The sequence below is a fragment of the Sturnira hondurensis genome, unplaced genomic scaffold, assembly GCF_014824575.4.
Source record: "Sturnira hondurensis isolate 20B ecotype Veracruz unplaced genomic scaffold, ASM1482457v3 Scaffold0000880, whole genome shotgun sequence".
NCBI lineage: Eukaryota > Metazoa > Chordata > Mammalia > Chiroptera > Phyllostomidae > Sturnira > Sturnira hondurensis.
In genome coordinates, this window is record NW_028073511.1 from 14,619,060 (window position 1) to 14,757,383 (window position 138,324).

Here is a 138,324-nt window from a genome sequence, read left to right on the forward strand (position 1 = left end):
ATAATTTTGTAAATTATAATGTACAAAACAATTGTAAAAATTATGACGGAGGGTTGGGATAGGAGGTGACTAAATGCTCAGTATGAACCCTCAATGTTTTGTCACTTTTGAAAAAACTAATTAGATACAAACATTGTTTGCATCTAAATAATCGTAGACATTTTGTACTGGCAACACCCACAGAATGTTATTGTATTTCCTCTTAGTTGCGTGTTATGCAAGGTATTGACAGTCATCTAAGGAAGATCAAGCAACTATAGTTTGTAGAGATACTGCCATTTAAAAAAACAATGGAAGTAAAATTGGATGAAAAAAGTGGAGAAAAATTGAGTGTAAGAAGTATGAAAAGGGGAGGGACTGTGGTGCTTATTTTGAACATGTGAAGAATTGTCTTGTGGAGGATTTATTCCATGTAGCACAAAGGTGCAATCTAGGAATTGGGGATTAAAGACAGAAAACAAAATGTTGGTTTTAGACCTTGTTTCAATGTAAGGAACAGTTTTCTAAACTTTACAGCGGTCCTATACGGGTGAAGGTAATAAATTATGGTGGTCACATCCAAATTAGATGGGGACACATCAGCAATGTTATCGGGAGGCTTCTAATCTTTAGCTAAAGGTTAGCCTATGATTTCAAGGTCCTTCCCAGTCCAAATACAATATTCCAAATATGCTCATTGAGAATGAAAGGATCCTGAGCCAATCCAGACAAATCCCAAAAGACTTTTCTTAAGAGACCAAATCAGCGAATGAGAGAATGACAGGTGATATCGGTCCTGAGTCAATGAAGGGGGAAGACCAGTGGGGTGTGGTATTCACCAGACAAGAAGCACTGCTGCTTCTTTCACTCCATCCTGCTGAGATCTGTTTCAGGCTGTTTGGTATGTCTCCTTTGCTTGACAACACCAACCAGGAGCACATTTATGACCCTTAGTGTCCTTTAAGGATTTGCTGCTGTATTTCACATGACAAGCTGTTGTAAATACAAATTCCGACTAAATATGTCTTAAATAGGGTCTTATTCCCCATCTTGGGGGAAGGAGAGAGGAAGAGACACCTTAAAGATTCAGCAACTGCTAAACTGGCAACGCCAAACACAAATGTTAAAACAGTTATCTGAAATGACTTCCGCATAGTCCTGCTGGAGGAACACAGGGGCCCCTCCCCATTACCTTTATGTTTACATGAAGGAGACAAATGCATCAATAAACCCCGTGTTAATCACGTATTGACATGCACTCTATGTCCACAGACCTACACGTGTATGGCTTATACAAACTGCATGTGAGAAGTGGAGAAGAAAAAAGTAGAAAAGAGTGAGGTTGAACCCACAGAGAAACAGGTTAAAATAATTTTCATTACTTTTTTTTTTTCTCCCACTTCAGCTCTCCATCAGCGCGGGAGGAGGCTGTGAGCTGCGGACTCAGTGCTGGAATGAGGAGTAATTGAGCTTGAGCACAGGCCGAGGTAGCCGTCTCCTCCTCCCCTGTCACTGCTGCAGCTCCGGCGCCGGGTCCCCGGGTGCACAGTCGTTTGCGAAGACAGCGAATGCGCCGCAGAAGTTCCCGGCGTAGGACTCCGGAGGCATTGGCTCGATAACTTTTCACGTCATTTTCTGCTCTGGAGCCCTTTCTCGCCGCTCCGCGCAGCCTTTCCCACGGCCACTCACCAGTGCTCATGGGGAAAGGGAGGAGCAGCTTGCAGCACTGAGCCGAACCGGACTCCAGCCCGTGATGTCCGGCACCGATTTGGAGGACTCACCCCCTTGTTGCAACTTGTCATCTGCTTCGGAGCTGAATGAAACTCAAGAGCCCTCTTTGAACCCCACCGACTATGATGAAGACGAGGAATTCCTGCAGTACCTGTGGAGGGAATACCTACACCCGAAAGATTATGAGTGGGTCCTGATCGCAGGGTACATCATCGTGTTCGTGGTGGCTCTCATTGGGAACGTCCTGGGTGAGTCTCCTCCGGAGCAGCCCTCTGGAGGGCTGACACGTCCCCTTCCACTCTGGTTGCAAAGGCTCCGAGACCCCTCCCTCCTGCTCGGACGCAAACAAAGAGGTCGCTGTTCTCGGGGTGGGGTTTTCTACCAAAAAAAAAAAAAAAAGTTTTTCGATTTTTAGGAACCAGGACCAAGCCCTGGAATGGTGATTCCCTTTTTTCTGCAGGGAGAAGCGGGGAACCGAGTTTCTTAGGCAAGCACCTGGGTTACAAGTGCCAGCAGACGGGCAGCGACGGGGATCTCCAGGTGGATTTTGAGTATGGGAACATTAGTCATTCTTTTGTGTAACGTGGTTGGGTGTTTGGGGGTATGCGGAGAGGTAAAGCTGGCCAAATGCAAAGCTGTGCCTCTAAGGAGCGAGCTTGCTTCGGCTTCTGAAGTCACAAAGGATTTTCAGACGAAGTAGAGTGCCCTTTGGCGCGGAGGTTTAGGCTCTGTCTAGAGGTGGTAATAAAAGGGTGGAGTGTAGAGACAGAGGAAAAGCTGGGGGTTCATTCATGCACTGTAGCTGACTTACACAGGAACCGTGCTGTGCAAGCAAGGAGGGGCATCTGACAAAAGTGCCAAAGAGACGACAATCATTCACCCATTCATTCATCTCTTATTCATTCGTCCACTCGACCACCATCCTCCCTGCCCCCCCCCCGCCCCCACCACCCAGAGGACATTTGTTACCACGCTTGGGAAATATTTGTAACGGATTTTCCCCCCAAAGATGAGACCAAGCTTAATGCTAGGCTCTTTCTATTTGTCTCTGTCTAGGTTTGCATGCAAACCTCCCCTCTCCCCACCTCTGCACAATTTCTGAGAGTTGGGGAGTAGGTGCAAGGGCGATATGGTGGCTGAGGTGGTTGAGTTTATTAGGACAACTGGGGAATCCACTTAAAAAAAAAAACAGCTTTGCAAGGGACGGGAGGACTTAGCATGAATTGTGAATGGAAGGAGCCATGTACCTGGATGAATGGAGAGTGGGAGGCGTTTCCCATGCAGAGGGCAGTGTGGAGGGAATCTCTGTTGAAAGCGACAGGAGGGGATGGGGCTGTGGCGGGGGGAGTGGGGACTGGGAGAAGACGCTCTTGATTTCCAGTTATAAAAATGGAAAAAGAGGAGTGAGGTGAGAGGCTGAGAGGCTTTGAAGCCCAAAGCAGAGAATTTGTAGCTTCAGTGGAGGATAATAAGGGATTTATCAGGCTTTCAGCCCTCACCTCATTTTTACCTTCTCTCCCCAAGTATGTCAGCCTGGTCAGGATGCACTTAGTCTCTCACCAGTTCAACAAGTGGAGTAGTTGGTAGTATGTTGATGGAGAGGAGTACTGGGAAAGTTGGTAGAATATTATGTGATAGGAAGAATAAGACTCCTCTAAGAACTTCAGTTTTGTTCTTCCTGTATTATTTTTTACTATTTTTGTTGGATTTTAAAGATATACATCTTTTAGGGATGTAAATAAGATGGATAAAGGTGGAAATACACATGGTTAGGGCCCTTTATAATAAGCATATATCTATTAATATAATACTTGTTTTCTTTTTTCTTGTCATCCTTAGCATTACAACTATTAAGACATGGCCACTAGTAGAGCACCATTTCCCTACATTATGCCAACACTTACTGATAAGTGAATATTCCAAACTGAATATCTGTTGAGTACCTAATGTGTGACAGACCGCTTCATGTACACTCTCTCAACTTAAACCTCAAACTAACCCATGTTTGACAGAAGAAGAAGCAAGGCTTAGAGAAATGAAAGGACTTATTAAGGAACGTGATTCAGATTCGGTTCTGTTTCATCTGACCTCAGATCCAGAATTCTTCACTGATATTCCACTCTATAGCTAATATATATAATAAATTCCTGACTCCCAATGGTCTGCAAGCCTATGAGACACACTTCCTGTTCTCTTCTGCACCTATGTTCACTGCTACTAAATTACCACAAGAGGTTAATAGCTCTGTCATTCTCTCCAGCTAAAATCTGGTCATAGAGAATTATCATTGCAGTGCAGTAAACTTTTGACATGTCTTGCAGTAATAGCTACAAATCATAATAATGTCTCTTCTCTAATTTTATTTCAGGCTTAATCTCTGTGACAAAAGTTGCTCCTCTTTGCTGTTATTTCATTATAGCTTTGCCCAGACCTGTGAGGCATATTATATCCTAATTGAGTGGTTTAGGGGGGCTGGCTTGCTAGTCTAGGGAGTGCTTTGATATCAAAAAGGAAACACCTCTAAAGTAAGAGGACTTGTTTCATTAGGCAAAGGAAGAGAGCACTGTCCATAGCCCCAAGTGCTGAAATGGCCAATTGCATTCAGCTTAAAAAGAAATATTTACTCAAAACACTCTGCTCTCAAGATGCTGACAGCTATTTTACTCAGCATTGAATGACACTGACATCGTCTCTGGCTGAACTGAAACCTATTCTTTGCTGACATATTCCCTGAAAGTTGATGAAGTTAAGTTTGACATTTAAATAAATGAGCAGTGTCATTACTCACAGACAGCTTCCTGCCCTTTGATGTCACTGTCAAATTTGCAAAATGGATTAGATTGAGAATTGATTTTCCCTCCCTCTGGTGTATGTAATTCTATGCAGAGAGTAATAGGACATCACCTTATTTTGTAATATAGAGAGGCAACATTAGGTTTGAAGGTGAAATACCACAGTGTAGGTAGTGTATGTAATCGCTCTGACCCTTTGGGTCCATTCACTGTTTGCACTGGCATGTAACTGAATACTTGGAAAATCTCAATCTTATTGAATTTACAAATGCGATGTACTGGTTAGAAGGCATGCCCCCAAGCCCCCAATGTCCTTTTGTGAAGTCATATAACAGGATGACAAAGTCTTGGTCATCCTTACCTTATTTTCTTTACTCAACAGTTGCTCTTTCATTATATGCCCTCTCCACTATCAGATGCTTTTTTCCAGAGATAGAGAGCAGTTTCCTGAAAAAAAAGTGACCAAAGTCATTAAAAATAAGGCAAATACTCCAGTACACAGAATTTCACTAGTGTACTTTTTCTAATAAAAAGTCCATGTATGTTTAATTGTAGAATTTAAGTCCTAGAAGACAAGGTGGGGCAGGGTTCTTTTTGGAAACAGTGTTTTTCCCATACCTTTAAAATTATGCCCCACAAAACCTATCCCTAAGTACATCTTGTACTAAAGCCAAGTGGCTGCATCCAATTATTTAACCAGTATATTTTGAGCAATATTATGTTTTTAAAATTAATGTGTTTGGGGGGGAGAAAGCTCTTGGGGACACTCAAAGGAAAATATTTAATTTCCTGTTTGTTATTTTTCTGAGTTGAAACTGGATGGAGAGATAAGTTCTAGTCAGTTCAAACATTAAACATTTGGAGGAAGTGAGCAGTTCTCTGCCTTTCTTACTTCTGCATTTAAAGATATCTTCATTTTTACCTGGAATGCTTTTATTTCTCCTGTTGTTGTTTCCATATGAAAAATGAGGAGAATATTCAACAAATGGTATGAGTTCAGTTATGCTTTTTGCCTCTTTTATGACCATTAACAAGCTATTAACCTCTCCAAATCTGTTCTTTCCAATTGAAAATTAAGGCTGATAATGCATGCCTTGTAGAAATCTGATGAGGATATAATATATAGGTTTCCTGTATGTAGATATATAGATATATACACATACATGTATATATGTGTATATATATGTACATATGTATGCATGTATACATACTAAATATGTGTGTGGTTATTGTATATTTTTTCTTGACTCACAGTAAACACTAAATGCTGATTTGTATGACTTCATTCTGACTGTTGAAATCTCTTCCCAGTGTGGTTTACAGCCACCTTCTGTCTCCGTGTCTGTGGTTCTTTTGCTCTTTATGGCCTCTGCTCTAGCCTTTTGCTGAATTGAGTGTTTTACTAAAATAGTAAAATTGATCTTGCCTTTTCTCAATCGAGTATTTTGCTAACTAAAATCAAGTTGGCACATGTTACTCTCCTTTTTCATACCAGCTCTAACAGGTGTTCTGTGCCTTTGTGCTGACTACTTAATATTGCTTTCCCACCTCTCTGTGCAAGTCATTCCTATCATGATAATTTCCCTCTCTCTCTCTCACACACACACAGCTTCCATGTGCCTGCACTGCATCCCATTCACAGAGATTTGCATTGTTGGTGGGTTGGTCTACCATTGTCCATGTTTTAAACAGCACCCACATATACATACATGCACACTGGCAATAATACGTTGGTTTAGCTCAGGTAAAGCACACTGCCTATTAAGGATTTACCCAACAACAGTTAACCTAAGTCCAGTGGATGGGATAGGAAGAATGTCTGTAATAGGATTTCTTTTTACACAGCTAAACTTATGCCCTGATTTTGCCCTTATGCCCTGATTTTGCTCTTATGCCCTTATGCCTGAAGTGGCAGTTCTGGGTTCTCACTATTCCTCAGCCTAAGAAACATTTATTTGATGGTTCTCCTAATGCCCAATTCAGACCTGTCGGTGTGTGCAAACCCTCCCTTTCCTATGTGGGGAGCAGAGAGGGGATAGAGATAATATATCACTCGTCCCTGCCAGGGCTCTGTAGAAGTCAAGAATAGCCATTGTGATAGGTAACGTGAGTGTACTCAATAAACTTTCAATGTGTGTTTTTAGTTACAGAGTGCAAAACACACCTATCTGAATAAAAATTAAAGTAATGCTTCCACATTTTTCTAAAATCATAACCACTTAGTTTTACCGGGTAAAATAAATCATGCTTTTGAGTTACACAAAAGCTCAGTGATAATTTTTTAACTGTCTGTCTTAAATATAAGAGACACAATTATCATGAAGAGACACTAATGAGATAGCATGGGCTGCTGATAATTTGAATGTAATGGATTCTTTCCATATTTGAAAAAATATATGAGTAAAGTGGGATAATGTAAATAATACCAATTTTTAAAAGAGGCCAAATCTGACATCCAAACACAAATGCAGTATTTCAGGCTTTTTATTTTATTAGGACATACACATGCACTTTATAGATTTATGTGATTTTAATAGTTTAGAATGTATCTGCGAATCCCCAGGTACCGCTGCTATACCAGCATTCCAAAGTCCCTGAAGTCTCACTCAGCTCCTCAAATTTCAGGAGTATCCACCACTGGCATTATTTCACTCGTGAAAGAAGATCTTTCCATCTTCCTTCCTGCAGCATTCTGACATATTCCCCACCAGGAGTGATGTTGGCTCCACTAATTAATGGCTCACTGGTAGGGGTTAGTCAATGTCATGTGGTGGGTGAAGTGGAGGGTATTCATCTCGAGTTCCCTCCCTCGGGGCAAAGGAAAGTGAAGAATGTTTATTGCGTAGTATGTGCCAGGCTCCACAATGAATGTAACTATTGCATCGATGCTTCGTAACAAGCTTTTAAGAAGGAAATTAATAGCTTGGTTTTATAAACAAGAAAACTAAAATCCAAAGAGCTATTTTAACTTATTCCAAAGTTTAGTCACACAGCAAGTAGCAGCACTAGGTTTCGAATACAAATTTATCAGGTTCCATGGCCCATTTGTGTTCCATTACTTCATCCTGTCTCTCTCCTTTGCTTCTAATTCTGATGGAGAAACACAGATGAAGAGAAAGTGGAAATGATACTTAGGCGTGCCCTCTAGACAATTTACAGAGTTGTTCTGGCGTGTTGCCACGCCAGTTCTCTGACAGGCTATACCTGTGAGCTCATCTGATAAACTGATCAAGGTCAGGCTCATGTTACTTCAAAAGAGAAAATTTCAAGGTAAAGTAGGCGCTGCCAAAAATGCTTTTGCCTGGTCAGGGGGTGAGTCACTGGATACATGTTAGATAATTTTGGCCAAGGATTACATTGTTATTGAAGGTGCTATGCTTAGACATGATTTAACACTGAGAGTCTAACACTCACTAGCTCACACGATCTAAAGATTTTTCCCCCTTTTTTAAAGTTACTTACTTAATTAATTTATTTTTAGTTGAATTTTTAGGGTGACACTGGTTAGCAAAAATCATACATGTTTCAGGTGCACAGTGCTACAACCCATCATCCGTACACTGTGTGTGTGTTTACTTACTGCCCCAAAGCTACCCCAAGTCTGGTGTCTGTTCAACACCATATATGTCCCCCAACACCTTCCTCCACTTCCCACTACCCCTCTCAACCTGCAATCACCATATTGTCATCTGTGTCCATGAGTTTTTTATTTATTTTCTTTGTTGCTCAATCCCTCCACACCTGCACCTAAATCCCCTGACAGGTCAGCCTGCTTTCTATCTTTTTGAGTTTTCAATCCTATACATATATTTTATTTTTTCCTAATTAGTGTTAACTTTGTAAAGATCATAAGTTTCTTTTGATTTCAATGAATAGATCCATCCTTATATCACATAATACGTTCCCAGACCATAAGTGTGGTACCTTTATTTTTTTAGAGATTTTATTTATTTATCTTTAGAGAGGAAGGGAAGGAGAGAAGGAGAGAAACATCAATGTATGGTTGCCTCTCGTGAGTTCCCTACTGGGAACTTGCCTGCAACCCAGGCATGTGCCCTGACTGGGAATCAAACTGCGATTGGGTGGTTCGCAGGCCTGCGCTCAATCCACTGAGCTACACCAGCCAGGGCAGGGTAGTACCTTTAGACACTGACAATAGACCACTTTGAGATGCTACTAGATGAAATGTACAACATATATGACCAGTATTTTAATAGACAGTTTGTGGGACTGAATTTGTTCATTTCACCTTTGTTCTCAAAGAGAAATGATCTCTTAACAAAGTAAATGTATTTTATATGTATATTTAAAATAGGTTATGTTGTCTCACAAAAAACAAACTTTAGAATAAATGTGCACTTTATTCTTTAAAAACATTTTGTGATTATTAAAATTGAGGCATTTCCAATAATCTGCTTTCAATATCAAATACAAATAGACAATGTTTAATATTTACATGGTAGTTTGCTCTTCAGAAGATATTGTTATATATGTTGTCTCATTTATTCTTCACAACAATATTAACAAGTAGGTCTTAATTAGTGAAGAAATAATTCAAGTACTTGAATCATCTTAAAAAAGTTTGAATAGATGCCACTATGAAGTGGTTGATGTCAGCCTGGGAGAAGTTTGCTAGTTTCCCGAATAGAAGAGGCCAGGAAAGCGATTTTAATTACGCTCGTCTGGCTCTCAGCTGTTATGTCTTTGTTACCTGGTTTTTGCAACAGTATGTGTTCAAATGTACACTAGCTAAACTCAGAAACCTGGCAAGAAAGAAAATAAAAGAGTTCTAATGTTTTAATTTAAAATAAGAAGTTACTCTCATGAGCCCTAGAATACTCAAAGTCCTTCCCATCATCATAGCCTCTTTCTGTAGGCATTGCTTTATGAGAGCTCTATTGGTCTGAAGAGCTAGATTATGCCATACTAGCAAATAAACCCTGAATTCTCACTGGCTTCATATCACAAAAGTTTATTTCTTGCTTGTGTAATCGCTGAAGTGGGTTGGGGAGTCTGTTTTACCCACTAACTCATTGTCTAGGTGTCCCTCATGTTTTATGCACCACCTTAACAGGTGGCCTCTGTGGTGACCAGCCTCTAGGATGCTCCATTTTCCAGTCTTCATGCCCATGTGGGCCAGGATTGGGCCATGGCCAAAAGATACAGCACAGGGGGCAGTCTGTTCCTTTCGAGATTACATTATAAAAGATTACAACTCTTGCTTTGAGTCCCCACTCTTTCTCTTGCTCTTGGATTTCTTGCTTTGAGGAAAGTGAGATGCTTCATTGTTAGCAACCCATATAGTAAAACATTAAAAAATCCATCCAATAGTCATAGAGGAAGTATGGCCTTCTAACAACCACATGTATGAACAAGAAAGCAAATCTTCCAGCCAGGCTGATTCTTGAGATGCCTGCAATAGCACCCTGAACTGACACTTAATAACAGATAGAAAAATCTAGCTAAATTTCTCCCTGATTCATAATCTTTTAGAAGCTGTGAGATAAGATGTTTGTTGTTTTAAGATTTTTTTTGAAATTTGGGGGTAAGTTGTTACACAGTCTCCTAAGTTGTCATGGTAGCAGAAATGTGAACTAGACAAAGTATACCGGCACTTAACTGCCTTTACCCAAAAGCTACACATGTCAACTGTACCACTAATCATTTGGCCCAAGCCAAACACATTGTATCACCCTAACTACAAATGGGGCTGAAAAACATAAAGGAATCCTGTCTTTGTCATGGAAACCATGCAATAGTTAAAAGCATTTTTAACCTGCATAGACTCAGAATAAGGACATTCAGCAATCGTGTTCTTAATGGCATAAGGCTAAGATAAACTGATAACTATAATCACTTCACACTTTAGATCTCTGCCAATAAAAATAACTTATAATATTGGGAAACTTTTCTAAGTTGATTACTGTGCTAAGAATCTAGAGGAAAAGATAATAGGAACCATGAAACCTACACTCTAGGTGGAGAGACAAACAAATTAATAGATTATTTCAGTATAATGTGGCAAGTGCGCTGGCAGGTGGTGATAGGATGTAGTGAAAGTATCCAGAAAGAGTACTTCATTTCAATTGGGGGATTAGAGACAGATCCAGGAGGAGATGACGCATACACTGAATTTTAACGCATCAATTCAAGTCATACAGGTGAAGAAAATCACGTAAGGATGTCCTAAGTGGAGGAAACAACATGAAGTGAAATCAAAGATGCGTGAAATAGCATAGGCTATGAACAGAATGCTAAGCAATTGGGTAACTCAAGTGTAACTGAGGATGAGGGGAGTCTAGAGATGAGGCTGGAGCATTAGTAAGGGTTGGGTTGGGGAAGGCCTGTGTACCTTACTGAAGATCCTGGCTGGCTTTGACGCTGCAGTTTAAAGGGAGCCTTAAAAGGTTTGAAGGAAAGTGCTTCCACCACTGGTGTGCATTTTTCATGCGAGCATCCTGAGGCTAATGTAAAGAAAGTCCAAAAGGAGGAAGACTTGTGAGGGTTTTACACTGATGTTGGGGCTCCATAAACCAAGCTGGCTTCAATAAAAATAGTGATAATAAAAGGCAACAAAAATTATCCAAGTAATTACTTCAATGAAGGTTTCTATATGCCATATAAGAAAGAAAAGGAGAAAAGAAGAACATGAGAAAATGAAGAGAAAAATAAAGGAAGGGAAAAGGAAAAAGACTAAAATTAGGAAAAATGTTGGTATCTTTTGCTTTGCAGAATATTTCAATTTGAGAAGAAACTTCTGTTTAAATTATTTTTATATTTTTCCTGAAAGATGTATGAAAGAGTCTTACATGTCATGGCTTTATTAACATTTTTCAATATTCTATACAGTTTTCAGTAAAATCATTTTTATAATAATTTTTTGGGAGGTTTCAAAAAGTTACTATATTCCTAGTCACATATTATTTTGGCTTTTAGATCATTTTTTAGCTTTAAACTAATATCAAAAAGATAAAAATTTGAGATCTAATGAAATTTTTTATATTGTTTTTTTAAAAAAGATTTTATTTACTTTTAGAGAGAAGGGAAGGGAAGGAGAAAGAAAGTGAGAGAAATACCATTGTGTGAGAGAAATGTCGATCAGTTGGTTGCCTTTCCTAGGCCCGAGCTGGTATATGCCTTGCCTGGGAATCAAACCTGCAAACTTTTGGTATTTGGGACAATGCCCAATCTGCTGAGCCACAACAGTCAGGATGAATTTTTTTATATATTCAAATGAAATCCCTATTTTTTTTTATTGCAACATACTTAGAATTTTCAAAAGGTGCTCATTTAAAATTTATTCTAAATGGCATTGTTATCATTCAGATAATCAATGAAGATATCACATTGACCCCAGGCGAGTCCTGAGGAAATTATAGGAAACATTTCTCTATGAGTTAACTTGATAACATTTCAAAATTTTTATAACTGTGGTTGGCTTAAAAACCTTTTACACAGTAGAGTATCAAGATGTTGTATCATAAAGTTCTACACCAGAAATTTATACATTATTAACAAATGTTACATCCAGTACATTTATTTTTTAAAATGAAAATAAAACTATATAGAAAAATTTTAAATGGAAAATAAATAAATAAATAAATACTTTAAAAAATCCTTTATTCACTACTCCTAGTTGACAATAGGAATACAGTGGAGACTAAAAATTATAATATCATTTTCTAGGTTTCCAGCGAGGTTTTTTCCTACTGAGACACTCTAAAATGAATTTATAAAGGACATGGTTTGTAACCATGTGGGCCTTCATTTTATCACTACATTTCTAGAAATGGGGTCAAAAATGCACTGTCTATACTAATTCATTTCATCAGTTCAGAATGAATTTGATGAGTCATTCATTTTGGTAGAGAACTATATTGTCTATAATTCTATTCTGAAGCCAATTTGTCTTTCTTAAAATGTGCAAATTGTGAAAATATTTCTGTATAGAGGTACAAAGATATGCTCAAGTGCTTATGAAACCATTTGTCATTGGGTGAAACTGAGTCACCTTTTCACTATGATAAAATAGCTTAAAAGTGAATCTTTCCAATTAGAATACTTAATATAAAAATTCCTCAATTTTAGAAGGCTTTAAAATATACATTAACAAATCTCACTAACTGGTATAAGAAAGGACTTCATAAGTACTGGGACATTTACATGCTTAGTCTTGATGTACCCTCAGACACAGGAAGCCTAGAAAGACCTTGCTCTTTAAAGTCATCAAAGTTGGTGATGGTGTCTCATAGATTCCTGAAGTTCATAACCCAAGTTTATAGATTTATGTGTTTTATTTTTCCCAGGCATAATGAACTTTGCAACTAATCACTGAAAGGAAGCCAAATTATCTTTGTGGAAATGGAAGAGTAAGATTTTAAGGACTAAAAATCTCATAAATAAAAACCTGTATGTGTGCACACAGACACACTTGGGGGACTGCCATGACTGGGGACTGAACCTGAAACCCAGCCATATGCCTTGACTGGGGATCAAATGGCGACTCTTTGCTGTGCAGGACCACACCACTAACTGAGCCACATTGGTCAGGGCCACCCAAGTCTTTTCATGCAAGATTAAGAAGCTACCTTCTGAACTTTAAACATGCCAAAACTGGCATAAGGCCTCGACTTCCCTAGAGTTAAGAACTATTTTCAACTACCCTCTGAGTAAAAGAACTAGCTTTTTGGAAGCAAAAAAAAAAAAAAAAGATAAATACACCAAAGATGCACAATTACTTGAATTAACATTCCTGTAAGAAGGAGTACCTCTTGGTCTGATTAATCATTGTGGCATAAGTTCATTTTCTTCAAGAGACTCAATATATTCCTGCTTTAGAGGGTTCACAGTTTCCAACCCCTCTGATCCTCTCATAAGTAGCTCCTTCTCAGGTCCCCCATCACATCTTTTGACAAGGTCTCTACGAAGGCCCAGTCTGAATGATCAGCCCCCTCATGTACCATGATACCATTCCATTTTATTTTGTCATAGAACTTATTACTTTTACTCTTGGTTTATTTGTTCATTTTTCCGTGTCTCCCTTAAGTATCATGTAAGCTCCACGAGGAGAGATCCTTTATTTTTCTTTTTGGCAGATATGTCCTCAGTGTCTAGAACAGTGAAGCAATTTTTAGCTACCAAATAAAGTATTAAACTTCCACCAGGAGAAATGCTTTAATTATGAGTACATTAAAGTGGGCAATACAGGCTTTACATTTTTTTTGTATACAATTTTCAAATAAAACCTCGGTAATTTGAATTATGTTTGTGATAATTTTGGTCAATATCTTAAGGAATGCACTCTTTAAAATGAATATTATATAATTACCAAAGAAATGTTTTGGGGACCATTTGCAAATCTCTCCCCAACACTTAAATTCCCTTAACATTACCAAGACACTATTTGACTCTTGTCAAGTGGGACTTAAAACTATGCTGCGGCAGGTTTTTTGTTTTTGTTTTTTCTCCTCAAGGAAGTTATACCAAAATCCTTCCAAATAACATGACGTATTCTACAATAACTGAAGGGAACATGTAATATACACAATTCTTACTTACGCCCTCTTTGCTCTTTGATTTGAAGTAATTCTTAGTTGTTTTCTTTTATATTTTCATATAAGTCTAAGGAAACATTTGATTGTTTGTGTCCCTCCCTTATGCAAGAAGAGAGCTGAGGCTGAATGTTACCAGGACTCCACACTTTCTGCAATGAAAAGAGCCAAACATACCCTCATGTGAGCCCCAGATGTTTCAAGAATGCCCACAGAGACTCAGCCTTGAGAATCCTTTCTCATTTTGCCCATTGCCAGTGACATGACAATTCTGGTCATTAGTGCACGAGACAGTGCAGGCAATGGAAAAAAATCTACTTTCATATGGAGCACAAGAGCAGTGTTGGTAATAACTGAATAGTTTAGATACTTTATTTGATGAGGAATAAGGGAGGAAAACCTTTGACTAACTCCAAACCCCAGTTTCCTAAAATATCCATTAACATTATACATTTAGAAAAATTAAAGCGCTGTCTTGCTCAGAGAAGGGAGGCATTGCTAGGAGACCCTTGACTAATTAAACCAATTTAATCAAAATTTCGCGTTGCTGTGAATTAAGTAAATTACAATAGAATTTGTACGTTATTCTTCTGAGAGTTGTTATATTGCCCTAATTACATACCTCTTCAACATTTTAGTTAATCCTACAACAACCTCTGTGATTGGGCTATGATTCACTCTTCTTTCCAGGTAGTAAGTGACATTTAATAATAGAGAGTTCCTTTTGTGTCACTCGTTTGAATAGCTGTCCATGTTATCACTTTGCTTCCCCATTTCTGAATACAAAATAAATACAATGCTCTGTTCTCCCTTTCCATTCCTCCTAGGACAATGCAACTATGATAATGTGCAGAAAGTTGAGAAATAGAATGTGTGTAGTTTAAGGAAAATGCACACATTTTTATGTGCATCTTTTTGGTAAACTCAGTTGAAAAGGTCTGAAGATTCAGTGCCTAATCCTCACGGTCATGTTGGTCTGTAGCTCAGTGTAGGTACCTGGACTCAGAGAGGGGAAGAGGAGCATCAGCAAAAGTCAAGCCTGGCATAGATTTTCTCTGCTGATACACAGGAGTTCATGAGACTTCTCTGAGTGCTCCGTCACAGTGGCAGTAACTACCATTGTTGGTGTGATTTGATGTCATGCAGATATACCTTTTTCATCCAAATGCAGGTAAAAGCAACTCAGTGCAACTGTAGTAGCAAAAGGTGCACAAAATATAAAGCAACCTGAACCAACACACAGGTTTTGTAGGGCTTATCTAATTTGAAGTTATTTCCTTTTCTAATTTCGTTCAGCAAATATTTATTGAACGCCCAGAATGTGCAATCTGTTCTATCACATTCTGTGGAGGAAACAGAGGAGTGAATGAGGCATGGTTCTTACCTACAAGGCATTTCTAATGTTGAGGGAGAGACCGACATGTAAACAATAGACCATACTGTGAGGGTTATTGTAGAAGCCTACACTAAGTGCTAGAACAGGGAATCATAAGAGTTGGATCTGAGCTGGGGTAGGAAGTACTTCTTTGCATAGGGAGTAGCATTTGAGGTATTGTTGGTATATGACGATAATTTGAAAAGTCCCAAAGGATGAAAAGAAATTATGCTCAAGTTGATAAAGTATCCTGAGTAAATTTATGACTGCTTACAGATATATAAATTACTAAGCTGAAAATGTCATTCAGGGAATTCCTGAATGTAAACCATAGATTTCCATGAACTTTTCTAAGTAATTTCAAGTAACTGAAACTTCAAGTAATCTCCTCTGATGCTTTGTATTCCCCGTTGGCCTTCTTTATTTTGTGGGTATTGCCACACAGATACCTGTGATATTATAATGTGGTAGATTCAATGTAAAAAGTCTTCAATTCCTAGAGTTGTTTGAGAATAAGCTCTGATATATCAGAGACCAGAGACCAGATACTGGTCACTGGGGAAGTGACTTAGGAGCTTGTTGAGACTTTTCAGGCAAGTGATTACAAGGGTGAAACCAAGGCAGTGAAATTAAATATGGAAAAAAATTCAACAAATATACAAGACACTTTAGAGATAGATATTGACAACCCATCAAATGTAGGGAATTGAGAGGAACAGAAAACAATCTTATGATTAATAGACATCTTTGCCCAAAGAAAGAATATTGATTGTCTTATTTGTCATTGTCTTAATATAGACAAGCACTGTAGAAAGAAAATCAAGTGGTGTGAGTAAAGGGGTCAACACGAATTTAGCCCAGGCAGGAAGAGTTATAATAGGAGGACACTTGTGGAGCTGTTCAGTAGGAAATAAGCTTTGCTTCCCCATATGCCACATAGTTTGCTACTCACAGATTTTTTTCTTTGTGACTATGCAAGCAATCTACACCGTTTGTATGAGAATTATTTAGACAATGTGTTCTGCAATAATTAGAAGCATAAAGGAAATATAAATTTGTTAATAGGTGAATCAAGTTGCAAGACCTTTTTTGCAAACTAAAATTCATTAGTTTAAAAAAATAGCTATCGTGTGCCCATAACAGCTAAAGAAAACAGGCAAGGCTCCTTCCCTTAAGAAACATATTCTAGTGGTGATATTTAAGATACATTTTGATAGTAGGACCAACAGGATTTGCAGATGGATTGCATACAGGTGTGAGAAAAATAGATAAGTCAACATTTTCATCACAAGTACGTGGATGTCGGTGCCATTTATTGAGATATGGGATGCTGGGGGAGGAACTGGTTTCCTATAGGGAAGGAGAGAGAATCAAAGGTACTATACATTTTAAGAGAGTTCAGGGAGATGTACAGTGAACATTTGAATATAAAGTCAGGAGTGTTAAGTCAAGCCAGATGAAGTAAACCTGTGATTTATAACCAGTCGTCTGGTTATATGTCCATATGTTTTTACATATTCCTGTTATGGTCTCTGATATGAAAGACTATAGAAGGGACTACATAGCGAATACAAAATTCTTTCTTACATATTATTTTACTCTTGGCTTTTTCCTATATGAAATCATCACAGATATGTTTCCTTAAACCGGAGAAAGAACCATCTTGGGCCATACATCAAGAAACAAAAACACAAAATTAGGGCACACGGTAAAAAAATGTTTGTGTTCTTTCCTGACTTACTGAGTTAGATTTTAGGGGCTGGTAACTCTAGAATTGACATTTAAGGTAGGGCCCCAGTACACTGAGTATGAGAATCCCTGTCACAGAAAAAGGGTAAAAGTCAGCTTCCTGTAACATGGGACTCCTGCTTTTGGAGGCCAACTTGACAGCTAGGTGATGTCACATTTGACACAAATTTAAGTGTGCTTGTAAGGGCTACCCAGGGAGAGAGATTAAAAGACCTACTTTAAAAAAGGACTAGACAGAAAACAAAAAAATGCAGCAGAAATACTAATAGGAGATATTAAAGGAAAAAAGGCAGGGTTAAACCAGTAGGAATCCCAAGACTTCATTGGTAACTTTGAAATAATAGTTACATAACACTTCAAGTAGAGTTATATCAGTGGGCACATTGGCTCAATTTATTATCATAGCAGCCAGTACACACGTTTTTGTTATCCAACTTTGCCAAAATGAGGTCACTTCCGAAGTCTGTCGTAACAAGCAGAATTCACTGCATGTGTAATTCACTGCCTACAGAATTAGTAATGGAAAGATTTAGAAAAATTCTACAGAAAGAATAGAAAACACAAGTAGTACGAAGATGTACTACTAATTTGCATGTTTTTATTTACAATTTTCTATATGAAGTTAATGTTTCAGGATTGATGTGACATTTACTTCCTTTTACTGTGTCCCTTGAATCATTAAACAAAATCTGCACATATATTTCTATGCATAATACTGTAGTTAATAATTTATGTCATAGAAGAAATCTGAGTGCTGCTATGAATAGGTGTTTATCCACACAAAAGTTTGTGAAAGACTGGCTTTGACTTAGTTCTAGTGGATCTGATCTATGAAATTAGAAACGGGAGGAGCTATTAATCACAGAATAGATCTAGGATTATGTGAATTTATAAGAACATCAAAGGCTTGTTAGCAATAACATTGAAGATGTGGAAATGCTGGATGGGTGTGGATTAAAACGCAGAATCAAAGCTTCCCTCCAAGGGCTTGTCCACACTGAGGTTTTAGAAATTCAGTTTCTCACTGCAATAGCCTTATCTCCCTGTGTAAAGAAGGAGGGAACCTAAGACTCTAGCAAGCTCCAGCTAAATTCGCTGCAGAGAGATGCTTACCAACCTTTTTCTTCAGTATGTTGAAGTCTGCAAATATTCTATTTCCAAAGAGTGGGTATTATGAAAATGTTGTGAAAGTCAGAAATAAACTTCAGATTTACTTTGGGAAATTTGGTTCTGTTCAGCTTCATAATGTTTAATTTCTATGAGTCTGATATTTAATTACGTTTCTTTGTCATTGGCTGGGCTGGAAGTATGAGTATTGAGACACCAAAACAATAAATTAGTAATGATAGTTCTCTGTTTTTTGAATCTGGTGCTTTCTCAATGAAAAAGATGTTGGCCCCTTGAATTTCTATAAAACCAAAAATGTGGCTTTCAGTGAAAACATAATCATATGGGAAGACAAAATTAGATGAAGACACAAACATGGAATGATGTGTATGAAATATTTAAAACCCAGTAATGCATTCAGAGACACACTGTCTCCTCTAGTCACGTTTTCTGATAAGCATCTCACTGAAAATAATTACAACGTCGTTAACTTTCAGAATAAAGGGCAGAAGTAAAAAGAAAGAAAGAAGGAAGGTACCCAATAATAAAACAGAACAAAAAGCATAAATGAAGATGAAACGAAAAGTCAATAGGATATTGACATCTTTTTAAAAAGACAGAAACATCACAATATAAAACACCTCAGGAGGGAAACATCACATACACGAACACAACCCCAGAATAATAAAACAAAAGGAAAAGCATACTGAAATGAACACTGACTTAAAACTTTTGAAATGTATTTAACTAAAGGTATCATGAGGAAGTGTTTTATCAAGGTGCTCCCCACACCGGCTCAAGATAAAACCAGAACAAATGGCTTAAGTTAAAATCAGAGAGAATCACAATAGCTAAAACAGGCATAGAAAGAGTGCAGACGATAAAAAGGCACACAGTCCTGTATATCCTCAAAATGCCTGAATTTCAAAAATGTCAAATGTTACTGTAGCATAGGGGTCTGTAATAGATGCCCAATGCTTTTTCCAACAACACATCTCCCCTTCACATAGCAGCATTACCTCTTCCTTTAGGAAACTGTGCCCTTGCCATCTCATGTAAATATGATGGAGAGAGGAAAGAAAATATCCATCACAGTACCACTCCCTCCTCACCCACCCCCACCACTTCCACCCAGCTCATTAGAATCAGAGAGAAAAAGGACCAATTATTTCCTGTCCCCCAACCACAGTGCTTGGCAAGGGGATGATAATCTGATCCCAATGAAAATCACTAGTTTGTCTGTTTTTCACTACTTGGGATGGATGATTAGACCTAGAGATGCCTACCATCCTCCCCTTTTACCACTCAGAAGAAAATCGGATCTCCTAGGAGATGTAAACCAGCCTGCAGAAATGGAGAGATGGAGATAACCTTAATGATAATGTTGGAATCCCAAGATCTTGTTACATCAACCCTGCCCTGGTATACAAGGTCTGTTTGTTCACATTTATTAGATTTGGATGGTTGTACTGCAAAGCACCAATTAAAATGGGAACCCACCTGCATGATACAGGTAGTGCGAAGGAAGAAGGAAAGAGAAAATGAGTGTGAGAGAAAAAATAAAAACAAAAGCAAATGCAGAAGGACATGAGGAACTCTGACTCCTTCTATTCTTTGACATAGTTTACGCTCCTCTGAGATTGTTCTTTTCTAAATGAATGAGAATGAAGATGACACCTATGCTGGCAGCCTGGGTGGTCCTCCAGAGTCCTGACTGAAAGGGCACATCATTCCCTCAGGGATCTTAAATCTGCCCTTCAGTCTAGCTATGTTGACACACCCACGTCCTTTCTACAAGCCTAACTATACCCCAATACTAACAATCCTAACTAAGCCTAACCTAACCAGAACCCCCCCAACTAATTCTTATTCTGGTTATAGCCATAACCCCATTTGTCAGCTAACTTGGACCTGAAAGCCAATTGTAAAACTAAACTCAACCTTACCTCTAAAACTTAATTGTAAAACTAGCCATGAAACGCACCCCAGCCATAGCTCTAACTCAAACCCTAACACTTACCCCAAACCTGTCCTTAATCCTGCCTCTAACCATCACATTTAAACCTATCTTATACTACTTTACCTAACCCTAATCTCAAATTTACCTCTAATTTTATTTATAACCTGAACTCCAATTTGCTCCAACACCAACTCTTATCTCGAACCTACCTCAGATCCCAACCATAATGTAAATTTTAATCCTTCTCCTACCCCTAACCCTGACGCTACATGTAGCTCCAAACATAACTCTCACTGATGACCTAAAACTAAACAGACTGTCTTGACCCTCAACCCTTGCACTAACCTCCATTCTACCTATAATTGTAACTCAAATATTGGCACCAAAACTATCTCTAACACTTGCATAACTCTAACTTTATTCTCAAGCCTAACTCTAATTTGAATTAATTATGATCTGAGTCTGCCTCAAACTATAACCCTAAAAATAATCCTAACCCTCTTTTTACGTTAATGCTAACACTAACCCCAAATCTAACTCTAATTATAACCCTATCCCTGTGACTAACCCAGAACCTATCTTTAATCCTTTCAAAAAACTCAGGCCTACCTCTAAGCCCACCCTAATTGCAAATTACATCAAACCCAAACCTAATTCAAAAATTAGCCTGAAATATAGCTTTAACCAAAACCAAACTCCTACCTACAACCCTAATCCCATACTATCAATGAACCTAACCCTAAAACTAACCCTAATCCTTATCTCTACCCCAGCCCTGATACTACCCATGACCCCATTTTTAACACTAACCTTAAGTTTCAAAGTAACTCCAAACCCCAGGCTAATCCTAGCCCTAACATTATTAACCTTGAGTCTATTTTAAACTCTATGTCCAAGTCTAAAAGCCCAAACCTAATTCTTACCCTGATCTTAAAATTAACCCCAATGCTCTCTCTAACTCTAACTCTAGCATTAACCTCAAGCCTATCTCTAACTAACCCAAATCCTGCCCTAATCCCAACCATAATTCCAAACTTGATTCATAATTTAGCACCCACAAGTGTTCTGAGCATCGCTACTTTGTTTTACTCTCTTCCGGCTTTGCTCACTGCATTTTTATAATGAATCAGCAAATAGCACTGTGGAATCAGGATCTTAGAACTATTGTATGATCCAGATTTCTTCTCTGCAAGTGACAAAACACAAATACTAGCTTAACAAAATTAAGCAAAAGTGTGTGTCTTGACGTGGGACAAAGGGCAGGAGTAGTTGACTGGAGCAACTGAAAACTCCAGGCTGCCTTTCACAGATACGGAGGGATTCACAGTTCCCAGGACTGTGATTAGGCTTTGGTCCGTCTCCTGCTCCAGCATCCTCTCTGTTGTCTGTCTTGCTTTGCAAGTTCCCTGTGACAGCACAGCTGCCAGCAACTCCAGGCCTGTAACTTACCTGGACCAACTCTGTGGTTAAAAGTCCTCCCTTTTCCTGCTCATTCAAGCATAAATCCTAGCATTTGTTTAGATTGAACCTAGCTGATTTTGCTTGGGCCAAATTGCTATTCTTAACTAATTATGACTAAATTGAAATTATAACCTGCTTGGCTAGGTATAAGGAAGCTCACTGTCAGAGACAGGAATGGAGGAGAGCAATACCACTGGAGACATTCACATGAAGAGTGGAAGGCTTGGGTGGTTAACCAAAAGAAAAATAAAGTTACCATTAACAGGACATAGGAAAATGGATGCTGGATGGCAAAACACACAAATGGGCATTGCAAATTTTGATGAAGAATTTTCCTTTATTATGTCCAACCCAGTTTTGTATTCTTAGGAATGAGGGTATTGTGGGTTTGACCACTATTTTAATGCAACATGTCACCAAGGTGGGGATGGACCATCATCTTGAAAATTTGGAGACTACTTAACTAAAAATGTTTAGAAAGGAAAGAACTGAATACTTTCAGGAATGTAAATAGTGGCCTATCTTGAATCATGTAGGTGTTTGCTAGGAAAAGTTGACTCATGCCTTTGTTTTCTTTCTAACACTTGGTACTATATTTTGTCTGTAGAGTTGATCTCCTTTCTTTTTTAAAAATATTTTATTTATTCATTTTTATTTTTTTATTTAATTCTTGTTCTAGTACAGCTTTCTGTCTTATATTCCCAGCCCTGCCCATCCCCCGCCCCATGCTCCCCACCTCCCTCCCATTTCCGCCCTCCACCCTTAGTTATTGTCCATGTGTCTTTTATACTTGTTCATGTGAGTCCATCCCCTTTCCCCCTATGATTCTCTCCCCTCTCCTCCCTGGACCCTGTCAGCCTGTTCCGTATTAGAGTGTCATTGGTCATATTTTGCTTGCTTATTTGTTTTGTTGTTTAGATTCCTGTTAACGGTGATATCATATGGTATTTGTCTTTCACCTCCTGGCTTATTTCGCTCAGTATAATGCTTTCCAGTTCCATCCATGATGTTGCAAAGGGTTGGAGCTCCTTCTTCCTTTCTGCAGCATAGAATTCCATTGTGTAAATGTACCATAGCTTTTTGATCCAGTCATTTACCGATGAGCATCTAGGTTGCTTCCAACTCTTGGGTATCTCAGATATTCCACGCAGCAATATTTTTACTGATACATCCACTAAAGCAAGGGATATAAAGGAAAGAATAAACAAATGGGATCTCATCAAAATTAAAAGCTTCTGCATGGCTAAGGAAAACAGTATAAAGATAAAAAGCGAAGCAACAGCTTGGGAAAACATATTTATTCATTTTTAGAGAAAGGGAAAGGGAAGGAGAAAAAGTGGGAAAGAAACATCAGTGTGTGGCTGCCTCTCATGTGTCCTCTACTGGGAACCTGGCCTGCAACCCAGGCATGTGCTCTGACTGGGAATCAAACCGGTGACCCTTTGCTTCACAGGCTCGAGCTCAATACACTGAGCTACACCAGCCAGGGCAAGTTATCTCCTTTCTTTTGTAAATTTATCAACCACAGGTACACATATCCAAATTTATGCATTAGATTGATTTTGCTAGTAGTACATTATTTTAAAGAGCAATGGGAAGGTATATACCAAATACAATCACAAGTTTAAGGATAATAATGTTCAATGTCTCTTTTGAGCATTTTTTTAAAAGATACACTTGTTTTATTTTGAAAAAAATAACAAAAAATGTAATCAGGAGATAGTTTAAAGCTAGAAAAAAGGACAATTTATGATAATTGATGATGTAAGAAAAGCATTATATCAAAATTCCAGGTTTCTCCTCTGTTTCTGTGAATGAGATGAAAAATTCATAAGGAAAAGATTTAATCAGTCTGTCAAAAATCTAAATCCATAACAACATCATTCATTCACTGCATACTCTCAATGTGTTCAGGACTTGAATGAATACATTTAAAAAATCTATATTTTGTACTATGAATGTGAATGAGTACAGCCGTGGTTTAAGGGTTGGTCTTCGGTGCCTGAGAAAACGGTGCCCTGCCACTCCCTGCCCAGGCAAACATTCACAACCCTCTGATTTCTACACCTGAAAGATCCACTTTGATTGCAGCAATCAAGATGAAAATGTTTATCATTTATGACCCTTTTGCAAAAAACTTTATGTGAATCTGGATGTTCTTTTACAGTATGTATTCTCTGTTCTTAAAGTGGTTTTTTTTCCAGTTTTACTATATTTTTTAGTCTGTTTGTTTTCTTATTTCCTAAAATCTTTTTTAGTGATTTTGAAGGGGGCACTTGCAAGCTTAATTCTACAATGGTTGTTTTTAAATATATCACTTGTTTAGGAAAGGTGTCCACTGCTTATTCTCACTCTGCCCTGCTTGTAATTTTTCATGATTCCACATATTTCTTTATAATTTTCTTGATCTTATTTTCAAAATTAAAATCTATAATTTTTATTTTTGCCTTTACCTTTAATATAACTTTTACTCTTCCTATCCATAATTACAGGCTCAATATGTTTTACATATTATATATTCTATAAATCCGTATAATAGCTTTCAGGATTTCTGTTCAATTTTGTAAGCATATTTACAAAGTATTTGTTGTTTTTCAAATAATATACGTGGTTACACTATTTAACTATACTTTTGTATACTTTGTCTTTCCACAGTTGATATCTTGTTTTTTTGGCATGTTTATTGGTTTTGCGTATATAAATTCCCCTCTTCTGGCAAACAGTATAATTTTGTTAGCTTTGCAAGTGAACATAAGATTGATTGGACATAAAATTCTTTCATAATAAAGTTTTAATATCTGAATCTGTACACATTTTTCCAAATGTCTTTTCTCTTTAGTGCTGTGAGGAAATGATTTTAGTCAAACCTGCTCATTTTGTTCTTTGAGAAGTAACATGTTTTCCTCCCTCCTTGGTAACTGGTCATATATGAAACTGTATTATTAATACAGTCCTTCTGATTTGAGTCTATGTTTAGAAAATATTTCTATTTTTTTCTTTCAATTTTTATAATAGTGCATGTATTTCTTAAACTGTATCTATATCTATTCTATTATTTCTCTTGTGTAGTTTTATCTCGTTCTCTTTTTCTACTGAATCCTGGGGTGCTTCTTTGCACGCTGTTAATTCTAGATTCTAGTGCCTCTAGTGTGTTTCTAAGTTCTTATCTTGAATTTTGTGTCTCATTGTTCTATTTTTAATCCATCTACTTTTTGTTCTGTATCTTAGCTCATTCATGAATCCTTACTCTTTTCGAGAGAGGTCACCATGTTCTCCCATTTGGGGAAAAATTCAAGCAAAATGTTTCCCAAGATTCTCATCTTTTTCTTAGAATAATATTTAACTATGCCCTACTTTTCATCTTTAGCCTAATGTTTTATTTTGACTCATGTATCTTTCTTCCCTCCATTCATTTTCAAAATCCTGGAGTTATATCTGTTCCCCCTTAATGGCATTTTTCAGAGGAGTTTTACCTTCCTTTCCCGCCCACTTGACTGCTGGCAAATTTTCCATGTCAGATTCAATCCACAACGTCAAATTTATGAGCACAGAACCTATCTAAATATATGAAATTCATAAGGAAGTCTTTCTGAAGTCTTTCTATAGTTTTGAAGTCTTCTCTACAATTTATAAGATATTCTAACACAACTAGAATTAACTGTGGTTTTTGATTCTTGAAATAAAAGTTGAGCCTAGAAGATTAAAAAGATCACTCAGCAAACATTGATCCCACCTCATTCTCCCTTGCCTGAGTAGCATTTACATTTTTTTTTAACTTGGATAAATAAGAATCTCATTTCCTTCTTGTTTGCCTCCACATCACATGCTTGTATGGGTACAGAAAGACTTGAACTAATCAGAGTACACTTAGGGAGTCATGTTTAGTAAGTTTTCTAAAATTTTAGAGGATGACCATCTTCATTTCTTGGCCGTTGAAGTTCCTTACATCTTGTACGTAGGTACAGACAGAGCAGATGTCTCAGACTTTGTCTTCCTTAGCACCATTTGTCCTATTATGCTTTAGGCAGAGAAGCATATGTAGCCCAAGAATGACCATCCAGCTGCATCAATGATGCAATTAGTAAAATTCCATTCAGACTTGGAACTTTGTTGTCCTCTTCATAGTGTTTAGGTCATCCAGTTATTTAGGCAGTCATGAACAGAAAGCTTAGAGAAGGTACATCAAAGTACATATATGTTCAGTTGAAAAACACATGCGTGAAATTCTAAAAGTAAATTGTAATAACACAATTCTAATTTATAATGGGAAAATGATCTGATTTGGGGTATTTTTTGTGCATTTATAAGCATTATTAAATAGTAGATTAGTACATGAATTGTTATTTTTATTGCTTAATGACATTGATTTATTAGTAGCAAAAGAAAAGCCCAGTCAAAATAATTTTTCACAGACATAAATGAATCCATTATATATATATATATATAAGGACTTTACATAAACTTAAGACTTACATTTCACCTCCTACCTCCCTGGAAGGTAATTTAATATTATATAGTTCAAGACAATGTTGGGAGATCTAGTTTACCAGGTTATTTAGATCCACAAACTAGAATTTTATAGCAAGTATCTATAATGTAAATAAATGTAAGAGTAAATAAATGTAAGAGTGGTAGGGAAAATTAAACAAGAAACATCTATTAACATCTTATATCACTCAGACTTGTTATATGATTACTGTTTTGGTTGGCTTTGAACAGTTTTCAAAGACCAACAAAATAGACCATAGGCGTATATAATACATTTATTTAAGAAACAATTTTAAGAGTCTAGTATCAGAAAATAACTGGAGATAAAACAATATTTACAAATTAAATGAAAGCGTCTGCATTCATAGTGGAGGTAAGTTCAAGGTTATATGAGGGCCCATAGGATTTCAGATTTGGGAATAAGTAGAGAAAATTTTTCAAATCAAATATGTTAATTAAAATTTAAAGAAAACCTTTGATAATCTGGATAAAATAAGGTTGTTTTATTTCTATCTCTGCTATGCTGGCAGAAAATAATACTTGCCACCTACATAGACCTGTTTCTTTTCTTTCCACCACCTATTTTTGCTAACATCTTTTTTACCCATTCACAAAACTTAATCTCACTGGAAAATATTTATTGACTATCCATAAGTGCAAGATGTGTCCTTTTTTGGAGGTGATAGCTCCACTAGAAGAAGAGTCGATCTAAATTCTAGCCCTCGTCATCTTTGCCATATATGTACATGCATGACATTAGGAGCTGAGCTATTTCCATGAAATGGCATTTCTCTAGATAAAGCCTTATCAAAAATATGGCAGGGGCAGAGGGTATGGGAGACAATATCTGCCCCCACACATAACACCCCATTTGAACTTCAGCAGCTCAGATTTTGTCTACATAATATTTTATTCAACATTAAATTTGTTTTAAATATATTTCCATTGCCTTAACAATGGGAAAACAAGTGGTTTAGAAGGAAAAGTCCCCTTCCTTTAGTCAGGGTTCTCCAGATTTTACTCCTATGTCAAAATTAGAATTAGAAACACCAACATAATTAGGTCAAGATACCCTAGAAAATCTCTCTCTAAAATCGCCTCTATAAAGAGACAAACTGTGTGCCCTGAGCTTTACATTCTCTTAATACATGAGTGTGTAAAATTAAATTCCCCTCAGGATAAAAATATTTTTTCATTCTACATCTAAAAACTCATTTGACAAAAAACTTATGTACCTCAATGCTTGAGAAACAGTTTATTTTTTTTCTGATTACTTGCTATATCTCTCATTAAACAATGGCATTCAATGCTGTAGTCATGGTTTGGACTTTTTGTTTCTTGTTTTTCCCTTGTGGGCCTAATACATGGTAGTTTGTGTTAGGAGTTTGGGGGATACAGAAGTAAACAAGCAAAAACAAGCCATTTCCTTCTGGGACTCATTTCTATTGGGAATGGAGAGACAATGAACAAACATAGTAAGTAAATATGCGCATTAAAATTCTAGATGAAATTAAGGGCTATGAAAAAAATAATAAAGTGAGAGGGGAGTTAGGTAATACCTAGTGAGTATAGACAGGTTCACTTTACAATTACATGGTTAGAGACATGCTCATTGAAAAGGTTACATTTGAGCCAAGATCTTCAGAAGGGAGAACACAGCCCATGCAGATAGTGAAGGAAAGAACATTCCCAGCAAAGGAAGCAGTGAGTAGCCATGATGCAGAAGTACCCCTAGTGTGTGTGAGGAATGTAAGAGTGGTAGGGAAAAGAGTTAGTGAATGGTAAAGTGGAAGACTATAAGGGATGTCTGATAAGAACTTATAAGCCATTGTAAAAACCTAAGTTTGTTGTTGTTTTTGTTTTGTCTTGTTTTGTTTTGTTTTTGCCTGTAACTGAGATGGGAATCAACTGGAAAGTTTTGAACAAAGGAGTGAATGATCCGATTTACATTTCACATGATCACTCTGTCTTGGATTAAAAATAGACTGCAAGGGTACATATCTGATGCTGGTTTTGACTCTATGTTATCTGCTCAGTGTTTATCTCTCCAGTCTGACTTTCAATTTTTGTGACATTTTGCATAAAGCCTTTTTCTTTGCCCTTTCATGAAGACTGTGCATGTTTTACGCACTGCTTTTGTTTATTGTCTCTCAATGCCTGGTAGAGTGAAAGTACCATGGAGCAAAGACCAGAAGCTCTCTCAACACATGCCTCAGTAGTTGGTGGATGAATGCCCCAGCTTTCTCTCCCTCCTGGGTGGGATGAGGTTAGGACGAGTGCTCCACAGTATCACCATGACGGTTCCCTCTTAATTAAACTCAAGTTCCTGACAGCAAGCAGTATGTTGCTCCTTGACATTATGTTTATTAATGTTCTCCCCTTCCAACTTCAATTCCCTATTTCTCAACAATGTTTCTGGGGAATACTTTCCAAATAAACCACATTTACTTGAATTCTTTTCTTAGGATTATTTTAGGGGAACCTGAACTGAGACTGAGGTCAAGAGTAGAAACAGTGGGGGAGAAAGAGAGATAATTCAATGACGTCACCAAAGTTGTTTCCCTAAGGAAATGGAAGCCTGGATTTGGGAAAGTTCAAATGTTCATATTCAAGAATATCAGAATTTTACTTTCAACTATTTGAATTTGAGATGTCTATTAGATATCCAAGTGGAGAAGCAAAGTAGGTACTTAAATATGTGAGAGTCAAATTTGGCAGAAAAGTCCAGATTGAAAATATACAGGGTCCAGCGGAAGTAATATCTGCTTGAGTGTGGTTGGTAGGATAATAATATGAGTGTAATAATTTGTAGTTTTAATTTGAACATTTCACCTAAATTGTCATATAGTGTGCTTGAGTGTAATATTGTTATGTTAGAGAATCACATTCTTATGATTTTGTAATAAAAGAGTTTATAATTGAAAAAAAGTGTGTGTGGGGGGGTATCATTTGTGCTAGACTCTGTATATTTAAATGTCGCCAGGTACTTGGTATTTAGTAATGAGCCTGAATGAGATCACTAAGTAGGTGAGTAAAGATGAAGAAGGACTGAGGTGTGGAGTACTTTAATACGTGTTAAGAAAACAAGGGAACATGAGAGGCGACTGAGAAGAATGGCCAGTGGAGAAGAAATCTAAGGGAGGGAGCCAAGATAGTTAATTGTTTTAAGAAGAGTTCAGTCTTAAACTGTGTCCCGTGGTACTGATAAGTCAAGTGAGATATACAACCAGGGCACTAAGGTTTAGCACTGTGAGGATAATTAATGATCTTAAGGAAAATGCTTTTGGCATGGCAATGGGGTAGGGGAGTATGAGCAGAATGAATTCAGGAGACAATAGGAGACTAATTAGAGACATTGATGTAGACAATAATTCAATGGTGTTTACAATGAATGTAAGAAACAAGAAATGGAAAGTACTTAAAGGGCACAATAGTCTTGAGTGATTTCTTGAGTTTTTGTTGTTGGTTCACATGTTTGTTTTGGAGATGGGAGAAATATCACCACTTGTATTCATATTCGTATTTTTATCCTTGCTCTGGCTGCCTGCTATCACACAACTGTATTTATTCTTAGTCTATTATAGTTTACTTAACCTGGGTTTTCTCATGTACTTATTATTATGCTTGTACTTTCATTTTTAAGATTTTTTATGATCTTGCCCTGGCTAGTGTGGCTCAGTGGATTGAGCGCCAGCCTGTGAACCAAAGAGTTGCCAATTCGAATTTCAGTCAGGGCACATACCTGGGTTGTGGGCCAGATCCCCAGTACGGGGCATGTGAGAGGCAACCATGCATTGATGTTTCTCTCCCTCTTTCCCTCTCTTTAAAAATAAATTAACAAAACATTAAAAAAATTTTAAAAATGTCTTATGATCTTTTTACGTCTGTTAAATAATGTTAATTAATTTTATCACCTGTTAAAAGCATTCTTTCTTTTGTTTAGTTTTGTTTTTTTTTAAGATTAAGGCCTAAATAAGTGTTTAATATGCCCTTGAGAAATATTTAATAAAACTAAAGGAAAGTATTGATCAAAGAAAATTTTAGATATTTTGATAATAGAAAGGACTAAGTTATGTTCAACCAGTTTTAATACAAGTATATAGGTATAATTTTACAAATTACCAATTAATTTATATAAAAATTAAAATGTTTATTTGAGTTTATATTAGAAAATATTTGAAAATTAGAGAACTGGCAATAATTATGAAAAGGTAATATTGCAAAATAATTATAAACAAAAAATAATCTGATGACTGAGATTATACCTGGGAATTTTCTTTACCTTTTTAAAAAATATTTAAACTCATGTTTATATTTTTTATGAAACTATGTGTTCAAAAGACAGCTAGAATTAAGTATGAGAAAAAATATAAATTTTCAAAGAGAAACTGGAAGTTATAGAAACTGTGAGACTAGTAAGAATTTAATAGGCATTTGGTTTATTTTAAAAGAAAAATGACAAGGAATATGGTGAAAATAATATCTTAGCTATCAGGATTTGCAAAACCACTAATCCTTTAAAAATGTCAACAAATGGAGAATTGAGGTTCATGTCCTTGGTTCATTTTAACTCGATAAAAAATAACGGCTGCAATGATAAGATATGTGACATTTATGGAAAACAAGGAAGGTTTTATATGCAGCATTACATATTAGGCAGATTTTATCATTTAATTAATTTAAAAAAAATTAACATGACCTGTTTCTCTTGTAAAGATCACACCAGAGAAGGGAAAAATAAGTGAACGATTAGAGTGGGATAATTTTTTGTGTTATTGACTTAGGGCCAATTTTCAACTTCAGGATTTATTATGCAATGTGAAAAAAGTATAGAAGACAGAAGACTTCATTATATTCCTGTCTTAAAAACTAACTGATGTGTGGCCATGTAAGATATGCTAACCTCCCTGGTCTTGATTTACTTTCCTATAAAATGGGGGGATTGCAGATAATGTCCAAATTACCCCGTAACTCAAATAACCCATGCAGTTATATACAAAAATTTATAATCATCAATAAATAAATACATTTTGCTAAAAAGATAAGAAAAATTTATTTTACTGGCATTTTTCTACCTTGTAAAATAAAAACAATTATGAAATATGTAATAAATAGAACAGAAGGTTTGCTTTGCTTTGAACTCACTTATATGTAGAAGTTAATAAGTTAAGGATTCAAGTGTTCTATGAGTTTAATAATTATTTTCTTTCTTTTCAGTGGTTCCCATATCAAGTCTGAATATATAGATGTGATTTGTTTTAAACTTGCCATCTGAAAAAAACTAAAAGTCCAATTAGATTGAGTATGTAGGAGACAAGGACTAAACTGATACTTTGTGGGGTTGTATTCGGACCAAAGGGTGGAAATGATAAGGAGAAAAATTCACCTTACTATGGGGAAGAACTCCTAAGAATTATTGCAAACAATGTAGTAGGCTGACCTTATGATTTTAGTTCTTAAACACTTTAAGTATTTAAACAATTCACTATAACAGGGACATTTTACTAAACATTTTTGCCTTGAGTGGGAGGTCAAACATGGTGACTCACAAAGGTTATTCCCACAGTAAAACAGCACTAGTCACTTTTATCTATGCTCTAAAAGTATCTGGTATCAAGGGAACTCATGCTAGAGACCATTGCTGAAATGTCAACTTATCTGTTTTTATGAAAAAAATTGCTACAACTCCAGGCATTGAGGGAAAAGTTTGTAATCTATGTAGTCCTAGAACAAATTTAGCTTTCAAAATCATGCCAACATGTCTCGTTTTAATATCTCTTTCGTGGATCTAGCTGAGCTTTAATGGTATCATAATGGGATATGGTTTGAGATTTTTATTTGGAAAAGCTTTGAACAACCATGGATTGCTACCTTAATAAAGCACAACAGTCAATCTTTTCAAGAAGGACTAATGGGGCAAAGAAGAGGAACATGTATAAAGGGCCCATGGACAAAGACAGTGATGGGGGAGGGGAGAATTGAATGTGGGAGTTGGGATGGGTGGGGCAAAGAGGAGTAATGGGGGGGAAGGGGACAACTGTAATTGAACAACAATAAGAAAAACTATTTTTTGTTTAACAAAAGAAGCAGACTTGGGAATTTTATCTGTAGTCCCCCATTTAAGAAGGTATTGTTCATAAATTTGCCTAATTGCCGATTAATCTAAAGCCTCAGGGATATATACTTGGACAGGAGCAGGAGAGTAACTGGAGGTGGTTTTCCATGCCATGTATTGGTTTCTGTTCTGGTGCATTTGGACGAAGCGGCGCCTCAGCCTTGAAGCTGCTGTCGTTCTTCCCCTTGTGTGGGTGCGTGACGTGCATTTAGGACCTCCAGATTAGATCTGTAGTAGAATCCTGTGATAATAAATATTTAATAGGAATATTTAGATGGACTCCATGATAAGCTATGTTTTAATCAATATCAGTCTTAGATGAGCTATGAAATGAAAGAATTATGCATTAAATTAGCATTCATGAAAAAGCATTACTTACTAAAGTTGAAATGGAGCTAAGAGTACTTAGAATAAATACAAGAACTATCTTCAATTACATTTTTACTTAAGTCATGTCTTTTGGATCTAATTCAAGGTCCAGATATGGGCACTGCTGCTGAAGCATCTCTCAGAAAGGAGATTTGAAGTACTATAAAATATTTGCAGGTTGAAAATTTTTACCTTACTATGATTCTTTTATTATAAATTTATTTTCTAAATTAACTCTTTGCATATTAACATTTGTGATATGTTAACATAATGACAAATAGTCCAGGCTGTATTTTAAATCCATTAAAGTGGAGGCATCCAAGGAAATTATAAACACTTATATTCTTTATATTATCGGTATGCTTTATAAGACATGATTTAATCTCTAGGCTACCTGAAGTGACATATTAAAGAATCACGTAAGAAAAGAGGCTTAAAAACATGCTATTTAAGTATCATTTTAAAAGGTTATTGATCAACAAGATTACTTAGAAAAAGATGATAGACTACCTCATTGAATGGAACAGTTTGCCCAGAAAAATGTCCTTTGGTTTCTTTTTCAGACTGATACGATTTGAAAGTATATAACAGAGCATAGCTTCTTCAATATTTAAAGTGCATAGATAAGGAGAATTATTAGAAATGTGTTATTTTAGGATGGTATGATAAATAGATATACTATGGCTACATACTTTAAATTACTAAATACAATCAATAATGCAATTATTAGATAAGAGAAGTCTTTGTTAGTGCTGCATTAAGACTTTTGGGTCATTCGTATCTCACACTAGCATGTTTTGGGCACACCTGCTCTCCAAAACCACAGGATTGGATGGCCAGCAGATACACCCTGTATGTGATTCTGACCCTGGCTGAATAAACGAAAGCTAGATATCTGCCCTGGGGCCCTTGGATGTTTTTTCTTTAAGTACATGGTGTGAACTGAGAAGCTGTGGCTAATCTCTGCCATCACTCCCATTAGACTAAGACCAGTACATATATTCCACTTTTTCTGTGCAGATCTGAGAAACTCAGCCTACAGGGACGGCAAAAGAGGAGAAAAAATAGTTAAGCAAGGACAGCAATGAGAATGAGATTTACAGAGATACCCTGATGGTCTTCTATTTCCTGAGCACAGTCCCTTTCTGTGGCCAGATATAAACATGACTCTGGGCTCTGAAAGACATGCTTGTCCCTTTATAGCACACTTTCTATCTATTTTCATAAGCAAGAGTTGATTTCTTCAATGCAACAAAAAGACCTTGACCAGTACAGCTGGACTCTGCCACATTCTCCTGGATTTAAAAGCCCTTTTGGACATCAATTGGCATGATTTTAACTTCTTAAGATTATTATGAAGCCTGTTTTATTTTTTATCACTACATTTGATAATGAGGTCATTGAAAATAAATAAATATTTTGAAAGCACAGTAAATTTGTAACAGTGAATATTCCAGACCATCAATCCCACAAGTATTTTGCAAAGCATAAAATGATAATAATTCATATTCCTGCTAAAACATCTGCAATTAATACTCTGCTTGGTTCTGGAAAAAGCATATTACATAAATGTTTGTAGGAGAAGACAGACCTTTTTCCCCATCCCTATAATCTCCATTTTGCTTAGTACCTCATTTAATTTAGGGGTTACGTGTTGCTTATCTCTGTCTGCTCTGGAGTGGAGACAAATTCTGAGTATGTTGGTATTTTTAAGAGCCCTTCATAGTCTAGCCCCATCTTTTATGACTTTTCTTCCCAAGTCTGTTCTCTATCTTTATGGATTTCCCTCAGATCATTGAATACAACGTTTCCCCCAAACACTGAGGCTTTGCACATATCACATTCTTGATGTGGAGCTTTTGGGCCAATTCCCACTCCTTTAGGTCACAATTTGAACATCACTTCCCCTGAGAAGCTTTCAGTGATTTCCAAGGTACTGGGCTGTATGTCATGATACCTGCTCATTTGATTGTTATTGTTTATTCAGTGATATCTTACACTAGGCACGAGTGGTGTTAGAGCAGAACGGCACTATCTTGTCCCTGGTTAGCACAGGGTCTCTCCATAAATAAGTGTTCAACTACAAAACAACCAATGTTAAACTAATTAACATTCACATAGAGAAATGCCTGTCTTTACTGACATGCCATGAACATGCTGGAGGTCTAGAATTTGTTCACAAATTTCTATGCCAATACTGAAGATGATAGGTTCCCAAGAACCTCATCAAGGCTGAAGTTTTATCTTGAGTATGAGGTTTGGTTCCAGTGTGATTGGAGAAATGTGGATCCCTCAAGACTACACACATATTTGGAAATAACACTGGGTTGGACAGAGATACATAGGTATTTACCCAAGTCATTTCATCTTTTTCCTTACTGTAGGCATCCCAACTTTGTTCAAGTAGCAATATGTTGAGCTTGGTGATGAAACGTGCGTTTTCCAAAACAACTGTGTGAGTCCTATTTCCCTCTCTCAATGAATGGCACAGAGGTGGACATGTCAAAAACTTCTAGCCATGAAATTTAAAGGGAATTGAGTTTTAGCAATTTTGATAAAGACTTTGCTTTCTAAAGGAAAATAAAAACAGCATCAGGAGAAGATACCTTTTTCCCTCTTCCTGGCTTCAATGCATGGAGAAAATCTGATACCAAGATTGGAGGTAGATGTTTTTAATTATCCGACAACTAACTTGAGAAGAAAGAATAGTGCTGAAGTGGCAGAGTGGAAGAATAGAAAGAAATTGTGTCCTTTTTAGTTCATGAATTGCTGACCTAGACTGAGACAGAATTTACCAGGATTTGGATTAAATAATAAGTGTCCTTGTACTTTAAGCTGCTCTCTACAAATAAACACATCATAAATGTGCAACCTTCCCTTGAAAAGTGGAAACACTTATTGATGAAGATACAAGATACAAGAAACATTGTACATAGGACAATGATGCCTCAGGCCCCTTCAAAGTAGGCACCTTGGGGCCTCACACTGTTCTCCTAATCATCATCAATTGCCCCATCATATTTTTCTGAGTCTTATCAATTATCTGAATTCCCTTCCTCTTCAAAGGTGATTTTGGTTTGGGAAAAAAAACAGAAGTTACAGGGTGCCAAATCTGGGTGTAGTGGGCTTAGTCACTTCAGTTATATTTTATTTTTTGCCAAAAACTCTGCATGAGACGTGATACATGAGTGGGCATGTTGTCGTGATGAAGCTGCCAATTGCCAGTTGCCCATAGCTGTGGTCTTCTGAATCATCCAAATACTTTCCACAGAGGAATGTTCGAGCTTCACACAGAATTTGATGCAGGTTTCTTGCTCTACTCACTCAGTCATTTTGAATGCAATGGCCACACAGTTCATATACTCACTCAGTGGCATAGCATCCCCACCGACTAGTACAGTGAAGTCGTCATTGTTCATATGTGTGCATTCTACACTACTCTCCTTTCTGCTAGGTTATATTAATGTCACACAAATCACTCTTGTTATATTAACAATGGCTGCACTTTTTTCCAGACACATCTCGTACCTGACAAGGGGTCATCTAGTTTGAAAGTTTCAGACAAGATACTACCAGGGTGTTCATGTGTTCAGTGGGGATAACTTCCTATGCTATTTTCTTGGTGTTGTAACTATAAATCTTTTTCTATTCAGCATGGATCAGATTTTGACTGGGTGCCTTTCAGGGGAGAGAATAAAATTTAAATACATGAAAGGAAAGAGAAGTAGGAAGAGAGAGAGCAGACAAGAAAAATAAAACCCAGCAAGATAAGGTCAAACCCTGGGTGGGAATAAGAAATTGCCAATGTGGAATGTAATGGCCTGAGGTGTTGGGGAGCTAGAGAAGGTAGAATGGAGTGAAGAGAAAAATAAGTATGTGGAGTAAAGAGGGTGCTTGGCTGTGTAGTAAAGGTCAGGTTTCAACAAGGTGACAGTCTTGTGACATCTTAAAATTATCAACATGTAAAGCAAACAACAATTATGTAGATGATTTTCAGTGGGTCTTGCACCTGTTAGAAATTTGAGGAGAATTAAAATTGAACCAGCAACTGGATGATGATATCAGCTGGAGGGCAGAATAGGAAGCCCCAGTCTTCTTCACCCCAAAGAAACGCCAACTCAATGACAATACATGGACCAATTCTTTTTGTGAGAAATTCAGAAAACAATTAACAAGCTCCTACCTCTCAGGCAAACACAAAATGAGCCATATCAAAACTGGCAGGGAAATCTGTGGTGCTCCCTCACCATAGTTCATCCTCTTGACTCACAGCAGAACAATTGGAAGGAAATTTCCTGATCCTAATGTCTCTCTGAAAAAAAAAAAAAAAACCCACAAAAAAAAAAACCACACAAAAAACAGAAGGCTGAGACATGCAGATCTCAGGGACTGCCCACAGGAATTGTTTCGGATTTGCCTGAATTGAAGCACTGATAGGAAAGGGAACCAGGTGGGGCCCCTGAGAACAACGTCAGTGTTTGGGCTATCATGTAGTCACTCACCATAGTCCCTCCCCCAGCTCAGTGTGGGATGAACCTGTGAAAACCCCCAGCCCAGCTTTGCCCTGAGAAAGGACTGAGTCAGAGCACATGTCCCACATTTCTGACTCTACATTAAACTTTTTTAAGAGGATAGATTTTGTGTTATGTGGTTTTTACTACAACTAAAAAAAGAACCAGTTGCTAAAGGCTTTGCCAAATGTCATTGCAATAATTCGAGTTCACACAAGATGTTGTAAAAAAAAGGAAATAGTAGAGTCTACTTAATTTATCAATGTATCTCTATTGTTATTTTAGGGAATTTTTTACTCAGGCAGAGTATATAGTTTTTTTTCTAATGTATTTTTCCAGTTTATTTCTCATTTTTGAACTACTAATTTACCTAAATTATTGACACCATATCTGACATTTTGTTAAAGTCTCCATTAGCACCGGGAATTCTTTGAACTATATCTAAGTGATGTCACACAGTGAGTAGATTTGGTTCATTTGTGGCAATAGTCCATGTAGTTACCTTGGGGAATAGGCCCTTATTCAACCCTCCTTTATGCCTTCTCTGAATTATGAGCATCCTGTAAGCATGGACTAAAAATACAGCATCACCTCTAAAGCTCCCTGAAGGGATTTTTACACCAGTAAATGGGACAAATTCCCTCTGTTTGGTGTTCTTTTATCTTAATTAACTTTTTGAAACAAACTATCCTGGAAAAATCATTGTTAGTAGACTTGGGTCAGGATGGCTCTTTTTCTATATGCATTTATCATTACTTTTGTTACTTACATTATACTGGTTTTTATACTTAACTCTAGGTTTGTTACCTATTGATCTTTTATCACTTTAGTCATTTCTGTACTATAGTTTTTCAAGTTTCTTATCAGTTATTTAAATAATGAGAGATTTTTTCAGATTTAGAGTTATCTTGTATTCTTTAGTCTCAATTTAGAATTTTTAAAAAATATTCTGTTTTCTTAAATAATTTTGGCATCTAAATATTAATACTGATGAATAAAAAGTTAGAATTGCAATGAGAAAATTATAGTGTATAGTATTAGTTTGCATTCACATAAGTTTTCTACAACTTTATTATAGAAAAATGCAAACAGAAACATGACTTCCAAAGTGGTGCATATGGTCATATAATTTCCATAGTTATTTTTTTAGCCTAAATTTTTTAAAAAATGTTCTCATTCTCAGCCTTGGCTGGTGTAGCTCAGTGGATTGAGCACGGGCCTGCAAACCACATGATTGCAGTTTGATTCCCAGTCAGGGCACATGCCTGGGTTGCAGGCCAGTTCCCAGCAGGGGACTCACGAGAGGCAACCATACAGATGTTTCTCTCCTTCTCTCCTTCCTTTCCTCTCTAAAGATAAATAAATAAAATCTTTAAAAAAAAAGTTCTCATTCTCATTCCGAACGATCTATGAGTTGAATCATTGACCATAATCCCGAGTAGTAGAATAGTGTTCTAGTCCCAAATGGTGAACCAAAGGCATGAGTTGTTGTAAGTATGAGCTCTGCAGCCAAAAGAAATAGCTCAGTAAATGCTTCTTGAAAGGTTCCACTACAGCATGTTCCAGAACCTGTACAAGCTACAGAGGAAAAAATGTGAGCACAACTCAGTCACTCCCATTTATTCATTCACTGTGTTCCAGTACCTGGAAATACCAACGCAGTGTATTATAATCCTATATACATATATTTACATTTTTCAAATGTACAAAGAATGATGTTGTAATTAACTGTAAATGCATTTAAACATTACACTATAGTCAAATTGCAATAATTTTTTAATCAACAGAAACTGAAAGTATAATTCTGTTAAGTATAACTCCTGTTAAGTGTAGCTTCTATTCAATGTCTTTGACATTGTTTGCCTTATATGAGGGTCTGTGTACTTGACATGTTTGTAAATCCTAATTCATATGTTTATCATTGACAAAAGTATGTTCATTTGGTCCCCACCACAACAATGAAAGAAAGACAGCCTAGGCTGGTTTGTGCTTCTTCCCCACTGGAGCTTCAGTGTGTAATGGGAGGGGAAACAAGATGCTTTTAAGTTCAGGGACACTGGGTTATGGAATCTTTGGGAGATTTATAAGAACAATAGATATCAAATGACACCAATACATATATGTTTAGAGGATTCTATCCTCATGCCTTTTCCATTATTCCTAATTTTCTCCTTTCTTATTCTCCTCTTTCTTTTTCTTTTTCCCTCTGTGGCTTCATGGTCTACATTAAACCTATATTACAATGTAAAAAGAATTAAATTGCCCTAAAATACTTTTTATTTGTTCAATGAACTCTGAAAGGAAAAAAAAATCCTTATGGCATAAAGAAAACATGAGGATACCTAAATTCACTGGAATATGTTCAGTGTCTGAACTGTACGAATTGTAGTGTGATATCAAATCCCAGCATGTTGTTTGCAGTATAAAAGAACTCAAGAAAACAGGATGTGGGGATTACTGAAACCTTCTTTTTTTCATTAAAAATATAACATTCTATTTCAAATGTAATGCATCTATTTTACAAAAGTGATGCAATTCAAAATTTAAACTATGAGTGCTACAAACAAGAGAAAATCAGCATAATCTAATCATTATAATTGATATTTACTGAATATTTCATTAGATGCCAGGCATTGTTCTGTTACTTGGATTTCATCACTTAGTCCTAACAGCATTCTATGCAGTCAGCACTATTTATATCAGGGTGTTGGAGATAAGGTGTAAGAGAGATTAAGGGACTAGCCAAGGTTATACACTAGTAATATTCTTCATACCCACTCAGTGGGCAAATGTTTATTGATTGTTTACTGGAGATACAGTCAGGAAGATATCAACATACATTACTGTAATTAATTTTTACACGAATACTCTGGGGTAGAAATTAATGTCCCCATTGTTACTAGGCTATTAACATAGGTTTGCCAAAGTCATAGAGCTATTACATATTAGAACCTGAATCGGAGTCCAGTTCTGCCCGACTCCAGTTTCTCTCCCCCATTTCTTGAACATGTGTGTGTTTGTGTGCATACCACATAAAATCTCATCCTAGTGTTCTGTAATCCAAAGAGCACTAATGTTTTAAGATATGTGTTTGAGTGGGGGATTTGGTACTACATAAAGAGCTCTCTTTTACAATATACCTAGCCAATCACACAGATCTAATATTTGTGACTATTCACTGCCCTTGTGTGTTTGTACAGTAGTTTTCTCTTCCCATGAAAAGCATGGGGACTGGTTCTTCATCATCTCTGGCTTCTCCATGTTGTATAGTACTTGATTCAAAGCAGATGCTCTTGGTTATACTTGATAAAGAAAATGTTGTGGGGGAGGACTGCCAGCCAAGATGAAGACATAGGTGAAAATACTGTGCCCCTTTGCACAACCAACTTTAAGGACAACAAAGATTTAGAAACAAAAACACAACCAGAACATATGGAAAATTGAACTATATGGAAGTCCAACAACAAACCATTCATCCAGACCGGTAAGAGGAGTGGAGTCAGCAGCCAGCAGAGAGGGGTCCCAGCAGGCAAAGGTAGTAGCAAAAGAGGTAGTTGGCAGACTCGGGTGAGAGGAGGAAATCAGCAAACCCAGTGAGGTGTGCAAGGTGGTTGGCTGACCGTAGTCACACATTCGCATGCAGATAATCCAAGCAAAAAATGGGCAGTGAAACAGACCATGAAACCCAGGGCCCAATGATGGGAAATGAAGCCTAAAAGCACCGATTGAAAAAACTTGCAGGGGTTGAGGTACTGGGAGAGACTCCCAGGAAAAGTTCGTTGGAGATACCCACAGGGTCCTAGAATGTACACAAGCCTACCTATTTGGGAACCAGCACCAGAAGGGCCCAATTTGTTTGTAGGTAGTGGCAGAGGGGACTGAAATCTGAGAGAGCAGAGCAAGCACCATTGTTTTCTCTCTGACCCTGCCCCCACACACAGTATCACAACACAGCCACTGGGTTGCCCTGCCCTGGTGAACACCTAAGGCTTTGCCCCTCATATGTAACAGCCCTGACCTGACTAAAAATGGCTCAAACAGAAGAACAAATCAAAGCCCCAGAGCCAATACTTTTAAGCGACCAAGAGATAGCCAACCTATCAAATGCACAGTTCAAAATACTGATGATCAGTATGCTCACAGAACTGGTTGATTTTGGTCACAAATTAGATGAGAAAATGAAGTCTACACTAAGTGAAATGGAGCAAAATGCAGAGGGAATCAATAGGGATGGGAAGAAAACTAGAACTCAAATCAATGGAGTGGACAGGAAGGAAGAAAGAAACAACCAAATGGAAAATAATGAAGAACCAAGAATTCAAAAAAATGAAGAGAGGCTTAGGAATCTCCAGGACATCTTTAAACATTCCAAATAACTTTTCCAACATTCTAATTATAGGGGTACCAGAAGGGAAAGAGGAAGAGCAACAAGTGGAAAAGTTATTTGAACAAATAATAAAAGAGAACTTCCCCGATCTGGCAAATAAAATAGACTTCCAGGAACTCCAAGAAGCTCAGAGAGTCCCAAAGAAGGTGGGCCCAAGGAGGAACATACCAAGGCACATCATAATTACATTAGTCAAGATTAAAATGAAGGAGATAATTCTAGAAGCAGCAAGAGATAAGGGGACAGTCACCTACAAAGGAGTTCCCATCCGACTGTCAGCTGATTTCTCAGAAGAGACCTTACAGGCAAGAAGGGGCTGGAAAGAAGTATTCCAAGTCATGAAAGGCAAGGACCTACATCCAACATTGCTCTATCCAGCAAAGCTTTCATTTAGAATGAAAGGGCAAATAAAGTGCTTCTCAGATAAAGTCAAGTTCAAGGAGTTCATCATCACCAAGCCCTTATTATATGAAATGTTAAAGGGACTTATCTAAGAAAAAGAAGATAGAAAATATGAACAGTGAAAGGACAGCAAACTCACAGTTATTAACAACCATACCTAAGACAAAAGCAAACTAAGCAGACAGCTAGATCAGGAGTGGAGCCACAGAAATGGAGATCACATGGAGGGTTAGTAACGGAGGGTGGGAAGAGGAGAAGGAGGGAGAAGGTACAGAGAATAAGTAGCATAGATGGTGGGGAGAAATTAGACAGGGAGAGGGCAAGAGTAATGTGGGAAATGTAGAAGCTAAAGAACTTATGACACATGGATGTGAACTAAGGGGGAGGAATGTGGGTGGGAGTGGGTGTGTGCAGGGTGGAGGGGAATGAAGGGGGAAATGGGATAACTGTAATGGCATAGTTAATAATATATATATAGAATGTTGGGCGGGATTATAAATGCTGAGTCAATTTCTACTGTGAACCAAGAAAGGAGAACAAAGAAAGATAAATGGAATTAAACTAAAAGTAAAATGTGATTTAAAAGTATAGATAAATATAAATAATGAAGATATCAAAATCCTGAACAGAGAGTTCAGAGAAGATATATGATCATAACAATTATTGCTCATTCAACACACAGCAACTTGACAGTTAGAAAACAGAAGGTTATGTGCACACTGGTTACAGTATGAAAGATGATGCAGTAGGTTAGTTTGTTCAGGCTTAAGGCACTATGGTGAAAACAGACAGGAGGAAGGAGTCAGCTAAGACTCAGAACAAATGCATAAGTCATGGTTGAAGTAGTAAGAGAATTACCAGGACAGTGATGAATAACAGAATCACAGCAGAAGTAATATGTGGACTTATAGCATGAATAATGAGAGGACCAGGGGAAATAGGTCAAGAAGAATGGGGGAAGACAGAAGGTTTGAACTTCTGTATGTAGAAGTTCAAAGAAGGATGTTAAAACCTGGAGAACAATGGATTTTTAGTTCTAATTTGGAAAGAAGAGAGTTTAACAAGCAATAATCAAGATGTAAAAGGTCAGTACATGGTATTGTAGGGTGTGGCCACCCTGAACACATAAATGCGGTTTGTGGTGATGTTTCACAGCATCTTTAGTTTGGAATGTAGATTGAAATGTTAGGACTTTCTGCATCTTACAGTCTGTGACTGTTCAAAAGTCAGGGCCATAATGTTCTTTATGCTCATTTTCTCTCACTGGAACCACAGCGATTTCCTCAGTACGCCACTAGTTCTGATGCTGGTCGACATACATGAACCGAATGTTTTTGAGTAGCATGCCCTTGTCTTGCGCATCAACCACCCCTGAGGCGTCATCTATGTTCCATTTTTCTGTTGAGGTCTCCTTCTATTTGCTAGATCAAGTGGAAGCAACTTTCCACCACAGGTTCGCTTGTATTCCTAAACCTTTTTAGATGGGACAACTCAATGTCTATCTTTTTTCTAAAATGACTTTCTTTAACATTATAACAAATGGAACCTTTTTAAGATCTCTCCATTCTATTCTAAATTTTGTAGTATAGATCTAGATATAATAAACTACTAAAAGTTGACCACTGACTATAAACTTAATAAATACTTTGTTTTCATGGGTGCTATTTGCACTACTATTTCTAGTAATACTAATAATAACAAAGCAACAAGAAAGACCTTTGGATGACAGGGTCCTTAAAGCCACATTACTCAAAGTATAGTTCATAGACCAATAGCAGTAATTCCCTAATCCAGAAACTCTGAGAATTTCCTTGAAATGTATAATATGAATTAAAGAAGAGTTTATGCATGGATGTAAATAAAATTGATTTAATAAATGAAAGTAAATGTTAAAATGTTTAATATGAGTTAATTGAAAGATGAGTTATAGAAGTGACATTACTTTTCCTGAATTGATGTCCACAGGTGTGGAGGGGGCAGTATTAAAGAGATGATATCAGAACATATTTTACCAGCACTTAGCATAGGGATGCACAGCATAATAGCATATATTAGTATATAAATTTCTACTTGACATTAATGAATATATGAATACTTGCAAACAGATTTTTAAAGTCCAAACCACAATGCACAATTTTGTGTTTTGCACAAAATGAACAATTATATGTTAAAATATGTGTAAGTTATTATTGAAAACTGAAATATTGTCTTGAATAAATATGTGTTGAAAGAATGAATTCATAAATCAGAATTCGGGCAAAAAAACTCAACTGTGGGTCAGTAATCGTCATGTCATTACACAAGGGAACAACCTCAAAGTCTTCTCTTCTAGTTCATTTCCAGGCAGAGACCAAGGCCCATTCTACATGTTAGTCCCTGTACTTTACTGACATCAGAACCAGCCACTCCCTCCTTACTCCAATTTCAGCATATATGCCTGGAATGATAGAGAACTTACTTCACCTCTATACCAAGTCTTTTACTGAGGGTTGTGACTCAGTGAGAAAGATTAGGTAATTTCATATGTTCCATGATTAGCCCGGGTAATTGCCACTTCCCATAACATCTGTGTCTCTAGGCTCTTCCCCATGCCTCTTCCAGACTAAGGTGTTATACCTCATAAGGTGAGGTATGAGTAAGCACCAAGATAAAGTAGCATTTTTTTTTGCTCTGAAAAAAGTGGTCTAATCAATATCTTACTTATACTAGTCATCTATACATATTTTAATAACTAAGCAAAAGTGCATAAAATTTATAGGTAACAATTTCTTACTTTTTAAATAATAAACATAGACTTGGATATTCTATTAAGGGTACTTTTAATCTTCGACCAGCAAAAATTTCAATGTTCATGTTTATTATTTTTTTAAGTTAATGGAACAAAATTAGACCTGTGTGTCGCAAATATTCTTTCCTAAGAAGAGAAGCAAAAATAAAATATCTTTATAATATTATACAGGGGATCTTTTCTTGTTTGCATTAATGGAGAACAGAATTAAAAGGAACACCTACTTTAACAACTGAAAGTGTCAGGGTTGTTGATTTCTAATTTAAACTATGGTACATGCAGTATTTAAAGGAAGGAAAGCAAAGATTTGTAAAAACAATTGTTTTTAAACCAAAAAATTGTCTATTTGTATCTTTTCAATTTAGAAATGTATGACTTTAATATGGCAGATTCAGTTATTATAAAGTATTATTTAACCAAAAATGATTAAAGGAAAAGAATAAAAAGCAATGAACTCAGCCATTAAAGGAAATACATCATCAAGACCAGGGTGAAATGACAAATTAAAGAAAAACCAACATGGGCTATTTGACAAGCCCTCCTTTTAGTAAATGCTCTGTCATACATTTTGTTGTTGTTGCTCTAAATTTCAGCATAGCACGGTACATGTCCTGATGTATGTTACTTAAGCACATCATATTTTAAATGTCCAAATTAAAAGCCACAATCTTCTCACCTCCGCCCTGCTCCTCCTACTATGATTAATTTCTCCATTGCTGTTAATTGTCCAACATCTTCCATGGAACAGATGTGTCCTGCCCCATTTTCCTAAACACAATTTTGTATATCAAATTATTTTCTTTTTTTTATTTCTGAGATCTATTCTAACAGAAACATTTGCCCTCAGCATATAATTAAAAGCTTAACAATACTAATAGTTACTTCGGAAAACATCCCCTCTTTGTCAATGTGCAACTATTTACATTCATTTGCATGTAATTCACTTTCATACCCATTCACGGGGTATGAATATTACTTAGTCAAATGGGCAATTAATTAATACAATCTTTACATATTCACTTATTAAAATTCACCATGCAATCCCTATTTCCTTGGGAGCTCTCACTGAACTCATGGGATGTGAATTCAGAGCAGCTGTGGCCATTTATGCCCTTACTCCTGCTGTCCAGAAGAGCCAGGTGGACATTCCTTTTTTCTTCTCTCCTTGCATACAGTTCAAATGGAAAGATCTCATTTTCTCTGAAATACTGTCTAAAAATATGTTACCTTACCTTACTCAGCATGAGCCCTAAAACAATGAAATGTTTATTGATCACTGATTGCAAGTCAAATTTTAGTTATCAAATACAGATCAGAATCTTGAGAATCTTTAGTGAAATTTTAAAAATAGCCAGTGCTAGATGTCTCTGTTTTTGAATGGCAAAGATAACTTGTAGAGAATTTTATTAAGTTTGACTCTATTGAAAAATACAATTTTTCGTGGATTCATGTTGCAAGCACTGTATCAAATACTTGTATATTCATTAAAACAATCTGTGGACACAGGTACAGGTATCTTAATCTGATATATGTCAAACCTGAAGCACTGGGAGATCAGGTAACTTTCTCAGTACTAAAGGATATTGAAGCTGGAATTTTAATTAGGTTTTTAAACTCTAAAATAACCCTGGCCGGTCTAGTTCAGTGGATTGAGCACAGGCCTACAAACCAAAGGGTTGCCAGTTTGATTCCCAGTCAAGGGCACATGCCTGGGTTGCAAACCAGGTCCCCAGTAGGGGACGCGTGAGAGGCAACTACACATTGATGTCTCTATCTTTCTCCTTTCCCTCCCCTCTAGCTAAAAATAAATAAATAAAATCTGAAAAAATAAACTCCAAAATATATTATCTTACCTTTTGTTTAAAGAGAATATTTATAATACAAGCTGTAAGATCATTTAAAAACCAGGCTTTCTTTTTTTTTTTTCAGAAAACAATATTTTTATACCACTCCACACTTTTAGCAGTATTTGAAGAATTGAATGTTTTATGACCAAAGAATAGTGAGATATAGGCACATGGGAGACAAAAGTTCATTGTTAAAAATTAATTAGCCAGTTCTTTAAAAAGGGTTATTACAACATTATCAAACACCATTTAAATGTCATAATCCCGGGTAGCCTAAAATTAGTAATATTTGGGAAAGATACAAATAATTTTATCTTCTACTTACTCAGTTACTGCAACTATATTCAGAGCTAGGAAGTGAAATATGATTTAAAATTATTTAGCAAAGTTGAGCAAGTAGCAAATTCACTTATGTCCATTAATCATGAATTACTATAAAACAGAAATCAAAATGGTTAGTAGCAGAGTTTGAAGTTTTCGTAATTATGATGTACCTATGCCCCAGCAGGAAGGTTTCCCTTCAGTCCTTAGCATAGGTGCAAACACATTTAATGTGGTCCGTTCTGTTTTCTGAAAGGTTGTTCCATTGTCTCCAGTCTTTATTCAAGACACTCTTACACACTTACTGTATCGGGGATATATGTCAACAGACTGACAAAGTGCCATAGTGGGAGTGGGTTCTACAGTTTACATATATGGAATTCTTTCTTTTTCAAGATTAGATAGTCATGATAAACTCTCTAATGTAAAAAAACAACTGAATCATGCAAATTTTATTCAATCAAGCAATTACTTAGCAAACATTTATTGTACATCTACTATATTCAGAATAGAGGCCCTGTATTTAGAAAATAAAAATGATAAAATATAGGTTCTTTAAAAATGACACAAGTTTAGGAAAAATAAGCTATATTAGATGATAAAAATAAAAATTGACAAACTACAATAGGAAGAAGAGAGGAAAATGGCTGGAACAATTTGAAAGATACCAAGTTTTAAAACAAGTGCAGATTTAAATCAGGGAACTGTCATGTTAATTTTAAAGGAAATTGTATCTACAATAGCCATCAACATGCTCATAAAAATTTTAATAAGATTCCTTAAAATAACAAATGCCCTGGAGAGTAATGTTTCCTTTTATTTCCAAATAGCCAATAAACATAAAAATGTTAAACTTGAATCTAAGGTGAAAAAGATGGATGGTACCTAATGTTGGCAAAAATATAGTGACTGGAGATACTTACCTTCATTTGTGAGAGTAGAAACTGAGACTGCAATGGCAGTTTGGAACTTTTTGGCAATTGTGTAGTAATTGTAGTCACATATACACTCTGTGATAGCAGTTTCACTCACATATATAATGAACAGAAACCCATACGAATGCCTGTCAAAAAGCAGAGACAAGGATGTTAATTACAGCCTTGCTTGTGATAGTTCTGAATTAGAGCCAGCCAAAATGCCCATCAATGGTAGAGCAGAAAAATAGTAATATAATCACACATTGAAATACTATCCAGCAATGAAAATTATAGAACTGTATCCAGATTTCAGGCTGAAGATAAACACAAGTCAGATGTCATGAGAAGCATAGGTTTGCTTGTGAGTGTTAATTAGTGCAAAGGGGCCAAGGATGAGGCTGACCATATATCTGTACAGCGCTGAGTACAGCACAGAGATCCAGATGCGATTCTCAGAGGCTGCCCTGCAAACAAGCACCTTTAGTGACTTAACCTATAAAGAGTAAAAAGACATGGGTAGACAGGAAGTTGTATTCCTCTACACACAAATTCTACAGAAGTGAAATCATAGCTACTAGATGTAGCCATCAATGCAACTGCAGATTCTAAGACCCTGGAGCCTTCCACTCCCCTAAACTTCCCCACAGACCAGCAGTAATAGGAGTGCCTATTAGTAGCAGCGCTGTTTTGGTCTTTGACAGTTCCTTCCATGCAGAAAGGCCTTGGTGCCCAGGAGGGGGCCTCTCTCTCCGAGGAGCCACGCCCAGTCTCCCACTCCCCTCACTATGTCGTTCCTCTCTGAAGAATTTCTTGGACTTGATTTCTATAATTATCTTCTTTGAATTTAATTCTTCCATGCACAGTTTCTCCCGGCCCATCTGTGTGTGAAGATACTGTTTTTGTAAATCCCTTTCCAGATGAATTGTTAATTGTAGAGTCTTAATTATTCCCCACACTGCCTCACTGATATCAATGCCACAGTGATGCCAGTTAATCTCTAGGAGAATTTCTGCCCATATTAATGTAATGAGCAGGTGCCCATGAAGACCTATTTGTCAAAGCATAGACGTTTATGTTTTCTTGAGGAAACAAAAACTGAAATGCATTTTAGACATGTTGTGTGTGCATATACAGTAACTTTCTGAAAAGTTCTCTTTCTGTTAACATTCGATAACCTTTCGTGTGACACATTTCACACTACAGATGTGGTTCTTGGCAGTGTCCTACCTGTCAGACTTGTGAAAAACAAGGAGTGGCACATTTGCCTGCTGTTCTGAGTACAGAGAGAGAGCTGTATAGACATCCTGCCCAGGTGTGGAGGTGGAGAATGGGAGACTGCGCCTGGCATATTGGCATGTTGGCCCAGGAAGAGAAGGCTGCAATACTAAAGATAGGAAGGAGAGCCAATGCCAGAATGGTGGGGTGCAAAGAAGGTGAGAAAAAGAGAGAAAAAAACCTTAGGATTTCACGCAGAGTTTGTAATGCCTTTTTAGGACTACTAGTCAGCTTCCCCGCTTCTTCAATCTGTATTCTGAAATGATTCCGGATGACTTCATTTGTACGTGCTTTCCTATGGGAGTTAAGTATAGGCTTTTTTCCACATGTAGGCAATTGTTCTATTTGTTGTTTTACATTTAAAAAATTATTTTAGTTCACCTTAACTCATTCATTGGTATTTAATTGAGAAGATGCTTACCACTGTATCGTTTTTAAAAATTGTATTTGGTCTAGAAAATCACACTTGAAAAATATACTCATTTATATATTATAAAAAATATTAAATTACTTTGATGTTTAGAATTCTTCCCTGACTGGACAGGGCAAGCAGTTTTAAAGGCCTTCACTGACACTTTGTGGCACAGGGCGGAACTACAGTATTTTTCTAAAGATGTTTTCTGACATGTTTATTTATCATTTTGTATAAGTGTAATATAACAAATAACAAAGAATTATCTCACAAATCTGTATGCATATATTTGCAAATTAATTTTTTAAAGTGTATAATCTTTTACTAGTATATCTTAAACATAATATTAAAACCTAAATATTTTGATTTTATAAACAAATAATTCAAATTGAATATAAAATAATGTATATATTATTTTATACACAATTTTCTATAACATGGTCATTAATATTTTGGAATATGGTATTTTTTAATAATTGTGTTTTAACTATTTTAGTGGTTTGTGACTTTTAAAACTTCATAAAATAAATAATTAAGGTTGCTCCCAGGCATTAATATTCTGTATAGAAAATTATTGAGGCATATTATCATGTTTCAAAACTTTACTCTCAATTTTATAGCCTCCTTCTGCATTGAAATTGATTTTTTAATTGTAATAAAATATATGTAACTTAAAACTTATCATTTTAGCAAGTTTTAAGTGTACAGTTCAGTGGCATTAAGTACCTTTGCCTTGGTGGACAACTACCAACACCTCCAGCACATTTTTCATCTTGTAAAACAGCAACTCTGATTTCCTTACAAAGTACCCCTTATTCTCCTCTCCTCCCCGCCCCTGGCAACCACAGTTCTACTTTGCGTCTTAATGAATTTGACTGAGTACTTAACATAAGTAGGATCATACCATCAGCGTCCTTTTGTGCCTGGCTTATTTCACTTGGTATAACATCTATACCTTATTTTAATGTCACAGTAATTAAATAAATTTGAAAATCCTTAAAATAAAATTGATATATTTAATGAATCTTTTCAAAATGCTCAGTAACACACAGTATACCATGCATAATTACCTCTTGGTATCATAATTGATTATTACTTGATATTTCAAGATATAAGTATACGGTTAGTAGGAAATGCAATCTCACCTGTGCAGTTTACACGTTTTTAACTAAGCCATATACCACCAACAGATTAACAGTAGTATGTCACCTTATATGGTGTCAGATTAAAATTTTCCAAGTGCTAGTATCGATTTGCAATTGAAAGTAACTGCTTCCTTATGTGGGTCTGACAGATACTAAAGTCAAAATAGAGTTTAAGTGCAGAGTAAAATGACAGAGATATTTTTAAACTAATATTCCCTTTTCCCCTTTGAAAGTCGGTTAAACCTTCTGCCCATAAAATAACAAGAACATAGCTAAGGTTATTTCTAGACACACCACAAGCTGCAGACGTCCCCACGCATTCTGAGCCACTTTTCCATCTGTCAGTCCCGAGGAGAAAAGACAGGAGATACAGATCTTCCGATTCTCACAGACGGAGAGAAGGCAAACCAAATGCCGGCGAGAGAGAAAGGATAAACAGGCTTTACCCTTCTCAGCACCTCTGCACCTCAGACATCTGTTTCGTTAGAGTTTGTGTTAGAGCTGGAGTTTCACTGACTTCATTCTCACCTTCAGTTTTGTCCTTTGACCCTTATGCTCTCTTAACGATTCCTCCCTTGCACCTGGTTAATGAGGGCAGACTTTTAAGTGCAAACTCGCTACAAATGGACTTTAATATTGGTGGATCATGATCATTCAGAAAACTGATTTCAGAAGTAGTACCAAGTTCATGTCTTGGGGCCAATCAAAGCTCATCAGAATGTTGTGTTATGAAGGACTTGAGGCAAGAGAATAATGGACAAGCAACTAAGTTTTCAGTCATTTGTCAGACTTTACTTAAAGACCAATTAAGAAAATCAAGGCTTTCTTCAGCCAGTATGGCTTTTCTCTCCTTTTAAAGAAGCTCGTGGGTAAGTGTACCCTAGCAATGGCAGCATGCACTAAAAGTTTATGAACAAATCATGCCATGAATACTTATTTATTGCAAAGTATGCCCTAGGCAGTGTTTGTGTTGGGGGGAAAGCTACTGAAACCGAGAGTGTAAAAGAAAGAAAAGCACCAGCTCAAAATGATAATGAGCCTTTGTTCCAGTAGGAAAATATGAAAAAAATAAATACCCATAATAATTCATTATAAGTTTAGATTATGATTCCTGATCAGAAAAAATACAACATGCAATATGGTTTTAAAGAAGAAAGATGCCATATTGTGTTAGGCTGATTTTGTGAAACAAACTTTTTTATTTGTTTGATTGGTTTTGGATGGTTTTGGTAGGATTTCATTTATTGAAAAGAAGGTTGAAGTGGGTATGGTCATATCCAAACAAAGCAATAACACTTGCAATGTCCTTGGCATAGAATATGTTTATACCAAGTGAGATATGAAACTTCTATTGTACCTGTGAGTGATTTATGGGCAGCACTACAAGAGATAGGGACAAGTTCAAGGAGAACTTAATGGTGGGATGGCTTTGTTTTTTTTTTTTTTAACCCAATGAAGAAGGAAAGGAGAGATCGTACTGAAACGAGTAAGTTACAGCACCTGAAGTGAGTTCTCTCAAGGGATAAATGGATAGGAATACAGTTTGGCAGTGTGCAAGGTGAACTATTACAAGATTATTACAGTCTTATTATAATAGCTACTTATTATTATAGCTAATAGACACTGAAATGTGACTGGATATTTGCAGTAAGAATAGAAAGAAAATTACAGAAGCAGGAGATTTCAAACATAGGCAATAGGAAAAAAATCACAAAGGATATTAAACTCCAGGGAAATATATAGTCCAAGATGAACATTTTGGAAAAGATAGTGAATTTAACATTGCATACAACTCAACTCATGTGCTATCAAGAGAAGGTAGTGTTAACTTTGTACCTTTAAAGCTTTGAATGAGTGGATGACTGAGTAAATGGATATTTGTTCAACACAAATATAGAAAATATGTACTTGAAGATCTGTGTGTAGTTCTTGATAGCTCATTTTGAGATCTCTACTGATAATATATGAAATTTTCATAATAAAAAGATCAAGGGATAAGAGAGAAAATCCTGCTAATATATATGAAGGGTATAGTGAGATTTAGCCCAAGGAAGCAATGTCATGGGAAATAGGCATGGCCATAGTCTTTAATATTCAAATGTACATTATGTAAAGACCATACTTAAAGTATTTTAAAATGGTACCATACAATTATCAACATAAAATTCAAATTCAGTTTTCTTCAAGTGTGTAGATAGTATTCTTTATAGATTTTTTATCCCCCCCCCAAGATTCAAAAGTAAAGAAGCATTTGTAAAGAAAACCAATTTTTAGTACTTGTACACATAAATAATCTCAAAAAAGTATGACCTGGCTATTAGGGAAGCTAACACCATCTTAGGCTGTCTCCATAGAGAGATATTGACCAAAGCAATCATCCTGTTCTCTGCTGCCCTGGTTAGAGAGCACCTGGAAACATGTGTGCAGTTACAGATAGCTCATTTTGAGCCATTATTGAAAATCTTGAGTAAGTTCAGGATAAAGGTATCGGGGCGATGTGGGATGTAAAACCTGTATAGTTGAGCAGGATAATCTGGGAGATATTTAGCCTGGGTAAGCAAAGCCTTGGGGTATGATCATAGGTGTGATCTTTAATCAAATATGAATGACTACTGTTATGGGTTGAATTGTATCCCTACGAAAAGATAAGATGAACTTCTAACCCCCAGGACCTCAGAATGTATCCTTATTTGGAAATAGAGTCATTGTAAATATAATTAGTCAAGAGGAAGTCATATTGAAGTAGGTTAGACTGCTAATCTAGGATGGCTATGTGAAGATAGAAACACAGAGTTGCAAGCCAAGGAATACCAAAGATTGCTGGCAAACCACCAGAAGCTAGGAAGAGACAAGGAAGGACATCCATACAGGCTCCAGAGAGCAGGGACACTACCCTGCTGGGCTAAAGGAACAGACCACCAAGCCTCAGAGAATTATCTCTAAACTTTAAAACTAATGAGACTTGCCCTACTGAGTTGCAGACTTGCTTTAGACAAGTGACCCCTTTTTCCTTCTAATTGCTCACTTTTAGGATGGGAATGTGTATTCTATGCTTGTCCCACAGCTGTATTTGAAGATAGAGAACTTATTTTCTAGTTGTCACTGGACCACAGGTTCCTGGGAGGGACCATACCCCAAATCTTACCTATTCTTGACTTAGGTAATATTTAAATGAAATTTTAGATTTGAAGTCAATGTTGAAATGGGTTGAGAATTTGGGGATTATATTTTGTTTTGTTTTTTTTTGTTTTTTTTAAATATGAGGGGATTTTTTAAAGATTTTATTTATTTATCTTTAGAGGGGAAGGGAAGGAGAGAGGGAGAGAAATATCAATGTGTGGTTGCCTCTCATGTGTCCCACACTGGGAACTGGCCTGCAACCCAGGCATGTACTCTGACTGGTAATTGAACCACGATCCTGTGGTTCACAGGCCCGTGCTCAATCCACTGAGCTATGTCAGCCAGGGCTGGGGATTATATTTTGCTTTCTTCTTTGTTTTGTTAATTAGTTTCCACTTATAGGTGAGATCATACGACATTTGTCTTTCACTGCCTTGCTTATTCACTTAACATACTGTTCTCCAGTTCTATCTATGCTGTTGTGAAGGACAGGAGCTCCTTCTTTCTTTTGCTGTGTAGTATTCTATTGTGTAAATGAACCAAAGTTTTTTATCCATCCATTTACTGATGTGCACTTAGGTTGCTTCCAGCACTTGGCTATTGTAAATTGTGCTGCTATGATCATTGGGGTGCATAGGTTCTTTTGAATTGATGTTTCAGGATTCTTAGGGTATAATCCCAGCAATGGAACTGCTCGGTCAAAAGACTGTTTTATTTTTAGTATTTTGAGGAAATTTCATACTGTTTTCCACAGAGGCTGCACCAGTCTGTATTGCCACCAATAGTGTAGCTGCGCTCCCTTGTCTCCACAACCAGAAACAATGAAATAAAGAACAAACTGACAGTAACCAGAGGGGAAGGGAGAGAGATACCAGGGGAAAGATGGGGAAGGGTCACCCAGGAGCATGTATAAAGGACCCATGGACAAGGCCAAACAGGGGAAGGATTGAGGGTGTGGTGGGAGAAAGTGGTGGTGGGAAAATGGAGACAACTGTACTTGAACAACAATCAAAAAGAAGGAAAAATAAACAAATAAAATTGTAAAAAATAATTTGGGGATTATTCAGATGAAATAAATGTATTTTGCATATAGAAAAAAGCACAAACACAAATTTTTAGGGACCAGAGGACAATAATGATTTAAATTGTGTTTTCCTCAAAAACGATATTGAAGTGCAAACACACTATACCTAAGAATGTGACTTTATTTGGAAATAAAGTCATTGCAGATATAATTAATTAACACAATATCACACTACAGCAGAGTGGGCCCCAAATCCAATAGGATTAGTGTCTTTACGAGAAGACAGCCATGTGAGGATGGAGACACCAAAGAAGGCTGTGTGATAATGAAGGTAGAGATTGGAGTTATTTGCCTGCTAAGGAATGCAAAAGATTGCCAGCAAACCACCAGAACAGGGGAGTCAGACTCATTTTCACTGGGAGCCACACCAGCCTTGCGGTTGGCTTCAAAGGGCTGAATGTAATTTTAGGACTGTATAAATGTGACTACTCCTTAACAGTTAAGTGAGAGCTCAGTGCTGCCACTGGGTAGAAACAAGGTACTGGGCTGGATAAAAAAAAAAGGTGGAGGGCTGGATTTGGCACTCGGGCCTTGGGTTTGCTACCTGCGCACCAGAGGCCAGGAGAGAGCCAGAGAAGAATTTTTCTACAAGTTTCTGAGGGAGGGAACATGGCCCTGCTGACTCCTTGATTTTGGAGTCTGGCTTCCAGAGCTGTGAGACAATAAATTTTTGTTGTTTTAAAAGGCCCAATTTGTTATGTTCTGTTACAGCAGCTCTAGGAAACTAACGTAGATATAATCCAGAAAAAAAAAGGTTTTGTTACAGAACAGACCCGGGGGGGTGGGGGGGTGGGTGAATGATATACTTTTACCAAATGGACTCACCCTTGTGTTCAAGAGGTCTCCCACCCCCTACTAGGTTCGCCTTGCCCACTGCCAGGGAAAGGCGTCTCTCAATGCCAGAGACTGGTGAAAAGGAAAGGAATTATTTATTTCAAGTTATACAAACTTAAGAGTAATGACTTAATGTCTTCACTGAGATCCCAAAGTCCTTTACAATACCCACAAACGCACAGTCCTTCCTTCCCCCTTTGCCCAGTCCAGGGTACCACAGCTCAGAAAAAGAAATAGAAGTCAGCGTTTCCTCTCCACCCAAGCCCTGTGGTCCCCAAAAGATGCCGCATGGGTTTAAATCCCAGCGCCAATCTTCCTCTGCACCATTTCCGGCTCCTCTCACAATTGGCCGCAGCTGTCAGTATAGTCCAGGCAAGTGTGGAGCCAATCATCTCCAAGCTCTTACACAGTCTTACGGGAAAGTTGCCTCCCACTTACTTCCCTCCCATTTCTCTGGCTCAAAGCAGGGTCACAGCTGTTTAACATATCCATGAAACCAGTTAAAAGTTATAGATATGTTAAATGAATGTTCTAGAAGTTATCTGCAAAACTGTTGCTATTCACAACTCTCAATGGCCCTGCACCATGTGTCCCACCACCCCAGCTCAGACTTGTGGGGGTGAGGACATCTTGTATATATTTTTCTAATATTTCCTGGATACCCTGAGTTCTGGACCCCATTACAAATCCCTATTTGGGCCTCTCCCTTGGCTGCACCCTGTTACAGTTTAGTCCTTCAGTTCCTGGAACAATTCTAAAAAACCATGAGCAGAAAGAAAGGGAAAGCAGACATCACCTCAACATGAACAAGGACTTGCTAGTAGTTAAAGGCATGGCAAAATGAAATCAAGGTCTTTATCAAGTCATGGATTTTCTGCTATTAAAAATGTTCAAGCAGGATAGCACAGCACTGAGGTGATCTTTGCATCAAATGGCAAGTTAGAATGAACGATCTTCAACTCTGAAATTCCATATGAACTGCTGTGAAAGTTCCTGTCAAATCAATGCTGGCAGCTTCCTTTTCATCTGCTTCAATAAAGAGCATAACATAAAGGCATAGCACGGTGCATTAGATATAAATCTAAGTTCTAGCCCTTAACTAGCTGTTTGTTCTTACCTAGGTTCCATAATCTCTCTAGCCTTAGTTTCCCACCTGTAAATAGGAATATTAATAGTTACCACTTTGTAAGCTAGTTAATAAATTACTTAGAACAGTGCATGGCAGATAGTAAGTAATATGAAAGTGTCATTTGAAAAAAAATACTTGCTTTCATGTTGATTAAACAGAGTGCATTATTACTGCCGTTTCTCATCTCCATACATGGAAAATTAGGAGACAAACTAGAACGGCTTTATTTTTTCAGTGTTGTTTTTTTCTTTTATTTTTTTTAGTTTCAGAATTGTAGAATTGCACCATTTGGACTATTTATTGGCCAAGTATCAGAAGTACGGTGCTCTTGTCGATTTTCTTGTTAACAAGCCATGATGTTCTGATCGCCAGCTAGGGTGGATTTGTGCATGAGAGTGTGTGTGTGTCAGGTGTTTCCGAGAAACAAATCATCCTGCAGCATCATTTTCAGATAATAAAAAACAGTTCACCCTAATAAAGCTCACCTGAGTTTTAGGGTCTCAGGGTGCTGGAGTTACATACAGGTGTAAAGTTTCTCAAAATTAAATTCTCAGACATTCAGGTATTTTATTAAGTTAGCCTCTGTTGGTGACTGAAGGGTAATTTGAGCTTCAGGAGCCAGTAAAAGCATTTTTAGTGTATGAAACTCTTCATAAATGAAACATAATTATCAAAAAGATATCCTCATTCAATGACTTAAATTTAACAAAATGTGCCTTTATTTCTTCACTATATAAGGTTACTCATCACTGAGTCATTTGGGTGCATGGGAGACAGCTGTGGCAGGTTAATGATACCCTAGGCAAATTCATGGTTCCTCGCAATGAAGCAACCCGTCGATGTATGTGGTAGCGCCGCTCGCACCCATATAACTCTGAAGCCAGTGATTATGTAACCTTCAGGCACACCAGACAGAGGGAGGGAGCAAAATCAAGGACAGAGTGTTCCTTCCACAAAGAGAAACCCAGTGAGATAGCACAGCTCTTAAACATAAGGATATACTGAGAGGCGGTGAGGAAGAATCAGCTGGGGAAGCAGTGAAAAGTATGTTTGATTTAAGGTGATGTTTAGAGGGCATCGAGAGTAATAGAGTGGAGGATTGCATTTCTAGAATATATATATATATATGTGCTTTGTGATAGGTCTTTTATTTTCACTAAAGAAGGCAACCAGTGTAGTGAAAAACCAGCCCTTCACTTGCTGTTTAATCCCACGGGTCCTTAGACAAGTCTGATGAATTCCCTGTTTCTATTACCTCCTGTGGGTAATGATGTCTTCCGCTGGGATTGCTCTCCAGACTGAATGACCTGAGTATATGAACCACCTAGCTCAGTATTTGGCAATAATAGGAGCTGAATAATTATTGGCTTTTGTCTTTCAAACCTCTTCATCTTTTCACGTTTCGAATGCAGAGTTTGAGATCAGGTAAGGGTAAATGGCGTGGAGGAAGCAAACACTACAGTTCACTGAAAACAGCTGCCTCCTAATTCACCTGGATTCAGTAAATATTTCTTGGTCATCTAGCACATGTTGAACACTGAGGAAACAAACAAACAAAAAAGTCAAAAAGTTAGCCCTGGCTGGTGTAGCTCAGTGGATTGAGCGCGGGCCTGCGAACCACCCAATCGCAGTTCAATTCCCAGTCAGGGCACATGCCTGGGTTGCAAGCTAGTTCCCAGCAGGGGACTCACGAGAGGCAACCATACACTGATATTTCTCTCCTTCTCTCCTTCCCTTCCTCTCTGAAGATAAATAAATAAAATCTTTTTAAAAAGTCAAAAAGTTGTTGTGTGACTTCTGAGAATCACAATTCAAAGTCAAGTGAAAGTAAACAGCCTTATGATCCATTGAGAAATGTCTTACTAGGCAAATGAACCGATTTTAAGCATATATTGAGCATTCATGCAGATTGACCAATTCAGTGAAAACACAGCATGACCTTAAATACCTTTTCCTTTCAATATTCATGGGTGGACTTTATAGGAGTATTACTTAGCTTGATAGTGTTTCTTCATTAGTATCTATTGTTTTTGTTTATTTGGTTGGTTTACTGTCTTATTCTGTGTGGGCTACTATAACAGAATACCATAACCTGGGTCATGTACAAACAACATAATTTTATTTTTTCAAAGTTCTAGAGGCTGAGAAATTCAAGATCAAGGTTCTGGCTGGTTTGGGTCTGGTGAAGGCCCACTTCCTACTTGAGGGTTAGGCTGTAAATGTGAATGTCAAGAGGACACAAACATTTAGTCCATAATAGTTAATATTCCATTTTCTTTGCAAATTAGTTTGCGTGGCAGTGTGGAAGAACCACCACATGAGGACGGTAACGAACTACTTCATAGTCAACCTTTCTCTGGCTGATGTGCTCGTGACCATTACCTGCCTTCCAGCCACACTGGTTGTGGACATCACCGAGACCTGGTTCTTTGGGCAGTCCCTCTGTAAAGTGATTCCTTATTTACAGGTAACTATAAACTAAGTATCTAATGCATTTAAGATTCTTTGGACATTTACTAATTTTCTATGATTTATAGGTTATTTTTCTTCTGAATATAATACAATACAACCTTCAGATTTATGAGTGATTTCAATAACACTTTGGCAAATGCTAAAATCTCACAAACATTACAAATCTTTGATAAATAATTAAAATTGAACTTCTGTATCTTTAATAATTCTACAAATTCAAGACCATTAAAATATATTGGGTTGGCCGCTGAGTAATTATTATGAATTCTTTGAAAATTCTATGTCATTTTTTCTCCCACTTATAGGAGCAGTTAGCTTCTTTTTCAAAGTGATTTTTTTTAAACTGCAAAAAAAAGTGCTCTGCACAGGAAATGCCGAAAAAGAAAAACAAAAGCCAACTGAGACGTGGGTGGTGGTTGCTGAGAGGTTGGACAGCCTCCTTCACTCCCGGTCACACATTTCCACCTTCCAATCTGTTCGTGCCTGTCCTCCACATCTGTGAAGGACAAAATTTCCACTTCTGCTTGTCTTGGATCTCTGAAGTACATTTATCATTTCTATATGAAAATATAAAACAGACTCATTCTCCTCCAAAGAGAGTTCACCATGATGCTGAACACCGGGTGCACCTGACAGCAGAAGACATTCACACCATCTCACTTAACTTCATTCACAACATTCATGATCCCCACTAGATTCATTTTTCAAACGATTACCTGTCTGGTTGATTTGAGCTAATAGCAAAATCTAAATGAAAGAGCATCCACAAGTACACTCCTAGATGTGAAAAGCAACGACATAACTCTCAATTGTAATCACTTATGTTAAGATGCAATGTTATATCCCCTCCAAGAAAATCATGTAAATCGTTTGCTAGTGTGTATTAGACACCAACAAATATACTCATCAGAGTAAAAACTAAGTCACTGATTGCCAAGGGTCCGTCTAGTGGATTCTATTGCCGGATCAGCCTTACAGCACAGGTGCTCACGTTGCCACATCACAGGGAAGGCACTGCACTCTGGCTAACTGTCGGTGATGGATGGTAGTCTTTCAAGTGAACTATTATGGTTACTACCTAACGCTAGGGGAAATACTACAATGACTCTGCAGTTTAAACCGTACTATGTCTATCTAATTCACTACATTGATTAGAATTCATGAATAATAAATCATTAAGCCTTGCTGAATATTCTATGCTTACAATATCTTTATTGGTTAAATACAGAATGTGACACCGCCGCTATGAAAGAGCAACAGGGCAGATCTAAGACTGTAACCGCTCTCCCCCTGAGTGAGCGATGATGTTGGGGGGCCTTGTGCGCGTGGCATCCGGGCAGGGAAGTGGCGGAGGCTGAGAGGAGAAGGGGGTGGGTTTGGGAAAGAGATCTGAGTGCACTCAGAAGTAACATCAAGGAATTCCCAGGAGTCATCAACCAATCTAAACCTACCCTGATTGAGTTCAGCTCTTTAAGATTATACTTAAAATGAAATTAACCGCCAAGAATTTAACATAGTTTAAGCTTTAATTGACTATTTCTATGATGTTCTGCACTGAAATGCGGTCTGTTCCAATTAAAAGCTAAAACTCCAAGCTTGAGAAAGAGAGAGAAACCTGATGGTTCACTCATCATTATCACTGCCATAATTATAATGAGTAACAACAAACACAGCATTCATATGCCGGCCCAAAGCTAGGTGTTTCACATCTCAACTGATTCTCTCTGCTTTAGTGTGCAGTTTCACAGATGAGAAAACTGAGGCATAGAAAGGTTAAGTAACTTCCTGATATCAAAAGAGATGGGATTCATGTCCAAAAAACCTGGTTGCTGGTTGCATAGTTACTGCCGTTCCCAGAGAGAAGCAAAGTCCTGTCAATCTCACTCTCTTAAAAGAAAGAAAAAATGACAACACATATACATTAAGCCTAAGGTAATGTGAGCGACCCAACATTGCACAGCTGGCTGGTGGGAGAATGAGGATGACAATACACATCGGTAGGTCACCCTGATGCTTGGCCCAGAGCCCTCCCTCATGCTCTGCTCTTCGATCCCTTTCGCTCACTGTTCCTGCAGTCAGTGCATCAGCAAGGAAGGCCTGCTGTATGAAGCAGAGATTCCTGACCTTCTCCATACTGTGGGATCAGTATAACTAGAAAAGAGACAAAAGAGGAGGATGACTGGACCACATCTATTACATTACTTTAGATTGAGGCTTACACCTATTTACTAATGCAAAATAATATTCATTAAGAACATAAAACACCATGCCCAATACTGAGGACACAGCGGTGGAGGAAAAAAAATACAGTAGCAATTCCTTTTGCTCTAGAAATTTTTCCAATAGAGAAGACAGATAATAAATAAGTTAATTAAGCAAAATAATTGTACTATAATTACTGAAAAAATAAACAAAAAATTGTCATGAAAAGTAACAGAAAAGAGAATGAGGCTTTGTTTTAAAGATGGGATTTTGAGAGTGATATTAGAATCAGCAATTCACCCAGTGTTGGGGAATAACTTAAATATAATTGTATAAACTGATCATGTGGAGGTAGGTATGCTAAACAAGTTACTTATTTCCTTAAGTCCTATTTAAAATGCCATTTGTGGTGTTATTAATTATAAAGATCTTGACTAGGGGAATTTATTTGCATTTTAGAAGCAAGTTGCTCTTACCTGCAATGAGCAAACTATGGTAAAAAGATCCAGAATTTTCATTTACCACAACTAATGACTTTCTTTGGTTGCAACATGTTAGAAGTAAATTGATATGCAAATAATGTTTATCGTTTGAAAATATGAACTGATTCAACAACATCAGTTCAATGCAATTGCAATCAAATTCCATATGACAGTTTAAAAGAAAGACACGTCATATTATGCTCTATAAGTGAGAGTTTTTCAGTTCAGTCTAAACATATGTGTTTTATTTTTTCGGTTGAGGATGATTTCTTCTATCAATGGAAAAGTATTAAGAATAGTAATCATGCAGAGACTACCAGATTATAAATGAAAACATTCGGCATAAAAAAAAGAAAAGGTTACAATGTTTTCATAGTCCCTTTTACATGTTTAAGAACAAACCTACTTTTATCTTAACACGTTGTAAATATTATTTTAACCGAGCTTTTTCTAACTGGAAAGCACTGTGCAAGATGCTTTTTGGCAGGTTGAAATACATGTATTTGTTGTGACTGCCTTTCTAATAAGGTAACAATATTAAGAGTGACCCACTAAATAGAGGTGCTTCTTTCACTGTGCCCTTTTTCCTAGACTGTCTCAGTGTCTGTGTCTGTCCTTACACTGAGCTGCATCGCTTTGGATCGATGGTACGCCATTTGTCACCCTTTGATGTTTAAGAGCACAGCCAAGCGGGCCCGGAACAGCATTGTCATCATCTGGATTGTCTCTTGCATTATAATGATTCCTCAGGCCATCGTCATGGAGTGCAGTGCCACGTTCCCCTCCATAGCCAATAAAACCATCCTCTTCACCGTGTGCGATGAGCAATGGGGAGGTAAGTCAGTCACGGCCCACGAGCTGACGTGTCTATTGTAGTCGCAAACTGAAAATTGTATTTGCACAGCCATTGTAAAGCTGGCCTGGTATAGTTTGTTGGCATTTGCTAGCCTAGTTTCATAAAAACATGAAAACCAAGTTGAAACCCAAGGTAGTTTTACAGAACAACTCCACCTGTCTTGGTCCTGCTGTGTATTACCATCTAGTTTTCAGATGGGAAATGAAAAGAGGAGTTTATTCCATAATTCAGATCTGATTATATTAGCTTTTCTTATATTGTCTAAAACAAAAAGGACTCATGTATATGAGTCCAAATGTGCATTCTGGAATGATTCTCACTTTATGAGGAGGTAGAACGTTATACTGCCTCAAGTGTCAAGTTCCCTAATGAATTCCAAATACAACTGAATTTTTTATTTGAAAACCTGTCCTGCCTGGAAACTTGACTGCAGTTGACTATGAGGACCTATGCTTTTTTTTTAGTCAAATTACCTAAATTTGCTTTCTCTGTTTATAACATATTAAATTGCTAAAAGTTATCACTGGCATAACTATTATATACTTTAAGAATGATATAAATAATGAATCCTTTTTCCCCTTCTAATATGCATAGTAGTTAAATTTAAACAAGCAAGACCTTGGAAGTCTTATGCTCCTTTGACCCAAAACTCTCAGAGATAGCCTTTAAGGTTGGTCTGTGACAGTGGACATACTTCCATCAATGCCTGGTAATGGTACAAACCTGAATCCAGGGACCAGTGACAGAACGTAAAATAGTCCTTCATTTCAGCACAGTATGCACTAGTTGCATAATTATTGCATGAAATTTGAAGGAAAAAATCAGCCCTCTTCTGAATAAGTATGTATTCAAAAATTAGCAGTGTACCCCCAAATTGCTTATTAATACATTTTCAAGTATTTACATTTTTTATTAATCTCAATTCTTACCCTGGTACTTTTATTGGAGCACTAAAAAGAGAAAAACTCAGTAACTGAAAAGTTAGGCACATACTTTCACTAAAGCAAGATAAAATTTAAAGACACTATGATTATTTTGTACATTATCTAAAGTCCTATAATAGCTAAAATGTCACAATTTGTCTTTTCTATTTTCCTAAATATTAAATATCCTTTATAAATATTTATCCCAAAATATTATATCCTTTTTGTTGCTGAGATTTACTCTCTTTTAAAATTTTTTTCCTTTTTTTAAAGATTTTATTTATTTATCTTTAGAGGGGAAGGGAAGGAGAGAGGGAGAAAAGTATCAATGTATGGTTGCCTCTCGTGCATCCCCTGCTGGGAACTGGCCTGCAACCCAGCCATGTGCTCTGACTGGGAATCAAACCTGGATCTTTTGGTTTGCAGGCCTGTACTCAATCCACTGAGCTATACCAGCCAGGGCCTGAGATTTACTCTTATTTTCTAACATTTGGACAAGAGTTTACAGGGCAGCTAATATTCCAGCAGAACATTAAAGGTGAGCAGGGAATCATCAGATAGGGAAGAAGAAAAAGCGTGTCCCAGGAAGAAAAAAAAACATACAGTGGGCAGCATCACTGGAAAAAGAAAGAAAGAAGGTCCCAAGTGACAATTTCAGGAATGTAGGGTTATGTCAACTAATGAACTGTATTTGGGAAAAGATGGGTTGGGGACCAATTGTGTTATGTTTCTTATGCAATTTCTTTACATTTGGAGTTATGTTTGGAAACAACCTAAAACTCTCTTGGTCAGATTTACTTAGTTAATTCTTGATGAAACTGGCCCATAAATTGTTTGCTCAATATTGGGAAGCAAACAAATATACCCTAAATCTGAGCTTTCAACCCCCAAAATGGGTTTCTTTATGTTTATGGAGATGGGTATTAGATAAAATGCCTGCCTACTATTCAATTTGTGTCAGTAATATTTGCACTAAAGTATTTTAGCAATTTCATTTATAAATCTGTAGGCAGCTTTTATAATTTTTTCCTTTCCCATGTTGGCCTGAATAATTAAGTAACATTATTTCCCATTAAAAAACATTTACAAAACTAGGGAATCTTGACAGTTGTTATTGTTATGACTAAGTATATGACCACATCACTTTCTAATTACCTTTGAGCAATAAATATATAAAACTCATTTCAACCTGGAGTATTTTTATTTTCTAGCTATAGCAGGGATATTGTCCTGAACAAAGCAAGTATTGTTGAGTACCTAAAAATCTAAACTCTGACTTCAGAAGTCACCTAGGCTGGGTTTATAAAGTATTTAAAAGTCATTTTCTATTAGCTATAATTACTTAAAATTATCATAAAGGCCAAGATTAAGTGTAACCAAATGGAATTTGATCATCCTCAAAACAAACAATAATCTCTAAGATATTAGCTTTCAAATATTAGATAAAATTATTATTCTAATGTTTTTAAGAAGAATATAAAAGAATTCAAAGCAGGTCTTTGTTTTGCTCATTAGACATTTAGTTTATAATAATTTTTACATAGCATAAACTTTGTTAATTTAGGCTATTTATGTTAAACTTAAAATGTTATAATTCAGACCAAATGTGATACTTAGATCTCAAAACATCATAGGAATTGTATCTTACAGCATCAGCTCTCTAAAGATCTTTAAAGTCAGAATACCATTTAGCACAATTTTTAAAACTTTGTTGGGAACTGTCTTTCTTATCTTTATCTTAAGTTACATGAACAGAATATTTATAAAAGCAGACAGTGGTATCACAATCATTTTATAACGAATATAACAGTGTAAAAAGAGCCAGTAAACAGTGGGGCCATTTGATTTCTTTCTGTCAGATCCCATTTGGGGAAGTCTGGGAAGTGCTATCTCTCTCCTGGTCACAATAACCAAGAACTCTGTCACACTGAAAATATTACCAGAGTGATGTAATATTTTATGAAACTCCCTATATTTTTCATTGCCTATGGCCTATTCAGAAAAAAAGAAAAGACCACAAACAATAACTTCTGGCAGGCACACTTAACACTCAAAAACAAATAAAATGTATTAATATTTTAATGACCTTAAAATATGTCTTTGTATCTGTTTGTTGTTTGCTTCAATTATATCAATTCACACTTTTAAAATTTAAAAATTCTTCCAGCAGTATGTTTATACTTTCTTGATCACTTGGTTTTTGAAAGCATAGTTTCACAGGACAAATCCAAATGGGAAGAATTCAGCTTTCTTTTTGCACTCAATCAATGATATAGCCATCTCAGTTTTCAGTTATCCAGTGTTTAATGAGCATATACTATTTGTCAGACTTTCTTATGGACATTGGGAACTCATAATCTCCCTCTTTTTAGATTTTATTGCCAAATTGTTCCTTAGTGGACTGAAAAAATAATAATGCATCTCTTCTTTACAGCCAAATTTATTATGGCATCTGGTCTCTTAGGAGATTTTGGAATATATATATATATATATACATATATATATATATATATATATGTTTGTATATGTATTAATAGGAACATTTATTAATATATTCATTAGAGAAAGATAATAAAATATATTAAAGATTCAGGTAAACATTGATGGATCCATAAGCTTTGATAAAGCAGTCCAAGTTAAATTTTTAAAAATAATTTTTATTTGTCTGTTAAATTCCTGATGGATGTACCATGAAGGAGAAAATGTTTGTAGTTTTTAGGTAATTAGATTAACATGTTGGCTCAAAAATGGACCTTAACTCATCTGAGAGAAATTAAATTAGGTCTAATATACATTATTCTTTAATCTTTGATTTCAAAGTAAAAATAAATATACACATTTAGTCCTTTTTTGTTGGTTTGCTATATGTGCAATAATTTATCCAGATATGCATATTCATCAGTTCATTGGAAACACTAATTTTTAATGGTTGTCAATCTTTAAAGTGATATTTTATAATTTAGATTATCCTTAAGTAGAACAAATTTTATGTAGCTGCATTCTAGGTTATATTACAATGTTTTAAAATGCATTTAAGACACTGCTCAAAAAGTGCAGAGAGACTACGAAGATAGTTTCAACCATGTGATCTCAACTGTAAGTGGCACCTAATCAAGACAAACAAACAAACAACAACAACAAAAAAACAAGAAGCAAAATATAACCAGAGACATTGAAATAAAGAACAAACTGACAGTAACCAGAGGGGAGGTGGAAGGGGATACTGGAGGGAAAAAAGGGGAAGGGTTTCCAGGAACAACTATAAGGACACATGGACAAAAACAAAGCCGGGTAGGACTGAGGGTGGGAGGTGGGCATGGTGGGGTGGGGCATCAGTGGTGGAAGGAAAATGGAGACAACTGTACTTGACCAATTAAAAAAAAATGAATTGAGTGGGCCTGTAGGGGGAGCTCTGCTCCCTGCCTCCATGGTAGAGCACAACAGAGAGAGCTCCAGTTTCCATAGTTCTTCCAACTTCTTCTTCCCTTCTAGAAAAGTTTCATTGATTTGGTTTTCGTGGTCATGCACCTGAATCACCATGGTATGTTCCAAATTGCAATTATTTGTTGTTCCCAAATAAATCCATTATGTTGGAGGGGGGGGAAACACAATTTAAAATTTCAATGATATTTCCAAGGAATTTAAGACTATCGTGTTACCCCTGTTATTTATAATAATCTCTTTATTAAGACAATCTATCCTAGACTGAAAGTATAATTTCTCTTGATCAAGTTTTCTGTGTCTGTTCATGATCAAAATATATGTTTAGCAGCCAATTACATACTTTTGACTGTTTGTATAAATATACTAATCTCTAAATGAGCTTTCTGTCCCATCTGTTTAAAATTTCTAACTGTTATCACAGTGGTGGTATCCATAGCTGCAGTTAAGTGAAAACAAAACTATCAAAATCTACCTTCCTCTACTCACTCAACTTAGTCTACTGAAAACATCCAGGCTTCACAGGTATATAAGCTTCAAAGCCATATTTTTAGGTGGGAAGCTCATGTGATACCTCTTCAAGACAAACAAAAGTTCAAAGCCACTTAGGTGCCTGGAAAGTGCTGAAGTCACTCTCGGGTGCCTTTGAAACTGGCTCACCAAATGCTGGTCAGGCTGTAGCACTTCAAAGGGAAAGACTGTTTGTTATTCCTCCAGTGAGGCTGCTGGGATTCTACTACTTTTTAGGTAACTGGCCTGTTTTGCAGGGTAAACTTGAAAGGGAGTTGGAAACGGATGAGCTAGGTGTGAGCCACGTGGGCCATAGAGAAGCTAAAAGTGACACATTGGGCTCAAGCAGCACACCCACCCTGCTGTCCCCTCCGAAGATTATGGTGGGGGAAACATCGTCAGAGAAATGAGAGAGTTTTAGAAAGAAGAATAAAGAGAATATTAAGTTAAACTCAACTGACGCTGGAGGATAAGGCTGCGAAATCAAAGGAAGGATATTCAACTCAAACACATATTTAAAATATATTCAGTAAAAATGAAATGAATGCTCAATAAATGCTATCATTAGTATAGTGATCATCACAATTATTAATAGCTGATACAATAAATTGCCCTTATCTCAATGGATGACATAACTGAGTCTGCATGCTTCTAATGCCCTTTCCAAAGTAATGAGAATAATAGGTGCGTGGAGGTGAAAGAATTATCCCTCAAGTATGGAATCAAATCCATTGCCAACATCAAAGTCAAAATAATTTGTGTAGTTTTTAGAAATGAATTTTAAAAAAACTTTGTTTTGTTAGCTTTCAGGTAGAATTATGTTTAATTTTTGCTTAAAATACCCATGGAATTCATGTAGGATATATTCTGTTGTTTTTTTACATTCAAGTAAACATGGCTAGATTTCTGTAATGTATCCACATATCAGTGTAAGGAAAATATCCTTTAAAAGCATTTAAAAAGTCAGTGATGGAAATATTTTTGAAAAGCAATAAAAATTAATGTTGAGTCACAATGCCATTAATTAATTGATTACCTGCCTCTTTAATGAAAGTGTTCTGTGATAGGTATCACTGTGTTTATATAATTAATGATAAGTAAGACATAGCAATAATCTTAGAGATGCTTGTGACTAATAAGTGAGGTTGATATAAAAGAAAAAATATTCATGTTGGTTTAAAAACTTTAAAATACCCTAAAAATCTCATTTTGTTATTAAAAGTACATACATACATACAACATACTTAAAGATTAATTTTGTATATGACCTAGTAACTTAACAAAAATATCATCAAATGTTTGCTGTATTTATTTTTCTGGTTCTTTTTTCACATCTGAAGGTACATCTGGGAATAGCTTTCCATTTCTCAGGAAAGTTAAATTCTAATGAGGAGGAATCAACAAAGATTACATTCTCTTGCTATTTTAACAAAAGCATTAGTAATTAGTTTTTGATCGAGTTATGTCTCTTCTTGTAAAAACAAGTATAGGACAAACCAAATTAATCTTGTAAATTAGCCACACGCAATCAAAACAAAAAAAGGCCTCTGTTAAACGCACACTTGACTGCATAGACTCTGGCGGTACAAATTAAGAACCAGCTAATTGTTATTCCTCTCTGAGCATATTAAATTAAATTAAGACTTCAAGTTTAGTACATGTATACTGAATAAATATAAGTAGTTAATATTGTAAATTGTTTTTTCTTTTTTTGCATGTGTGTGCCTGTGAGATCAGATAGAGGGTAAATCTATACTCTGAAAGCAAAGCACTGACAAAGTCACCTTTAAAAATAGCTATGAATGATAAGATTTTATTATTTTGACTTTCGTTCCAGGTGAAATTTATCCCAAGTTATATCACATTTGCTTCTTTCTGGTGACGTACATGGCCCCCCTGTGTCTTATGGTGTTGGCCTATCTGCAAATATTTCGTAAACTCTGGTGCCGACAGGTATGTATTTCAAATAATTTCCTTGTGCTTTTTTTTCAGGATGCACTTAAAAATAAAATTTAAGAGTGGATTGAACCAACATAGAACGCTTAGCAAAGGATTGTGTACGTTGCTAAAATAATGAGGGTCTAGCCACGGCCATGTGTCCAGTCATTCTTTAGGGTGGTGTTTAGGGAATATATTTTATGAAATACTTAAATGATTTTAAATTTTAAATCTCTGTGATTAATTAACTTGATTTTCATCTGGGACTAATATTATAAATTTTACTTTTTATGAGAAATAACAAATAAAATTCCATTAGTTTCCTGGGATTACAAGTAAAGAACATTACATGTTTGATGAGATTTATGGAATATATTTGTATTGTACGTGTTTGATCTCCAACTTCAAAAGGTTTTGTTTTTTGAAACAAGAAAAGAATCAAGCAAAATTTAGTGTTTTAGAAACTGTTTATAGTGCTAATTTGAGAGTACTAAACTCTGTTAGATAAGTTGCTTCTTCCAGTTAATGTATTAATTCTCTCAGTTGTTCATTCATGAAATACTTATTACATTTCATTTTCATGCATATTTGATTAAAAGCTAAAAATTGTAGGCATTGGGGAATTCATAGTCTACAGGAGGAACATGATCAGGTGCAGAGTGAAAATTGCCTTGAAAAATACAAGCACAGGGGATCAGAGGACAGCGTGGTAGGGGATGGATGTGATTCAAAGTAGGTAGCAGTTAGGCTAACCCTTGATTCGTGGGATATCAGCAGCAAACACATGCAATGGTGTGTAAAAGCATAGAAAAAGGATATAGCTCAGCCTCTTATATTGGTAAGTTGTATATTAAAATGACACATTACTTACAAATGTGTATCTCTGTCTCTAAATATTTTGCCACAACTTTAAGCTTACCTGGCTCGGAAATTTATTGCCAGCACTTTCAGCTTCCCCTTAGTCTGTTTGCTCTGATGTATTTTACCCAATGGAAATAATTTGTAGGGCCACTTTAATTCCTTAAAATAATTTCACAAACCTTTTATTTGGTCATTGTCTGAGGATGAGTCTCAATTCAGGTCTTCTTTAACCATTGTTTTTCAAAGCAGTTTTCCAGATCATTGGTTAGTGGTTGGATATGAGCTATAGTTGCATTTTTCAACCCTACATGTCTCATCATTCCAATTTTTTTCTTTTTCTCTATTTTTACAAAGAGGCCCTTTCATAATCTTGTAAATGCAACCTGTGTCAACACTTACTAGCATTCTATTGCCCAATTTTCAACTAAAATAACAAATGTGTACCACTGGAAAACATAGGCAGTGATTTTCCAGATCCTAATGATAGTTTCCTCCATACTCTCCACCTGACTGTGAAACCAATATCAAATATTTTAGACTTTCTGTTATTATTGTACCCCACTTCTTAATAACTGTTATCATACTAGTCAGTTTTTGTTAGGTTACTTAGCTCTGAAGGAAACCCAAAGTATGTGGGTTGCAACAGTGGTTTGTATCACTCACGCTCTGTGTCACTCAGGGCGGGGGGTGGACTGAGAGAGACTGCACCCCACTTGTCCTCTCGTTCCAAAACTCAGCCCGAAGGAGCAGCGCCTCCTGCAGCATGCCATTCTGGGACTGAGGGGAAGGGCAAGAAAGCTGCAAAAAAACATGTTACATCGCTTAAATTTTCTGCTTTGAACTGGCATTGACTTCTCCGTTTTCATTTGTCAAAACAAGTCATGTGGTTAAGCTTGATCATGAAGAATGAACGACGTATCCTTTACTCTCCAAAAGACACTACAAAGCAAAAGTCGATGGGGGGTCTTCTTAGAAGCTGGGGCGTGGAAATGATAAGGCACAGAGAAGTCCTAAACACAGACTCGAGATCCAGACTGTATGGGTTTAAATCCTGACTCTACAACTGAATTGATACACCAATTTTATCAATTACTTCAATTCCTGTGCCTCTCTTCTATCATCTTTAAAGTGCAGTCATACAGCATCTACATCACAGTGCAGTTACATTTAGTAGGTGGATATATTTAAGTGTCTGGTACATAGAAAATGTTTATTAAATAAAATACTTGAAGAGCATATGCTGTTACGTAACCTTTCAACTAATTCTGCTTGCATTTTTAAAATCACAAGCATCAGCCGAATTGAGGTATGTGACTGCTTTCTTAAAGAGATTTCTTCTGCAGTAAAATAGCATTATAATGAGCTTTTTATTTGTCCACCTCCCTTACTCTAGTAAGTAGAAGACAGTACACTCTAACCTTCATCTGGTATCCTTCCAGTTAGTCACACTTCTTACATACCAGTTGCTTAATAAATACTTCATATGAAAAAAGTGAGTAAAAGAATAACAGAAAGGGCTAAAAAAATTAGATATAGAAACACAAGGGGAATCCATTGCCTAGTTATTAAGAAAAAAATTTCTCAGAGGAAAATTGATTTGAAAATATTTTTGGAAGAGAAAAAGCATTTAATGAGCATATAATACTAAAATATTTTAGATTTAGATGGAGACTTGGATTTAGATGTTCAGTGTAAGAGCATTTCCTAGTTCTATATTTTTATTGGTTAATGAGCATTACATAAATAGGTGCTTATGTTTTATTCATTTATTTACAGGTTGACATAACTTTCAAAGTCTTTGGGTGTGCCTGAATCTGTCTTGTTCATAATCGTAACCCTAACAATTAACAAGGTACCTTGCATACATAAAGTATTCAAAAATGTTTGTTGAATAATTAGGCAACTACCAAACCCCAACCAATATACTTCTCTGTTATTTAATCTTATTAGTTCTCCATTTCTCAGACTCTAAAATATGTTCAAAATTATATTACAAGTCTAGAAATAATCCACATTCTTTTCATAGAGTGTCCTGGTTAGTACAAGCCACATGATTCAAAAGATTTTCAGCAGAATGCCCAGGCTGTAAAACTAGAAGCATTTACAAAACGTCATGCCGTAGAGAATGGGAAGTTCAGCTGCATTCACTCTAGCAGCCACAAAAAAAGAAAATTAACCACAAATGAGTGATTATGTGGGATTCTGCTTGAGCAGCTCTCAACCTCCAACTGTTGATGTCTGTAGACACAGTGGCTAGGCAAGCAGTCCCATAGGCTAAATCAAATGAGCCATCCAACAGAGGCCTATTCTACCAGTTCTGTTATAAAGATGCATACACCTGTTACATACTTTAGAATCAACAAGTGTAAGATTATTAGTGAGCAAAGTGTGTGCCCTTCTCTGACTTTCTCAAGAACTTTAAGCGCCGTTAATAGAATTATCCGGTGCCTTGCTATAAGCCGTGACTTAAATTCTGTCTTTGATAGTGTGATTCAGAACTCAGTCTTGAAATTCTACAGACTATTCTCTAAAACTCCTCTATTTTTAAGACCGACTTCATCTTAGTTTACCCGGCCCTGTGTGCACCTGTACGCATTCTTTCCAGTTCTAGCCCTCATATTTCAACTTCAATGTTAATCAAACATGCGGAGTCATGTTAATTATTCCATAAATATTTATTAAGCACCTATGTGTCGGGTACTGTATTTGGAAATGGAAATGAATTATAATAGATATTTAAGTATGAAACTAAATTTCAAAGCTGTAAGTTCTTTCCAATTTTGAAAGATCTTCCCTTTTCAACTTTTAATAATCTCTTCTACTTCCCTTTGTTGTTCAACACTCTTCTGAGAGAACTTAATATAAGGCGATGACAAGTCAATCTAGTGTGAAGAAATAGACAGAAAATTGTAATTACAGCGGGAGAATCAAAAGGCAGGAAGTAACTCAAGTCCGCACACAGAGATGAAGGGCATCATCAGTAAAGACAACTATGTACATGAATATAGAAGAGAGTGTAACACAATCTTGTTTGTAATTACTTTCCTATTTTGACTTTAAAGATAACAGCATGAAGCAATAATTATAAAACTCTGAAGATTCAGCTGATAATGTATAAAGATGTCATTCAAGCGAAAATGGAATTATATAAGTTTTTATACATTATGGAAACTAAGTTAGCATTTATCTGTGGTATTCGTTTTTCTCTTTCTGCCTTGTTTCACTTAGCATAATACTCTCTAGGTCCAACCATGTCACTGCTAATGACACAATTTCATATTTTATGGCTGAGTAATATTCTACTGTGTATATGTACCAAATCTTCTTTTTTTAAATATAATTTTTATTTAATTCTTGTTCAAGTACAGGTTTCTGTCTTATATTCCCAACCCTGCCTGCCCCCCACCCCATGCTCCCCACCTCCCTCCCCTTTCCACCCCCCACCCTTAGTTATTGTCCATGTGTCTTTTATACTTGTTCATGTGAGTCCATTCCCTTTTCCCCTATTATTCTCTCCACTCTCCCCACTGGGCCCTGACAGCCTGTTCCATATTTGAGTGTCATTGGTCGTATTTTGCCTGCTTGTTTGGTTTGTTTAGATTCCTGTTAACAGTGAGATCATATGATATTTGTCTTTCACCGCCTGGCTTATTTCGCTCAGCATAATGCTTTCCAGTTCCATCCATGATGTTGCAAAGGGTAGTAGCTCCTTCTTCCTTTCTGCAGCATAGAATTCCATTGTGTAAATGTACCGTAGTTTTTTGATCCAGTCATTTACTGATGGGCATCTAGGTTGCTTCCAACTCTTGGCTATAGTAAATTGTGCTGCTATGAACATCGGGGTGCATAGGTTCTTTTGGATTGGTGTTTCGGGGTTCTTAGGATATACTCCCAAGAGTGGAATTGCTGGGTCAAAAGGCACATTCATTTTTAGTTTTCTTAGAAAATTCCATACTGTTTTCCATAGTGGTTGTACCAGTCTGCAATCCCACCAACAGTGAACTAGAGTCCCCTTTTCCCCACAACCTCTCCAGCACTTGTTGTTTGTTTCTTTGTTTATGATAGCCAATCTGACTGGTGTTAAGTGGTATCTCATTGCGGTTTTAATTTGCATCTCTCTGATAGCTAGTGATATCGAGCATCTTTTCATGTGTCTCTGGATTCTCTGTATGTCCTCCTTGGAGAAATGTCTGTTCAAGTCCTCTGCCCATTTTTTGATTGGGTTGCTTGTCTTCTTTGAGTGGAGCCGAATGAGTTCTTTGTATATTTTGGAGATTAAACCCTTATCTGAGGTATCATTGGCAAATATGTTTTCCCAAGCTGTTGCTTCTCTTTGTATCTTGATACTGTTTTCCTTAGCCATGCAGAAGCTTTTAATTTTGATGAGATCCCATTTGTTTATTCTTTCCTTTATGTTCCTTGCTCTAGGGGACGTATCAGTAAAAATATTGCTGCGTGGAATATCTGAGATTTTCTTGCCAAGGCTCTCCTCTAGGGTTTTAATGGTTTCACGGCTTATATTTAAGTCTTTTATCCACCTTGAATTTATTTTGGTGTATGGTGTAAGTTGGTGCTCAAGTTTCATTTTTTTGCATGTAGCTGTCCAGTTCTCCCAACACCATTTGTTGAAAAGGCTGTCTTTACTCCATTTTATGTTATTGCCCCCTTTGTCGAATATTAATTGACTGTAGAGAGTTGGGTTTATTTCTGGGCTCTCTGTTCTATTCCATTGGTCTATGTGCCTGTTTTTGTGCCAGTACCAGGCTGTTTTGATTACAGTGGCCTTGTAATACAGTTTGATATCAGGTATTGTGATCCCTCCTACTTTGTTCTTCTTTCTCAAAATTGCAGCAGCTATTCGGGGTCTTTTCTGGTTCCATATAAATTTTTGAAGTGTTTGTTCTATGTCTGTGAAATACGCCATTGGTACTTTAATAGGTATTGCATTGAATCTGTAAATTGCTTTGGGTAGTATGGACATTTTGATGATGTTAATTCTTCCAATCCATGAACACGGTATATGTTTCCATTTATTTGTGTCTTCCTTGATTTCTTTCTTCAGTGTTGTGTAGTTTTCTGCATACAGGTCTTTTACCTCCTTGGTTAGGTTTATTCCCAGATATTTTATTTTTCTTTTTGCTATATCGAATGGGATTTTTTTCCTGATTTCTGCTTCTGCTGCTTCATTGTTGGTATACAAAAATGCCTTTGATTTCTGGATATTAACTTTGTATCCCGCTGTTATGCCAAATTCATTTATTAGTTCCAGCAGTTTTTTGGTAGAGGCTATAGGGTTTTCCATGTACACTATCATGTCATCTGCAAACAATGCCAGTTTTGTTTCCTCCTTTCCGATTTGGATGCCTTTTATTTCCTTTTCTTGTCTGATCGCTGCAGCTAGAACTTCTAATACTATATTGAATAGAAGTGGTGAAAGTGGGCAACCTTGTCTTGTACCTGATCTTAGTGGAAAAGCTTTTAGTTTTTGCCCATTGAGTATGATGTTGGCTGTAGGTCTTTCATATATGGCCTTTATTATATTGAGGAATGTTCCCTCTATTCCCACCTTGCTGAGTACCTTTATCATAAATGGGTGTTGTACCTTATCAAAAGCTTTTTCCGCATCTATTGATATGACCATGTGGTTTTTGTCTTTGCTTTTGTTTATTTCGTGTATTACATTTATTGATTTGCGTATATTGAACCATCCTTGCATCCCCGGGATGAATCCCACTTGGTCATGGTGTATGATCTTTTTGATGTATTGTTGGATGCGATTTGCCAATATTTTGTTGAGGATTTTAGCATCTATGTTCATCAGTGATATTGGTCTGTAATTTTCTTTCTTTGTTGTGTCTCTATCTGGCTTTGGGATTAGGGTGATGCTGGCTTCATAGAAAGAGTTGGGGAGTTTTCCCTCCTTTTGGATTTTTTGGAATAGTCTGTGAAGAATAGGGGTTAGCTCTTCCTTAAAAGCTTTGTAGAATTCTCCTGTGAAACCATCTGGCCCAGGGCTTTTGTGTGATGGGAGTTTTTTGATTACTTCTTCAATTTCATTTGCTGTTATTGGCCTGTTCAGGTTTTCTGCTTCTTTTTCATTGAGTTTTGGAAGATTATATTTTTCTAGAAATTTGTCCATTTCACCCAGGTTTTCAAATTTCTTGGCATACAGTTCCGCATAGTAATTTCTTACAATCCTTTCTATTTCTGTGGTATCAGTTGTAATCTCTCCTCTTTCATTTCTGATTGTGTTTATTTGTGTCCTCTCTCTTCTTTTCTTAATGAGCCTACTTAAAGGTTTGTCTATTTTGTTTATCTTTTCAAAAAACCAACTCCTGGATTCATTGATCTTTAGAATTGTGCTTTTAGTCTCTATGTCATTTAATTCTGCTTTGATCTTGGTTATTTCCTTCCTTCTACTTGCTCTGGGCTGTCTTTGTTGTTGTTCCTCGAGTTCTTGCAGGCGTTGGGTTAGGTTGTTTGTTTGAAATGTTTCTATCCTCTTTAGGTGAGCCTGTATCGCTATGAACTTCCCTCTCAGGACTGCCTTCACTGTGTCCCATAAATTTTGGGTTGTGGTGAGTTCATTTTCATTTGTTTCAAGGAGTTTTTTGATTTCCTCCCTAATTTCAATCTTGACCCATTCATTGTTCAATAGCCTACCATTCAGTCTCCATGATTTTGGGTGTTTTGGGTTTTTTCCTGTGGGGTTGGTTTCCAATTTCAGTCCCTTGTGATCAGAGAAGATGCTTGGTATGATTTCTATTTTCCTGAAGTTGTTGAGACTGGTTTTGTGTCCTATCATGTGATCTATCTTTGAAAATGTTCCATGTGCGTTTGAAAAGAAAGTGTATTTAGTTTCTTTGGGATGGATGGCTCTATATATATCAATTAGGTCCATTTCTTCTAGAGTGTCGTTTAATGCTGCTATATCTTTGTTGATATTTTGTTTGGAAGATCTGTCCATTTTTGACAGTGGGGTGTTAAAATCCCCTACTATAATTGTGTTGCTGTCAATATCTTTCTTGAGGTCCTCTAGGATTTTCTTTATATATTTGGGTGCTCCTGTGTTGGGTGCATATATATTTATGATGTTAATGTCTTCTTGGTGGATTCTTCCCTTGAGTATTATGAAGTGACCTTCTGGGTCTCTCTTTATAGCCTTTTTTTTGAAGTCTATTTTGTCTGATATGAGGATTGCTACCCCGGCTTTTTTTTCATGTCCATTTGCTTGGAAAATTTGTTTCCATCCTTTCACTTTCAGTCTGTGGTGGTCTTTTGTCCTCAGGTGAGTCTCTTGTAGGCAGCATATGTGTGGGTCATGCTTTCTTATCCATTCAGCTATTCTATGTCTCTTAATTGGTGCATTTAATCCATTTACGTTTAAAGTTATTATCGAAAGGTACTTATTCATTGCCATTTATGTACCTGTGTTCCTCTCTGTCTCTCTCTTTTCCTTCCTTTCCTTAAAGCAGCCCTTTTAGTAATTCTTGTAGAGCAGGTTTTGTGGAGGCGTATTCTTTTAGACTTCTTTTGTCTTGGAAGCTCTTTATTTGGCCTTCTATCTTGATTGAGAGCCTTGCTGGATAAAGCAGTCTCGGTTGTAGGCCTCTGTTTCTCATTACTTGGAATATTTCCTGCCATTCTTTTCTTGCTTGGAATGTTTCCGTTGAGAAGTCATTAGCCAACCTTATTGGGACCCCCTTGTATGTTACTTCCTTTTTCTCCCTTGCTGCCTTTAGGATTCTCTCTTTGTCCTGGAGTTTTGCCATTTTAATGATGATGTGTCTTGCAGTAGGCCTCTTTGGGTTCCACCTGCCTGGGACTCTCTGCGATTCCTGGATTCGTGTGACTTTCTCTCCCCTCATCTTAGGAAAATTTTCTGTTATTACTCTTTCAAGTAGGTTTTCTATCCCTTGTTCTTCTTCTTCCCCTTCTGGTATTCCTATTATTCGGATATTATTACGTTTCATATTGTCTTGTATTTCTCTTAGACTCTCCTCATTTTTTCTGATTCTCTTTTCCATTACCTCGTCTGTCTGGGAGATTCTTTCCACCTTGTCTTCGAGCTCGCTTATGCGGTCCTCCGCCTCATCAATCCTACTCTTCATACCTTCTACTGTGTTCTTCAATTCAGAAATTGTATTTTTCATTTCCTCTTGGCCTTTGCTGATGGCTTCTATTTCCTTTTTCATGCTGGTATAATTTGTGGAGAGTTCATTGTAGCTCCCCTGTAGTTTCTGGTAGTTCGTTGTAAGCTCTTTGAATTTCCTGATAACCAGTGCTTTGAATTCCACATCTGATAGTTGACTGGCCTCTATTTCATCTAACATTCTTTCTGTGGCTTCCTCCTTTTCTTTCATTTGGGGATTGTTTCTTTGTCTCCCCATTGTTTGTGCTGCTCTTCTCATTGGCCTCAGCTTCTTGGATTGATCTGTTCTGGTACCCTGAGTTTATGGCGTGAACTCCTGTGGTAGGATACCTGTGGAATTCAGTGGTGCAGTCTCCTGTAGGTATCTTGGTCTTCTCTGCTCTCTCTACTCCTCCGGTTGGTGTCCAGCGAGTCAACCCGTTTGGTCTCACTAACTGCAGCAGCCTGAGGGGCTGTTATTGTGGCTCTTCTCGCGCCTTGGTACACTCAACTCGTCTTGGCAGTACCCCCCAAGATCCAGACTGGCGCCTCTCACCCGCACCCTACTGAGAGCAGATTTTCTCCCAGGCTTCCCAGCCCTGGTCTGACATGAGGGTGCACGCTCCCAGCCTGGCTTTCTTGTTCTCGTAGGCTTGGGTGTGGACCTTTCCCTGTGTTGTGGCTGAATACACAGGGCAACTCACAATTCTCCCAAACCCAACAGCAACAGCCTGACTCCCTGTGTTTCCCTGTCTGCGCCGACTGAGTAGGGGTGAAGCTGGTGACTGGCTCTCTTCCAGGGGCCCAGCCAGCAGCCAGAGACTCCCCGAATTTATTCGACAGCTAGTGCAGGTCCTGTGCCACAGGGATCACCTGGGCGACTCTCAATTCCCCAAGCCGAGGGTCGGCGCAGACCCTGCCCCACGGGAAAAGCACGGGCGACTGGCAGTTCCCCGAGTAGACGGCCTGCTCGGGGCCCCTTGGGGGCCGGGAAGGCGTGTGAGACCCGAGGCTGATGAAGCCAGGGGGGCCGGGAAGGTGTGCTCGGCTGAAGGAGCAGGCGCTGGCCATGGCGAGGGCCACTTGGGGACCGGGGAGGCGCGCGAGCGCAAGACTTGCAGCCGGTCAAGCCGAAGATCAATGCTTGACTCACAGTGTCTCCTAGTCTGAGCCAGCTGAGCAGGGATGGGGCCGGCCTGCGCCGGCTGAGTAGGGATGGAGCTCGCAACTGACCCACTTCTGGAGGCCCTGACAGCAGCCCGAGATTCCCCGGGACTGCTCGCAGGCAGGCACGGGCCCCTCGAAGCAGGGAGTGCTCTGGCAGCTCTCAGTTCTCCCAAGCCAGCAACCTGACTCCACGGGTTATCAGAGCTTTCTGGTTTGCTTCCGAATGCTCACTCCTCTCTCTGCCACTACTGGCAGACTGATCTCTTATGGTGTTTTCCAATCTGCGCCCTGCCAGACAGGGGTGGTGCCGGTGACCAGTTCTCTCCCAGAGACGGTGTTGCCCACCCTCGGCTCTCAGAGACCTGGGCGGCCAGCCCGGGCCCTGGCTTGGCCTGGCCCGCCACAGCCTCTGTGCTGCTCCCTCGTACCTTGTTGATCTGTGGTTGTCTCCTCTCCTCAACCTCTGGTCATTCAGTGTCCGATACAGTCTCTAGAGTCCTGCCTTCTTATATGCTGGGTCCCAGTTTGGCATCTGCTGTGCTCTTCCGCAGATCAGCCAGGTCCTTCTCCGGTGCATGGAGAGAAGGGAAATCCTTTGTCCTACTCCGCCGCCATCTTCCCTCCTCTCTCCTGGAACCTCTTTTAAAAGCTAACCCACACAAGAGACCAGCTTGGTTCCACACTACAGACTTTCCTAAAATCTCTCAAAGGTCCATAAATCCCCCAAAGTGTTAGCTGGCCTTGGCATGCCCTGTGCCTCCTGCTAAGCAGCCCCTAGCCCAGCACTAGAATCATCTGGCTTTGGTTCACAGTATAACACTCCCACTTACTTCCCAAATCTTCTTTATCCATTCAGTCATACAGTAGTTCTATTTTTCATTTTTTTGAGGAAGTTCCATACTGTTTTCCATAGTGGCTGCACCAATTTACAATTTCAATAATGATACACAAGGGTTCCCTTTCCCCCATGTCCTCTTCAACACTTGTTGTTTCTTGAGTAACGAAACTGGAAATACTTGGAAATGAGTGAAAATGAAAACACAATAACCAAAATTTATGACATGCAGCAAAAGAAGTGTTTGGAGGGAAATTCACAGTTTTAAATAGCTATATTAAAAATAAAGATTTCAAATGAATAACATAACATTCTACCTTTAGAAATTAGCAGTATAAAATATTAAACACTACAGCAAATAATAGGAGGGAAATAAAAAGATTACAGTGAAAATAAAGTATAAGAAAACAATAAAAATTCAATAAAACTAAAAGTTAGTTCTTTTAAAAGATGTATTGACAAACCTTTACCTAAAAAACTAAGAAACAAGAGGAGATTCATATCACTGAAACAAGAAATAAAAGAGGGAAGTCATCATAGACATTATAGAAATAAAAAGAGTAAAAGAATAAAGAAATGCTATCCATCAGGTAAATATAAAAATTGCATGCCAACAAGTTAGATCATGTAGAAGAAATGGACAAAATCATAAAAATACACAAACTACAGAAACTGACTAATGGAGAGTTAGAAATAACCGAATAGACCTACTATAAGTGAAAAAGATTGAATTAGAAATAAACTTCCCACAAAGGAAGGCCCTGTTGGTTTCACCATTAAATTCTACATAACATTGAGAAGAGTTAGCTTCAAACCTTCACCAGCTCTTTCAAAAAATAGAACAGGGGGGACCACTCCCAGCTCATTCCTTGAGGTCAGCATTGCAGATATTAAAACCAGACAAAGGCATCACAAGAAAAGTACTAATATGCTTGTGAATATATGTGTCAAAATATACAACAAATCAGTAGCAAGCCAAACTTAATATATAAAAATGGTTATACAGGATGACCACATCATGTAAGTTAGTTCAGCAGTGCCATATGGGTTTAACATGAATATCAGACAATGTAATACAATGTATTAATAGAATAAAAGACCCAAACCACATCATCATTTCAATAGTTGCAGCAAAAACATTTGACAAAATATAACATGCTTTAAAGATGAAAGCACTGGCCTGGCTTGTGGTCTCTGGGTGGATGCCCGGTCAGAACACACGTCTGGGTTGTGGGCCAGGTCCTCAGTTGGGGGCCTGTGAAAGGCAACCTATCTGTGTTGCTCTTGAACATTGATGTCCCTCTTTGTCTCTCTCTCCCTATTTCTCCCTCTCTAAGAAAAAATTAAATCTTTTCTTTTTAAGATAAAGGCACTAAGCAACTAGGAATAAAAGAGACTTCCTCAATTAGACAAAGAACATCTAAAAAACCTCACAGTTAACTTGACACTTAACGGTAACAGGCTATTTATCTAAGATCAGGAACAAGACAAGGATGTCTACTCTTACCACTTCTATTCAATATTGAATAAAACCAGATTTTATCCAGGTCTACTAGTCTAGACATAATGTTAATAATAAACACAAAAGGCACAAGATTGTATAGTAAAAAGAAAACTATCATTTTTGTAGATTATATGATCTCATGTACAGATTATAACATAAGTTATTCAAAATTCCACATGTAAACAAATATATTAGAACTAATAAACAAGTTTAGTTAGTTACTAGTATAAAAGACCAATAGACAAAAATCAATTTTATTTCTATGCACTGCAAAGGAAAACCAAAGACTAAAATTAACAAAACAATTTGATTTAAAAGCCAAAAATGTAGATTACTTTGAAATAATTTTAATAAAAGAAACACACATCTTCTAAACTTAAAACTAAAAAATACCATAACTTTTAGTTAAAGAAGGACTAAATAATAGTCCATGTTCATAGAATGGAAATCCTAATATTATTAAGATTGAAAAATTCCCCAAATTTATCTAAACACAATACCTACAAAAATCTCAGTTGTCTTTTTTTTGCACAAACTGGCAAGCTGATACTAAAATTAACATCAAAATGCAAGAGACAGAGAATAGCCAAAATAATCTTCAAAAATGAAAAAAGGACAAATTGGGAGGACTCTCTTCCTAATTTTAAACTTTTTAAAAAAGATTTTATGTATTTATCTTTAGAGAGGAAGGGAAGGAGAGAGGGATAGAAATATTAATGTATGGTTGCCTCTCATGAGTCCCCCGCTGGGAACTGGCCTGCAACCCAGGCATGTGCCCTGACTGGGAATGGAACCTTGATCATGTGCTTTGCAGGCCCACACTCAATCCACTGAGCTACACCAGCCAGGGCTCACTTCCTAATTTTAAATCTTGTTCTAAAGCTAAAGAAATCAAGATAATGAGGTTTTTACATATTGATGATCATATAGGTCAATAAAATAGAATTAAAAGTCTACATATAAAGCCTTACACGTATTGTCAAAGGATTTTACAAGGGTGCCAACACAAGTCAATGAGGACAGCTGTAGTTTCGTTGACAAATGGTGGGACAAAGAAAGGACTTACGATCTTCATAATAGAAGTGGGCATGCATATTTCAACTAACAGAGGTAAAAGAAAATGTCAAAAAGTCTCTGAAAAATATCACTGAGTTTTCTAACACAGTCATCCTCAAATGGTACCCAGTGTAAGAAACAAGAAACTAGCCCCATTCCTGCCAGACAGAGCAATGTAAGGGGGTTATAATTTCACATGAGACAGCACCTGCAAGTGTCGGTTGCACTCTATTATAATAAAGTGTGCGATGAGTTAAAAAATAGAGGAAATACAGTGTCATGTCCTCCTAGAGCAGGCATTTGGTAAATACTAAGAAAAAGCATCAATCAAACTAGCATACCTTTCCAGCTGCCAACTGAATTCTTTGTTTCCCCTCCTTCTAGCTAAAATTCTCACATTTCCACTTGTTGGCTCCTTTTTTCTCAACACCTTCCACCTCCACTGATTTCTCAGCCCACTTCATTCTGATTCAACTTCCATCACTACATCAAAATAGCACTCCCTAAAGTAACCCGTGAATAACTAAATACAAGGTCTGTCCAGAAAGTATCCACCCATGTAATGAAAAATAGAGACATTTATTGAAGAAGATAGAAGATACAAGAAACATTGTACATAGGACAATGACACCTCAGTCCCCTTCAAGGTATGCACCTTGGGACCTAATACAGTTTTCCCAAATGCCAATAGCTTCCCTGTCATATCTTCCTGAATCTCATGGATGTCTGAAATCTCTTCCCTTTCAAAGGTGACATTAGTTTTCAGAAAAGCCAGAAGTTACAGAGTGCCAAATTTGGGCTGTAGTGGGGCTGAGTCACCTGGGTGGTTTGATGTTTTCCAAAAAACTCTGCACAAGATGTGATGCATGAATGAGCACATTGTCATGATGAAGCTGCCAATCACCATCTGCCCATAGCTGCAGCCTTCTGAATCATTCAAATAGTTTCTGCAGAGGAATATTCAAGCTTAATGAAAAATTTTATGCAGATTTGTTGCTATACTTATTCAGTCATTCTGAATGCGATGGCCACACAGTGCACATGCTCACTCAATGGCATCTACTGCCCCCACTGACTAGTACAGTGAAGTTGTCATTGTTCACGCATGAGCATTCCAGTCCACTCTCCTTGGCTCCTAGGTTACATGGATATTGCGCAAAACTGTTCTTGTTATATTAATAATGGCTGGACTTTTTTCTGGACAGATCTCGCCTATCACATGTGATGAAGCTTGTAAATGAAAACCTTGCACCCTGATGGGAAAAGATGAGCTTTGCAGTCAGACAGACCCAAGTGCAAATTCCGTTTTATTAATTATTCAAGATATAGACTTGGCATTTCATTTAATTTATTTAATACTTATTTAATCATTCTCAGTGCCAACTTGATTACCTGTACAGTAAAATGTATAATAATATACCTTTAGAAAGGCATTAATGATGACTCAAGATTGTGCATAGTTCCTGGTGCTCAGTTAATATCGGTGATTTTTGCATATATTATGCTTTCTACAGGCATAGACAGCTGACCAATGGCATCACTTTTACATCTCCTCAAATAAGTGCAGATTAAATGTCTCCTACCCTTACTTAGATCATCATCTAAAAGGATGTTATCATGACTTTCTTTTTCCTGGTTGCAGGACTAGAGCCATGCTCCCTGTGACAGATTCTCTTTATGGCACAGGTGGCAAACACAAGGCCTGCGGGCTGAATCCAGCCCTCCACCTTGTTTTATCCAGCCCAGCACCTTGTTTCTACCTGGTGGCAGTGCCAAGCTCCTTGCCCCTAGTTAAGGAGTAGTTGCATTCATACAGTCCTAAATTATTTTCAGCCCTTTGAAGGCAACCGGGAGGCTGATGTGGCTCCCGGTGGAAATGAGTTTGACAGCCCTGTTTTATGGGAACTGTTGTGATGATTACAGAAGTCATAAGGTACAGATGGTTGAATCTCTTCTTCAGGGGAGCACATAATAATACAATTGCCAAATTTTAAATGATCACTCAGAGATCATTCATTAGACAGGTCAAGGCCATTTAGCAGACTTTTATATGGTTATGCATTCTAAAGGTTTTCTGGAACTTTCCATTGCAGCTTCCCCTTATTTTTTTAAATAGCAATGTAAAAAGTGACTCACAGAGCAGGAAAGATCCTCAGCACCTGCCAACCAGTGGTAAGGAGGCTGCAGGGGACTCTCAGCCTGAAAAGAGCAGTCTACAGGACAGGACAGACAGATTTGCAAGAGAAATTATTTTCTAATTTGTTTTGTTTACAGGCAGATTTTCATTAACTGTGTTTGCTCCTTTTCAAGAGAAAATAGTTATGGCCAAAGGAGCATCATGTTAATTCACCTGTGTGAAAATCAAAGTAAAATTCCATGCTCGAATTAAAGATTATCTAACAGACTTGGGTCTTGTGATGTTTAAAGCAACAGAATCCATCCAACACCCACTGGGAGAGGCCACCGGGACATGCTGGTCTGTCCGGGTGTGCAGCACAGACAGAACAGGAGCTCAGTGATCTTAATAGAACTAAGACGTCCACGTGGTGTGCTTGAGGGCGCAGTTCCCTTTTTCAAAAATTATATGTGCTGAATTTTATTGTTTNCTTTTCAAGAGAAAATAGTTATGGCCAAAGGAGCATCATGTTAATTCACCTGTGTGAAAATCAAAGTAAAATTCCGTGCTCGAATTAAAGATTATCTAACGGACTTGGGTCTTGTGATGTTTAAAGCAACAGAATCCATCCAACACCCACTGGGAGAGGCCACCAGGACATGCTGGTCTGTCCGGGTGTGCAGCACAGACAGAACAGGAGCTCAGTGATCTTAATAGAACTAAGACGTCCACGTGGTGTGCTTGAGGGCGCAGTTCCCTTTTTCAAAAATTATATGTGCTGAATTTTATTGTTTTGCTCACTGAACCCTAGCAATCTCTATGAGCTTATAATTAAGAAAGTATTATACTTGGAGAGACTCCCTCATTTTATCAAAAAACTTTGAAAAGAAATGGAAGCATATAAGCTGTGTAACTGTCTAAACATATTCCAGGTATTCTAAATGTTTAACGTAAGACCACAGGGGTGTTTTGTGTTTGAGCATGTTAAAGTGCCAGACCATAATACTAGTCTCAGGAACTTCATAGCAATACATAGTAAGCAACAGAGGTTTTTTTTGAATTTTTTATTCCCTTCATTCAAAAGTTTTCATTGGCCAAACTTGAGAAGCAGAAAGCCTAGTAAAAAGCAAAAGGTACTGAAGTCCTCTTTTTCCACCTGGCAGTAGATGGCAGTAGTGAAACACGAAAAATCCATTCAGGTGCCGTGCAATTACCTGCTAGGTTTTCCTTCTTTCAAACTTGGGTATCTGAGCTGAACCAGAATTCCTAAGAAGATAGTATGGTTGTCACCCCCTTACTGTTCTAAGCCAGTTGTATGCCTCTCTCATTTTAAAACTAAGAGTTTGTCCTTGCTTTTTGTTTGTTTTGTTTAGAGCAGTTTTGGTTCACAGCAAAATTGAAGAGAAGGTACCAGAGAATTCCTGCTTGCCCCAGCTCCCTACCTGTGCACAGCGTCCCATTACCAACATGCCCCAGAAAAGTGGCTGTACTTGCGGAACCTATGCGGACACATCGTAATCACCCAGTCTCTAGTTTACCTAGCGGCTCACGCTTGATGTTGTACATTCTATGGGTTTAGACAACTGTATCCAAATACTTTGTATAATATCTAATGGCATGGAACCATCATTATGGATTATACAGAGTATTTTCATTGTCCTAAAAATCCTCTATACTTTGCCTATTCATCCCTTCCCATTTCAGCATCACTGGTCATTTTAGTGTGTTCATAGTTTTATCTTTTCCAGAATGTAATGTAGTTGGACTCACATCCTATGTAGCATTTTTAGATTGCCTTCTTTTACTTAGTTTTATGCATTTAAGGTTTCTCTTTTTTATGGTTTGATAGCTTATTTCTTTATAGCACTGAATAACATCCCATTGTCTGGATATATAACTTTTTCTTTTTATAAAGAGATATCTTTTCCATTTGTAGCTCTCTTGAGAACTTGACAATATTCTGATGTTCCCACATTTTTCCATTCAAACTCCTATTTGGCACTTGAATGTATTAAGAACATGCTCCATTTAGCAAATGTTCAGGAAATAGGCCCTCAAAGCCCTCCAACCTCTCAGAGCATGGTGTCTGGGACACTCTCCTTATTGTGTCTTAATTACTTCTCCAAAGTGGAACTTTCCTGGTCAGATAACAATAAAGGGTCTCTGCTTCTTTCAGATCCCTGGAACGTCTTCTGTAGTTCAGAGAAAATGGAAGCCTCTGCAGCCTATCCCACAGCCTCGGGGGCCAGGACAGCAGACCAAGTCCAGGATTAGTGCTGTGGCTGCTGAAATAAAGCAGATCCGAGCCCGACGAAAAACAGCCCGGATGCTGATGGTTGTGCTTTTGGTGTTTGCAATTTGCTATCTACCAATTAGCATCCTCAATGTGCTAAAGAGGTAAAGTTCACCTATTATTTGAAAACAAAGTGATCTGTCACTTCTTGCTTCTTAAGAACTCTTTTTAAGCCACAAAGAAACCTAAATCCTTTGTCTAGATAGCTTGTCAGGCTTGATAACTTGGTGGTGTTTTTACCGACAGGTAAGGCAAACATCCTTTTAGATGTTCAGACTGTAAATGCTCTTGTTCATGTAAATTCTTTGTTGAATGGCAGACACAAAACAGATGTTCCGTGACCTCTTCCAGCTAATTGCAGAAAAAAGTCCTAATGCATTAAAAAAAAAAACAAAAATGAAAAAACCAACAACAACAAAAAAAAACCCCCTCATTTACAGCATTGAGTTCTGTTTTGATCAGAACAAATGGGTTTACTACAACATGACTTTCAAAGATTTGGGGAATTGTGACAGAATTCTATCTAAATGATTAAAAAGAGATAAGAATGTTTTGTGAGCATTCTAATTGTACTTGAAAGTACATTTGTGAGCAAATGCACAAAAAAATGAAATCACAACACACACTCTGTTTTTGAATGTTTAAACAGAAAGAAAATACATTTCCTAAAATCAATGAATCAAGCTCAGGGTGAAAATTAATAAAAAATCAGTACAAAAATTTTCAGCCAGGAAAGGTGTGTTATGTGTTACACTGCAGGCACACTATTAAGTTAACACAATTAACCAATGCAACACAGCTGATGCATGGGCAATGGTACACTTGGACTTCATAGCCAGCCAACTTTATTGAGAATTATCAGAACTATTGCACATAGGCTGGTCCCGAGGTGATATTAATTCTGTTTATAATAGGCTTAGAACTAAAACTAAGATCGTTGCTCTCACTTTTCTGTGATTCAGAATCACTATCATGTTCCTCACTGCTGGGGAGTCTGGAGAGAGTTTTTGGCTGGAGTCTCACAGACGAAAGGTGGTAGACTCAGCCGCAAAGATTTCTCATTCTCTTCGGCCCTTTTATTGATTGTTTCATGCCTTTTTCGGTGGAGAAAAGGTGAAAAATGCACTTTTGTTTAGTAATATTATTTACTATAGACTCAGTGTTAAAGGTAAATAAATGATGTCGACCGCTTGAGTCCTTGAGACATATACTGGCTCACGAGAAAAGGAGTGACTTTACTCCCATATTTTTTCATGATTTTCTTCTTAATTTTGCTCGTCTACCGCCATCGTCTACAAGTGTATTGTGGTCTTTTGCTAGATGACGCCTTCTGCCCTTAAAAACTTTGTAAATATGCTGTGAAACTAGAGGGACTTTTGTTTCTCTTTTGTACTTTTATTTTAGTCTAAGTTCAGTGAAAACTAAATGTACTGCTCTCAGGATTGTAAGAGATTGTAATTTGCATTTCCCGCATCTCAGCACTTATGCTTTCCTTTAGCTGTTTCCAAATACCTACTTGTCTGCAATATTTCTCTTATTCTTTCAACTTAAATACCTTCCTTTCCAATGAAAGGAAATTGCTTTCTAAGGAGAAAGTACATGTTTAATTTAAAATATTTGAATGTTTTGAGCATCCTGCTCTTTTCCACAAACTAAAAAAAATAAATTAATAACCTCCAAGTAATTTTTCTCTTTACCGCACATATTTTCTTTAAATGTGTTTAAAGAAACACATATTATACTTATGTGTTATAAGTATAATATATTATACATATTATACTTATCTTCTTTATCAAATACATCTCTCAATTTCTTTTCTAGAAACTTGAAATTTTTGCCTGGATAATTCAAACCAACCTTTTTACAGCAGTTCTGATTTGACTAGGATTTATGTTGCGGTAAAGAGGCATATCATTATTAATTCCATTTGTTCATGTTCCACTCCATAGAGCATCACTCTATTCTGGAAATGCATTTCTATCAGGGACACAAATTACACAGTCAATGATAGAATTCTGGCAGGAAATGCCTTATAATCTTCAGTCTATAAATATATGGAGTAATTGCAAGTTACCTGCTGTTGGCTAGTGAATAGAATTAGCTAGATGGGGTATTTCTGAATATGGAACAAATGTTTAAGATTTCATGAAGAATATCATAACGAGATATTTTTCAGAGTTAAAAATAATAAAAACATGAAAACCCATGAATTTTAAGAAATTGCCAGAGTTTTGCCTACTGAAAACAGGTTCTTCTCTGGGTATAAAAAAGTCCCAGAAGCAAATTTCAACATGCTTGGAAATACTGGAGTTGTGGCGATTTAATACTTTGATCAATGCACAAATTAAAGTAGGAAGAAGTTCTTACACACTGCCATTCGGGACTGCTTTTTAAATGCCACACATACAATGGAATATTCACAAACCTGCGCTATTGTACTGAGAGACAAAATGAAAAAGGGAAACAGAAATATGTTTAAGAACTCTTATTGCATTTGCTGTTTAGAAAAGAGAGAGTTCTTCTCTAACCTGATTTGACGTTTGATTTACTGATGGTGCCGTAGAGTTTCTGTTCATGTCCTGAAGTTTTTTCTAAACCCACCGTAGTGCCATAAACCTATCAGTGGTCAACACAGCAGGGAAGACAGGAGTCAGGCAGCTTCTATCAAGGGCTTTGTTCACCTTTGAATTTAATTACTGAAAATGTATTCTCCAGGATCACCCTAGATTTCCTGTTATCGTTATTTTTCTTGCAGAGTATTTGGAATGTTTACCCACACGGAAGACAGGGAGACTGTATACGCCTGGTTTACATTTTCACACTGGCTTGTATATGCCAATAGTGCTGCGAACCCAATTATTTATAATTTTCTCAGTGGTAAGTTTTCAACTCTTTCTTCTATATAAACCACAGTTCTAACCAAGGGTGAGGGACCAGCGACCAGAAGTTCTGAACACCCTTGAACTGGATGAAGAACTTAGATACTGTAGAATAAAAAAATTCCTTTGATCTGTCTTGAGGTTTTTCTCTTACAAGCAGAACACATTATCTGAGTCATCTGATAAAATTATTGAAGGGATTTCCCCCCAATAAAATTTAGAAGAAATTTTGAAGTAGGAGGAAAGTGAAAATTGTAAGAGCTGAATAACAGAATCTTGCTCGTCATACATTAAACTTTAATTTATTCAAGTGTAAAATAACTTTATCTAAAAATAAAACAGCTTTGCTATAAATTTTCCTTGGCCAACACCTGTAGCCTAATTGAGATTGAACTGGAAAGTTTCCACTTTTTTTGTACTTTTCTATTTATATTAATTTTGTAGCTAACATCTCTTAGGTTTTTCTTTAAGATTTCTCGCTGACCACAAATAAATAAATAAATAAATAAATAAATGAATAAATTTAAAAAAAGGTATTCCTCCTGAATAACACCTAAGCCAAATGACAAACATAGACATATCTATAAGTTATTTAACCTGTTTATGAATCAATACAATGATAAAAATCATTTAACTAATTATTCTTTTATATACAATTTGCCTAATTGACTTTTAGAATTGTGTTTTAATTAACTACATCTTTACATTGTCTTATACCAAAAGTGGTTGGCTATTTCTTTTTTATTTCTATCTCCAAATATAATACGATAAATGTATGATAAAAGAAGCAATTTATTGCATATTTAACAAAGTATGTATATTTTGTAACTCTCCATTTGGACTTCTGGCTTATAAAAATAAAAAAGACAACCAGTCAATTGGATATTTTAAAAATATTTTTTCAAACATTGCATGTACTCTGTACATTTATTTTTATTCCACCTTTCAGAAAATCAGGTGGTGTTTGTGTGGTTTGTTCTGTATTCAGTTGCCCCTTTTCTTGACTTCCTCTGCCACACCCAATTCCAGTCTCTGAAACAAAGACTACGCTCAGTCTGAGACAACCAGGCTGGACCGCTCCTGTGCTGTCTGAAGGGACAAGGGGCCTTGTGGAGCTGTAGCTCGGAAAGCAGTAGGGAAGCAATGGCCAAGAGGTTAGGTTTGACTAAAGCTCTGGGCCTTGCACTAAGTTTTGAAATAGAAGCCCTGTACCAAAGCCATAGTGCTAGTTTATGGTTAATAGTGAGTTAGGGAAGGCAGCTGATAATCACTGAGGACTTAGGTCCCTGCTATTTTCTTGGCCCTTAACCTTGCTCTTCCCATTTGATCATTCAATAACCCAATTTGGTCATTGAGACTCGAAGAAAATGAATTATGATTCCCAACACTGCCATTTACCCTTAAATAGGTAATTGTTTCATTTTCATACCTCTCTAATTTCATGTCAGTAATTTAAAGACAAGGAATAATTTCTTAATTTTTTTCAGTGTGTTGTGCTGCCTATGCAGGTTATGAAACTTTAGAGACTTTGTAGATATTTTAAGATATTTTTTAGATATTTTGTCAATTGATTGTTTTGGTAGAACAGGGTTTTTTTTTTCAGAGTAAAATGGGCAATGTCTGTATAGTTTGGGATGTCTATGGCGTAAGCTTTATCATTTTTGAAATTATTAAATATTTCTGGGTATTCTTCCACTGCTGATCACTTTTATTATAGTTAACCACTTAAAAATAACCCACATTCACAAACATATAAGGTTTAACTAGAAAGGAATGAAACACACTGCAAATATCACACATGAAAAGCAGTTTCATAATTTCATGAAAATACCTCATTGTTTCAAGAGTCTACCACACTTCCACTAACACAATTTCCTTTTCGTAATTTCCCCGTCTTTGCAAAATGTGACACCTCATTGTTAGTTTGACTCAAGGGAGCAACTCGGTTGCACCCTACTCATGATTTGTTAAAACATATTTACGCACAGTTCTTTTTCTTTTCATTTCCCTGGTTTGCCAGGAAAATTTCGAGAGGAATTTAAAGCTGCATTTTCTTGCTGTTGCCTTGGAGTGCACCATCGCCAGGAGGATCGGCTCGCCAGGGGGCGCACGAGCACAGAGAGCAGAAAGTCTCTGACCACCCAGATCAGCAACTTGGATAACATATCCAAACTCTCCGAGCAAGTCGTGCTCACCAGTATAAGCACACTCCCAGCAGCCAATGGAGCGGGGCTGCTTCAAAACTGGTAGAATATTTATTCACGTGACAAAGATACCTGAGTAAAACTATTCATTTTTTTAAAATCTCTGTACACAGAAATTTTATTATCTGAACGATCTGAAGCTAAAATTACTTTGTGGATCCATTTTTGAAAAAGAAAAACCTATTGCTCTTTGGAAATAAAAGTCAGTTTAAACTAATTTCTCAATTTTTGATTAAATACCTTAGAAATTTAACCTTCAACTGAATTTATTTCAGGCTATTTCACTTTTAGTTTCCTGTATTATGACTTGTGTCAATGAAATGTTTAAGCATTCCTATTCTAATTATTTCAATCTCACATGCAAAATGGTTGCTAAAAATCAACAAAAGTTCTTCAATAATCTTTTGGCAACTAAAAGAAGTAGCAATTACTAACTCTGAATTAACAAAACATGAGATTTGATGTTATAGTTTTAAAAAATCACAAAAGGCTGTCATTATGATGTGTATCTCAGAGAATATTTATATACAAAATAGCATATTAGATAACTCAAAAGCTACCTTTCAAATCTATATAAAATAAATGCTATTAAACTTTACTTTCCATGAATTTTATCACTCAGTAACACGATTTTCTCAGGTTTGTAACTTTACCATTTCTCATCTCAACATATGGCTAGTAAGACACAATATTAAAAATACAAATTTTGGAGTAACTTAAAAATACATAATAATTTTCATCTCTAAGACTCCAACATTTAAGTAAGATAAAATCACATTATTATACTCTTCTAACCAGTGAAAATGATGTAGCCAGCCTTGGTGGATTAAGTTAAAAAGTGTGATTTACAAAGAAAAGAAGTAGTGGACTATTAAATCACAGCTGGGTTCCATATTGCACAGGTTAACGCCATGGAGATTTGTTGGTAAACATTTGCTTTTATTGAAATCCCATACACACATATTAAAGACGCACCAGAAAGCACCCTCTGGACAGGTTATTGCCATGGAGATTGGATGGTAAATATTTTCACTTATTTAAATTCTATAAACATTTATCAAACACCTACCAGAAAGCACCAGCTGTGCTAGGTGCTAGGAAATGAAGTGGGGGTGGATGTAAACGTGCCTTTAACAGAGCTCAGGTATGCTTATGGAGACGAGGGGACGGAGCCTTCAGGGCAGCAAAGCATTGTGGGGGATGGGTTCCCACACCCACAGAGCAGCGACGCAGGCGGTGGTGCTGTTCCTCACCCGGGAGGTTGGCGTTTTTTGTTTCTATTTATTTATAGTGACAATGCTGATGTTCGCGAATTCCTCCTGGGCTTGCCTCCACACGAATGAGCAGCAGTGTAGTATATTTTGTACAAATGTAAGCTCTGGGGTTCAAAGCACTGAATAGTCCAAATTTGTTTTCCTGTAATTTTTTTTTCTGATTAAAATATTCACTTCAGAGTTAGAAAACTTGCTCTCATACGGTAGTGGCAGGTGTTCTTATTTTAATTGAAACAAGATCTGGGGAACAATATTTAAGACAGATTTTTGTACAAGATTAAAATTGTCTTGTTCTTTTTTTGCTTTTACCCAACTCATCACTTTTGTAAAGAAGTCATAGCAAATGAGTGATCCAATAGCTGCTTTGTACTTTAGAATTGGGGATTACCTTGTGCTTTTTACTACTCAAAAACTACTCTTGCATATGAGGTTTATTAAAATTATGTTGCTAGTTAGCAAAATAATGGCAATGAACACAAAGCATTGTGTTCATTGGGTAACTCTTCTCTACCCTCTTTGTACATTTGAGAACTTTTTTCTCATACTGCGTGAAAGGAGAGTTGTAATTTTCGGGTTTGTGATGGAAGCTAGCACTTTAAATAGTTTGATGATATCTTCAGATAATATGCCTTAATAGTTAAGTAATATCTCAGAGTAAGAGCTAACTCCTTTAGACCCTAATATATCTAGCTCTTTATCATGTAAGAATGAGAGAAATTGAAAGGAGAGAGAGAGAGGTTGTGTGATTGTGTACTAAGTTCAGACTCAGAAGTCAGAATTCCTTTGTTCTAAATCTATGACTCCCAAAGTGTGATTCCTGAACCATAGGCATCACCTGAGATTTTATTAGACATGCAAATTTCCACCTTATCTCAGATCTGCTGAATCAGAAACATTGGGGGGTGGTATCCAGGAATCTGTGTCAACAAGCACTTCAGGTGATTTTGATGCACCTTAAAATTTGAGAACCACTGCTCGGAATACTACCACCTGACACCTGTTTATTAGGCCGTGTGATATAAAGTATTTCACCTCACAAGCATCGACAACAGGGCTCACCATCATCCCTACTGTCATCTTGGTTGGAGGTCTGAAAGAAGAGGCTGAGGGTCAGTGCTGAATGTCACTCAGTGTCACCTCAAAGAGATGATGGTTTATGAAACAGTTGTCCCTGAGTGACAAGTGCAATGTGAAAGACAACTGATTTTAAGGCCCGCATGGAATTTATTGCTATCTGGATGACTTGAGTTTCTAACAGAAAACTTTCAAATTTCCAATTTTATTTACACTTACTAAGGCTAAGTTTGAGGAAGCAGTTTCTAAGAGGGAATATTAACTGGGAGGAAAAGCAAAAAGCAAACAAACACCAGTTCTCATGAGAAACTGAGGGAGTGGAGGAATAATAGACTTTGTGTATCCCTCTCCACACGTTCAAGCTGGAATCCTTCTCAGACCTCTAGATCTAAGTCCTCTTAACGGGAAAAGGTAAGGAAATAGGTGTTTCCCAAACCTGCCAGTCTCTGGAACAAAGGGTCAACTACTTACCTCATTATGTGCTAATAACACAAATGAGAAGACTTCTTCTGAAAACAATGTGTTCTGACTGTTTTATTCTATACATAGAGTGTGTTATTTTTATATATTTCAAAGATTTAATGTAAAATGTCATTAATGTTACTGAAATTTGTTATTAGTGGTGTGAGATAATTTATCTAATATCGTATTCACTTGAATTTCATTATTTTTGAACTACAAACCCATGAAAAGTATCATGGCTGAATTTATTTATTCTTGGCAAAATCTGACTATAGTTTCCAAGGAAAATGACTTCTGAATTCTCTGGGGCTTGGAGCTTTTCTTGGATATTAAATAACTGTTACAAGTCATCGATGGGTTAATTTCAAAAGTGTCGGCACAATAATATTGAATTTCACTTCCAATGTATACTGTTTTAGTGAAGATACAGGTAAAAATGCCCATAAAATATAGTTTGAATAGACATAAACCTGGAATATCAAAATGACAAATCCTGAAGACACTTAGGGAAACAAATGGTGAGGAGGGCTATTATTATTTTATTACTAGTGTAATAGAATGTTTCACTTGATATAATCATAATTGTACTCACTTGCATTTCAAAAAAGTCTGGGTAGTCATAATTTAGGAAGCTTTTCAATTCTAGTTAATTTGACAACAGATGACTTTTCTACTTCTTACAGGTTATGAGTAAAAAAAAGACAATTTTATCAGGTCCTGTGCAACTAGTTTTCAAGTGGCATGAAGCAAAATCATAGAATTTTTTAGAGCAGATATGTAAACAGAGAAAATACTGTTAATATAAGTCTATTCTATTACCTTATGTACCACAAAAAATGAACTGCAAAGGCAAAAAAATGCTGTTATCTCCCCAAATTCGAAGGAGATTGTTTTCTAGAGACTATGGAAATTAAAGAGGAGGCAAAAAGCTCTCTCCCAGTTGCCACGTATTTCTATTATCATATATTTTCTTGATCAACTTTGGAGTTAGAGTGTCTTTAAGTGTTTCATGAAATGTATTTATACAATTGCTGTTTGCCTTGTGTGTAGCACGATACTGTTTGTTGAACCCTTCCTTACCTTACATACTTCAAGCTCTTTCTGCCTGACTTACTGTGTCTTCATGAAAAAAGTGTTATCACATCCAATGTGATAGTACTCCCATGACTGTGAAGGATGCTTGTTGTGTAGTTTTTTTAAGTAAAAAAACATTCAAAATTCAATAATCACATCCACATTGTCCTCTGTATCGTATGAAAAATCTTGTTGTTGTTGATTAGATAAGTTGGATATTCTCTCATAATTAGTGTCAAATCATTGCCGTTAAGGATTAAATTAAGCCCTGTGGTACAGTTCTTAATAACCAAATTATTTTTTCCAATGAGTTTATATAACCAAGGATAATCATGATAGACATGGTTTTTAATGTTGTTTTAGAGCAGGGACTAAAATAAAGAGGGTTAAGATTAATACAGAAATATTTCACAAAATTATGTAAAACCATGTGTACATAGAGCATTGCATTTTGGAGCTTTTGTCTGAGTCAAGAGACTTAAAGAAAATGATGACTTGTGATTTTCAATTTAGTAGACTAGTAAGTATAGCATTTACTTAAGTAAGCAATTTTGGAGGGTGATAATATGTAAAACTTTTAGCACTATTTTAAGTTTAATGGTAAATTTTAAAAATGTATATTTTCTACTCTTTATTTACCTGAATGATTCTGAGAAATGACAGAATCAACTACCAAGGATTTTGATTTACAATTCATTTTTATTCAGCACTGTTTATTTTTATGTTTTAATTACTTTCTTTATTTATTTTTAGAGCAAGGGGAAGGGAGGGAGAAAGAGGGGGAGAGAAACATCAACATGTGGTTGCCTCTTGTGCTCCCCCGACCCAGGACCTGGCCTGCAACCCAGGCATGTGCCCTGACTGGGAATCAAACCTGCGACCCTCTGGTTTGCAGGCCAGTGCTCAGTTCACTGAGCCACACCAGTCAAGGTAGAACTGTTTATTTTGACTTGTATCAAAAATGAAGCTGAATTAAATTTGAATTAATTTCATTTGACTCTTAGACACTATGATTTGAGGATGGTGTATTTTCTAAAGACAAAGTGAAGCTCTCAGTAAAAATCCCAAGGTACACTAGCTATTTCAGTGGAAGGATGCTTTGCTTTGAGTGATCCATTATCACAGACTAGGGACTCACCACTTCTCCTCCTCAATCAGCCCTGGAGAGAGGACAGCCATCTTCACTTTCACCTAGATCAGTGGCCATGAATGGGAAGTAAGGTATCAAAGAAAAGTTTCTTGCAGCACTTCTCTGGCCTCAACCTGCTTTCACTGTTTCTCCCTCTCCAGCTCTATTTCCTACCCCTATGCCTACCCCCAAGCTAAGCATGGGCCCACCTGCCTCCACAGCCTGTGGTTGGCCTACAGAGCTCCCTGCCGCACCCCAGCCAATGAGTATGAATTATTGTCTTAGCTCCTCCTTGTCTCCTGTGGTAAACCAATGGAAAGTGGTTAATTTAAAAACAAAAATTAAGCAGAGCTCAAGGAAAAAGGAAAAAAATATATATTTTTAATTTTTTAAAACCTTTCATTTATTTATTTATTTATTTATTTATTTATCTTAAATAGAGGGGAGGGGAAGGAGAGAGAGAGGGAGAGAAACATCAATGTGTGGTTGCCTCTCATGTGTTCCCTCCTGGGGACCTGGCCTGCAACCCAGGCATGTGCTCCCACTGGGAATCAAACCAGCGACCCTTTGCTTCACAGGCCCATGCTCAATCCACCGAGCTACACCAGCCAGGGCAAAAAAATACATTTTTATGCTAAAAAATTTACAATTTCATATCTTTGAAAAAGCAGTCTATTTTCTTCCCAGAATATCTGTGTTTGTCAGTGGCCTTCTGGGTCTGTGTCAGCTCCCTTTCCAAGCTCCAGCTAAGCTTATTGCCTCAATCTGAAAGGGATCCCTGTTTTGAGATTCTTAGGCCAAGGTCCCAGCAGGTCCTATGGACATATGCGTAGGGAGGTATTGCTTGTGCCACTTTGGGGAACAAATGTCTGTTCCATCCATTCCTGTTCCGAGGTGCAGCCTCTAGGCAATAACAGAAAGATAATACTCAGTTTAAGAAATACAAACTGTTGTTTGTTATGCAATTTCTAATTAGTTTCATAGCATTTGAGTTAATACAATTTCCAAAGGGAGGATGGTACAAACATAATGTTTGTGGGGCTGGAAAATCTTAACAGTATATGGCAACATGAAGCTTAATTCACTGCAGATCTAATAACGAGAGCATCTCCAAAAAGAAGTGATGATCCCTTTCACAGGAACATAGGTGAAGAAGCTCTCCTTAGATGTAGTTCAGGTCGATGAGGCGGGGAACTTGTGTATAAAGCTGTGTCTAGATCATGCAGAAAAGCCATTAAAGAGTGAAAATAGGATTGTTTTAGAATATAACCAACATATACATGTGTGTATGCATTTGTGTATATAACTGAGTTATAGGTAACTGATTGCGATCCATCAAATAGATCAATGGATAGATAGATATGTAGATGGATATGACTCAGTTATTTAGTGTGAGAGTATCCCACAATGTATATTAAGTTTATATCCTGGCCTTTTAAATAGTTCCCTTTTTTATCTAGTTTACTCTCTCTCTTAAATTATAACTCTTATTTTGATGGCTAGGTTTCCTCAATGTCTACAGATACCTAGGTTCCATATTTCTGCTATTCTAGAAAGAATCTTTCCTAACACAACTTCCTCCCTCTCTTTCTCCCTCCCTCCCTTCCTTCCAGATAGAAGTTGCTTGGTAAATATCTCTTGAATTAATGACTTGATAATCTACATATGACATTTTCCCCCATTTGGTTCTTTTGTTCCATTTTCTCCTAATTCTTTCCATGTGCCTTTTGGAACTTCCTTTCCACTGAGAGCAAAACATCTTACTTTCTAAGAGTTTCCATCACTCATACTTTTTTTCCTGTACCAAAATTAAGCCCTATGTTGAGAACGCCAATTACCATTCTCCAACCACCCTCCAGAATTCTCCTCCTCGCCAATCCTAAACCCATATGACTACTCCTCCATTCATAAGCAGAAGTTGGCCCTTCTGAGGGACTTGGCCATTACTGACCTCTCTCTGTTACTGGCCTGCCAGTCTCTTGATCTCTCTTCCCTTCACTCACACACATCAGTGCCTAACTTGAAGTCTGATTCTCCAGCCCTGGGTCCATGTAGAGGATGCCCCCAGAATCCGGCTTTATATTTCCTTGGTCTCTGCCTTCCATTGTTTTTCATTAAACCATTCTTATAGTTTTACATAAGGCTGTACCTTTTATCAATCACTTAAGACAACAGATCCTTCTCTGAAATGCAAACCCTAACAGTCTATTCTGAGCCAACAATTGCTTATCCATCCTTTAATATCACACTCACGTTCCCACTACAACTTTCCTTCTGAAGCCCAATGGGAGTCCTGGCCTTTTTTTTTTTTTTACCATTTTATTAAATCCCAGTTCACTAGTGTCATCCTGGACTTACCGTCTTCCCCACCAGGAGACAAACAAGAATATTGGATAGCATTGCACATGTTCCCATGCATGATCTGTACGTAAAAAAATTCTTGTGGCCCTGATAAAGATCCTGACAATTCTTATACTACCTAGAGCCTTCTGTCCTGTAGTGTTTGTTTACAGGACAGATGTTTATTTTTATTTAACATCAATGCATCAAGCAAGGCATAAAAAAGCCTCACTGGATTCAACGCCAGGCCAGCCACTCTCCTCTCAGGTGGGGCTGTGCTCTAGAGGCCGGCATCTCCTGTGGCAAGCCCGCCGTGGCTCCACCCACAGCGCTTTCTTAACCCCAGCTCCACTATCATTGGCCCTTATTATTCTTTCTCCCGTGCCAGAAGCTGTTCTGAAAATAATGTCATCATTTACCAATTCTCTTTAAAACCGTATATGACTTTGCCTAATTTGATTTTGCCAATCCTTCAAAACTCTTCTCATTGTCTAATGTTGGCTTTTAACCATGTGTGGGAGCAGGAGGAAGTGACCTCATTTTTTTCTTAACTATTCATAATTTTCTTATTTATTCACCTTTTTAAAAAATAGTAAATTATCCATTTCAGATCCATCTGCAGCCAGGACGATTTTACTTTGTATACCCTGTGGCTTTACTCCTGCTTCCGAGAGCTGTTGTAATAGTAGGACTCGCCTTCCCATCCTTGGCCGTTGCAAAAGGCTGGCAGAGCTCCATTCATTTCATTATAAAGCGGACAGTGCTGCCTTTTCCTGCTCCACAGGATGGTTCTCCATGTGCTCCATCAAACACTTTGGTTTTGAAGAATTGATTTAATTTATTAAAATACTTATGAGAAAACTCTGTCTTTCTCTTTACAAAGTATGTCTCTTTCTTTGCATCTGTAATCTACCCATTCTAAGGGCCCACTTTCCTCACATGAAAATCTAGTCTAGGCTTTTAGGATGGATTATTATAAGGAAGCATCTGGAAGCTATGTTTTTGTTCATTTGTTTTATTTCACCAATAGAATCATTTAATTTTAAATGATACCCCATGGTTTTTACTCCTATTGATACTCCTGGTTGATACTCCTGTTGCTGAAAGCAGACTTCTCTTTACTTCCTTGACCGTAAATTGTGCACTTATGGTGACTTATTTTGCACATTCCTGGGATGGAGTGAGATGGTGTAGTTCAGATGATTGGGAAAGACACAGTAGTCCCTGCATCCCATTGGCAGGAATCGGGGGTTCAGGAGTCAATAACACTCTGCATATTCATGTGGGAGGCTCTTTCAGGCTTCTCACTTGTCAACAACTTACATGCAGGTGAAAGTCAGCCGTGAGTGCAACTTGTTCCACAAACCAACAGCATCCCCCTATCCTTCAGAGTTCCGGTAAGCCCTGCTGGTGATGCGTGACTGGTTCTGAGGCACACTATTTCTCAAGAGTCAGGATGTGTCGAGATGTTCCCCTGACAAGCGTTTCCAATGGGGCGACCCATTAGAGAGTGCTTCCACTCAAAATATTTGAAACATTTGGTTTAATACAATGGTTGAGTCTGATAAATGTATAATCCCTTCCCCTGTTACCTAGCATAGAATGATAGTCAATGTTTTATACACTTATAACAAAATCACATTGCTGATAGGAGTGTTCAAAACAGACAACTGAAACAGCTTTCTAATTACTGCCATCAAAAAGAGCTTTAAATTAAACAGTTTAAATACATATCATTATATTGTATAAGTGTGCCCCAATAATGCCCCCAACAAAGGGTTGTGCAGTCTGATGCTCCTGACCTAAGATTCTGGCTAGTGTAAATTGTGGTCACCCATACAATAAGACACCCCATCCAATTAATTTTTTGCTTATTTTTCCACCATGATGTGTATTTATATAATTGGAGGGTATATCAGCATAGTGATGCCTAATGCTGGTGTTCAGTGAGTGATTTACTAGGCCTTTGTAGAATGGCCGAAGTGTTTGATTGTACTTTATTTCCCAACTAAAATTATGGTGGCCAGGCTCTCGTGGCAGGAACCACCAACCCATCTCTACTTCAGAATCCCCCGAGTCTTGTTAAAAATGAAAATCTCCAACACCACCCTAATTCCCTGCTTTAGCTGGTCTGGGGTGAAACTCAGGGATTCCAATTCAGCCAGTCCAAGCTGGTGTATGGCCACCGATGTATTCCCTGGGACTCTAGGAGGTCAGTGGCTCACTTTTCTGTTTTAGACCCAACTCCATCAAATCTTTAGGAGAATATTTGTAGTCATGGGCCTCTCTGCCCAGTTTTGACTGAAATAGGCAGGATTTCATTTAAGCCATTGCTCTTGTGTGCTTTATTATTTTCTGAAAATATCAGCCTAACACCAGTTTCATGAGAGCCGTATTATATGACTCTGCTCTTTTTTGGTTAACACAACTATTTCAGGCTCTTGTCGAGATTCGTGGGTGTCCTTCCAGTTACACATTTTCAACCGACAATATTTGATAACAAAAAAGTTGTAAGCCAAAGCAAAACTCCATCACCACCAGATGGTATCACTTTGGACATGAATATAAATAGACTTCCAAATGGCCTTTCAGAAACTAACTGGGGATAATTAGAAAAACTTATAGAGCACACTATTGTTCTTCACATATTAAAACTGAAGACAGGAAACAATACCCTTGGAGAATTTTCTGTAGGATATGCAGTCTTTTTTTTCCTCCAGTTACTTTGAAAATGATCCTTAAATTATTCCCAAGTGGAACTGCGTCCTCTTGTTCTTTTTTAGTACAGTAAACATAGACACATGGATAAACTTTGTATGTCTTACCATACTTTGGTATGAAGAGAGCACCCTTCACTGAGAAGCACTGCAAAGAAGAGCACTAAGAACATGTCACTATGTTTACTTAACAGTGTGGAGGGCTTGTCCATAGCATTTCAAGGTATATGATCAAGGAGAATATAAAGAAAAATTTCTGCCCTGGCTGGTGTGGCTCAGTGGATTGAGCACCAGCCTGCAAATCAAAGGGTTGCAGGTTCGATTCTCAGTCAGGGCACATGCATGGGTTGTAGGCCAGGTCGGTGCATGGGAGGTAACCAAGCATCACTGTTTCCCTCCCTTTCTTTCTCATTCCCTTCCCCTGCCTATAAATAAATAAAATCTTTTTTTAAATATATTTTATTGATTATACCATTATAGTTGTTCTATCCCCCCTTCACTCCCCTCCCCCTGCACACTCCCTCCCCCACCATTCTCCCCCCTTAGTTTATAACCATGTGTCTCAAGTTCTTTAGATTCTATATTTTCCCCACTATTCTTGCCCTCCCCCCTATCTATTTCCTACCTACTGTCTATGCTATTTTCTGTACCTTCTCCCCCCTTCTCCTCCTCCCACTCCCCTGTTGATAACCCTCCATGTGTTCGTCATTTCTATGGTTCCACTCCTGATCTAGCTGGCCTCTTGGTTTGCTTTTGTTTTAGGTGTGGTTGTTAATAACTGTGAGTTTGCTGTCCTTTCACTGTTCATATTTTTCATCTTCTTTTTCTTATATAAGTCCCTTTAGCATTTCATATAATAAGGGCTTAGTGATGATGAACTCCTTGAACTTGACCTTATCTGAGAAGCACTTTATCTGTCCTTCCATTCTAAATGAAAGTTTTGCTGGATAAAGCAATCTTGGCTGTAGGTCTTTGGATTTCATGACTTGGAATACTTCTTTCCAGCCCCTTCTTGCCTGTAAGGTCTCTTTTGAGAAATCCACTGACAGTCTGATGGGTACTCCTTTGTAGGTGACTATCCCTTTATCTCTTGCTGCTTCTAGGATTCTCTCCTTCATTTTAGTCTTGGCTAATGTAATTATGATGTGCCTTGGTGTGTTCCTTCTTGGGTCCAACTTCTTTGAGACTCTCTGAGCTTCCTGGATTTCCTGGAAGTCTATTTCCTTTGCCAGACTGGGAAGTTCTCCTTTATTATTTGTTCAAATAAGCTTTCCACTCATGGCTGTTTCTTTCCCCCTTCTGGTACCTCTATAATCCGGATGTTGGAACGTTTAAAGATGTCTTGGAGGTTCCTAAGCCTCTCCTCATTTTTTTGAATTCTCATTTCTTCCTTCCTTTCTGGTTGGATGTTTCGTTCTTCCTTCTGGTCCATTCCATTGATTTGAGTCCCAGTTTCCTTTCCATTGCTATTGGATTCCTGGACATCTCCCTTCATTTCAATTAGTTTAGCCTTCATATGTTCCTCTAATTTGTGAGGATAATCCACCAGTTCTGTTAGCATCCTGATAAACAGTGTCTTGAATTGTGCTTCTGAGAGGCTGGCAATTTCTCGGTCATTGAGAGTTATTGGCTCTGGGACTTTGAGTTCTTCTTGCGCCATCTTTCAGGCTGTTCATCCTGTTCAGTAGCAGGATCGGAGCCCTAAAGTGTTCACTAGCACAGAGCAACTAAGTCGCTGCGTTGTGACGCTGTATGTGGGGGCGGGGTCAAAGAGGGACTATGGTGTCTTGTCTGCCACCTGCCACCTCGGCCCTCACTGGTGCTGCAGCTGCTGCCGTCACCGGGCCCACGCATTTTGTCCCACTGCACGGGAGTGTGCCACCACCGTCAGCCCTTGCCCCCTGGGGCCTGCATGGTCCGTGTGCGCGAATGTGCGACCGCGGTCAGTCTGCCCTGCACCCCAACTGGTTCTGGGCTGCCTGCGTGTCTGGGTCGGGGACCTGTCCTGCCCAACCCTGCTCGCTGCTGGCTCTGCCCCTCTTACTGTCCCAGTTGAATGGTTAGATGTAGTGGGACTTCTGTATAATTCAATTTTCTGTCCTTTAGTTGTGTCTTTGTTTCTCCAAACCTTTGTTGTATTCAAACTTGGTTGTGGGAGAAGGCACAGTGTTTCCACCTATGCCTCCATCTTGGCGGAAGTGTATAAAATCTTAAAACAATAGAAAATGTTCTGCCTAAACTTAGTCACAAATATTTACTTTCATGTTAAGAACATTGCACAACTTGCTATTTTAAAAAATTGTACTCACTGTTCAAATTGTCTGCCATAAGCTTTAGAGACCAATCTGTTGCTCGCCCACTCACACCTGAACAAGTATACAGAAAGCCATGGCCAGCATTGTATGTGCTAATCCATGTGAAGCTTCACGTTTTTTATTTCTACTCTTCCCTATTTGCCACTGTTCCCTGCATTTTATGTTTGTATTGGATCTAAATTATTTTTTAAACAAATACAGCTGCTTGAAAGCAGAAAAGACAAACATACCTAGAAAAATTTAAAGGGATTAATGTTAAGCAAAACTAAAATTAGCTATAGAACTACATATAAATTTGTACACTTCAGCAAATGATTTTTTTAAAAGTAATAACCTGTAATAAGAGAAGGAGGACATAAACTTACAGAAACTTTGAATAAGGTAAACATGCAGATGTTGGTCCCCAGTCCCGCTGACTGTGGCTTCTGTGGGTGACAATGTACTGGCTCAACTTTGTCTCTGCCCCTGTCACAGCTGAAGAGTGAGTGTCCCTGCTTTGCATACCTCAGGCACCGCTCCGCTCCCACAAGGTGGAATTTGGTAACCCTCTACACCAAGAGGACTCTCTGTAATCATTGTATTTACAAAGACCTGTCAGAAAGGATTTTTGAAATGTCGAATTTATTTAAATGCTTTCTGGATTATTAGTGGGTTTCAAATCCTGATGGATGACATCTCAGTTATGATTTTTTTCAAAGCACTATGCAATAAATCTAAATTTTTCCATTTCAAAATAATTTCCTGCCCAAATTAACTTCTTGGCCAGTAAGTATATATTAGACCTAATATATATATATATATAGATATATAGATATATAGATATATAGATATATAGATATATAGATATATAGATATAGATATATATATACNATATATGTGTGTGTGTGTATATATATATATATACATATACATATATATACATATACATACCCCTGTATGTATATATATATACATTTTCTTTTTTTTCCTGTCCCCCACCCTCTCCCCTTTGGAAACTGTCAGCTTGTTCTCTATACCTATGGGTCTATTTCTGTTTTGTTTTGCTTACTCATTTATTTTGTTCTTTTAGATTCCACATGTAAATGGGATCCTATGATATTTGCCTTTCTCTGACTTATTTCACTTAGCATAATATTCCCTAGGTCCATCTATATTGTCATAAATGGCAAGATTTCATATTTATTGCTGAATAATATTTCTTGCACACACACACAAATACCACCTCTTCTTTACCCATTCATGTATTGGCTATTATTAGTAATGCTACAATAAACATAGGGGTGCATATATCTTCTCAAATTAGTGTTGTATTAGTATTTTTATTTTTATTCCATTTCTCAAATTAGAGGTGGAAACATTGGGTCATGTGACGGCTTTATTTTTATTTTTTTGAGGAAGCTCCATACTGTTTTCCACAGTGGTTGTACCAATCTACAATCCTCCCAACAGTGCAGGAGGATTTCATTTTCTCCACATCCTTGCCAAGATGTGTTCATTTATTTTTGTTTTGTTTTTGTTCTTTTTTTTCCAATTTTTTTATTTAATTATTTTTCAAGTACAGTTTTCTGTCTATTACTCCCATCCCATCCCACCCCCCATCCTCCCCCCTCCTTCCCATTTCCACCCTTCTCAGTTGTTGTCCATGTATCCTTTATATATGTTCCTCTAAATCCCTCCCCTATTTCCCCTGACATTCCCTCCCCTCTCCCCTCTGGTCACTGTCAGCCTGTTCTCTATTTCAGTGTCTTTGGTTATATTTTGCTTGCTTGTTTGTTTTGTTGTTGAGCTTCCTGTTAAAGGTGAGATCATATGATATTTGTCCTTCAACACCTGGCTTATTTCACTCAGCATAATGCTTTCCAGCTCCACCCATGCTATTGCAAAAGGTAGGAGCTCCTTCTTTCTTTCTGCAGCATAAAACTCCATTGTGTATATGTACCATAGTTTTTTGATCCAGTCATTTACTGACAGGCACCTAGGTTGCTTCCAACTCTTGGCTATTGTAAATTGTGCTGCTATGAACATTGGGGTGCATAGGTTCTTTGGGATTGGTGTTTTAGGGTTCTTAGGATACAATCCCAGCAGTGGAATTGCTGGGTCAAAAGGCAAGTCCAATTTTAGTTTTCTGAGAAAATTCCATACTGTTTTCCATAATGGTTGTACCAGTCTGCAATCCCACCAACAGTGGACCAGAGTCCCCTTTTCCCCACACCCTCTCCAACATTTGTTGTTTATTGCTTTGTTTATGATAGCCATTCTCACCAGTGTAAAGTGGTATCTCATTGTGGTTTTAATTTGCATCTCTCTGATGACCAGTGATGTTAAGCATATTTTCATATGTCTGTTGACCATCTATATGTCTGCTTTAAAGAAATATCTATTCAGGTCTTCTGTGTTAGGTCGGAGTCACTCGGAAACCAGACAGATACAGCAAACTAAGGAGAGCAGGGTTTATTAGTAGGGAATAAGAGGGAAAGTGGAGCCAACCAAGAGAGGTTGGGACTTGCTCAATTGTTCTTAGATCAGGGTTTTTAAAGGCAAAAACCTGCGGTTGGGGTATTAGAGTCTGCTTGGCTAGAGCTGGTTGCTGGGTGGAAGCTGCATCCTGTTATGCTGGATAGGCCGACCCCAGACCTTAATCTTCCTGGGTAGGGTCTGTAGGCAGCTTCCCATGGTGTCATTTTCTCACCTGGTGATTTTCATTCCTCCTAGGCCTGCCTCGATCTAACACTCTGTCCATTTTTTAAATTGGATTGAGGGTTTTTTTAGTGTTGAATTATATGAGTTCTTTGTAAATTTTGGATATTAATCCCTTATTGAATATATCATTTATAAATATTTTCTCATTTAGTACATTATATTTTTGTTTTGTTGATTATTTCATTCATTGTGCAAAAACATTTTAATTTTATATAATTCCATTTGTTCTTTTTTTTCCTGTTTCCCTTGCTCAAGGAGATAGATCCAAAAAGATATTGCTAAGAGTGATGTCAAAGAGTTTAATGTCTATGTTTTCTTCTAGGAGTTTCATTGTTTCAGGTCCATGATTTTCTTAAGGCTAAAAAGGTAAATATGTTTTAGAAAGTATAAACAACCAGTAATTTAATAAATATCTTTCAGTATCCTGCAGTACCACTTATCTTCTCAATAAATTGTAGTTTAGGTCTTTTTATTTAATTACTTTCTTCCCTATTAGCCTTTAAGGCAGGGCTATATTCACAAGACTTGTGTGTCAGCCTCTGGGACTAGCACAGTGTCTTCTCAGATGTAGGCACTCAATGAATCTTTGTTGACTAAATCAATAAATGGAGAACACCTATCCGACATTGTGCTTTATATCACTGAATTACGAAAAGAGTTAGGATCAATATGGACATTGTTCATAAAGAAAAATAAAATATTGAATGTTTACTACTTACCTAAACACTACAATAAGAGGAGAATACAGATGAAAAGAACTAAATCTTTGCCCACATCCAACTAATCCTTTGGTGAGGAAGAATATAAACAAAAATTTTAAAAAAAACAGTTTTTAGATGTTAGGTATTAGACAGGATATAACTTTTGGCTCTGCCTAGAGGAAAGTAGATTTGGAACCAAAAAAGCTTTGCTGGAATTTCAAAGCAAAAGTGAGGATGGCTTTTGGGGCTGAATGGACAGATCCACAGTGGGAAAGGCGTGCGGGGCTGTATGACTCCTTCGGGGATGACACGTACTTTAAAGGGCAAGTGGAGGACCACAACAGGAAATGGCATTAAATGGGTAGGAAGAGGTAGATAGTATAAAGCTTTTTATAATGTTCAAGAAAATTTGAAACTTGTGTTATATAATTTAACGCAATTTAGGGAACCATTTAGGAATTCTGTCAGAGAAGTCATAGGATTATATTTTGTTTCTGGAGAGTATGTTAATAGCCTTATAGCTGGGAATTTGAGAGTGGGATATTGAAATTTCATATATCAGGTAGGTTTTTATGGACCTATTCATCTTCAAGAATAATAGTCATATCTAAACCAAGGCAGTGGCAATGGGGCTGAAAAAGAAATATTAGGTTTAATATATAGATAAAGATTTATATATAATATAAATTTATTTAATATATAGATAAAGATGGGAAATAAGAGTCACATTAATGTTTAATTCTTTTTACCATGAATCCAAGCCACCAACCATGTTAACAGAGGTAATCCTCTTCTAGTAGCTGAGATGATTAAAATGTTTTTTTAAATCTGCCCTCTTACCTAGGTAACGTGCTCTGTTCTGACCGTGTGTATTTATGAGTGAGGCAAAGTTGGGTAGGTGTTCACTCTGTGAGTTGTCCTTTTTCTTTTTTACCCTGAACAAATGACCCTCGTTGTTCTGCAATATGTTGCCCCAGGTACCACAAAACTGCCAATGTGCCACTCTTAGAGCCAAGAATCTGCCACTGACCTTGACCAGCCTGCTCTGCTAGCTGCTGCCCTGCTTAAGGTGGTCTTGGTGTACAAGCACAGCCACTGAAGGTTCTCTTCTCTCCCCCTCTCTTCCAGTGTGTGTTTGTGGGTGTATATTCGAGAGTGTGGGTATGTCTAATAAATATAGAGAAAAGAGTAGGCCAAATTTTCTGCTCTTGTGTTTCACATCAAAATCTTTCTCAAGTCCGAGTCTTATGAGCTCTTTAATAGTACAGTTTAAATTTGGGCTGCTATTTCTCAAAGGACCACACTTTTTGTCAATTAAAATTCAAAATTCCATTTCAGTGCCCCAGGCCTGTAGTCTCTTAGATATGATAGAATTGTGAGGGTAGGCAGGAGCAGAAGTCAGCTAATATCGTAGTTATTGTGAAAGGTTGAAAGCTTTTCCTCTATGATCAAGAAGCAGATAAAGGTGTTCCCCCTTACTACTCCTATTCAGCATAGGACTGGAAGTCCTAGCCACAGCAATCAAGTAAGACAAAGAAATAAAGGGCATCCAAATTGAAAAGGAAGAAGTGAAATTGTTTTCATTTGCAGATAGTATGATCTTATATATGAAATATCCTACAGATCAGCACACACACAAAAAAACTGTTGGAACTAATCAATGAGTTCAGTTAAGTGCAGGATATAAAATCAACATACAGAAATTAGTTGGGTTTCTATGTGTTAACAATGAAACATCTAAAAAGAAATAGTGAAGAAAGCTATCGCATTTACAATAGCATAAAAAATAAAATATTAAAATTAAATTTAACCAAGGAAGTGAAAGATCTATACCATGAAAATTATGAGACTTTGATGGAAGAAACTGAAGACACAAAAAATATGCAAAGGCATATTGTGTTCATGAATCAGAATTGTTATTGTGAAAATGTCTATACTATCCAAAGCCATCAATAGATTCAATGTGACCAATATTATCATTTTTCATAGTAGAAAAAAATCCTAAAATTTGTATGAAACTTCAAAAGATCATGAATACCCAAAGCGATCTTGAGAAACAATGAGAAGCTAGATGCATTAGAATTTCTGATATCAAAGTATATCACACTGCTGTAATAATCAACATAGTAGTATAATAGTATAAAAACAGATATATAGATAATTGGAAAAACAGAGTCCATACATAAATATATATTTATACAGTCAACTACTATTTCACAAGGGATCCAAGAATACACAGTGGGGAGGAGATAGCCTCTTCGAAGAATAGTATCAGGAAAACGGAATAACCACATCTAGAAAAGTAAAATTAGACTCCTGTGTTACATAACTTATAAAAATTAACTCAAATGAGTTAAATATTTAAGTGTAACACATGATATTATAAAACTCCAAGAAGAAAACATGGAAATGAGGTGCTTGACATCAATCTTGGCAATGATTTTTTGGATGTAATACTAAAAACACAAGTAACAAAAGCAAAAAATAAACAAGTGGGTTATATTGAGTGTAAAAGCTTTTAAAAAACAAAAGAAACAATAAGAGATGAGAAAGCAACCTATGGAATGAGAGATAATATTTGCAAAACATATGTTGGATAAGAAAATAATATCTGAACTATGTAAAGAAGTCATATATCTCAATAGGTAAAAAAAAAAAAAACAATTTGATTTAGATGGGCAGAGGAACCGAATGCCTACTTTTCAAAAGAAAACATCCATACAGCCAGCAGGTACATGGAAAAATGTTCAACATCATAAGTCATCAGAGAAATGCAAATCAAAACCATCATGAGATATAATCTCACACCTATTAAAATATACTCTCATCAAGGAAACACCAGGTAACAAGTGCTGGTGAGGACATGAAGTAAAGAGAATTCTTGTGGTGCACTGTTGGTGGAAATGTAAATTGTGCAGCGACTATGGAACACAGTATAAAGATTTCTCAGAAAACTAAACTGCAACTACCACATAATCCAGCAACCCACTTCTATCTGTAAAAGTCCACTCATTATTAATATAAAGGCAAAGGTTTGAGTGACATCTATGTAACCTGGCATCCAAGGAGAGTGGACTGGAGTACACATGCAAGAACAATTACAACTTCACTATACTAGTCAGTGGGGATGGTAGACACTGTGGAGTGAGCATTTGTACTGTTTGGCCATCACATTCAAAATGACTGAGGAGGTAGAGCAATGAATCTGCATCAAATGTTGCATTAAGCTTGACCATTCTTCCGTGGAAAAGACTCTGATGATTCAGAAGGCTGCATCTATGGACAGTTGATGATCAGCAGCTTTATCACAACATGCTGGTTCGTGCATCATGTCTTACGCCGAGTTTTTGCCAGAACATCAAATTACCCAGGTGACTTAGCTCCCCTACAGCCCATATTTGGCACCCTTTGACTTCTGGCCTTTCCCAAGTCTGAAATCACCTTTGAAATTGAAGAAATTTCAGACTTCGGATGATATTCAGGAAAATATGATGGGGCAGCTGGTGCAATTGGGAGAACTGTGTGAGGTCCAAGGTGTCTACTTTGGTGAGGCTGAGGCATCATTGCCCTAAATATAGTGTTTCTTGTATCTTGTATCTTCTTCAATAAATGTCTCTATTTTTCATAGTACATGGCTGGATACTTTCTGAACAGACCAAAGGAAATGAAAACAGGATATCATATGGATATCTGTACTCTGACGATCATTGTAGCATTACTTAAAATAACAAAAAATAGGGAAACAATCTAAATGTCCACCAAAGAATGAGAGGATAAAGAGCATGTGTATACATATATACAATGGAATGTTGTTCATCCATGAGAAACAAGGACATGCTGCCATTTGCAACAGTATGATCGGACCTTGAGGGCATTATGCTAAGTGAAGTAAGTCAGAGAAAGACAAATACTGTATGAAATCACTTATGTGAGGAATCTAAATAAGCCACTCTGATAGAAACAGAATACGTTGGTGGTAACCAGGGACTAGGTGGGTGAGAGTTTGGGGAAATAATGGTCAAAGTGTACACACTTGCAATTAGAAGATAAATAAGTTCTGGAAATGTGATGCACAGCACAGTGATTGCAATAAACAATACTGTTTCTCATACTTTAAATTTGCTAAGACTAGACCTTAAATATTCTCACACACAAAAAGAAATAATAATTAGGTGAGATGTTAGAGGTATTAGTTAATACTATGATGATAATGGCATTAGAATATATATCAAGAGAACTTATGGCACATATTAAACTTATACAATGTTATATGTCAATTATATGCACTAAAAAGTATTAGCAAAATATAGTATAAAATAAGAAATTACACAATTCAAATTATCAGGCAACACTAATGTGTTCATTGCAGGAAGTAATATATCAAATAAAAACAAAAATAAAAATATCTGTGTGTATGTATTTAAAATATTCATTACAGTATTCAAAATAAAAATATAAATTAATTTTTAAAAATCTGGAATACTTAAATTGGTAGTTTTTGATTGCTCAGAAAACCTTAATAAATCTAGAAAGGTAGAGATATCATCCAATTTAATAATGATCTAATAGCATTTGGTATAAATGGAAGAAGCATTATATGGTTGTGGATAAAAACTGTATAATTAGCCTAGTTTTCTGATGGAAAATTTGAAACAAGTTATACGTCTTATATCTACCTCAGTTTAAGTAACATAGCATAGGGATAGTAGTATTAGTTTCTGTAACACAGGGCTCTTTTGGTTATCAAATGATTGATTGCCCTTTGACCTGGTAATTTGATTGCTGGGACTATACCCTTAAGAATCCAAAAAGAGCAATTCAAAAGAATCTATGGACCCCAGTGTTCATAGAAGCACAATTTACAATAGCCAAGTGTTGGAAGCAACCTAAGTGCCCATCAGCAAATACACGGATCAAAAAACTATGGTACATTTACACGATGGAATACTACACAGCAGAAAAAAAGAACTCCTACCCTTTGTGACAGCATGAATGGATCTGGTGAGCATTACGCTAAGTGAAATAAGCCAGGCAGTGGTGTAGCTCAGTGGACTGAGCACCGGCCTGAGAACCACATGATCGCGGTTCGATTCCCAGTCAGGGCACATGCCTGGGTTGCAGGCCAATTCCCAGTAGGGGACTCACGAGAGGCAACCATACATTGATACTTCTCTCCTTCTCTCCTTCCCTTCCCCTCTAAATATAAATAAATAAATAATCTTTTAAAAAAGTGTTAAAAATGTAAAAAAAAAAGAAAGAAGCCAGGTGGTGAAAGACAAATACCATATGATCTCACCTATAAGTGAAACCTAATCAACAATACAAACAAACAAGCAAAATATAAAGAGAAACATTGAAATTAAGAATGAACTGATAGTAACCAGAGGGAAGGTGGGAGGAAATAATGGGGGGAAAGGAGAAAGGGTTGTCAGGAACATGTATAAAGGACACATGGACAAAACCAAAGTGGGCTAGGATCCAGGGTGGGAGGTGGGGATGGCTATGGTGGCAGGGGGGAGTGGTGGGAGGAAAATGGGGACAACTGTACTTTAACAATAATAAAAAATGTGAAAAAAAGAAAAAATAAACCACTTAAAACCATTTTCAGCATACAGTGTGTGCTAAATACATGTTACTTTAAAAGGTTAGAAAGTGTGCTTTTAAATAATACTTGATTTAGAATAAAATTAAAATCTAAATTTTATTAATTCAAAAATTTAAAAGAACACTTCAAAAGCAATGCACAAAAATAGCTTTATTTGTAAAAAAGAAACGTTAGAGTACTGTTTCTTTTTTTAAATTATTTTATTGTTCAATTGCACTAAAATTTATTTATTACACTAATAAATTTCTGTTAAAAGAAGGGCAACATTTTTGTTGATGGGGAGAGTTGTGAAAACATAAATTTTAGATAAGTAGTAAATGTTTGCAAAAGCCATATTTGAGAGTGAGGAATATATATATATAAAATAAAAATTACATAAAATATCTTTATATATATAAAGATATTTATATTGCAGTTGACACTCAAAATCATTTCTTATTAGTTTTATGTACTTTACAAAATTATCCTCTCCATATTTCAAGTACTCACCTAGAACCATACATAATTATTACTATATTATTGACTGTATTCCATATGCTGTTCTTTTACATTTTCATGACTATTTTGTAACTACAAATTTGTGCTTTTTAATCCTTTAACTTTTTTACCCAGCTCCCCAGACTCTCCCCTCAGGCAATCATCAGTTTGTTCTCTGCATCTATGTGTCCGTTTCTGTTTTGTTTGTTCATGTATCTTGTTCTTTAGATTCCACATGTAAGTGAGCCCACATGGTATTTGTCTCTCTGACTTACTTATGCCACTTGCCCATTACTCTTTAGGTCCTTCCATGCTGTTGCAAATGGTAAGATTTCATTCTTTATATGGCTGAACAATATTCTATTGTATATATGTACCACTACCTTTTTATCCACTCTTCTATGGGCACTTGGGTTGCTTCCATATGAACATAGGGGTGCATGTTCAAATTACTGTCTTGGGTTTCTTCTGATATATATCTAGAAATAGAATTGCTGGATTATAAAGCAATTCCATTTTCTTTCTTTCCTTCTTTTTTTTTTTTGAGGTAGCTCCATGCTGCCTTCCACAGTGCCTGCACCAGCCTGCATTGACACCAACATGGATTCCCTTTCTTACCTCATTTTCACCAACACTTGCTGTTTGTTGTTGTATTGACAATGGCCATTCTGACAGGTGTGAGGTGATATTTCACTGTGGTTTTAATTTACATTTTTCTGATGATTAGTGGCATTGAGTATCTTTTCCTAAATTTACTGGTTATCTGTACATCTTCTTTGAAAGATTGTCCATTCAGGTCCTCTGTCTATTGTTTAATTGCATTGTTTGTTTCTCTGGTCTTGAGTTGTATGAGTTCTTTATGAATTTTAAATACTAATCCATTATGGAATGTATCACTGACAAATAGACTCCCCTACTCAGTAAGTTGTGGTTTTGTTTTGTTGGTGGTTTCCTTTGCTGTGCACAACAATGCAGTTTGATATAGTCTCATTTATTTTTGCTTTCCCCGAGGAGATATATCAGAATAAATAATACTAAGAGAAATATCAGAGAGTTTACTGCCTATGTTTTGTTCTAGGAGTTTTTTGGGTTTGAGTCTTACATTTAAGCCTTTATTCCATTTTAGTTAATTATTGTATAATGGTATAAGAGGTCTAGTTTCATTTTTTGGCATGTACCTGCCCATATTCAACACCCTTTATTGAATAGACTGCCTGTAATCCATCATATGTTCTTGCCTCCTTTGTCAAATATTAATTGACCATGTAGATGTGGGTTTATTTCTGGGCTCTGTATTCTGTTCCATTGTTCTACATGTCGGTTTCTATGCCAGTGCCATGCTGTTGTGATTACTGTAGCCTTGTAGTATAGTTTGATGTCAAGTATTAATGGAACATTCAGCTTTATTCTTCTTTCTCAAGATTACGTTGGCTATTTAGGGCCTTTTGTGGTTCCATATAAATGTTTGGATTATTTGTTCTAATTCTATGAAAAACATCATTGGCATTTTGATAGAAATTACATTGAATCTATAGATTGCTTTGGGTAGTATGGAAATTTTACTGATGTTAGTTCTTCACATCCATAAGTATGGTATATGCTTCCATTTATTTGTATCATCTTTAATTTCTGTTCTTCAATGTCATAATTTTTGAATACAGATCTTTCACCTTCTTGGTTGAATTTATTTCTAGGGTTTATTATGCAATTGTAAATGACATTGTTTTCTTCATTTCTTTTCTGATAGTTCATTATCAATGTATAAAAATTCAGAGAATGGGGAATACTTTTAATTAGTTGATAAAGAGTATGTGATACCGATTAGTATCACATACTCTGGTTAAGGAGAAAATTAATATTACTACTAATATTAATAATGTCAACAAGCAGTAATGGAATTTTTTATTATGTTCAGCAATACTGAGGCAAAGTTCATTTGATTTGGGAATTGACATATTTAGTGTATTTAAGGCTCCCAAGTAGACATTGGAGTATAATGAAGACTATAAAGAAATTTATTACCACAGCCTTCAGAATGGGAGGCAAGACAGTAAAGTTAGGAGAGTAATGAGAGAATAAGAAGATCTTGCAGAACTGGAGATTATGTTGAAGTATAAGAACATAATTATAAGAAAAAACAAGATTTGAAAAGGAAAGAAGTCGGTGTGCTTGGGAGGTGTGGCAGACTATAATCTTTCTAAGATGGCTGGACCAATATATATCAAGTTCCATGTGGGCTGCTTTTACAATGCAACCATGACATTTCTCCATTAGAAGGTGAGGGGGCATGTCCCTTTCCTTTGAGACTAAGTAGGATTGTGTCATTCTCCGGACCAATAGAACGCAGTGGAAGTCTGGTCACAATGTTTCAGAGGCTAACTCACAAACGGCAACACTGGCTTCCATCTGATTTTCTCTTGGGACATGTACCATGGGAGCCTTGAACTTACATGTAAGAATCTCAGCACCCTGAAGTTACTGTGCTGGAGAGACTGTGTGAAGGAATGATATAGAGAAAAAAGACTACGTTCAAGAAGAACCAGCTGTTCAGGGCTCCACAAATTGGGCACCAAACACATTATAAAGAGGCTTTCAAGATCATTCCCCCTAAATCTCTCTCTTGAACATCAATGGAGACCTGAGTCAGAACCAAGCAGCCAAACCACTCTTAAATTCCAGACCCACAGAAAGAGTAAGCTATAGTAAATTGTTATTGTTGTTTTAAGACACTAATTTTGGGGGTGATTTTTACATAGCAGTAGAAAAAAACCTGATGAACTGAAACATGGATAAAAATGCAAAGTAAGAGAAAATAGGGGGAAATAATACAGTACTGTGCAGAAAAAAGCTTTCAAAAGGAAAAGTTTGTTCTAAGCATCGTAATGAACAAAGGGTCAGATTACATGCACAGTTTCAGGTCCAAGTACCATTATTCCCAGGCTCTATTTGTAGTAACTCAACTATTAGGAAAATATGATTTGGAAATGAACATTACATCAACAGCTACGTTTAATTTATTTAGAAATCTGTAACAGGAGAGGAAAAACAAAAGCTTTTGGAAAAGATTTTTTACAATAATTCCGTTAAAGAGACAAAAGTTTCTTCCAGGAAGGAATTAAAGGGGAATAAAAATATGATGATCTGTTTAAAGTGATATGACACATTAATAGTTCCCGTAAAGCAGCAGACAGATGTAGAATATGGATGATGGAGAAAAAAGAAAAACTAGAAATGACACCACAATGGGAGAGGAGAAAGCTGACCTCAGGTGAGTACTTCTAATTTGGGAACAGAATGGCTATAGGACAGGGCCAAAGTTAAGTTATAGCTGTGACTCAAAAACTCATTTCAATTTTATTTGCAGTCAGGAAGAATGCTTTAGGTGTAGAACAAATATAATTTAATATCTCCAATATCTTTCCCTTGACCTCACATCCCTCCCCAGATATTTTCCCAAGTTTCTGTTTCACTACAGCACATTTCCTTGAAATAGGAAATACCTATCATCAGAAATTCTTCTACTTCCATTTTATCCTGAGTCCACTCCAAATTCAGCACTTAAAGTTTTCAGATACTTTTATTATCACCACCAATGATCTCCACGTTGCTAATTCAATACTCTGTCCTTATTGGACTTGAGTAATTACTTGTTGATTGCTCCCTTCTCCTTGAAACTCTTCTACTTGGCTTCCAGGATGTCCTGTTATGGTCTGCCTTTGACTTCATTGGCCATTTCTTTCTCATTTCTTGTCATCTTCTGACCTTGTATTTCAGTGCACTATTGATGCAGACACTGGCTCACAGGGCTGTGGCATCATGAATGAGATGTGAGACAAATTCACATGGACTCCCAAGTCCTGTGGAGGAAAAGGGACAGCATGGCTATTCCCTCAAGGGGGGAACGCCTCAGAATGGCCTGGCCACACTCTCAAGGGGAGAGCACGCTGACCCTTGCCTTGACAGGCTTTTATTGGGTTTAATTTGAGCAGGAATACTGGTACAGCTCATTAATCATTGTCAGGCAGTAAAGATCAAACAGTAGATAGCATACAAAGAACTGTTAGGGCTTCTTCTAAGTCAGGGTCTATCAGCTAAAAGGCTACAAAACTTTGGGAAACAAACTCATTTCCTGCTTGGGCCTTTATCATTTAACTAAGAGCATACTTAGCAAAGCAGGTTTCACAGGATTTTGCAGGTCCTTTCTCAGGCCCGATCACCAGGGGAGCCCACCTTTTCCAGCACAGGGCTGCAGCCCCTGCCCTCTGTCATTGTTTCAGGCTTAAATCAGGCAGGGGAGGGAAGACAGCCAAGGAATTAGGAGAAATGAGGACTCAGGCTTTGTCAAAGCCAAGGGGTGAGGGTGCATCTTTCCCTTTCGCCATAGCCCCCCAAGTCCTTCCACGGGGCCTCCACATGATCATGCCTTTCTTAGGTCCTTCCCCCTTGGGAAATCTTACCCACCATTGGCTAAGCGACCAAGCACTGGGGGCCAGTTATGGATGAAGTAAAAGGGGCAGAAGAGGCACTCCTGCCAGGGAGATAAGCTTTATTTCCTTAGTGGCTTATATGGTCCGAGGGTCACTCACTCAGCCTTAGCCATGGCCGGGGGGGGGGGGGGGGGGGGGGGGGGGGCGGNTGAGAGGGGGGGTGGAGTTTGGGGGGTGGGAGTGGTTACAGCTCCTGAAACCAGGCAGGGCGGCTCCCAACACACTACAAGGCGGAAAACTAGCCTCCCTACTATGCTGCTGCTTCTACCTTAACTCCCTTTATTCCGTTTTCCATACAGCCAGAATTAATAATCCTTTTTAAAAAAAGTAAATCAAACCCTGTTAATACCGACCTCAATACTTTCCAATGGCTTCCTCTTTTACTCAAGTAAAAAAAAAAAATCAGCATTCTAACTGTAAGCCTGTATATATGATCTGGCTCCATAGCCCCTCTGACCCCATGGCCCATCACTCCCCTTTGCTCACTCCACCTCAGCCACAGGGGCCTAATAGCTCATCTGGGGACGTACCCAGCGCTTACCCACCTCAAAGTATTGCACTTGTTCCTCCCCTGCCTGAAATCTCTGCCCACTTGTTCTGGTCATGTCTTGTCCATTTACTTACTTATCCTATAGACAATAGTAATTCTTTGGCCCACAACTTGGGCATTTCATGTCTCATTTACCCTTTCTAATTTTCCTTCTTAGAGTTATAGATATCTTGTATAGATGGTATTTAGTTTTTAATTTTCTTTTAACTTGTACATTCCAACTAGAATATATGAAGGCAAGAGCTATGTCTCTTTTGTTACCCATCTCCCAAATAGGAGTTGTGCCTGAAATGTAGTAGATGCTCAATAAATATTTGTTGAATGAATAAATTAATATTAGACTAAATAAAGCTTAAAATATCACCATAATAGAATACTGGGTGGAAATAAATATGACAATGTGAATATTGACATATGTACGTGGAAAAGTGTTCATGAGTACCTTGAACACATTGTTAATAGAATGAACCAAATTATAGAGCAGCATGTGGAGTATAATGTTACACTATATATGGTGTCTATTTATAAATGTGTCTAGAAAATTTTGAAAGTTGTACATTCAAGCTTAGCATGATGTGTCTCAGGCAGTAAAATTACACAATATTTGTATTTCCTTATTTATAATTGTCTGTATGTTCCAAAATTTTAACAATGATTATAGGTTTATTTTTACATTTATGAAAGACAACTGACTAATTTCCACATACAAAAAAGTCATTAAGTGAACAAATTTTTATTTCATGTGCTACTCATGAAATGTCTATTTCTGTTTTAACATTCAGAATTTAGAAAGCCTAATTAAAACAAATAATAATATCTTAAATTCAAAAAAGTAAATGTAGAATTTTAATGACAGTAGCTGAAAATTCCTAATAGGTACTAACTTTCACACTCCTTTTTCATGTTATTTTCATCTACAATTTATGAGTAATACTGTGCTCTCAGTGATTTGAAAATGGTTTACTGGGTACATATATATGTACATAGGTATGAAAAAACTAGAAAAAAATGAATATTTATACTAGTTACCCATAAGTCAAAAGATTATTGTGATTTTTTCTTCACATGTGCAATTAGAAAAAAGGATGGTTTTGACATTTTTGTACAAATGTGTATACAATATGATAATGATGCTTTTAAAATAATTAATAAATACAAAGTGAAACAATTTAAAGAAAATACACCAGCCCTGACTGGTGTGGCTCAGTGGGTTGAGTGCCGGCCTGCGAAGCAAGGGGTCACAAGTTCCATTCCCAGTCAGGGCACATGCCTGGGTTGCAGGTCAGGTTCCTAGCAGGGAGTGCATGAGAGGCAACCACACATTAATTTTTCTCTCCCTCTTTTTCTCCCTCCCTTCCCCTCTCTCTAAAAAATTAATAAATGAAATCTAAAAAAGAAGTTTAAAAAAATAAAAATATACCAAAAGGTAAATAATGGCTATCTCTTAGTGATTTGAATATAAACATTTTTAGTTGTTGTTTTTCAAATGCTCTACTTAAGTAGCAAATATTTTGAAATGGAAGCAAAATTTGCCTTGAAAAGAAAAAGAAGGTAATTTAAATAATATAATCTGTTTCCAGTAGCATTAGCAATATTAACAATAGCATGTTCCTGGGTGTTATTGTCCTGTGGGATGTACAAATCCTTTTTCCGATGCTTCCCTGGGAGAATTGATCTTACAAAAATTGTTCAGTCTGTAAGTTAACAGGAAGTTTCCCCTACCGCCAATCATTGATTTCTCTGGAGGACAATGCCTGCACCATGTGCGGATGACCTGATTTCAAAGGGTACTTTATTTTATAACAAGAGGAAGAAGGTATATTAAATTTAAATATAAATATGTAGTGATTTGAGGTTATCTGGTAATAACTCATCTTTCCTCCATTTAATAATAAAATGGCCAAGTCAGCAGACACATAACAACTTATCAATGTGATGATCAGAGTGTGCAGTGGACTCTAATATTAACAAGAAATGGGAAGCAGAGAGCACAGAGTTAGAAAAACAAAATTTAAAGGCATTAAAAATATTTTCTAGCCCTGGCTTGTATGGCACAGTCTATAGAGTACTGGCCGCCTGAGAACCAAAGGCTTGCCGGTTTGATTTCCATTCAGGGCACATGCCTGCGTTGCACACTCACCCCCTGTAGGGTGCGCACAAGAGGCAACCACACATTGATGTCTCTCTTCCTCTGTTTCTTCCTTCCTTTCCCTCTGTCTAAAGATAAATAAATAAAATATTTTAAAAATATTTTACAGCAGTTGGTCTTGATTTTGTTTTTAGAGGTGTCATAAATTCTTCAAAATTAGACCCAACTAATAGATTTTCCTGAGAAAGTCAAAGCAGTTCTACAGAACTGCCGTTTTCTGCTAGGAATAGGAGCTTACAAACACCATCCATGTCATACATCTAACTTATGACTGGCCCAATCGTAAATGATGTTTTAGTATAAAAACTTTAAATTATCTGTGTCAAAGCAAAAGATTTTATTAGTATGTTAGGGTTTCAATACTTCTCAAGAGCCTGAAAGAAAGATTATGTACCAAAATTTAAACTATAAAATCAACAAAACACAATCACAAAGAGCAATGTTTAATTTTACCTGGAAGAGCAGCTTGGGCTGCTTTGTTTGAGTACATTAATTTACCCAAAGAAAGCAAAAATGTGGCATTTACCTTATTATCATAAAGAATGGTATGTGAGACCATTCCAACCTGGAGCCAGTAAGTATTCAGGTTATATAGAATTAACTAGGGAACAAATCCTTCTCAATCTAAATCTGTCATCTCCCAGTTTTCCTCTGTTGGCATGCCCACATAAAATAAATATACTATCTAGTAATTGAAATTCTTTCTGTGAATAAATAAATTGGCAATCTGATTAACATTTCCATTTTGATTATCTTTCTTCATGTTAGGAAAGTCCTACAGGGCAGATCCATCCTTGACCCTATTAATAAAGTGAGAACCAGACCTTGTACAACAATAACAACCCACAATGATGCTGTCTTGTGACACTGTTTTGATCCTTTTGGAAATAACCAACCTATCCTCCCTAGTGACACGTGGACCATGGGGACTGTTGTCTCACTCTAATTTTACGTTTTTCAGTAGAGAGCCTTGTATCAGATATAGAGCATTGTTGTGTGAGCCAGGCGTCTCCATAAACTACGACAATCAACACCAAGCTACACAAACCAGAAGTACGGATACACCCTGGATTCCCCCATCCCGCCTCCACCTCAAATGCTCGTTAGATCCTATAAATATCTTTTACAATGGAAAGGGTCGACCAACGCCTCTCCATTATTACTACTACTACTTCAGTCATTCCAATGCATCTATGAAACTACTGAAATAGCCTAAAAACTGGTAATTATCTTTGCTTCCAAAACATCTTCCATAGTATTCATTGCTCAAGCAGTTTTTCAATACACAAGCCTGGTCGCTTTCTTTTGAAAACTCACTAATACACTCCCTTTTCTTTGTGGATAGACTTAACTAGTCTTCCTGGTAAGGCATAACACTCTGCCGGTAATACAGGTATTTATACAGGTATTACCTGTATACAGGTAATACAGGTACTAGTCTGCCTGGTAAGGCATAACACTCTGCTGGTAATACATTGTTTCAGGGAATTTAGTCCTTCTAAAGTCCCACAGCAGACCTCAGGGGCCTGTCTCTATGGTGTTTCTCGGTTTCTCCCATTCCTGGCTGTCCTGTCCCCTCATTCATGGCTACCTCACATCAGAATTTTAGGGAGCATACCAGCAGGCACTTCGTAGTAAGGTGATTACATACACCATCATGTTTAACTCGTTTTTCTTTTCTAGAGCGGCCCTCCAGTAAAGATAATAAGAATCTCTTATTTCCCTGCAAAATACTGTATATTGTCTTCCTTTACTACTAAGTGTCTTAGAATAACTCTCTCTCTGCATGTATGTATGTGTGTGTGCATGTATATACATACATAGTTATTCTAAGACAGTAGTAAAGGAAGACATACAGTATTTTACAGGGAAATAAGTGTATGTACACACACACACACACACACATTCATTCTTTCCAGAGCTGTAAATTTTAGGTTGACTCTAAATCAGAAGCTGATTAGATTTTATTTCTCTCCTCCAGATGAATGTTTTATGAAATTTTAAGTAGTCAAATACAGTGTAAGTGCAGGGGTGGTTTTAGATGAAGTCAAATATTATTAAACACAAAGTACTTCCCTTGTTTCCATTCCAAAAGAAAATGTATTCTAATGTATAAATGTTTCACTGATTTACTATCACTGTTGTTTTCCAGTGATTTTTTTCTTATATGTAACTTTATTGGCACCCGGTTTGATCTGTGAAATGAGGGGCCATCCCCTTTTTTGTTTTTGCTGGAAGGCTTGGTTGGTTGTAGTGGGTTTTGCAGGAAATATGTGCTGAATAAAAACCCTAGTGTCTTTTACCCTGTGATAAAGTATGAGGTCTTATGCATTTCACTTATCTGTTATAAGAATGGATTCTTTATGGGGAAAGTTAGGACATCTAAATGAGCTCAGTGGGTTTCAATGGGAGTCCAGGAAACTTGGATGCTCCCTGGCAACTGTGAATGGTGATGGCAAAGGCTACTGAGCAGAGGCTGGGCTTCCCACCCAGATTTCAACCAAATCAACTCTGCTTTCTCCTGGTTTATTTACTCATGACTAGCATGCTATTAAAAACATATATTTAAATCAGAAAACTATTGTAAACTATGGAAAGTGATGATTTTTTATTACCTCTCACCTCTAAAATGTTCTGATTTGATGGCTGGTTTTCATTTGAGTAATTGAGTTAAGAGTACTGTTTTCATTTACATTAAACTAAGGTTTGGTTTTTTTTCTGTTTTTGTTTTTTAAAGATTTTATTTATTTATCTTTAGAGAGGAAGGGAAGGAGAGTAAGAGAGAAGTAGAGAAATATCAATGTACGGTTGCCTCTTGTGAGTCCCCTGCTGGGAACTGGCCTGCAACCCAGGCATGTGCCCTGACTGGGAATCAAACCGCAATTGTGTGGTTCTCAGGCCTGTGCTCAATCCACTGAGCTACACCAGCCAGAGCTTAAGGTTTGTTAATTTGAGGTTTCTGCAGATTTTCCTGGGGCAAAATTATGTACTGTTTTACTAAACCTTAATTGAAATTCACTGTTTTTTTTGTGTTATCATTGTCACAATAGAAATCACAGATGTTTTCATATGACACTACATTTATGGAAATTATCCCACATTAGCATTTTTCTCATCACCACACTGAAATTTCAGTATTATTTAGACCCATCTAGATCTTGACATTTACATCTGTGGTAACGTAGCATATATATTACTTTCTCATAAATTTGTTTTAAAAATATTTTGATAAATATATTTCAATATGGTTAGTGCCCTTTGCAATCCTTTTAAAATTGGACCTTTGAAACAGTCATGGAGAGACCTCAGCAGCTGTACCTGTGTGGCAAAGATCAGCCTCACTCACCCAGGGTCATATGTTCAGGCCTGGACATATGTCATAGTTATATCGCCTCCCTTAAATAGGACATTATATTTTGGTTGGTATTCTTTTCCTATGTTTCATTGGTTTATTTGGCTTGTGATAGCTCTACATAAATTCACCCGTTAGATGATTTGCTAAGTATGTTTGCTTTTTCTTCCTCCCAGGACCCTTATTTTAATACAGTGATTGTCCTTGGTGATTTATCCTCTCCCAACACGAGTACCTGTGGCTGAAATAGGGCCACCTCCACCTACACCTGTGATTCTGGGCAGCAAGTGGGACCATTTTTGACTGGGGAAAAGGATGGGCACAAGACCCATGTAGAAGTCCCATCTAGAGCCTCTTTTCAAGGCACTAACCCAATTCATGAGGGTTGACAGGTGACTCAATTCTGGAATTTTAATAAGGAAAGACTCACACTTCCAACACTGGCTTCTAAGAGAAAAGAACTCGTCCCCAGGACTTGAAAACTGTCTTCCCCCTGAAGGAAAAAAGCTGCCTGTGAGTGAAGCTAATGAAGAAGAAAGCAGCTCAGAGACAGAAAGAGGAAAATGCCCTCGGGCCCGAAAGACAAGGTTTGAAACATGCCTGAAAGAGTACACCTGTGCTCTTCAACTATGGGAGCCTGCTGGAGGAGGTCAAGAAGAGGACATGACTGCCCATTGACCCTCAGGCTGAACTCGGCCACTGCAGGCTCCTTGGCCCTTCCCCTGTCCTTGGAATGTGAGCTCTGTTCACAGTTTTCACAGAGGAAGCTATTTCAGGGACATAACCACGAGAGAATAATGTATTGTTGAGACCATCTGGACTGAATATGTGACTGAACCCAGTAAATGCTTTTATATAAACTTTGACGATTCTGGCAGACAAATGCAGAAATCGACTAATCTTTCAGTCACCCAAGACAAGCATCATCGCAGGTAAGTTCCCTCGCATATTCAATCTATCACCTATCAGTCTGGAGTGGCCTGCTTCTGTTAGATCTCCCCTTGCCATCGATGTTTGGGGACCAGTTTGTGAAGCAACAGAGCCACCCAAATCCTCTCTGGCTTAAGCTGTTTTCAGTTGGCTTATATCAAAAAGAACAATTATCTTCATAAAAATTATAATACAAGTTTAGTGACTCCAGTGCCTGTAAAAGGAAACAACAGATTAATTTTATGACATGATAATTATTCTATTAAGTAATAATTAAGTGATTGGGCACAATATGACTGGCACTTACTGCTCTCTGTGATATAAATCCTATCTATGTACTTAATATTTATAGCAACCAAGAATACAATTAGCTCATTTCTACAGAGGAGTATATTTTGATGTAACTTCCTATGCAAAGTGATTTACCTACATTTGTAGAGAAAAACAGCATTACAATGTCAGTTTTTTTGGCTGCAGAGACTGTGTTTATTCTTCATGCATTCTGAAGACAAATTATAACTTATCTCCTAGTGTAAAATAAACACGGACAACTGCAGTCAATAACGCTTTCATTGTATAACTGTTTATACACAAATGCTTCCTCCCATATCGATAGTTGGTTATCTATACCTATTTTTTCCTGATTTCTTGTCCAGCCAGCATTTTATATTTCTAACCATCTATTACAGAAGGGTCTTGGGGGCTTAAAACTGGCACCTTCTCGCTGTGTCCTCACAAGGTGGAAGGAAGGAACAAGGCATCTCTCTGGAGCCTCTTTTCAAGGCACTAACCCAGTTCATGAGGGTTTCGTACTCACAGTTTGAGCATCTCCCAAACTCGCTGTCTACTCCTACTGTCACCTTTTGGGTTTAGGATTTTAACATATTTGTGTCTCAGGTGTGCATAATATTCTTCTAGACAATAGCAACGCTTCTCATTGAAGCTAAGAGAAAAATAGTTGTCAAGTGATGAGCACACATGGAAGATTACATTCCCAGGGAAACAGAATTTCCACGTCATGCTCACTGTGTTTGGAGGCTTTGAGAAGTGATAGCTGGAACAGCACACCTCTTAAGCATCCTAGGGTTTGTGGCACATGTTAGAGATCTAACTTGGGGGGATAAACTACACTAGTTTCACACTAGTAGGTCTGGAATTCTCCGTACATCTTCTGGGGAGGCTCTGATGCTTTATCTCCTTTTTTCATATCCTCAAATGACACAAAATTGCCTTATTGAGGCTAATTAATAAAGTGGAAACTAAGCAAGCTCAAGTGTCTAGGAAAATTTTGGGTTATCATTGGCAGTCTTTAACACTGTTTAGTATTCTAGCTGTTGTGGGGGGGAGACTTTTCCATGAAAGGGAAGGCTATGTATCACTTTTAGTATCTAGCTTGTGGGCTTTTTTGGAAGTGTAATATTTGAGATCAGTACACACAGAACAAAATAATTGAATTTGGACGTAATTAGGAAAGTTCGCAGCTCAAAAAAGATTGGTGAGGAAATGGTGACATAGGAAGATGACTTGAATCAGTAATGCTTTTAGGAAGCAAGGGCAGAAGCTGAGGGCTTATTCTGCACAATCACTGTTAAGAAGGTGGTTGGAGAGAATCCAGCTGCCTTTCTCTCAGAGGAACAGCCCAAGTCGTACAGCATGATAGTCTTCATTTTCCTGGGTAAGTGAATTGTGCTTCAGGTTTCCCTGAATGCACAACCCCGATTCTCCATAATGCTTTCCTGTCCAACCGAACTGTCAGTTAGCTAATAGGGGATCATAATATATAGTATCAATTACAATTTTATATTTTAACATAGTTTATTACTTTTGCAAAAATGTATACTTATTTTTATTTATTTATAACTATAGAAAGTGCATAATGTAAGAATTACATTTATTACTTGGGTTGCCTCTGTTTGATCAGATAGAATAATCCAATTACACTGAGTTATTCATTAGGATTTATGGAACTCACATATATACTCCAACCTTTTTAGAAATGAAACCTTCTAGTATCTATTTATAAGTTATAAGATGTCAAATGTCAAATTATTATCTTTTTATTTGAAGTTAAATAAAAATGAGATTAATTTAAACCATTTAGTTCTCCTAATTTTATGGTGTTAATATTCAAAAGGTAGGAGTCAGTCAGTAGAATAAAACAACAGCAAAGCAAATACTTCACATTTCGGTCAGTTTCTGTGACCTGGAGACAAAGTGTGGACGTATTCCTCCTGTATTGGGGAGTGTAAGTGTACTGTAAGATGCTGGTAAAAAAGAATTCCAACTCAGGTAGAATTCATGAGATCTACTTGACATATGTGTTACTGGAGAAACTACTATAATTTCTTCAGCATTTAGTAGAATCTGTAAATTGAATTTAGAAAAAAGGGATATTTATGATTATAGCTGAATATTAATAATTCACTCATTAAACCAAAGCAAGTATATTTCCCTCTTACTCTATGCTAATAAATTTTGGTGAATAGGGACATAATTGTGGGCAAGAAAACAAAGGTTATTTCAGATTATGTTGAACACAAAAGGACAGTTAAAATAAATCAAGTGAAAGAAATTAAGGCAAAAAAGAAAGGAATTTTTATATATTTTTTAGATTTTTGGGGTTTAATTAATAGTATTCAATGTTCCAGTATTTTGTTTCTTGTATTTCTTCCTTTCTTTTTTAAATATATTTTATTGACTATGCTATTACAGTTGTCCCATTTCCCCCCTTCATTCCCCTCCACCCTGCATACCCTCTCTCACCTACATTCCCCTCCTTTAGTTCATGTCTATATGTCATAAATTCTTTAACGTCTACATTTCCCATACTATTCTTGCCCCTCCATCTGTTTTCTACCTACCATCTATGCTACTTATTTTCTGTACCTTTTCCCCTTCTCTCCTTCTCCTACTCCCCTGTTGCTAACCCTCCATGTGATCTCCATTTCTATGGTTCTGCTCCTGTTCTAGTTGTTTTCTTAGTTTGTTTCTGTTTTTGTTTTAGGTGTGGTTGTAAAATGTGTATAGTAAAATGACAATGAGTTTGCTGTCATTTTACTATACATGTTTTTTATCTTCTTTTTCTTAGATAAATCCCTTTAACATTTCATAAAATCAGGGCTTAGTGACGATGAATTCCTTTAACTTGATCTTATCTGCCCTTCCGTTCTAAATGAAAGCTTTGCTGGATAGAGCAATCTTGGATGTAGGTCCTTGCCTTTCATGACTTGGAATACTTCTTTCCAGCCCCTTCTTGCCTGCAAGGTCTCTTTTGAGAAATCAGCTGACAGTCTGATGGAAACTCCTTTGTAGGTTACTGTCTCTTTATCTCTTCCTGCTTCTAGGATTCTTTCCTTCATTTTAATCTTGGTGAATGTAATTATGATGTGCCTTGGTGTGTTCCTCACTGGGTGCTTCTTATATTTATTTCTAATGATAGTAATGTATTATTTATACTTCTTAGTATAAAGGTAAATATAGGAGAGTTTAACTTCTATAGATCAAGTAGCAATATAACAGAACATCCAAAATATATTACAATCCCATTATGGCCCCAGTTGAAAAGACAATGATGGCCTTTTGATTTTGACTTTTACTTCTAGATTAACTTTGACACTGGGTTGCATGAAGGAGAGAAATCATCTTCAAAAATCATAGGTTCAAAATTGTACTTTTTGATCATTTTAACCAGTATGTACCATAGTCCATTCTTGAAAATATTTTTTAACATTGTCTAAATAGGCCTTGTGATGTGGAAACGTCCAAAGAAATGGGGGACACAGTGAATTACTAAGAGAGTAGTTAAGGTCCTAATGAGCCTTTTACATTTTAAGAGAGTGAATATAATGTGCAACATTCTCCATCTTATTTCTTTTATTTAAAAATTATTTATTTTCATTCTATTGCAGTTGTCCCATTTTCTTCATTAGCTCTCCTCTGCCCAGCCAGCCCCCACATCATATAGTATTTGTCTTTTACCCACTGGCTTATTTCACTTAGCATAATATTCTTCAGTTTAATCCATGCTGTTGTGAAAAGTAGGATGTCTTTCTTTCTTTGTGCTGTGTAGCATTCCATTGTGTAAATGTATCACAGTTTTCTGATCCACTCATTTGCTGATGGGCACTCAGGCTGTTTTCAGTACTTGATTATTGAAAATAGCTCTGCTATGAATATAGGGATGCACAAGTTCTTTTGAATTGGTGTTTCAGAATTCTTAGAGTATATTCCCAGCAGTGGAATTGGTGGGTCAAAAGGCAGTTCTATTTTTAATTTTTTGAGGAAACTCCATACTGTTTTCTACAGTGGCTGCACAGGTCTGTGTTCCCAATAACAGTGCACTAGGGTTTCCTTTTCACTACATCCTTGCCAGCACCTGTTGTTTGTTGATTTATTAATGATAGCTATTCTGAGAGGTGTAAGGTGATATCTCATTGTGGTTTTAATTTGCATCTTTCTCATAACTAGTAATGTGCATCGTTTCATATGTCTATGAGATATTCGTATGTCTTCCTTGGAAAATTGTCTATTCAGGTTTTTTGGCCATTTTTCATCTGGATTGTTGGTCTTCCTAGTGTTGAGTTGAATGAGTTCTTTATATATTTTGTAGATCAAACCCTTACCCAATACATTTTTGGAAAATATGTTCTTCCATACTGTTGGTTCCCTTTTCATTTTGATGATGGTTACTTTAGCTATGTAGAAAATTTTAATTTCATTTGTTTATTTTTTTCCTTTATTTCCCTTGCCCTAGGAGTTATTTCAGCAAAAATATTGCTATTTGGGATATCTGAAATTTTACTGCCTATGTTTTCCTCTAGGGCTTTTATGGTGTCATAACTTATATTCAAGTTTTTTGTTAATTTTGAGTTTATTCTGATGTATGGTGTATCTTGGTGATCTAGTTTCTTTCTTTCTTTTTTTTTTGCATGCAGCTAAAAAAAAAAGATCTGTTCAGATCTCCTAACACCATTTGTTGAAGAAACTATTTTTACTCTATTTTATGATTCTGCCCCTTTTGCCAAGTATTAATTGACCGTAGAGATGTGGGTTTATTGCTATGCTCCCTATTCAGTTCCATTGATATATGTGTCTGTTCTTATGCCAGTAGCAGACTATTTTGATTACAGTGGCCTTGTAGTATAGCCTGATATCAGGAATTTTGATTCATTCTATTTTGTTCTTTCTTAAGATTGCTGAGGCTATTTTGGGTCTTTTGAAGTTCCATATACATTTTTGATATATTTGCTCTAAATCTGTGAAACATGCCACTGATATTTTAATAGGAAGTGCATTGAATCTATAGATTGCTTTGGCTAGTATGGACATTTTCATGATGTTAATTCTTTGTATCCATGAACACAGTATGTGCTTCCATTTATTTGTATCTTCCTCAATTTCTTTCTTCAGTGTTGTATAGTTTTCCAAGTACAGTTTTTTAAATTTCTTTGGTTAAGTTTATTTTCAGGTACTATATTTTTCTTGTCACTATAGCAATTGAGGGTTTATTTCCTAGTTTTTGTTTCTGATATTTCATTGTCATGTGCAAAAATGTCTTCAGTTTCTGAATGTTGACTTTGTATTCCTCTATTTTGCCAAATTCACTTGTGGGGTTGAATAGTTTTTTGGTGGAGACTATAGGATTTTCTATGTACACTATCATATTGTATGCAAATAGTGACAGTTTTGCTTCCTCTTTTCCAATTTTGATACATTTTATTTCTTTTTATGGTCTAATTGTTGTGGCTAAAACTTCCAGTACTACGTTGAATGATAGTAATGAAAGCAGACACCCTTGTCTTGTTCCTGATCTTAAGGGGAAGCTTTTAGATTCTGACCATTGAGTAGGATGTTGGCTGTAGGTTTCTTGTATATGGCCTGTATTATGTTGGAGTATGCTCCCTCTACTCCCAATTTGCTGAGAGTTTTTATCATGAGTGGGTGCTGGATCTTGTTAAATGCTCTTCCAGCATCTATTGATATGATCATGTAATTTTATCCTTCATTTTGTTTATGTGATGTATTATATTTATTGATTTGTGAATATTGTACCATCCTTGCATACCTGTGATGCATCCCATTTGATCATGGTGTATGCTGTTTTTAATGTATTGCTGAATCCAGAGTGTCAATATTTTGTTGAGGATTTTAGCATCTATGTTCATCAGAGATATTGGCCTGTAGTTTTTTTTTTTCTTTGTTGTGTCTTTACCTGGTTTTGGAGTTAGGACTATACTGGCCTTGTAAATAAAGTTTGGGAGTCCACCCTCTTCTAGAATTTTTTGTATTGTAAGAATAGGAGTTAGTTCTTCTCACAATGTTTGATATGATTCGGTTTTGGAAAATTGTATGTTTCTAAAAATTTGTCTGTTTTTCCCAGGTTGTCTAATTACTTTGTATATAGTTGTTCATAGAAATTTCTTAAAATCCTTTGTATTTCTGTGTTATTCTATTGTAACTGCTCCCTTTTCATTTCTGATTTTATTTATTTGAATCCTGTCTCTTTTCTGCTTGGTGAGACTGGTTAAATGTTTGTCAGTTTTGTTTATCTTTTCAAATAACTGCTCCTGAATTCATTGATCTTTTGTTTTTTTTTGTTTCTATGTCATTTACTTCTCCTCTGATCTTGATTATTTCCTTCTTTCTACTTTCTCTGGTCTTTGATTATTGTTGTTCTTCTTGTTACATATGGTTAGGTTATTTATTTGAGATTTTTCTATCTTTTTAGGTAGGCATTTATTGTTATGAACTTCCCTTTCAGAACTGCCTTCACTGTGTGCCAAAGGTTTTGGGTTGTTGTGTGTTTATTTTCATTTGTTACTAGATCCTTTTTTATTTCTTCTTTGATCCCATTGTTAACCCATTCATTGTTTAATAGCATGGTAATCAGTCTCCATGTATTTGAGTGTTTTTGAGTTTTTTCCTTGAGGATGGTTTCTAGTTATAAGCCATTGTGATCTGAGAAGTTGCCTGATATGATTTCAATTCTCTTTGATTTGTTGAGGCTTGTTTTATGTCCTGTCATGTGGTGTATCTTTTAAAATGTTCCAAGTATGTTTGAAAAGAATGTGTATTTTGCTTCTTTAGAGTAAAATGTTATGTATGTATCAATTAAATCAATTTGATCTAGAGTGTCTTTCAATGTCATAATATTCTTATTGATTTTTTGTTTGGAAGATCTATCCACTGTTGACAGTGGGGATTTAAAATCCCCTATGATGACTGTGTTGCTGTTGATATCTTTCTTCAAGACCTCCAAGATTTTTCTGATGTATTTAGGTACTCCTATCTTGGGTGCAGATGTGTTTATAAGGGTTATATCCTCTCATTGGGATACTCCCTTAAGTATTATGTAATAACCTTTGTCTTTTGTTGTGGCCTTTGTTTTGAAGTCTATTTTGTCTGATATACATATTGCTACCTCAGATTTTTTTCACGTCAATTTACTTGGAATACTTTTTCTATCCCTTTGCTTTCAGCCTGTGTAGATCTTTTTTGCTGAGATGGGTCTCTTGTAGACTACATATGTGCAGGTCATGTTTTCTTACCCATTCGGCTACCTATGTCTCTTGATTAGAGCATTTATTATATTCACATTTAAGGTTATAAATGATAGGTATTTATTCATTGCCACTTCTTACCTTTGTACCTGTGTTCTGCCCCCCACTGCCCATCCTTCATTTTCTTACAGCAGTCCTTTTAACATCTTTTGCAATGCTGGATATATTCTTTCAGCCTCTTTTTTTTTTCAGTCAGTGAAGCTCCTTATTTCATCTTCCCTTTTAACTGAGAGCCTTGCTGGTTAGAGTAATATTGATTGTAGGCCTTTGATTTTCATTACTTGGAATATTTTGTACCATTCCCTTCTGGCTTATAGTATTTCTGTTGAGAAATTAGCTGATAGCCTTATTGGAACCCCTAGTATATTACTAGCATTTCTCCCTTGCTGTGTTAAAGATTCTCTCTTTATTATTAAATTTTGCTAATTTAATTATGATGTGTCCTGGAGTGGGCCTTCATGGATTCATCTTAATTGGGACGCTTTATACTTCCTGGATTTGTGTGACTTTTCCCCTTACCAAGTTAGGGAATGTTTCTGGCATTACCTTTTCAAACAGATTTTCTATCCCTTGTTCCTTTTCTTCTCCTTCTGGTATCCCTATAATATGAATACCATGTTTCATGTTGTTCTGCAAAACCCTTCAACCATCTTTGTTCTTCCTGAGTCTTTTTTCATGTCATTGCTCTGTCTGGGCATTTTTTTCTACCTTGTCCTCCAACTCGCTGATTCGATCCTCTACTTCATCTAGCCTACTTTTAATTTCTGCTAGTGTATGCTTTATTTCAGATATTACATTCTTCATTTCCTCCTGGTTCTTTTTCATGGTTTCTATGTCATTTTTCATGTTGATGCAGTTCCCAATAAGTTATTTGTAGTTTCCATAGAGTTTTTGTAGTTCTCACTGAGCTCCTGAACATTCTTATAACCATTATTTTGAACACTGTATCTGATAGATTGCTTGTCTCCATTTCATTTAGAACTCTTTCTAATAATTCCTTCTTTTCTTTCGTTTGGGAGTTGTTTCTTTGTCCCCTCATTTTAGGTGACTCTTCTTGTTTGTTTCTGCATATTAGACTGATCTACTTTTACTCCCTGTCTTTGTGTGGTTGCCTCCAGGGGTAGGAGACCTGTGGGACTCAGTGGTGCAGTCTCCTTGATTTCCTGAGCTGGATGTTCTTGGGATGCCATTTATACTATTCATGTGGGCTCTCTTATTGTAATTAGGTTTTGGTTGTCATTGGGTCATCCTTTGGTGGGTTCTTCCTTTGGCTGTCTGGCTAAGAGTCATACCACCCACCATATTGTATGCTATTGTACAGGTGTTGCCAGAACAAAACAAAACAACGAGGAAACAAAACTCATACCCATACAAATATTCCCTACCCACAACCACACTATCAACAACAAATAAGCAAATATTAATAAAGGTAGAAAAAGATTAATGCTATATTAAGAAAGAAAAATGAATATGAGGTGACTAACAGAAAGAATGATTTTGAGAGGGTAGAGAAATTAAAGTAGGGAATAGTAAGAAGGTGAAGAATGAAAGAAAATAAAATTTATATTGTAAATTTAATAAGGATGGAAGTGGGCAAAATGGAATAAGGAATGGGAGAAATATATTATGAAGTTTAAAAAGATTTTTTAAATAGTGAAAAAATAGGAGCAAAATTGAAGTAAAACATCCACCACAGCAATATCAACAACAAATTGGCAAAGATTAATACAGGCACAAAGGGAATAAGAAAGGAAAAAAAAGAAAGAAAAAAGTTATGAGATCTCTGAAGGACAGAAAAATGATTTTGAGAGGATAGAGGGAGAAAAATAATAAGACTGAGGGATGAAAACCAGGCTAACAGAAGGAAAAAGTAAAATTTAAAATTAAAAAAATAAGGCAGGATCAAAAGTAGGAGATGAGAATGCTTGGGAAGAGGGGAAGTGGTGGGGGAAAGATGGAAACAACTATCCTTAAACAAGAATAAAGAAGAGAGAGAGGGGAGAAAAAGAAAGGGCAGGAGGAAAACAAAATGGAGTAGAAGAGAGAAACAGTAACATTTGAGATTTGAAATACAAAAATAATAACCACCTAGGAATAAAATCAAAGAAATAGAACAACCACCATATCAACAACCAACAAGCAAAGATTAATAAATGTCAAATGTCGGGAGAGAATAAGAATATTATAAGAACAGGAAAAAATATGAGATGACTAATGATAAGAAAAATATATTTTATAGGGTGGAGGGAGGAGAAATAATAAGAGTGAGGAATAGAAACGAGATGTAGAAAGAGCAAAAATATAATTTTTTAAATTCAATTTAAATAAATTGAATTTCTGACATAAAATTTCTGCTTCAGGATGTTCGACAAACTAGATTTAAATAAGTAACTTTGAGCCAGAATCCAAGGGGCTCACTTTATTTTCCTCTAAGCTTTCTAACCTACAGCAGAGACTTGGCTAGATGAGGTTTTCAATGAACACATTTAAAAAAAAAAGCTGATATGTCCATTTCTGCTGCAGCCCCCAATATGAAAAATGAAACTGAGCAACATCCATGGCCCTGACCTTCAAATGTGGGGACCCAGCAAGTAGTACATATGATCTAAAGAGTTGTCTTGAATTCTCTTTATGAGAACAGTTTTGGAAAGAGGTATAAGATAAAGAAAAGATTTTAAGGGTTTGCTTGAAGCCTATAACTGTATATCGTCACAGAGGATTGATAATTAATACCACCTTTTTAAAAATTAGAGAAATTCATATCTGGTTAAGATATAGCCAAGCATCTCTTAATTATAGTTAATATATTATCTCTATAAGTCTTTGTAAAATTTTATATTTTTCTATGGATTGATTAAGCAAGTGTCAGATTGCATGCTTACAGAATCAATTTGAGTAATTTCACAATATACTAAATTAACATTACTACTTTCTTGATATTTTTGTACAACTTGCTGGAACCTTCCTCTTCCACCCAAAATAACTTGCAAATATCTGGGAGGTGTTATTTTATTTGAATGTTTTCAGTTATTTATATGTAACTCATCTATAAATAACTATTCAAGTTAGTGTAAGTTAACATTCATTTATTAGATGTCTGTTGGATTGGCTAAAAATATTGTTTGTTTTTTCCCCACAAGATGACTATAGTAGCATTTAGTTATCTTAAACTTTATTGAAAACAGTTTTGCTGGATGATATTGTGACAGCTGTCATATCAGCCTGCATTAATAAAAAATTTATCAAAATCTGTAAATTTTTGTTTAACCATTTTAATATTGAAGGTGCAAGAAAATATACAATATTTTTGGCATATTATGCTTTTTTAAAAAGATTTTATTTATTTATCTTTAGAGGGGAAGGGAAGGAGAGAAGGAGAGAAATATCAATGTATGGTTGCCTCTCGTGAGTCCCCTGCTGGGAACTGGCCTGCAACCCAGGCATGTGCCCTGACTGGGAATCAAACCGCGATCATGTGGTTCGCAGGCCCGCGCTCAATCCACTGAGCTACACCAGCCAGGGTGTATTATGCTTTATTAATTCAAGAAAGGTAAAAATGCAACTGAAACACATAAAAAAATTTGTGCAGTGTATAGTATAGATAAGGTGCTATGACCAATCAAATGAGTCAAAAGTGGTTTGCATATTTTCATATTGGAGATTTCTCACTGGACAATTCTCCATGGTCAGGCAGACCAATTGAAGTTGATAACGATTAAATTGAGACATTAAATGAGAACAGTCAACATTATACTATGCGGGAGATAGCCAACATACAAAAAATATTTAAATCAATAAAATGATTAGTGAAAATAAAAAAATGTGTCTTTAATTTTATGGGAAAAAAACTGAATGAAATTTTGTCCAACCCAATATAATGCATCATTGTGTTTAATGAGTAAGATACATTTATTAATTACCCCTAATGCCTGCCCAGTAAAACCCTAAAGCCCAGTCATGGAGACAAGGACAAAAATTCACCCTTTTATTACAGAACAATAAATGCCATAGGCATTTCCAAATGCTGGGGAATTCCCAAGATTGTAGTGAAAAAAATGAAGGGTGTTGACTTCAATTTGAATGTGGAAAAGAGAGTACTGAGTTAAGGGAAAGATTCCATAAAAGAGGTAATTATTTTGTTGAATATTAAAGGACAAAAAGGGTTATTCCAGGGAGGGGGGTAAGGAGAGCCTGCCAATGACTATACAGCAAATGGCTTGGAGATACAAGATAGTCTGGAGCATTTGGAAAGCACAAATGCTTGAGGACCTCTGGATTGCACATAATGAAGCCTGTGAGTCATGTGTGAGGGACTATCCAAAGGATAAAGCAGAGAAATGACAGCACCTGGACATTGTGTTTGACAGCTTAGGGCATGTAAATAATCTTTCTGAATAGATAAAACTGGAGGCAGACTGGTTAACTAATGAGTTGGTCAAATATTCTAAATGAGAGTCAATGAAATATACAAGAATGGATATGGAAGAGTGACGTTCAGGATAAAAAGGAATCTACCACAAATGCAAGTTTTCTAATTTGGGCACCTATGTGAATGGTGGAATTGCTGAGGAAGTAGGGTGGTCCCTCAGGGAGTGTATCTATGAGGACAATATTAAGGATACTAGAGTCTGGAAGTGTGCTGGGAACGTTTATGTGGGGGTAACATTTTGCATCTATAACTAGAATACTAGAAAATAAGGCAATGAATTG

The 138,324-nt window shown here is 36.9% G+C and overlaps 1 protein-coding gene across 2 annotated transcripts; it reads left to right on the forward strand.

Moving 5' to 3' along the window:
- The first annotated feature begins 1,618 nt into the window (after positions 1 to 1,618).
- Positions 1,619 to 95,087, forward strand: HCRTR2 (hypocretin receptor 2). Of its 2 annotated transcripts, XM_037056232.1 has the most exons (8): positions 1,619 to 1,958; positions 59,138 to 59,316; positions 62,597 to 62,840; positions 69,573 to 69,688; positions 87,520 to 87,740; positions 90,392 to 90,513; positions 92,536 to 92,763; positions 95,035 to 95,087. In XM_037056232.1, the coding sequence occupies exons 1-8, from the start codon at positions 1,733 to 1,735 to the stop codon at positions 95,085 to 95,087; spliced, it is 1,389 nt and encodes a 462-aa protein (XP_036912127.1). In that variant the 5' UTR covers positions 1,619 to 1,732. The 2 variants fall into 2 exon arrangements, with proteins under 2 accessions (XP_036912127.1, XP_036912135.1); XM_037056240.1 differs by lacking the exon at positions 95,035 to 95,087 and having other exon boundaries at positions 92,536 to 92,854.
- The last annotated feature ends 43,237 nt before the right edge of the window (positions 95,088 to 138,324 follow it).

What these genes read in the sequence shown, in the direction of transcription:
- HCRTR2 (XM_037056232.1), top strand. Translation starts at nt 1,733, where the DNA reads ATGTCCGGCACCGATTTGGAGGACTCACCCCCTTGTTGCAACTTGTCA. An exon ending in AAGTGATTCCTTATTTACAG is followed by an intron (nt 59,317 to 62,596) that starts GTAACTATAAAC and finishes CCTTTTTCCTAG; the next exon opens with ACTGTCTCAGTGTCTGTGTC. An exon ending in GGGGCTGCTTCAAAACTGGT is followed by an intron (nt 92,764 to 95,034) that starts AGAATATTTATT and finishes CACCTCACAAGC; the next exon opens with ATCGACAACAGGGCTCACCA.